Raw genomic sequence first — 144,179 nt, forward strand, 5'->3', positions numbered from 1 at the left:
TTGCATTTTCAGGTTTATTTGTGTATATGAAATTGTAGTTTTTTTTACTTTAAAACCACAACCTATTGAAAAAGTTTGAGCTTGCAGGTAAAATAAGATCTCATTATGTTATCACTTTGTGTACACATGCATGCTTCATTAATTTATATCTGTTTGTAAACCAAAATGATCATTTTATTAGTTATCTCTTCTACACCCCACCAGGAGTGTAATTTTCTCTGTTGACTGTGTTTACATAGCCTGTCAATAGCCTGGAACTAAGTCCAGAAACTTTCAGCATAGGTGGCGATACCACAGGCTAAATCAGTTATTTCAGATAACAAAATAAGGGTAAACAAGCTACTTTTAAACAATTGAATTACACTCCAGCAGGTAAAATAGATTATTAGTAACAAATTAAAGGGGAGAACATTTTTGAGTAAACCGTCCCTTTAATTGAATAGGGGGGTTTATATTGTGATGGAGTTGTGGTGGTTTAGGGGTCACTAGAGTAGGGGGGGTTATTTTGATGGGGTTGTTATGATTTAGGGGTTAAAAGTAGGGGTTATATTGCAATAAGGGTTGAGGTGGTTTAGTAGTTAATAGCATAGAGATTTTTTTTTACTGTGATGGAGGTTGGGGTGACTTAGGGGTTAATAGCATAGGTATGTTTAGGTGTTTTATTAGACTAGAGCTTGCGGTGGTTTAGGGGGTAATGTTTCATGTATAGCAATGAAGACACTACAAGCTGTTAGTGTGAGGAATCATGCTGAACTATAGAACTACATCCAGGTCAGAGGTAGGAACAGGAAACAGGAAGTATAAGGCAATGCAATATTAACATAAACAAACAGAGTTACAGTATTTGCATAATAACTCCATAACATCTCCCCTTTTTACATTCAATCCTGAATAGTCTTAAACATAACATTCTGCATTACGGGGTAAATTCACTACAGATTGAGTCTATCTGGTGGTCTTGAAACTCGACCGCTATGCAAGGCCACAGGGATTTTGCCTGGGGGAAGCTTTTCAGCTCCAGACAGTGTTGATAAGTAGCTGCCCTCTTTCCTGGCTGGTGTGTTTGGAACGGAAGAACTTGCTGGTATAAGAGGCTGCATTTGGTCATCCTCATTGTATCCTTCTGATATGACAGCAGTATTGTCTCTGCCTTGCTTATGTGGTCTAGTAGGACTAGGTGCATTGAGAGCCTTGGGTATCACAAGTGCAGGATGTTTATAGGCTTGTGTGGTGAGATGTTCTGCCACTCGCAGGTCCACTCGATTGCGGTGGTAGAGACTTCCTTCCACATCCACAAGATATGAGCAAGGAGCAACCCTCTGAACACAGGTAACCAGTTTCCAGCTACCAGTCCTGTCACCAGGGAACGGCTTCATGTGGATTGGCTCTCCAATGCTTAGTTCCAGTAAGTCTTTGGCAGACACATCATATGTCAGTTTGGAGTAATAGCAAGTGTAAAAGTAGTGGGAACTTATCGAAATTCGAAATCCTACTGTTTCTCCGCTTTTACTTTCAAAACTTTCTGTCCTGTACACTGCCAAAGTGATCTGCATTTTCCCCTGTACTGAAAGAGGCACTTCCGTGAAAGCCAGGTCATGTGGTAGCTTTGGACCAATAGAAATGGTGGATTATCGGCTGTTAGGTTCATTGCAAAAAAAATACTCACAAGCTGTATTTTTCAGAGCGCTCTAAAGTAGAACGCACAGCTGTTGCAGACTAATCCTTCTTTCTCATCAACATGTTTCAACTTTTTACAGCTTTTTTTCAAGATGAATTCTCTGAGTCTGCTAGCATCCTTTTAAACTCTAAACTCCTCCTCTCTTCCAATTGATTGAAACTTAAAGTGCTATCTATTAGGCATATATCCTTCACAGTTATATTGGGGGGTTTTAGACCATACATAGTAAAATATAATAGTGGCAGTCATTTTCCTGGTTAACAGTGCATTTACAATTTTACAAGTTTTAGATTTATAGCTATAATCTATAAGATGCTTACACACTAAATTCATTTTTATTATAGTCTTCTTAGGTACATATATTATGAAAGACATGTAGATTCCGTAAGGGAATATAAAATAGTAAGTAGTCTAAGTGTATATGGATATTCACAAATAATTTTGGATATACAAATGGGTTATTTTTACTGTATCTTCCATTTGTAGATTGTGTGAAAAATGTCTATTATTTATAATGAAAAAATATATATAAAAATATATAAAATGTTGATATAAGTGAATATTTAAAACTGTAATACATATATTAAAAACCTCTGTAATTCATTATGTACTAAAAAGATCCTTGAAGCTAGATGATATTCTATTGCTTGTTGAAAATCTATATCTAATGATTTTAAATCTAGAACGTTTTTTCAAAATTTCTAAATATTCTTTAGGAAAGTTATTAAAATACATTTTTTAAAGAGTCTTCTATATGAAAGAGTTTAAATCAAGTTTCACATTGAGATCCATTGGTTCAAGAGTTTTAAAGGTATAGATAAGTTTGGCTTCACTTCTAAGAAGTCTATTATTAATATCACCTCCTCTCCAATTGTTATTTATTTTCTTTATGCCCCAATATTTCATTCATTTTGTACTCTGTTTATGTACCTCTTTGAAATGTCTTGAGAGGAGATGTCCATCAAACCCGTGTTCAATATTTAATAGACGCTCTCGTATCCTATCTCTCCACAGGCATGAGGTCTCAACTAAATATTATTAGCATTTTTTAATATTATTTGAGTGCGAGGAAACCTAAGTTGTTGATGTATCTTTCCTGGAGATGTTGATGAGGTCTCCGTTGTTCCTGGGCACCTTTGAAGTGAGGATACAGTTCCCGTTGAGAAACATTTTCCAGTGCACTGAGCACGCAGCATGAAAAAAACGTGGTATGATGAGTGGGGGCAGTGATGGGGCTCGGAGCGCTTGCAGGTGGATTTCTCCCATTTTATGAGATAGACTACATTCTTGGTGGTACACCTAATGATGTCTCTAATCTCAAATTCCCTTTTTGTTACCCTTTATCTTACACATTGGGTTTTATTACTGTGTTTACAGGCTTTGCCGTTAATACATGGGAAAAATCCTTTTAATATTTGCCCTTCAAGATCTACATTATAGATATTTCTTTCCTTGTTTTTTAAAATGCTAGGTGCCAAGATATTTTTAATTTTTTTTACTTTTTTAAATCTATTTAGGTTCAACTTCCATGAGTAGTTTACATTTAATGGGATCCCTTTGAAGGCAGTGCCAGTGTATTTTCAAAATCTATCTCATTTTTCCGTGATGTATACTATAATTTGTGATGAATGGTATCTCTAAATTACTTTTTTCGTCAACCTTTAAGATTTTATTCTTTTCTTTTAGGAGGTCATCTCTATTCATTGTTCTAGCTGTTGACTTATCTTTTTGAATTAGACTGTTTTCATAACCTCGTTGTTCAAATTTCATTTGTAAATTTGATGCTTGTATGCCATAGTCCCTTAAGTTTGTACAATTCTTTCTGATCCTCATGAACTGTTTTTTGGGGATATTATCTATCCATCTTTCAGATCTTCCATAAATATTTCAGCTAGTTCACTATCCCCCCCTCCAGATGATAAATATGTCATCAATAAAACAGAGATAGAGCACCAAGTTCTCTTCCCACATTGAGCTGTATATTAACATTTTCTCAAGATAAACAATAGTGAGGTTGGCGTAGCTCAGGGCAAACTTGGTGCTCATCGCCGTTCCCTGTATTTGTAAATAAAATTAACTGTTGAAAATAAAATAGTTGTTTGATAAAATAAATTCAATACATTTTAAAATGAAATATATCTGTTCCCTTTGCATATCATTATCTCTTTTTAGAAAGTACTCAATTGATTCTAAACCTGAAGAGTGTTTAATATTTGTGTATAATGAGTAGACGTCACAAGATAAGATGATAGTTGTTTTTCCATTTAATGTCTCAAATTGTTCTCAATAAGTCTGTGGAATCTTTAAGGTATAATGGTAGACATGACATAATTTTGAAGAAATTAGTTTAAATATTCTGATAAATTAGAAGTAAGGTATTTAATCTCTGAAATGATCAGTCTCCCCGGTGGGGGGTTGTGAGGGATTTATGTATTTTTGGGAGGTAATAAAACACCAGGATTCTTGAATGTTTTTCTGTGAGATAATCTAGTTACTTCCAATTTAGTATACCTGTTTTATAAGCCTCCCCTAGTATATCTTCTAGTTTTCTTTTTTGTTTTAATATTGGATTTGAATTAATCTTTTTATATGTATATTTTTCATCTAATAATCTATTGGCTTCTTTTATGTAATTTGTACTGTTTAAAATAACAATCCCCCCTCCCTTATCTGCTGGTTTTATGATAATGTTTGTGTCATTCTGTAATGTTTTCAGTATATAATTTTGTGTTTCGGTTAGATAATATTTTCTAATTTTATTAGTGTCTAGATCTTCAATGTCTTTCTTAACTAATATTTCGAACATCTCTGTGTTCTTTCCTTTTTCATTTGTAGGATAAAAATGTGATTTTGATTTCAGATCTGTATGTATAAAACTGGTGTTTTCATTAGTAGACTGTTTTTCTAAGGGATTTAAAAAAAATATATCCCTTAAGAGTTAAGTTACGTACAACTCTGTTAACATGTATAAATGTATCAAATTTGTTAAGTTTCACATTCCATGCAAATAATCCTTTTTTAAGTACACTTATCTCATCTTTGTCGAGTACTTTACTGCTTAGATTAAAAATGCCCTTACCATCTACCTTATTATTTTTTGATTCTCTATTGAGTCCTCTTCCCCTAGATCCTCTGTTCCTCTTTTCAATTTTATTTTTTCTCTTTTTCCCCAATCCTCCTCTAAAAAAAGAATTTAAGGTTCCCTGGTTATTACTCTGTCTGAAAGTTCTCCAGGTGTCATTGCTTTCATTTTTATCATTTTGGAGAGGTAGATATCTGTTTTGGGTGGATACTCTCCAATTTTCTCTTTCTGTGTGTTGGGGTCCTTTGAAGGGTGTTTTAAATGTATTCCAATTTGTATCCCTTCCTCTTTTGGAGGTGTTTGCAGTGTATTGGTTCCCTGTGTTTTCAATTCTATGACTTTCATGGATTAATCTACCATTTTTATTCCCGTTGTACTTGGGGATAGGTGTATATTGCTCATATCTGTTGTTGTATCTGTAATAAGTGTTGAAAGTATGGTGGGTTATTGTTTTGGAAGTGATTTCTTCTACCTTGAAAATGGTGTTTGTATATATATATATATATATATATATATATGTATATATATATATATATATACACAAAATCTCTCTCTCTCTCTAGAAATATACTGTATATTTAAAAATAAAAATAATATTTTCTTTTATGTGAATAACATAGGAATTTAAAGTTTTCTAACTCACTTTTGGTTAAATGAACAGTCTACACCATAATATTTATTGTTTTAAAAGATAGATAATCCCTTTATTATCCATTCCCTAGTTTTGCATAACCAACACAGTTATATTAATACACTTTTTACCTCTGTTAGTATCTTGTTTCTAAGCCTCTGCAAACTGCTCCTTATTTAAGTACTTATGACAGTCTTGCATTTTAGCCAATCAGTGCTGGCTCCTAGGAACTCCACGTGCATGAGCACAGTGTTATCTATATGAAATATATGAACTAACACCCTCTAGTGGTGAAAAACTGTCAAAAGGCCCTGAGATGAGAGGCGGCCTTCAAGGGCTTAGAAATTAGAATATGAACCTCCTAGGTTTAGCTTTCAACTAAGAATACCAAGAGAACAAAGCAAAATTGGTGATAGATGTAAATTTGAAAATTGTTTAAAAAGTACATGCCCTACCTGAATAAAGAAAGTTTGTTTTGGACTAAACTGTCCCTTTAAGCGCAGTTGGTCTAACGCAATGTCGGGTTAGCATGCAATCAATAATTTAGGATTTTTTTCTACTACTGTTATTTTTGGTTTGCTCTTGAGCGAAACCCATAACCTTCAAATTAAGAGAGATGTTTAGCACGGTTCCGACATTTATTGAAAGTATAGCAGTGCTATAGGGATGTCAGTCACTCTAAACCTTCTCTTGTAAGGGCTTTAAAGTGTGCATACAAATGTGTATATTTATATATATGTATATATATATATATATATATATATATATATATATATATATATACTATACAGTATATATACAGTATATATATATATATATATGTATATTTATATATATATATATATATATATATATATATATGCGTGTATGTGTGTGTGTATTTACAAAATCTCTCTCTCTCTCTCTCTCTCTCTCTCTCTCTCTCTCTCTCTCTAGAAAGATACATTTTAAAATAATAATAAACTTTTCTTTTATGTGAAAAACATAGGCATTGAAAGTATTCCTAACTCACTTTTGGTTAAGCGCAGTTGGTCTAACGTGATGTTGAGTTTGCATACAGACGATAATTTAGTTTTTTTTTACAGCACACCCCATAAAAGTCTATGGGGAGAAGTAAGCGCAGCCATGGTATTTGAAGTCCTGAACTTAGCGCACATTGGATTTTTCTTGCACGTTAACTTTTTACTTTGAACTTGTAAAATGCACACTTACTTGGCCGTGGTAATTTTTTACATTGAGCGTAGTTAGTGTGCGAGTGAAAAAGTAATTTAGCGTGCTACTTATAATCTGGCCCTATATATATTGTACAACAAATATAAAAAAATCTAAATGGACTTTAATAAAACCTCTTTCTTGTTTATGTGTAGAAAATGTTTGTTTCTCTCACACTCCCAAGAAAGGCCAAAAAGCAATTTGTAGCAGTCCAAAGTAACCTAAGTTAATAATTATACTTTTAGCCTCTCTCTCGTCATTGTTGGACAAGCATATTTTTTTTTCTCCATAAAAACAAGGTTTTTATTGTCTATTTAATGCAGTTAAACATAAAAGTAAGAATCAGTCCAAGTAATAGTTGCTATAGCCAACTACTTACAATGCCTACTAGCCAGTCCTGCTTTGTGCGTAAGCATGTATTCATTTTGCTTTAGCAAAATGTTATAAAATTGTATTAAGCAATGCTTTTTTAGGTGTACCATAAATGTGCATTTTATATTATTTTCCATGTGAAATACTACATGGATTGTTTTTTTTTCCTTATAGTAGTGAAGGCTGGGCAGTTGCTGAATAATGTGCACTGAATGCCCAATTGTGTGTGCTACCAAATGTACCATAAGCTAATTCTCTTTATCCATGCTTAACCAATGTTGAGCTGCAAAATTTCTACATTATGGGCACAGAAGTATGATATTCACTTAACCACTGTTCTCAGTCAGTTACCTTGTGATTTAGAAAAAACAAAATCCTTTGCCCTACAACATTCTATACTAGACATGTGTATTCATCTCCTTCATTAGGAAACAGATGCCAAAGATGGTGGCCGCGAGTGCCATTCAGCTATTTTCCGAGCCAGATTTCCAGAACTTAGTGCGTTGGACATTCACAAGAGTAAATCATTCCTCAAAATATCTGGATGCCACTGGCGGCCACCATATTCTGCATTCAATTCACAAAGGAGACTAATGCACATATATGTTCTATACAGTTTAAAGGGACAGTCTACTTGAAACCACCATAACCCTCATTACAATAAATCCACTAATCTATGAGCTCCTAAACTGCCAGAACCCCTTTTGCAATATAAACCCCCTTCCAGGGTTTTTATTTTTTACCTTAGTTTTAGGGTGGGGATTTTTAGGGAATGCATTTTTTATTTTTTAGGGTACTTTAGTTTTACGATAGTGGTTTTTAATGTGCTTTTATATTTTTAGCGGCCTTTTTTCAGTCATTATTTTTTTAAAAACTTAGGGGGTCTTAAGTTGGGGTCTTTGGGTATTATCAGGGAGTTAACAGAGTAGGGGGTTTATATTGCAATGAAGTTTGTGGTGGTTTAGGGGTTAAAAGGACACTATACTTTAAAATTGTGTTCCCTTAATGTATTTCCAATTACTTGTTATACCAGCTGTAGAATATAGAATGTATGAGAAATTGCATTTTCAGGTTTATTTGTGTATATGAAATTGTAGTTTTTTTGCTTTAAAACCACAACCTATTGAAAAGGGTTGAGCTTGCAGGTAAAATAAGATCTCATTATGTTATCACTTTGTGTACACATGCATGCTTCATTAATTTATATCTGTTTGTAAACCAAAATGATAATTTTATTAGTTATCTCTTCTACACCCCACCAGAAGTGTAATTTTCTCTGTTGACTGTGTTTACATAGCCTGTCAATAGCCTGGAACTAAGTCCAGAAACTTTCAGCATAGGTGGCGATACCACAGGCTAAATCAGTTATTTCAGATAACAAAATAAGGGTAAACAAGCTACTTTTAAACAATTGAATTACACTGCAGCAGGTAAAATAGATTATTAGTAACAAATTAAAGGGGAGAACATTTTTGAGTAAACTGTCCCTTTAATTGAATAGGGGGGTTTATATCGTGATGGAGTTGTGGTGGTTTAGGGGTCACTAGAGTAGGGGGGTTATTTTGATGGGGTTGTTATGATTTAGGGGTTAAAACTAGGGGTTATATTGCAATGGGGTTGAGGTGGTTTAGTAGTTAATAGCATAGAGATTGTTTTTTACTGTGATGGAGGTTGGGGTGACTTAGGGGTTAATAGCATAGGTATGTTTAGGTGTTTTATTAGACTAGAGCTTGCAGTGGTTTAGGGGGTAATGTTTCATGTATAGCAATGAAGACACTACAAGCTGTTAGTGGGAGGAATCATGCTGAACTATAGAACTAAATCCAGGTCAGAGGTAGGAACAGGAAACAGGAAGTATAAGGCAATGCAATATTAACATAAACAAACAGAGTCACAGTATTTGCATAATAACTCCATAACATCTCCCCTTTTTACATTCAATCCAAAATTTGCTAACAAATACCTTAAGCAGATCCTGAATAGTCTTAAACATAACATACTGCATTACGGGTAGATTCACTACAGATTGAGTCTGGTGGTCTTGAAACTTGACCGCTATGCAAGGCCACAGGGATTTTGGCTGGGGGAAGCTTTTCAGCTCCAGACAGTGTTGATAAGAAGCTGCCCTCTTTCCTGGCTGGTGTGTTTGGAATGGAAGAACTTGCTGGTATAAGAGGCGGCATTAGGTCATCCTCATTGTATCCTTCTGATATGACAGCAGTATTGTCTCTGCCTTGCTTATGTGGTCTAGTAGGACTAAGTGCATTGAGAGCCTTGGGTATCTCAAGTGCAGGATGTTTATAGGCTTGTGTGGTGAGATGTTCTGCCACTCGCAGGTCCACTCGATTGCGGTGGTAGAGACTTCCTTCCACATCCACAAGATATGAGCAAGGAGCAACCCTCTGAACACAGGTAACCAGTTTCCAGCGACCAGTCCTGTCACCAGGGAACGGCTTTATGTGGATTGGCTCTCCAATGCTTAGTTCCGGTAAGTCTTTGGCAGACACATCATATGTCAGTTTGGAGATCTGTTTCCCCTGTCACAGTTTCTCCAGTACCCCTGTTACCACACAAGGATCAAGAAATGTATTTGCCACTGGCAATGAAGTCTTCAGCCTCCTTGACATCAAGCGCTGTGCAGGACTACTGTCCATGCCTTCCGTTGGGGTGTTCCTCCAATGTAGAATAGCTTTTCACAGGTCATTACATTCATACTTGGCCTTCTTGCAAATATTTTTCACTATCTTTACAGCTGATTCCGCTTTGCAATTAGCTTGAGGGTTCCGCAGGGAAGAGGTAAGATGATCATCCCCCAATCTGTAGAGAACCGTCCGAATTGCTCACATGCAAACTGAGGTCCATTATCTGAGATTACCCTGTTTGGCTGTCCATGACGTGCAAACTGTGCTTTACAATGCTTGATTGTAGTTTCAGCAAACAGGTCGGGAAGGAGCTCAGTCTCCCAAAAGTCAGAATAGTGATCAACGATTAGTAGAAAATCTTGCCCAGCATAATTCAGTAAATACATTCTTACAATTTCTAAGGCCGCGTGGGCAGCACATGTGACATCATGTGTTCTTTCTTTCATGTAATTAGCAAGAGTCCATGAGCTAGTGACGTATGGGATATACATTCCTACCAGGAGGGGCAAAGTTTCCCAAACCTTAAAATGCCTATAAATACACCCCTCACCACACCCACAATTCAGTTTTACAAACTTTGCCTCCGATGGAGGTGGTGAAGTAAGTTTGTGCTAGATTCTACGTTGATATGCGCTCCGCAGCAAGTTGGAGCCCGGTTTTCCTCTCAGCGTGCAGTGAATGTCAGAGGGATGTGAGGAGAGTATTGCCTATTTGAATGCAGTGATCTCCTTCTACGGGGTCTATTTCATAGGTTCTCTGTTATCGGTCGTAGAGATTCATCTCTTACCTCCCTTTTCAGATCGACGATATACTCTTATATATACCATTACCTCTGCTGATTCTCGTTTCAGTACTGGTTTGGCTTTCTACAAACATGTAGATGAGTGTCCTGGGGTAAGTAAATCTTATTTTCTGTGACACTCTAAGCTATGGTTGGGCACTTTGTTTATAAAGTTCTAAATATATGTATTCAAACATTTATTTGCCTTGACTCAGAATGTTCAACTTTCCTTATTTTTCAGACAGTCAGTTTCATATTTGGGATAATGCATTTGAATTAATCATTTTTTCTTACCTTCAAAAATTTGACTCTTTTTTTCCTGTGGGCTGTTAGGCTCGCGGGGCTGAAAATGCTTCATTTTATTGCGTCATTCTTGGCGCGGACTTTTTTGGCGCAAAAATTATTTTCCGTTTCCGGCGTCATACGTGTCGCCGGAAGTTGCGTCATTTTTTGACGTTATTTTGCGCCAAAAATGTCGGCGTTCCAGATGTGGCGTCATTTTTGGCGCCAAAAGCATTTAGGCGCCAAATAATGTGGGCGTCTTATTTGGCGCTAAAAAATAAGGGCGTCGCTTTTGTCTCCACATTATTTAAGTCTTATTTTTTCAGCGCTTCTGGTTGCTAGAAGCTTGTTCTTTGGCATTTTTTCCCATTCCTGAAACTGTCATTTAAGGAATTTGATCAATTTTGCTTTATATGTTGTTTTTTCTCTTACATATTGCAAGATGCCTCACGTTGCATCTGAGTCAGAAGATACTACAGGAAAATCGCTGTCTACTGCTGGAGCTACCAAGCTAAGTGTATCTGCTATAATTTTTGGTATCTGTTTCTCCAGCTGTTGTTTGTATTGCATGTCATGACAAACTTATTAATGCAGATAAAATTTCCTTTAGTACTGTTACTTTACCTGTTGCTGTTCCGTCAACATCTAATTTTCAGAGTGTTCCTGATAAACATAAGAGATTTTATTTTTTAAATCCATTAAGAAGGCTATGTCTGTTATTTCTCCTTCTAGTTTACATAAAAGTCTTTTAAAACTTCTCTTTTTTCAGATGAATTTTTAAATGAACATCATTATTCTGATACTGATAATGGTTCTTCTGGTTCAGAGGTTTCTGTCTCAGAGGTTGATGCTGATAAATCTTTGTATTTGTTCAAGATGGAATTTATTCGTTCTTTATTTAAAGAAGTATTAATTGCATTAGAAATAGAGGATTCTGGTCCTCTTGATTCTAAATCTAAACGTTTAAATAAGGTTTTTAAATCTCCTGTAGTTATTCCAGAAGTGTTTAATCTCCCTGATGCTATTTCTGAAGTAATTTCCAGGGAATGGAATAATTTGGGTAATTCTTTTACTCCTTCTAAACGTTTAAGCAATTATATCCTGTGCCATCTGACAGATTAGAGTTTTTTTGGGACAAAATCCCTAAGGTTATGGGGCTGTCTCTACTCCTGCTAAATGTGCTACTATTCCTACGGCAGATAGTAATTCATTTAAGGATCCTTTAGATAGGAAAATTGAATCCTTTCTAAGAAAAGCTTACTTATGTTCAGGTAATCTTCTTAGACTTGCTATATTTTTAGCGGATGTTGCTGCAGCTTCAACTTTTTGGTTAGAAGCTTTGGCGCAACAAGTAACAGATCATAATTTTATAGCATTATTATTATTCTATAACATGCTAATAATTTTATTGGTGATACCATCTTTTGATATCATTAGAATTGATGTCAGGTATATGTCTCTAGCTATTTTAGCTAGAAAAGCTTTATGGATTAAACTTGGAATACTGATATGTCTTCTAAGTCAACTTTGCTTTCCCTTTCTTTCCAGGGTAATAAATTATTATTTCAACTGTTTCTGGAAGAAAGGGAACTTTTTTTCCAAAGGATAAAAAATCTAAGGTAAATTTAGGTCTAATAATCATTTCGTTCCTTTCCTCACAATAAGGAACAAAAGCCTGATCCTTCATTCTCAGGAGCGGTATCAGTTTGGAAACTATTTCCAGTTTGGAATATATCCAAGCCTTTAGAAAACCTATAGCCAGCTCCTAAGTACCCATGAAGGTGTGGACCTTATTCCAGCTCAGCTGGTATGGGGCAGATTACGTTTTCTTCAAAGAAATTTTGATCAATTCCGTTCTCAATTTCTGGTTTCAGAACATTGTTTCAGAAAGGTACAGAATTGGCTTCAGTTAAGGCCTCCTGCTAAGAGATTTTTTTTCTTTCCCGTGTCCCAGTTAACACAGCAAAGGCTCAGCATTTCTGAAATGTGTTTCAGATCTAGAGTTGGCTGGAGTAATTATGCCAGTTCCAGTTCTGGAACAGGGGCTGGGGTTTTATTTTATCTCTTCATTGTACCAAAGAAGGTCAATTCCTTCAGACCAGTTCCGGATCTATCAATATTGAATCATTATGTAAGGATACCAACATTCAAGATGGTTACTGTAGGACTGTCCTGCTTTTTGTTTAGCAAGGGCATTATATGTCTACAATAGATTTACAGGATGTGTATCTACATATTCCGATTCATCCAGATCACTTTTAGTGTCTGAGATTCTCTTTTTAGACAAGCATTACCAGTTTTGTGGCTCTACCGTTTGGCCTAGCCTCAGTTCCAAGAATTTTTTTCAAAGGTTCTCGGTGCCCTTCTTTCTGTAATCAGAGAACAGGGTTTTGGTATTTCCTTATTGGACAATATCTGGGTACTTGCTCAGTCTTCTCATTTTCGAAGAATCTCATACGAATCGACTTGTGTTGTTTCTTCAAGTTCATGGTTGGAGGATCAATTTACCAATCAGTTAATTGATTCCTCAGACAAGTGTAACCTTTTTAGGTTTCTAGAATAGATTCAGTGTCTATGACTCTGTCCTTGTCAGACAAGAGAAGTTTAACATTGATATCAGCTTGTCAAAACCTTCAGTCACAATCATTCCCTTTGGTAGCCTTATGCATGGAAATTTTAGGTCTTAGGACTGCCGCATCACATGCGATCTCCTTTGCTCGTTTTTACATGCGACCTCTTCAGCTCTGTATGCTGAACCAATGGTGCAGGGATTACTCAAAGATATCTCAATTAATATCTTTAAACCGATTATACGACACTCTCTGACATGGTGGGCAGATCACCATCGTTTAGTTCAGGGGGCTTCTTTGTTCTTCCGACCTGGACTATAATCTCAACAGATGCAAGTCTTACAGGTTGGGGAGCTGTGTGGGGGTATCTGACGGCACAAGGGGTTTGGGAATCTCAGGAGGTGAGATTTCCGATCAATATTTTGGAACTCCGTGCAATTTCAGAGCTCTTCAGTCTTGGCCTCTTCTGAAGAGAGAGTTGTTCATTTGTTTTCAGATAGACAATGTCACAACTGTAGCATACATCAATCATCAAGGAGGGACTCACAGTCCTCTGGCTATGAAAGAAGTATCTCGAATTTTGGTTTGGACGGAATCCAGCTCCTGTCTAATCTCTGCGGTTCATATCCCAGGTATGGACAATTGGAAAGCGGATTATTTCAGTCGCCAAACGTTGCACCTGGGCGAATGGTCTTCACCCAGAGGTATTTCCTCGGATTGTTCAAATGTGGGAACTCTCAGAAATAGATCTGATGGTTTCTCATCTAAACAAGAAACTTCCCTGGTATCTGTCCGGATCCAGGGATCCTCGGGCGGAGGCAGTGGATGCATTATCTCTTCCTTACAAGTGTCATCCTGCCTATATCTTTCCGCCTCTAGTTCTTCTTCCAAGGGTATTCTCTAATATTCTAAAGGAATGCTCGTTTGTCCTGCTGGTAGCTCCAGCATGGCCTCACAGGTTTTGGTATGCGGATCTTGTCCGGATGGCCTCTTGCCAGCTGTGGACTCTTCCGTTAAGACCAGTCTTTCTGTCTCAAGGTTCTTTTTTCCATCAGGATCTCAAAACCTTAATTTTAAGGTGTGGAGTTTGAACGCTTGATTCTTGGTCAAAGAGGTTTCTCTGACTCTGTGATTGATACTATGTGACAGGCTCGTAAATCTGTATCTAGAGAGATATATTATAGAGTCTGGAAGACTTATATTTCTTCAGGATGGTTTAGATAAAGGTTTGTCCGCAAGTTTCTTGAAAGACAAATCTCTGCTCTTTCTGTTCTTTTTCACAGAAGGATTGCTAATCTTCCTGATATTCATTGTTTTGTACAAGCTTTGGTTCGTATAAAACCTGTCATTAAGTCAATTTCTCCTCTTTGGAGTTTGAATTTGGTTCTGGGGGCTCTTCAAGCTTCTCCTTTTGAACCCATGCATTCTTTGGTCGTTATATTACTTTCTTGGAAAGTTTTGTTTCTTTTGGCCATCTCTTCTGCCAGAAGAGTCTCTGAATTATCTACTCTTTTTTGTGAGTCTCCTTTTCTGATTTTGCATCAGGATAAGGCGGTGCTGCGAACTTCTTTTGAATTTTTTACCTAAGGTTGTGAATTCTAACAACATTAGTAGAGAAATTGTGGTTCCTTCATTATGTCCTAATCCTATGAATTCTAAGGAGAAATCATTGCATTCTTTGGATGCTGTTAGAGCTTTGTAATATTATGTTGAAGCTACTAAGTCTTTCCGAAAGACTTCTAGTCTATTTGTCATCTTTTCCGGTTCTAGAAAAGACCAGAAAGCTTCTGCCATTTCTTTGGCATCTTGGTTGAAATCTTTATTTCATCATGCCTATGTTGAGTCGGGTAACACTCCGCCTCAAAGGATTACAGCTCATTCTACTAGGTCAGTTTCTACTTCCTGGGCGTTTAAGAATGAAGCTTCGGTTGATCAGATTTGCAAAACAGCAACTTGGTCCTCTTTGCATACTTTTTCTAAATTCTACCATTTTGATGTGTTTTCTTCTTCTGAAGCAGTTTTTGGTAGAAACGTACTTCAGGCAGTGGTTTCAGTTTGAATCTTCTGCTTATGTTTTTTCATTAAAATTTTATTCTGGGTGTGGATTATTTTCAGCAGGAATTGGCTGTCTTTATTTTATCCCTCCCTCTCTAGTGACTCTTGTGTGGAAAGGTCCACATCTTGGGTAATCATTATCCAATACGTCACTAGCTCATGGACTCTTGCTAATTACATGAAAGAAAACATAATTTATGTAAGAACTTACCTGATAAATTCATTTCTTTCATATTAGCAAGAGTCCATGAGGCCCGCCCTTTTTTGTGGTGGTTTTGATTTTTTTTGTATAAAGCACAACTATTCCAATTCCTTGTTTTATATGCTTTCGCACTTTTTTCTTATCACCCCACTTCTTGGCTATTCGTTAAACTGAATTGTGGGTGTGGTGAGGGGTGTATTTATAGGCATTTTAAGGTTTGGGAAACTTTGCCCCTCCTGGTAGGAATGTATATCCCATACGTCACTAGCTCATGGACTCTTGCTAATATGAAAGAAATGAATTTATCAGGTAAGTTCTTACATAAATTATGTTATATGTTGTGTTTGAGCATATTCATTGCATGCTGAACAACTTATAAAAAAGTCTCTAATCTCATTTTGCATTTTGCAATATAGGATATCTCATGCCTGCCTATAGCATGCTTTTCCACCAATGTGACTGGCATGAATACGCATCAGCATCTCCAATCTTAATGATTTAGGAATGATGACCCTTGACCCCTTCTACAGTACACCATCCTGAATGTCGATTTTGTCTCAGAAAGTCCAGTATTCTCTTACAATTAACCGCACCTCTGCATTTGAATCTGGCCAACCATTCAGAACAACATACTTAAGTGCTTGCAAACTCTTGTCAATTTCTGTGTGCTGTCTTATCTGAAGCAATTGTTGGTCTGTGACATTTAAATAGTCTGAATTATTAATCTGCGACAGGACATCCAGGTCCTGTTGAACATTGCAAACTGTGTGTTGTGCACTCTCAGGTGTACCACTTTCCGCTGTAGCTCTGCTAAGCATCTCACTAATGTACATTTCAGGTCCAGGTTTATAGACAATATTTAGGCAATCATTTTGTAATGTGAGCAACATGCTCTGTAGACATTTTGGTGCACACAAAAGTGGTTTCTTGAAAATAGATATCAGAGGCATATAGTCAGTTTCTGCCGTGATCTCGTCACGACCATAGAGGTAGTGATGAAAGCACTGGCAGGCAAACACAATACACAAAAAGACTCAGATTGCAGGCACAGATGTATGAAAAGCAGTGCATTTTATTCCAAAAAATAAACTGAAGCAAGCATAAAACACCCAATGATATGGAAGTGCTAGGGCTTACGCGTTTCGGCTAGAAAAAAGCCTTACTCATAGACATAGGGTCTATGAGTACGGCAGTTTTCTAGCCGAAATGCGTAAGACCTAGCTCTTCCATATCATTGGCTATTTTATGCTTACTTCTGTTTATTTTTTGGAATAAATTGCATTGCTTTTCATATATCCGTGTCTGCAATCTGAGTCTTTTTGTGGTACCTTTCGGATTGGGAGAATCCTTAAACAGTTTGCCGGATTGACTAACCATAGAAATTATCAGAGCAATACTCACACTTTTTCTGCCCTCTAGGTCCAGATTTTCAGGTGCATTCAGCACACAGAGGAGCCATTGGAGACGGCACCATCGGGAGAATGAGACGTGCTGTGAGAGCGTAACATCTGGCGTCATCAGTCACAGTCTGGTCCCAAGCGCTAATCACAGCAACTTGAAGTGACCGATACCCGGAGATCAAGTTTGGTAGCTTTACTAACTACACTGATAACACAGATGTGTATTTAACTTGAAAGTGGGTGAGTCACTGTTGCCTAATGGCAGAATTCATACATATATGATCAGAACTGTGTACTTTCAAGAAAGGACTGTTGCCAAAATGCTGTCTCAAGTTGGGATACTTTGTATATACGTGAGTATATACACTATAAATTTTGTTTGCATTAAACACAATACTCAAACATTCCTTTTCGATTTGTGCATAGTTTTGCTCAGTAAGGATCAGTGCCCTTGAAGCAAAAGCGATAGACTGGTCAGCTTGCAATAGGCAACACCCTAGTCCACTTTTGCTTGCGTCACTTTGAATAGTTACAGGTTTTGTAATGTCATAGTACTTCAGGACAGGTGTATCTGTGACCAAATCATGCTTAGGAAGCCAATGCCAAACTGCATCCTTGTCCAGAAGCATTCTAAATGGCTCGCAAACCTCTGAGAGGTGTGGTAGGAATTTTGATAGGTAGGCAACAAATCCTATAAAGCATTGCAGGGATTTCATATTCACCAGCTGTGGCATATCCAGTATAGCTCTGATTTTTTCTGGGTCAGTCTTCAAACCCTCAAAGGATAGTAAGTGTCCATGGAAGCGGACCTCTTTGACCTTGAATTGCAGTTTTTTTCATGCCAAGTCTTAGTTTCACCTGCCTACAATGATTAATCAGTTCCAATAGTTTGCCATCATGATCTTGCTCTGCTTCCCTATTTGTATCCCCACAGCCAACCACAAAGATGTCATCAGCTATTGGTTTGATACCACTGAGTCCAGCTAATAGTTCATGTTGTTTACATTGATACACCTCTGGTGCAACTGATACTCCAAAAGGCAACTTGTTCCATCTTTTCCTGCCACAGCGAGTCCAGAAGGTTGTCATGTATCTACTTGCATTATCCAACTTTCTTTGTAAAAATGCATCCCAAGCATCAACAAGCGTGAACAGACGTGCCTTAGGCAGCTTGTACAAAACATCCTCAAGAGTTGGCATGATGTAGTGAGATCGCCCCAGTGCCTGATTCAAGAATTTGGGATCTATGCATATTCTTAGCTTATCAGGCTTCTTTACAATCACCATGTTACTTATTCAATCAGTTGGTTCAATCACTGTAGCTAAATGTCCATCAGCCTCATACTGGTCGAGCTGCACCTTAAAGGGACATGAAACCCAAATGTTTTCTTTTATGATTTATAAAGAGCATGCAATTTTAAACAACTTTCTAATTTACTTCTATTATCTAATTTGCTTTATTCTCTTGATATAAAGGATGTCTAGATATGCTCAGTAGCTGATGATTGGTTGCTGTACATAGATGCCTCATATGATTGGCTCACCCATGTGCATTGCTATTTCTTCAACAAAGGATAGCTAAATAATGAAGCAAACTAGATAATAGAAGTAAATTGGAATGTTGTTTAAAATTGTATTCTCTACTTGAATCATTAAATCATTTTTTTGGGTTTAGTGTCCCTTTAACTGCCTGTTTTAAGGCCACTGGCACATTGCGTGGTACAAATTGTATTTGAGGGACATTTATATCAAGGTTGAAATTAACTTCCCCTGGTACAGATTCTACTGGCCCAGTAAAAACATCACTAAATTCCTTTAATAGCAAATGTTTTGTCAAGGGCCCTTTGAATTGATTTTCCATCATGTTGAGCTCTGCAGGGATGGAGAAATGCATCAGCCCTAGACGCTCACAGATTGAGCCACATAACAGTGGATTTTGGCAGGCTTCCACAATTTCAAACTCTAGCTTGTGTGTCCTTCCACGTATGACACATTCTGTCCTGAAGAGTCCTATAAATTTCATAAGCTCACCTAAAACTTTAGTAGACATACTTCTGATGCTAACATCATTTTGTCTCTCAAGCACATTACATCACATGTTACTCCTGAATTGAGCTGGCAGGATTGGGGCTTATTATTTAAATTTAAAGTGACAAACCATTTCTTTTTTCTGGCTTGCACAGTGCCAATCAATTCACTACTGTATATCACTTCAGCGGTGTGTGGCTCATATGCAGATGTGTTCTCCATGGTGTGTAACTTTCCTAGTGATGGCTGTCTTTTACTTGACAAACAAAAGTTAGCAAAGTGATTTGTTCTTCCACAAGACCTACAAGACTTCCCATAAGCTGGACATTGCTCTTTAATTCTTTGATGCACAGTCCCACAATATTTGCATGCTTTAGGGTTTTGCAGCATTTGTGCTAAACAGGCAGCGTTGTTGCTGCGGTTTGCTTATGTGTTGTTGCTGCATTGTAATGTTTATGCTGTCGGTCTGCTGCCTGTCCTGTGTAATAACTTTCAAAAGTCTGTCAGTGAGCTCTGCTATATGGCATGTTTCAATGACTGTGTTTAAAGTTAAGTCATGTTCTCTTAGTAGACGCCTGCGCGTGTTCTCACTAGCTACAATGAGAACAATTTTGTCCCTTATTAATTCATCCCTAAGAGTACCATATTCACAAGTTGCTGCCTTTTCTCTCAAGTGTGTAACAAAGTTATAAAGAGATTCTCCCTCTTCTTGTTTCCAGCATCCAAGCACATACCTTTCATAAATTACATTTTTATCAGGTTTAAAATAAGCTTCTAGTGCATCTAAAATGGCTGCAACATTCTCTTGCTGCTCTGCTGTGAGGTTTAGATTGCCTGCATTCACTGCCCGTGACTCTTCTCAGAGTTGCTGTCTGCACTGCGGCAGATTTCTCATTCAACCCTGTAGCCAGGGAATAATCTTTAAATTCAGCTCTGAAAGTTTGCCAATTGCTGCTGCAATCCCCACTGGTTTGTATCCCCTCTGGGGGAAGTATGCAATCCATGGCAGTCATATTGTTTTTTAGGGGTCAATTTATTTAAGTCTGGCAGACTTGATACGCTGTAGCGTATCATGTCCGCCAGACATCGCTGAATGCGGACAGCATACGCTGTCCATATTCAGCATTGCACAAGCAGTTCTAGTGAACTGCTTGTGCAATACTGCCCCCCTGCAGATTTGCGACCAATCAGCCGCTAGCAGGGGGTGTCAATCAGCCAGATCGTATAGGATTGTGCAAATTGTTGTACGCAGCCTCAGAGACGGCATATGAGTTAAGGAGCAGCGGTCTATAGACCGCTGCTTCTTAAGTCCTGTTTCCGGGGAGCCTAAAGGCTCACGCGGAAACAGGGTGAATTGGCCCAATTCGCAAATAATAAATTGACCCCTATGTCTCTAAGCTCTCAAAAATAAAAAAATAAATGTTTTAGGCTCTAACTCACAAAGCTGTGCTGTATCCAAAAGCCCCTGTGCTCCAAACAAAAGGCTCAGTCCTGATTATAGTCACTTCTGACACCATGTTTCATGTATAGATATTAGCAGGCCCATTTATCAAGCTCCGTATGGAGCTTGAAGGGCCATGTTTCTGGCGAGTCTTCAGACTGCTGCTTCATAACCCTGTCCGCCTGCTCTGAGCAGGCGGACAGGAATCGCCAGAAATCAACCCGATCGAATACGATCGGGTTGATTGACACCTCCCTGCTGGCGGCCGCGGCTGCGAGTCAGCAGGGGGTGGCGTTGCACCAGCAGCTCTTGTGAGCTGCTTGTGCAATGTTAAATGCGGAGAGCGTATTGCTCTCCGCATTTAGCGAGGTCTTGCGGACCTGATCCGCAGTGTCGGATCAGGTCCACAAGACCTTTGATAAATTGGGGCCCAAGACACTACAAGCTGTTAGTGTGAGGAATTATGTTAAACTATAGAACTACATCCAGGTCAGAGGTAGGAACAGGAAACAGGAAGTATAATGCAATGCAGTATATTAACATAAACAAACAGACTCACAGTATTTGCATAATAACTCCATAACAGTTAACAGTTGTAGTTGGGTTTTTTTTTTGCATTAAAAGAATAACGAATAAACAAATGTATTAAGGAATTTAATACATTCATTTGTTACTCTTTTATTTTGTGTAGGCTGCTGTTGGAGTCGTCCAAATCTGAATGCAAAATTATATTTATAAATGTTCCTTATTGGCCTCAAAGAAGAGATAAGATAGGATAGCAGGCTTTTAAACCTAAGGAAAACTAGATTACAACATGCTAGGGTCTATTATTTTTGGGAGACTAAATCATACACTTCCAATATTTTTTTTAATATTTAAAGATATTTAATATAATTTAAAAAAAAATACATGTAAATATTATTTTCATGCTAAGTTTTGCTTTGAATATGTCATTGTATTTAGCATTTATTCAGTATTTCATAACCCTTTAATTATATGTTAAATGTATAGTGACAAAATAGATTTTATCAGTTGTCTTACAAACAAAATGATACTGAAGCACCCTGGTGATAGGAATAACAGATAAATGTGCATTATCCATACTAAATATGCAGAAGCAATTACATGTTCTTACCTATCACTCAATTTTATTTGCAATAGTAATATTTGCAATTACATTTAAAGTCTAAAGTACTTTTTAAAAAGTAGAATAAAATGTACTACAATAGCTATCAAATATGCAAAATAACATTTTAAGTTGATTTTCTACAGTAATCAATTTACTCTGCAAACCTGTGTTGTATTCATTTGAAAATCTCTTATGCCCTAAATTCATTAAGGATAATGAGCTGGTGTTTCTTCTACATTTATGACACTAACTTAATTTCTTCTGAAAATGCATACAATATATTTTAATTTTCTCAGCTGGTCAATGTATGAACTGAAATACTGCTTAAGTCTGAATGCCGCTGGTTACAGAGTCAATTTAGCTATTTGAGATTGTTATTCAACAATACGGAAACTAGAGTCTATTAAAATATGCCTCTCAGCACTGACATGGTGACATATTTAACCACCTGTACACTGGAGTCATACACATATTTTAATAAAAATATTTGATAAATACTCTGAAAATATTTAACGGGTATCCAAGTCTTTCTTGTTTAAATAATTCCTTAAAAGTGCTATTAAATTACAAATATATTCAAAATATGTTATGGAGAACTCCACCTTTTTGGTTTTAATGTATAGTGATAACGTTCTCCTAAAAATATCCTTGTATAATATATTTTAGAATTAAAAAAAAAAAGATAATTTTTCAAAAGGTAGATATAATTCATGCCTAAATCATGTCACTTATGTATCATGTTTAAATAACCACACCATGTAACTAGCTTATGTCACCATTAAAATCTTACATCCAATCTGAAATATCTTCCACCTCAGAATGCAAGGGAAGCTTTTAATGGGATGCTACTACCCACATGCCTCTAGAATGTTTTTTTTTCCAGATTTGATGTAACATTTTAATGCTGACATAAGCTAGTGACATGGTGTGGTCATTTAAAACGTGATTAATTGATCATCAGCAAGTGTAATCACCTCTGTAAAAATCAAATCAAAGTTTTAGCAGTTTGCTGGTCTGGAGCATTCTGGTGTGTGTTAACACAATGCAAAGGAGGAAAGAGATCAGCAATGATCTTAGAGAAGAAATTGTTGCTACACATCAATATGGGAAGGGTTATAAGGCCATTTCCAAACATCATTCTACAGTGAGAAAGATTATTCACAAGTGGAAAACATTCAGGACAGTTGCCAATCTTCCAAGAAGTGGACCTGCCAGTAAATTCACCCCAAGGTCAGACTGCAATGCTCAGAGCAATTGCAAAAAACTCAAAGAGTTATATCTCAGACTCTACAGGCCTCGGCATATTAAAGAGACACTGAACCCAAATGTTTTCTTTTGTGATTCAGATAGAGCATGCACTTTTAAACAACTTTCTAATTTACTCCTATTATCAAAATGTCTTCATTCTCTTGGTATCTTTATTTGAAATGCAAGAATGTAAGTTTACATGCCGGCCCATTTTTGGTGAACAACCTGGGTTGTTCTTGCTGATTGGCAGATAAATTCACCCACCAATAAACAAGTGCCGTCCACGGTCATGAACCAAAATAATAGCTTAGATGCCTTCTTCTTCAAACAAAGACAACAAGAGAACGAACATAAATTGATAATAGGAATAAATTAAAAAGTTGCTTAAAATTACATGTTCTATCTGAATCACAAAATAAAAAAAAATTGGGTTGTGTCTCTTTAAATATTAAAGTTCATGATAGTACAATTAGAAAAAGACTGAACAAGTATGGTTTGTATGGAAGGGTTGCCAGGAGAAAGCCTCTTCTCTGTAAAAAGAACATGGCAGCACGGCTTAGGTTTGGAAATGAAAAAAGAACAGAAGGAAAAGCTATAGAAAAGAGCTATCTGTAACAAATTAAATTTAAGCATATATTTACTATACACAAATTTAAAATAAAACCTGATACTGGTATCAATAAAATAGTTCACATGTTTGATGAATTACAAATGTTAATAAGCTATACATAAAAACATAAAGGAGAAATATTCCAAGATGAGCCAAGTCTATGACTTATAAAAGTCCATTATCGAATTTATGAGACAGTGTCCCATTCAGGAGCGTATTGACAAAATGTTCCAAACTGGAAAAAAAGATTATTCACATACCTTCTTCCAGTATAGGCTCCAAATGGTGTAAGCGTCTACCCTTCTGGTGTCTGCTTGAATCTGAGGCACACTTCTTGGTCACATGATATACTTATCCAATGGAAAGGTTTCAATGCAGACTGAATATAGTCTGTTATGGATATCCAAAATGTAACACTATATAACTTTGTATCCACAATGAGCTCATCACAAACTATTGATGCAAACTTTACATTGGGAATTATGGGCGCCAAAATGGAGGATCGACTATCCATCCGTCCTGCCTACAACCAGTGCACAACGGTGGTTCCCACTGAGCCAATTACGATACTGTCCTGCTGTAATGGATTCTGTTTGAACACAATGTGTTAAGTAAATTATTTTTTTGTGTCACGGAGCAAACAGGATAAAACATAAATGAAAGTTATTTTAGCCTACTGGTTCTCAGCTGCTATAAGTAGATTTCATATAGCAGCAAGTAGAAACAGATGGCAAGTATAGGTCTGTAGATTTAAGAGCGCTACTAATAATGCACCCAGAGCATTTAACAAGTGCGTGGATTCAGTAAGCAAGTAAATGGTTTTCTGATATAACCTTTTTATATGTAATATTGATATGCTTCTCTGCAAGTTCAGCTAAGGTGTTGAAAAGTATGCGAGTTAACTTTGATACACTGAATGTTGGTTGATAGCAAATAAAATAGCAGTTGTTTTTTTTTTTGCTTAGTATAGGTATTAAATGATCATAATAACAAACGGTACTGGTTAGTTAGAAATACAGAGTTGATCAATCTACCCTTCAGCATATACTTGCAAATACTGTTCCGTTGTAGGAGGCTGAAGATAGTGTTTGGAGTTAGCACAGCATGCGAGTAAGCTGGAAACTGATACAGAAGGTGAGGCGGATGAATCCGTGCAGGGAAAGTGAGTCTCTGAGTATAGCACAAACAGTGAGGTAACTGACGTCACAAGTCACAGTGATATTGTACCTTTAGGAAAACAAACAGGCAGGAGTTCATTGAAAAGCAACAAATATAAAGTATTACTTAGTGATTACTTCAGAGCTGGTGGAAGTGAATGCTAATGCACTTCAATAAACCAGCGTAGTTCTCAGGTAGGTGGAAACCTAAATAGGGGAATGGTTAATTGTGGTGTGCAAACTTAAGGTGGTATTGCAATATAAGTTTGTTTGCTTGGTTAAGGTGGAAGACTTCTGACATATTCATCCTGAAAAGAAACCCTTAATAGGGTTTCAGGGTACGGGTCTATCTGGGTTTTGACAATGAAACAATGAGACCAAACGATCAGCAGATAAGTTGGTAGCAGGTTCCCAAGAATCTTCAGAAGAATCGTAGCCCTTTCAGTGTACCAGATAATATAATTGTCCCTGATGATATCTAGAATCTATAATGGCTTCAACCTCATATTCATGGTCAGGTTGAGATGTTTCAATTGGATGTATAGCAGTAGTTGTAGAATCCATACAAAGTTTAACTAATGAGATATGGAAAGTAGGATGAATTTGATAATGAGAGGGTAATTGTAAAGTAACTGTCATTGGATTTAGTATGTATATGATGGGAAAAGGTCCAATGTAAAATGTATTGAACTTCCTGCAAGAAGTGTTTATCTTTAGATTTCTTGTCGATAACCAAACTTTTTGGCCAATTTTATATTCAGGATGTGGTCTATGGCGGAGGTCGTAATACCTTTTTTTTGTGTAGCTTGAGCTTGTTTGTTATTTTCTTTCACAATAGTAAATGTTTGATTGATAGCATTTATTATATCAAAAACCTGGGGGCTAGTTGCTGGGTTGTTTGTGAGAGAGTGAAAACGAGGATGGAACCCAGAGTTTATGTAGAATTGAGAAAATATTATAGACAAACTCTTCAAAACATAGGAAGTCTGACCAACTATTTTGTGTATGTGAACAGAAACAGCGGAGGAATTGTTCCAACCACTGGTTTGTTCTTTTACACTGTCCAGTAGTCTGAGGGTGATAGGATGTTGTTAATTGCATCTGGAGTGCAGAACACAAGGATTTCCTTAATTTCAATGTAAATTGAATTTTCGATAATGTATAACTGAATGTGTTTTTTCTTGTCTACGTTCTCTGAGTCTCCTATCTATGGTAATGCATAATGTATAGAGTTCATCCAGAGAGTCAGGAATCCCTGTTCTAGAAAGCTCATCTTTTATATCCTCTGACAGGCCTAACCTAAATTGGTTCTTTAGGGAGATCTCATTCCATAGAGAATCTCTGGCCCATATTTTGAATTGAGTAATATAGTGTTTAACTGGATTTCATTGCTGTTTGAGTGTTCTGAGTTTGGATTCAGCAGTAATTTGGCAGAATGGGTCATCATAAAGGTCAGATAATTACTTTAGAAAGTGGTCAAAAGAGTTAAGAATAGGATCCTGGTTCTCATAATAACAGTCTGCCCATGAGTGGGGTTCACCTCTTAAGAAGGACAGAATAGTTAGTACCTTGGATCTGTCAGTGGAATAAGTCCTAGGTTTTAGTTCAAACAGTAAAAGTCAAGCACTACTAAAAGGTTTAAACATAGAAAGGTCTCCAGAGAATTTTTCTGGTAAAGAAATTTGTGGTTCTGAAAAATGATCAACTGCTGATCCCTTTGCTGAGAGAGCTTCTCTAAGACAGGCCCTTAAATTTTGGTTATCAACCTGTAATTCCCTAAAGGCTTGTGTGAGATTATCTAGGCGTTGATTCAAAGGGGTCGATCCGATATAAATCGTCGCCCGCAAAAGCCGGCGACGCCAATATTTGCGCGGGTTTGGTATCACATATACGGCGTAACCTAGAAGTTACGCCCGTATATTTCTGCCGTCGCCCGCAGTTTTTTGGGCCATAGGCAGGTATACCAAACCCGCGCAGTTTGGTATCCAATATGCAGCGTAAGGACTTACGTGGCGAAAATGGAGAAAACTTACTCCATTTTCACCTCGCCACAAAAAGCAGCCGTAAGAAGCCTTACGCTGACTATTGGAGCCCCGTAACTCCCTAAACTAACTAGAAAATAAACCTAACACCTAACGCATGCGCAATGTCTATCTCCCTGTAAACGGCGATCTGCTAAAATAAACCTAACACCTAACGCATGCGCAATGTCTATCTCCCTGTCAACCGCGATCCCCCCCCCCGAAATCCCTAATAAAGTTATTACCACCTAAACCGCCGCTCCCGGACCCCGCCGCCATCTACATAAACTAACCCCCTACTGTGAGCCTCTAAAACCGCCGCCATCTACCTTATCTATCCCCTAATCTGACCCCTTACACCGCCGCCACCTATATAAAAATTATTAACCCCTAATCTAATCCCCCTATACCGCCGCCAGCTATATTAATATTATTAACCCCTAATGTAAGCCCCTTACACCGCCGCCATCTCTATTAAAATGATTAACCCCTAATTTAATCTACCTACCCCGCCGCCAGCTATATTATCTATATTAACCCTAAGTATATTATAGTTAATATAGTTATTACATTATATATATTAACTATATTAACCCTAATTATATTAGGGTTAATATAGTTAATATAGTTACTATAGTATTTATATTAACTATATTAACTCTATCTAACCCTAACACCCCTAACTAAATTTATATTAAATTAATCTAATTCATTTATAAACTAAAATATTCCTATTTAAATCTAAATACTTACCTATAAAATAAACCCTAAGATAGCTACAATATAATTAATAATTACATTGTAGCTATGTTAGGGTTAATATTTATTTTACAGGTAAATTGTTAATTATTTTAACTAGGTATAATAGATATTAAATAGTTATTAACTATTTAATATCTACCTAGTTAAAATAATTACCCAATTACCTGTAAAATAAATCCTAACCTAAGTTACAAATACACCTACACTATCAATAAATTTAATAAACTACAAACATCTATCTAAAAATACAATTAAATTAACTAAACTAAATTACAAAAAAAAACAAACACTAAATTACAAAAAATAAAAAAAAGATTACAAGATTTTTAAGCTAATTACACCTATTCTAAGCCCCCTAATAAAATAATAAACCCCCAAAATAAAAAAAATTCCCTGCCCTATTCTAAATTAAACAAATTTCAAAGCTCTTTACCTTACCAGCCCTTAAAAGGGCCTTTTGTGGGGCATGCCCCAAAGAATTCAGCTCTTTTGCATACAACAAATACAATACCCCCCCCATTACAACCCACCACCCACATACCCCTATTCTAAACCCACCCAAACCCCCCTTAAAAAAGCCTAACACTACCCCCCTGAAGATCTCCCTACCTTGTCTTCACCACACCGGGCCGAACTCCTGATCCGATCCGGGCGATGTCTTCCTCCAAGCGGCAAAGAAGAATTCTTCCTCCGGCGATGTCATCCTCCAAGCGGCAAAGAAGAATTCTTCCTCCGGCGACGTCTTCCTCCAAGCGGCAGCAAAGTCTTCATTCTTCCGGCGGCATCTTCAATCTTCTTTCTTCGCTCCGCCGCCGCGGAGCATCCATCCCGGCCGACTGCTGAACTTGGAATGAGGTACCTTTAAATGACGTCATCCAAGATGGCATCCGCCGAATTCCGATTGGCTGATAGGATTCTATCAGCCAATCGGAATTAAGTTAAAAAAATCTGATTGGCTGATTGAATCAGCCAATCAGATTCAAGTTCAATCCGATTGGCTGATCCAATCAGCCAATCAGATTGAGCTCGCATTCTATTGGCTGTTCCGATCAGCCAATAGAATGCGAGCTCAATCTGATTGGCTGATTGGATCAGCCAATCGGATTGAACTTGAATCTGATTGGCTGATTCAATCAGCCAATCAGATTTTTTTAACTTAATTCCGATTGGCTGATAGAATCCTATCAGCCAATCGGAATTCGGCGGACGCCATCTTGGATGACGTCATTTAAAGGTACCTCATTCCAAGTTCAGCAGTCGGCCGGGATGGATGCTCCGCGGTGGCGGAGCGAAGAAAGAAGATTGAAGATGCCGCCGGAAGAATGAAGACTTTGCTGCCGCTTGGAGGAAGACGTCGCCGGAGGAAGAATTCTTCTTTGCCGCTTGGAGGATGACATCGCCTGAGGAAGAATTCTTCTTTGCCGCTTGGAGGAAGACATCGCCCGGATCGGATCAGGAGTTCGGCCCGGTGTGGTGAAGACAAGGTAGGGAGATCTTCAGGGGGGTAGTGTTAGGCTTTTTTAAAGGGGGTTTGGGTGGGTTTAGAATAGGGGTATGTGGGTGGTGGGTTGTAATGGGGGGGGGGGTATTGTATTTGTTGTATGCAAAAGAGCTGAATTCTTTGGGGCATGCCCCACAAAAGGCCCTTTTAAGGGCTGGTAAGGTAAAGAGCTTTGAAATTTGTTTAATTTAGAATAGGGCAGGGAATTTTTTTTATTTTGGGGGTTTATTATTTTATTAGGGGGCTTAGAATAGGTGTAATTAGCTTAAAAATCTTGTAATCTTTTTTTTATTTTTTGTAATTTAGTTTTTTTTTTTTTTTGTAATTTAGTTTAGTTAATTTAATTGTATTTTTAGATAGATGTTTGTAGTTTATTAAATTTATTGATAGTGTAGGTGTATTTGTAACTTAGGTTAGGATTTATTTTACAGGTAATTGGGTAATTATTTTAACTAGGTAGATATTAAATAGTTAATAACTATTTAATATCTATTATACCTAGTTAAAATAATTAACAATTTACCTGTAAAATAAATATTAACCCTAACATAGCTACAATGTAATTATTAATTATATTGTAGCTATCTTAGGGTTTATTTTATAGGTAAGTATTTAGATTTAAATAGGAATATTTTAGTTTATAAATGAATTAGATTAATTTAATATAAATTTAGTTAGGGGTGTTAGGGTTAGATAGAGTTAATATAGTTAATATAAATACTATAGTAACTATATTAACTATATTAACCCTAATATAATTAGGGTTAATATAGTTAATATATATAATGTAATAACTATATTAACTATAATATACTTAGGGTTAATATAGATAATATAGCTGGCGGCGGGGTAGGTAGATTAAATTAGGGGTTAATCATTTTAATAGAGATGGCGGCGGTGTAAGGGGCTTACATTAGGGGTTAATAATTTTAATATAGATGGCGGCGGTGTTAGGGGCTCACTTTAGGGGGTTATAGATATAATATAGCTGGCGGCGGGGTACGGGAGCGGCGGTTTAGGGGTTAATAACTTTATTAGGTTGCGGCGGGGTAAAGGAGCGGCGGTTTAGGGGTTAATAGCTTTTTTATTGTTAGGCTAGTGAGGGGGGATAGCGGATAGAGGGTTAGACAGTGCGGGCTATGTTAGGGAGGCGTGTTAGACAGTGCGGGTGTTTTAAACTTTAGTCAGGTTTTATAGGCGCCGGCAGTTTCTAACGTGCCGCAAGTCACTGGCGACGCCAGAAATTTGTACTTACGCAGATTTCTGGACATCGCTGGTTTGTGAGACTTACGGCACGTTAGCATCTGACGGCGACTTATATGGGATGGCTCGAGTTGCGAGCTGAAACTGCGGGCGACGCCGGTTCCCTCACTTGCGCCGCAAACTGCGATCGATATCGGATCGCGCCCAAAGTATGTATTTGTGGGGATATTTCATTTGTATCCCTGATACTCTCCTAATTGTTTAAGGCTGGTTTATTACGTAATGGATTCCGTTTGAACACAGTGTGTTAAGTAAATTATTTTTTGTGTCACATATATTTATTTGTTTGCATATGAGCAAACAGGATAAAACATAAATGAAAGTTATTTTAGCCTACTGGTTCTCAGCTGCTATAAGTAGATTTCATATAACAGCAAGTAGAAACCTAGATTACAAGTTTTACGTTGCGTCTTGTAATGCTGAAAATATGGCATTTTCAGCATTAAAACAGCACAGCAGCTATTACAAGTGTTGTCTGTATAGGTGTACAGCACACCTTTAAGCCTGTAACGCAACGTCAGTCCCGCACAGGTAAAATCACGTTTTTTCATGGGATTTCTATAGAGCCGGTATTACGAGTTTTGCGTTCTGGCTAAAAAGTGAGCGTTACAGCCTAAAACGACAAGATCTGTACCTCCATCTAAAGTCAATAGCTATGAGTTTTACGCTACAAAGCTGTTACATAAAACTCATAACTAAAGTGTTAAAAAGTACACTAACACCCATAAACTACCTATTAACCCCTAAACGGAGGCCCTCCCGCATAGCAAACACTATAATAAATGCATTAACCCCTAATCTGCTGCTCCCGACATTACCACCACTAAAAAATGTATTAACCCCTATTCTGCCGCTCCCTTTATTAACCCCTAAACCGCCGCCCTCCCGCATCTCAAACACTATTTAAATATTATTAACCCATAATCTGCCGTCCGCCCACACCGCCGCTATAATAAACCTATTAACCCTTAAACCGCAAGCTCCCCCACAACGAAATATACTAAAATAAACTATTAACCCCTAAACAGAAAGCCCCCCCACAACGAAATAAACTAATTTAAACTAGTAACCCCTAAACCTAATGACCCCTAACTTTATATTAAAATTAAAATTTCCCTAGCTTAAAGGGACATAAAACCCAACAATTTCCATTCATGATTCAGGTAGAGAATACAATTTTAAACAACATTCTAATTTACTTCTATTATCTAATTAGCTTCACTCTTTAGATATCCTTTGTTAAATTAATAGCAATGCACATGTGTGAGCCAATCACATGAGGGATCTATGTGCAGCCACCAATCAGCAGCCACTGAGCCTATCTAGATATGCTTTTCAGAAAAGTATATCAAGCGAATGAAGCAAATTAGATAATAGAAGTAAATTGGAATGTTGTTTAAAATTATATTTTCTATCTAAATCATGAAAGAAATTTTTTGGGTTTAATGTCCCTTTAAATTAAATTAAAACTTACCTGTCAAATTAAAAAAGGTCATTTTAAACTAACAATTAAACTATTATTAAACTAAAATTAAACTAACTACCAATTAAATAAAACTAAACTACACATTAAAAAAATCCTAACACTCTTCTAAAAATTACAAAAAAGTATCTAATCACAAAAAATAAAAACTAACTAAATTACAAAACAAACAAACACTTAATTACGAAAAATAACAAACAAATTATCAAAAATAAAAAAGATACTTTATTCAGATAATACTAGGATTTACCACTCTGTACTATATATGTGGCACTTTGCTTGTGCTACTGATGCCTTCATCAGAGGTCACAGAGCTATGAACTCTGTAACATTTAATAGCGGATCTGATAACTGTTTTTATCTATTATATCATGTATTTCCTACTGAAATCATGGACTCTAGGTGCCCTAATATATGCACACTATATATGTTTCTGCAGCTCTTGCCCCAATACCATGTTAGTCCATATAACTATAGCAAAGGATAATATATTAGTTTATGTACAGCCCTGTGTTGTAACAAAGGTCATTTGATTCTGTTACAAGCCCCGGAACACTAAGCTGTAATGATTGTGTACTGTGTTCTAAAATTTGACATGTTTCTTACTATAGAGTGTATATAACCTATATAAGATAGCATATTTGTGACTGTGGGCTGCTCAGGGAAGTTATTATTATTTATAAAGTCTCAATAAACTGCAATACATAGTTTAGGAAGGTTTACTGGGGGTCCAGGAGTTCTATTTATTAGGTGGACGATACACTTCAAAGGTCTGAGTGGTCCCAACATTTAACCCCATATTACAGAAATGTTTTTGTTTAATGTAATGCTTTATGTGTAAATAGAGGCCCAAGAGTGGACTGTGTACTATATAGTTTGTAATTTTAGTAAGACAATCTTATATGATCCTACTACTATATACCCCAACATTTACCCCTCGCTTATATTTAATACCTATGGTCCAAAATTGGCCACAAATATTTAACTGGGGTACGCTTTACCTTAACTCATATATATTCTAGGGGGTTCAGTGTTTATCATCAGTTCCCTATTTTTGTATTGGGCCCAAGAATGTAAAAAGAAAATTAAGGTTCTACCACCAGATGGGATCCAAAAGTGGTTCCCTATTTGCAATATGCCTTCTATTAGTTTCAGGTGTTGAAAGGGTGCAAAAGTGACCCTCATTATCAGCTAGGAGGCTTCTGTATGTGGTACTAATAGACGTGAATTGTAGTAAAATATGGTGCTAAGTATTTTTTATTGTAAGTAATTTTGTTTATTTGCATCACTGTCTCAAATTGATTTTTTAATGTTTTATACTGTATGGTGAACCTTAATAAAAAGAGGAAAAAGAGGGGAAAGAAGGAAGAAGGAGGAAGAAAAAAGGAAAAAAAAAAAAAAACTCAATCCCAGGCAGAGTTAGGTAGTGCTAACTGTTCTGTTTCGCTCGGGACAAACCTAGTTTTACCTGTTACTGTTATAGAAGATAATTATAGGTCGAAGAAGGACCTAAGTTGTTGTCATTATATATAATCTCCTGTGCTCTGTAAGTAGCTGCCTAAGGCCCAGGAGAGGCCTTTACTTTCGGCTAGATTACGAGTTTTGCGTTACAAGCTGTGCGGTGCTAACGAGCAGTTTTCTCTCACCGCTCACTTAACTGCAGCGCTGGTATTACGGGTTTTCAGAAACCCGGCGTTAAAAGACAAAAAGTGAACATTGAGCAAAATTTTGCTCCAAATCTCACTTCAATACCAGCGCTGCTTAAGTCAGCAGTGAGCTGGTCTTACGTGGTAGTGCATGATTTCCCAATAGGAATCAACGGGGAGAGCCGGTTGAAAAAAAGTCTAACACCTGCAAAAAGCAGTGTAAAACTCACTAACGCAGCCCCAATGATGCCTATGGGGAAATAAAATTTATGTTTACAACTAACACCCTAACATGAACCCTGAGTATAAAAACCCCTAATCTTACACTTATTAACCCCTAATCTGCCGCCCCTGACATCGCCGACACCTACATTATATTTGTTAACCCCTAATCTTCCGCTCCGGACACCGCCGCCAGCTACATTATACTTATGAACCCCTAATCTGCTGCCCCCAACATCGCCAACACCTACATTATATTTATTAACCCCTAATCTGCCTCCCCCCAATGTTGCCGCAGCCTACCTACACTTATTAACCCCATAATCTGCCGCCCCCAATGTCGCCGCCACTATAATAAACATATTAACCCCTAAACCTCCGCACTCCCGCCTCACAAACACTAGTTAAATATTATTAACTCCTAATCTGCCATCCATAACACGCCGCCACCTACCTACATTTATTAACCACTAATATGCCGCCCCCAGCGTCGCCACCACTATACTAAATGTATTAACCCCTAAACCTAAGTCTAACCCTAACACTACCTAACTTAAATATAATTTAAATAAATCTAAATAAAATTACTATCATTAACTAAATTATTTTTATTTAAAACTAAATACTTACCTATAAAATAAACCCTAAGCTAGCTAAAATATAACTAATAGTTACATTGTATTTATTTTTATTTTACAGGCAAGTTTGTATTTATTTTAACTAGGTAGAATAGTTATTAAATAGTTACTAACTATTTAATAACTACCTAGCTAAAATAAATACAAAAGTACCTGCAAAATAAAACCTAACCTAAGTTACACTAACACCTAACACTAAACTATAATTAAATAAATTAAATTAAATTAGCTAAAGTACAACCCCCCCCCACTAAATTACAGAAAATAATAAACAAATTACAAGGTATTTAAACTAATTACACCTAATCTAATAGCCCTATCAAAATAAAAAAGCCCCCCCAAAATAAAAAAACCTATTCTAAACTAAACTACCAATAGCCCTTAAAAGGGCCTTTTGCAGGGCATAGCCCCAAAGTAATCAGCTCTTTTACCTGTAAAAAAAAATACAAACACCCCCCAACAGTAAAACCCACCACCCACACAACCAACCCCCCAAATAAAATACTATTCAAAAAAACCTAAGTTCCCCATTGCCCTGAAAAAGGCATTTGGATGGGCATTGCCCTTAAAAGGGCAGTTAGCTCTTTTGCGGCCCAAAGTCCCTAACCTAAAAATAAAACCCACCCAATACACCCTTAAAAAAACCTAACACTAACCCCCTGAAGATAGACTTAAAGTTCTGAAGATCGGACATCCATCCTCAAGGAAGCGGCAGAAGTCTTCATCCAACCGGGTCGAAGTCCTCAACGAACCCGGGAGAAGTCTTCATCCAAGCCGGGCAAAGTGGTCCTCCAGACTGGCAGAAGTCTTCATCCAGACGGCATCTTCTATCTTCATCCATCCGACACGGAGCGGGTCCATCTTTAAGACATCCGACGTGGAACATCCTCTCCTTTAAGTGACGTCATCCAAGATGGCGTCCCTTAGATTCCGATTGGCTGATAGAATTCTATCAGCCAATCGGAATTAAGGTAGAAAAAATCCTATTTGCTGATGCAATCAGCCAATAGGATTGAAGTTTAATCCTATTGGCTGATCCAATCAGCCAATAGGATTGAGCTCACATTCTATTGGCTGATTGGAACAGCCAATAGAATGCAAGCTCAATCCTATTGGCTGATTGGATCAGCCAATAGGATTGAACATCAATCCTATTGGCTGATTGCATCAGCCAATAGGATTCTAAGGGACGCCATCTTGGATGACGTCACTTAAAGGAACCGTCATTCAGTAAGAAGACGTCGTCAGAAGAGGATGCTCCGCACCTGATGTCTTGAAGATGGAGCCGCTACGCGTCGGATGGATGAAGATAGAAGATGCCGTCTGGATGAAGACTTCTGCCCATCTGGAGGACCACTTCGCCCGGCTTGGATGAAGACTTCTCCCGGCTTTGTTGAGGACTTCGGCCCAGTTGGATGAAGACTTCTGCTGCTTCCTTGAGGATAAATGTCCGGTCTTCAGGGGGTTAGTGTTAGGTTTTTTAAGGGTGTATTGGGTGGGTTTTATTTTTAGGTTAGGGACTTTGGGCCGCAAAAGAGCTAACTGCCCTTTTAAGGGCAATGCCCATCCAAATGCCCTTTTCATGGCAATGGGGAGCTTAGATTTTCTTAGATAGTATTTTATTTGGGGGTTGGTTGTGTGGGTGGTGGGTTTTACTGCTGGGGGGTGTTTGTTTGTTTTTTACAGGTAAAAGAGCTGATTACTTTGGGGCAATGCCCCGCAAAAGGCCCTTTTAAGGGCTATTGGTAGTTTAGTTTAGGCTAGGTTTTTTTTTATTTTGGGGGGGCTTTTTTATTTTGATAGGGCTATTAGATTAGGTGTAATTAGTTTAAATATCTTGTAATTTGTTTATTATTTTCTGTAATTTAGTGGGGGTTTTTTTGTACTTTAGCTAATTTAATTTAATTTATTTAATTGTATTTCATTTAGTTAACTTATTTAATTATAGTGTAGTGTTAGGTTTTATTGTAACTTAGGTTAGGATTTATTTTACAGGTACTTTTGTATTTATTTTAGCTAGGTAGTTATTAAATAGTTAATAACTATTTAGTAACTATTCTACCTAGTTAAAATAAATACAAACTTGCCTGTAAAATAAAAATAACCCTAAGCTAGATACAATGTAACTATTAGTTATATTGTAGCGAGCTTAGGGTTTATTTTATAGGTAAGTATTTAGTTTTAAATAGGAATTATTTAGGTAATAATATTAATATTTATTTAGATTTATTGTAATTATATTTAAGTTAGGGGGTGTTAGTGTTAGGGTTAGATTTAGGTTTAGGGGTTAATACATTTAGTATAATGGTGGCGATGTTAGGGACGGCAGATTAGGGGTTAATAATATTTAACTAATGTTTGCGAGGCTGGAGTGCGGCGGTTTAGGGGTTAATATGTTTATTATAGTGGCGACAACGTTGAGGGTGGCAGATTAAGGGTTAATAAGTGAAGGTAGGTTGCGGCGCCATTAGGGGCGGCAGATTAGGGGTTAATAAATATAATGTAGGTCTCAGCGATGTTGGGGGCAGCAGATTAGGGGTTCATAACTATAATGTAGGTGGCAGCGGTGTCCAGAGCGGCAGATTAGGGGTTAAAAAATGTATTATAGTGTTCACGATGCGGGAGGGCCTTGGTTTAGGGGTTAATAGGTAGTTTATGGGTGTTAGTGTACTTTTTAGCACTTTAGTTATGAGTTTTATGCTACGGCGTTGTACCATAAAACTTAACTACTGACTTTAAAATGCGTTAGGACTCTTGACGGGGTAGGGTGTACCGCTCACTTTTTGGCCTCCCAGGACAGACTCATAATACCGGCGCTATGGAAGTCCCATAGAAAAAAGACTTTACGAAGTTTACTTAAGTCGTTTTGCGGCCAAAGAAGTGTGCGGTGACCCTAAACCTTCAAGACTTGTAATACCAGTGGGCGTAAAAAAGCAGCGTTAGGACCTGTTAACGCTGCTTTTTTACCCTAACGCAAAACTCGTAATCTAGCCGTTTGTTAGGAGGTCAGAATAAAAAAGAACATTTTATTAACACCCTATTACGGTATCCCCCAGAATTTACCTCTTACTTATATTTACCGCATGTGGTCTGTAAGTGGCTACCAATGCTTAAATGGGGTACGCTTTCCCTTAATTTTTATATACTTAGGGGGATTTCTAGTTTACTTGTTTTATGTTCTGATGTGAATGTTATGGACACATAAAGGCCTACTTCTTCTTACTTAGAACCTTTACACAAAGTTAGGCCGTATGACTACAACTTGCTAACTTATTTTCTGTTGTCTAAACTAAAATGTACGTATATAAAAAGAGGTGCCACTCATGGCTTGTTATATTTTCCTACTGTTTAGGATCTAATACTGCTTACGGTCTCTAGGACATGCCTTCTGTATTGGTTACATGAGAATTAATGTATGTTGATAGGCGTGTTGCCATGACAAATGTAAGAGTTTGTTTTTGTATGCCATTGCTACCTCAATAAAAACTATTTAAAGAAAAAAAAAGAATTACACCTAATCTAATAGCCATATCAAACTAAAAAGCACCCCAAAATAAAAAAAAAACCCTAGCCTACAATAAACTACCAATGGCCCTTAAAAGGCCCTTTTGTGGGGCATTGCCCCAAAGATATCATACCTGTAAAAAAAATACAAACCCCCCCAACAGTATAAACCACCACCCAACCAACCCCCCAAATAAAAAAAATATATATATCTAAAATAACCTAAGATAACCATTGCCTTGAAAAGGGCATTTGTATGGGCATTACCTTTAAAAGACCCTAAACTTAAAAAAAACACCCCAAAAAACCTTAAAAAAACCTAACACTAGCCCCCAGCGATCCACTTACAGTTGTTAAAGTCCTGCTTGAAGGATCTTCATTCAGCTGGAAAAGTCATCATCCATGCGGCAAGAAGTCTTCATCCAGGCGGCCTCTTCTATCTTCATCCAGCCGGCGAAGTCCTCATCCATGCGGCAAGAAGTCTTTATACAGGTGGCCACTTTTATCTTCATCCAGCCGGTGAGGAGGGGGTCCATCCTGAAGACATCCAGAGCGGAGCATCCTCTTCATACGCTCTCTGCCGTACACTGATTTTTCAATGCAAGGGATGCGATTCAAGATGGCGTCCCTTGCATTCCTGTTGGCTGAAAAATTTGAATCAGCCAATAGGAATTAGGGCTGCTAAAATCCTATTGGCTATTCAAATCAGCCAATAGGATTTAAGCAGCTCTCATTCTATTGACTGTTCTAATCAGTCAATAGGATTGAGCTCTGATTCTATTGGCTGATTGGAACAGCCAATAGGATGAAAACTCAATCCTACTGGTGAAACATCCAATAGGATTTTAGCAGCTCTAATTTCTATTGGCTGATTGAAATCTTTCAGCCAATAGGAATGCAAGGGACACCATCTTGGATTGGGTCACTTGCATTGAGGAATCAGTATACGGTGGCGACCGCATGAAGAGGATGCTCCGCGCCGGATGTCTTCAGGATGGACCCGCTCCGCGCCCGCTGGATGTAGACCGAAGAGGTCGTCTGGATGAAGACTTCTTGCCGCATGGATGATGACTTCACCCGCTGGATGGATCCTTCAAGCGGGACTTCAACAACGAAGTGGATCGTCGGGGGTTATTTTTTGTTTTTTTTGGGTGTTTTTTTTTTAGATTAGGGTTTGGGCAATGTAAAAGAGCTAAATGCCCTTTGGGGGCAATGGTAGTTTATTGTAGGCTAGAGTTTTTTTGGGGGGGGTCTTTTTTATTTTTATAGGGCTGTTAGATTAGGTGTAATTCTTTTTTATTTTGGATGATTTCATTTTTTATTTTGTGTAATGTATATTTTTAGGGAGTGTTTTATTTTTTGGAGCAAAAGAGCTGTTTATCTTAGGGCAATGCCCTACAAAAGGCTATTTTCAGTTCCCCCCAAAAGGCCCTTTTAAGGGCTCTTGGTAGTTTGGAAGGTGGGGGTTAGTATAGTGTTAGGGGGTGTTTGTATTTTTTTGGTGCAGAAGAGCTGTTTAACTCAGGGCAATGCCCCACAAAAGGCCCTTTTAAGGGTCCCCCAAAATGCCCTTTTAAGGGCCCTTGGTAGTTTATTCTAGATTAGGCTTTTTTTTTTAAGGGTATTAGAATAGGAATAATCTTTATTTTTTTGGATAATTTTGTTTGGTTGTTTTTTGTAATAATAGTTTTTTTTTTTTGTAATGTTAGGTTTTTTTATTTTTGTAATGATAGATTTTTATTTTTGTAATGTTAGGTTTTAGTGTAAGGCAGCTTAGGTTTTATTTCACAGGTAAGTTTGTATTTATTTTAGCTAGGTAGTTAGTAAATAGTTAATAACTATTTACTAACTAGTCTACCTAGTTAAAATAAATACAAACTTACCTGTGAAATAAAAATAAAAACCTAAGCTAGCTACAAAGTAACTATTAGTTATATTGCAGCTAGCTTAGGTTTTATTTTACAGGTAAGTATTTAGTTTTAAATAGGTATTATTTAGTTAATACTTGCAAATTTAATTTAGATCTATTTTAATTATTTTAAAGTTAGGGGGTGTTAGGGTTAGGTTTAGGGGTTAATAATTTAATTTAGGTTGATGCAATATGGGGGGCTGGTGGTTTAGGGACTAATAGGTTTATTTAGTTTATAATTGTAAGTTTAATTAAGATCTAGTTTAATTATGTTAAAGTTAGGGGGTGTTAGGGTTACGTTAGGGTTAGGGTTACGTTAGGGTTAGGGTGACGTTAGGTTTAGGGGTTAATAGTTTAATTTAGGTTGTTGCGATGTAGGGGGCTGGCGTTTTAGGGGTTAATAGGTTTATTTAGTGGTAGTGATATGGGAGGACAGAGGTTTAGGGGTTAATAGTTTTATTTTTTTGGTGGCGATATCGGGAGCGGCGGAATAGGGGTTAATAACTTTAATATAGTTGTGGCTATGTTGGGGTGCGGAGGAATAGGGGTTAATAACTTTAGTATAGTGACGGCAATATCGAGAGTGGCAGATTAGGGGTTAATCATTTTATTTAGGCGTCGGCGATATCGGGAGCGGCAGATTAGGGGTTAATAACATTAAGTAGGTGTCGGGGATGTCAGGGGCAACAGATTAGGGGTGTTTAGACATAGGGTTTATGTTAGGGTGTTAGGTTTCAACTGTATTTTATCTTTCCCATAGACATCAATGGGGCTGCGTTACGGAGCTTTTGTTTCCGCGATCTCAGGTGTTAGACTTTTTTTTGTATGTGTATATATTACACATACAAAAAGGGAATTATATTACTTTTGTTGCGTTCTTTACTTTCCCTATAGCACTCAAAACTCGTAATCTAGCTGTATATTAATAAGCAATATACTAACAGCTAGATTACGAGTTTTTGTCTGTAAGGCTTGTGTTGTTAACGAGCCTTTTATTCTCACCGCTCACTTAAGACAGCGCTGGTATTACGTGTTTTCTTAAACCCGGCGTTAGCCTCTAAAAAAAGAGCGTAGAGCAAAATTTAGCTCCACATCTCACTGTAATACCAGCACTGCTTACGGTAGTGGTGAGCTGGCTAAACGTGCTCGTGCACGATTTCCCCATAGGAAACAATGGGGCTGAGCCGGCTGAAAAAAAAAACCTAACACCTGTAAAAAAGCAGCGTTCAGCTGCTAACGCAGCCCCATTGTTTCCTATGGGGAAATACATTGTATGTCTGCACCTAACTCCCTAACATGAACCCCGAGTCTAAACACCCCTAATCTTACACTTATTAACCCCTAATCTGCCGCTCCGGACACCGCCGCAACCTACATTATATTAGTAACCCCTACTCTGCCCCCCCAACGTCGCCGCAACTATGTTAAATTTATTAACCCCTAATCTGCCGCCGCCAACGTCGCTGCCACTATAATAAAGTTATTAACCCCTAAATCTAAGTCTAACCCTAACCCTAACACCCACCCTAATTTAAATATAATTTTAAATATTCTTAATAAAATTACTACAATTAAATAAATTATTCCTATTTAAAACTAAATACTTACCTATAAAATAAACCCTAAGCTAGCTATAATATAACTAATAGTTACATTGTAACTAGCTTAGGGTTTATTTTTATTTTACAGGCAAATTTGTATTTATTTTAACTAGGTACAATAGTTATTAAATAGTTATTACTTAAGAGTTTTATGGGCTAACGCTGTAACATAAAACTCTTAAGTACTGACTTTTAAATGCGGTAGGAGTCTTGACAGGAGAGGGTGTACTGCTCACTTTCTCCAAAACTCGTGATACCGGCGTTAGGCAAATCCCATTAAAAAGATAGGATACGCAATTGACTTAAGGGGATTTGCGGTATGCTCGAGTCACGGAAGAAAAGTGAGCGGTACACCTGTACCTGCCAGACTCGTAATACCAGCGGGCGTTAAAAAGCAGCGTTGGGACCTCTCAACGCTGCTTTTTAAGGCTAACGCAGTAAATGCAGTCTCTGCTTTTCTGATTAGGTTTTTATCAGTATCTGTGGTATATCTAATTATGTAGTTCTTGTCTAATAGGCCAAATTTCATATGCAGATGTAGTGTGTATAATGATTCTTGTGTTATAAACTTGATAAATATTTTTAGCATAAGTCAATATATTTCAGATTTTTTAAGTATGAAGTAAACCAGACTTCCAGATATATTCCTTTGTCTTTTAGGAGATTAGAAGTTTTCTTTTCGTAAAAGCAGTTTCCTCCTAATTGATCAGCTGACCTGTACCTCTTTGGGAAGAGTCCCATGATGAAGGAATTATCTAAGTAAGCGAGGAAGCTGGAGGTTGTAAATTTCAATCCAGCTATGGCTGCTTGTTTTAAAATAGGAGACGCCTGTTAAAGTGGCTGCTTTTATCTTTTGTGTTTAGGGCTGAAGGACATTTTATTGGTTGCCCCTATTTTTATGCCAAAAAATAAAGGGTATTTTCTGTTTATTTTAGTCTTAAGAATTCCAGACTGTATTATAAGTCTAGAGCCTATGGCCTCTATTTAACAAAGTCTGGCGGACCTGATCCGACAGTGTGGGTCAGGTCCCCCAGCCCTCACTGAATACGGCGAGCAAAACGCTCTCCGTATTCAGCATTGCACCAGCAGCTCACAAGAGTTGCTGGTGCAACGCCGCCCCCTGCAGAATCGCGGCCAATTGGCCGCCAGCAGTGGGGTGTCAATCAACCCGATCGTACTCGATCGGGTTGAATTGCGGCGATGTCTGTCCACCTGCTCAGAGCAGGCGGACAGGTTATGGGGCAGCGGTCTTTAGACCGCTGCTTCATAACTGGTGTTTCTGGCGAGCCTGCAGGGCCTCAAGCTCTATCTGGAGCTTGATAGATAGGCCCCATAGTCTATGAGGCCATGCAACAACATATTCAACCAGTTACAAGATCTAACATGCTAATCCAACAAATGTCTATCAAGTAGAATTACATTCACTTACTAGATAATGGGTTGAAACAGGGCAATTTTGATAAAGCAACTTTTAATTATTTGGGGGGTTGAACATCCTGTTACCCCTGTGTTCCACCAGTTTCCAATAATACACAGATCCCTACAGGATGTTATGGGCAGACCGATTGTCATTGGTATTGGTTCTCTCTTTGCAGATTTCTCTTGATGGGATATTGCAACCCTTTGTAGTCCATCTCCCAGGTTTTTTGAGAGATAGCAAACATCTACTCAATATTTTGTAATACTATACTCGTCATGAGACAATTTATTGGTTATCAATTGATGTTACTGCTTTGTTTTCCTCTATTCTCCATGAAAATGGATTGGAAGCTATACTTTTTTTTCTGCCAAATTACTCAAACTATGGGGTCCATTTACCAAGGGCCCAACAGACAGCATTTTGGCTAGTGGGCAGCAATATGCTGCTTGCATTTAACTTTGCACACTTTGCCTTGTGTGCAGTGCTACCCTCTGCTGTCATTCTCCCCAGTTGGGGAGCAATGCCCCACAAAAGGCACTTTTAACCCCTTAATGACAACTGACGTACCAGGTACGTCATGCATTAACAAGCAGTTAATGACAATGGACGTACCTGGTACGTCAGTTGTCAAACAGAGTGCTGGAAGCAATCACAAATGCTTCCAGCAGCTCTGAGGGTATTGCAGTGATGCCTCGATATGGAGGCATCCTGCAATACCACTTTACAAGCCTCCGATGCAGAGAGAGCCACTCTGTGGCCCTCTCTGCACCGGTAGCAATAGTGCCAGTGTCCGCCGGGTGCACGATGCGTGTGCGCGTGCGCATGCACGATGCGCGAGTGTGCACGTGAGCGTGCATGTGCGTGTGCACGGGGCGCGCGTGCACGTGCGTGCACGTGCACCCATTAGCCACACTGACACCAATGAATGAGGGCAGAAAGGGGAAAAAAAAGGGAATTTTTTTAAAAAAAAATATAAAAGGATCTGGGAGGGGGTGGGGTGGGGGTATTGTGGGGGGCTGCTACACTACAGAAATAGTTTTTTAAATAAAAAATAAAATAAAAATACTTTTTGGGGGGGTTTTGGGGCCAAACTGGGTACTGGCAGACAGCTGCCAGTACCCAAGATGGCGGTAATTAGGTAGGGGAGAGGGTTAGAGAGCTGGAGGGGGGGTCAGGGAGGTTGGGGCTAAGGCAGGGGTCCATCACAGCTAAAATACTTTATTATTTTTATTTTTAAAAAAAAAAAACCTCTTTTATTTAGTACTGGCAGACTTTCTGCCAGTACTTAAGATGGCGGGAACAATTGTGGGGTGGGGGAGGGAAGAGAGCTGTTTGGGAGGGATCAGGGGGTGGGATGTGTCAGGTGGGAGGCTGATCTCTAAAATTAACCCTGCAAGCTCCCTACAAGCTACCTAATTTAACCCCTTCACTGCTGGGCATAATTAACGTGTGGTGCGCAGCAGCATTTAGCGGCCTTCTAATTACCAAAAAGCAACGCCAAAGCCATATAAGTCTGCTATTTCTGAACATAGGGGATCCCAGAGAAGCTTTTACAACAATTTCTGCCATAATTGCACAAGCTGTTTGTAAATAATTTCAGTGAGAAACCTAAAATTGTGAAAAATGTAAAGTTTATTTGCTCGCATTTGGCGGTGAAATGGTGAAATGGTGGCATAAAATATACCAAAATGGGCCTAGATCAATACTTGGGGTTGTCTACTACACTACACTAAAGCTAAAATTAACCCTACAAGCTCCCTACAAGCTCCCTAATTAACCCCTTCACTCCTGGGCATAAAACACGTGTGGTGCGCAGCGGCATTTAGCGGCCTTCTAATTACCAAAAAGCAACCCCAAAGCCATATAAGTCTGCTATTTCTGAAAAAAGGGGATCCCAGAAAATCATTTACAACCATTTGTGCCATAATTGCAGAAGCTGTTTGTAAATAATTTCAGTGGGAAACCTAAAGTTTGTGACAAATTTTGTGAAAAAGTGAACTTGTTTTTTTTTTTATCGCATTTGGCGGTGAAATGGTGGCATAAAATATACCAAAATGGGCCTAGATCAATACTTTGGGTTGTCTTCTAAAAAAAAATATATACATGTCAAGGGATATTCAGGTATTCCTGACAGATATCAGGGTTCCAATGTAACTAGCGCTAATTTTGAAAAAAAGTGGTTTGGAAATAGCGAAGTGCTACTTGTATTTATTGCCCCATAACTTGCAAAAAAAGCTAAAGAACGTGTAAACGTTGGGTATTTCTAAACTCAGGACAAAATTTAGAAACTATTTAGCATGGGTGTTTTTTGGTGATTGTAGATGTGTAACAGATTTTGGGGGTCAAAGTTAGAAAAAGTGTGTTTTTTTCCATTTTTTCCTCATAGTTTATTATTTTTTTTTTAGTAAATTATAAGACATGATGAAAATAATGGTATCTTTAGAAAGTCCATTTAATGGTGAGAAAAACGGTATATAATATGTGTGGGTACAGTAAATGAGTAAGAGGGAAATTACAGCTAAACACAAACACTGCAGAAATGTAAAAATAGCCATTGTCATTAAGGGTAAGAAAATTGAAAAATGGTCCGGTCATTAAGGGGTTAAGGGCTGGTAATAGAGCTGATTACTTTTTTGTAATTTAGTTTAGGGTAGGGACATTTTTTTATTTTGGGGGGCTTTGTTATTTTATTAGGGGGCTTAGAATAGGTGTAATTAGCTTAAAAATCTTGTAATCTTTTTTTATTTTTTGTAATTTAGTGTTTGTTTTTTGTAATTTAGTTTAATGTATTTAATTATATTTTAGTTTAGATAATTGTAGTTTATTTAATTAATTTATTGATAGTGTAGGTGTATTTGTAACTTAGGTTAGGATTTATTTTACAGGTAAATTGGTAATTATTTTTACTAGGTAGCTATTAAATAATTATTAACTATTTAATAGCTATTGTACCTAGTTAAAATAAATACCAAGTTACCTGTAAAATAAATATAAACCCTAAAATAGCTACAATGTAATTATTAATTATATTGTAGCTATCTTAGGGTTTATTTTATAGGTAAGTATTTAGTTTTAAATATATATCTATCTATATATATATATATATATATATATATATATTTTAGTTAATAATATTAATATTATTTAGATTTATTGCAATAATAATTAAGTTAGGGGTGTTAGGCTTAGATAGGGTTAATATAATTAATATATATAATATAATAACTATATTAATTATTAACTATATTAATAATATATATAATATAATAACTATATTAACTATATTAACCCTAATATAATTAGGGTTAATATAGCTAATATAGGTGGCGGCGGTGTAGGAGGGTCAGATTAGGGGTTAATATATTTAATATAGGTGGCGGCGGTGTAGGGGGATTAGATTAGGGGTTAATATATTTAATATAGGTGGCGGCGGTATAGGGGGGTCAGATTACAGGTAAAAGAGCTGATTACTTTGGGGCAATGCCCCGCAAAAGGCCCTTTTCAGGGCTATTTGTAATTTAGTTTAGGGTAGGGACAATTTAGTATTTTAGGGGGTAATACATTTATTATAGGTGGCGGCGGTGTAGGGGGATTAGATTAGGGGTTAATCATTTTAATGTAGGTTGCGGCGGGGTAGGGGGATTAGATTAGGGGGTAATGTAGTTAAAATAGGTGGCGGCGGTGTAGGGGGATCATATTAGGGGGTAATATAGTTAATATAGGTGGCGGCGGGGTAGGGGGCTCACATTAGGGGGTAATATAGTTAAAATAGGTGGCGGCGGTGTAGGGGATTAGATTAGGGGGTAATGTAGTTAAAATAGGTGGCGGCGGTGTAGGGGGATTACATTAGGGGTTAATAATTTTAATGTAGGTGGCGGCGGTGTAGAGGGATCACATTAGGGGGTTAGACATTTAATGTAGGTGGCGACGGGATCCGGGAGCGGCGGTTTAGGGGTTAAACACTTTATTAGGGATTGCGGAGGGGGATTGCGGTTGACAGGTAGATAGACATTGCGCATGCGTTAGGTGTTAGGGTTTTATTTTGCAGCCAGTTTAGGGAGTTACCGGGCTCCAATACTCAGCGTAAGGCTTACTATGCCTGCATTTTGTGGCGAGGTGAAAATGGAGTAAGATTTCTCCATTTTCGCCACGTAAGTCTTTACGCTGTATATTGGATACCAAACTGCGCGGGTTTGGTATACATGTCTATGGGCTAAAAAACTACGGCCAAAGGCAGAAATATACGAGCGTAACTTCTATGTTACGCCGTATATATGATACCAAACCCGCGCAAAATTTTTCGTCGGCGGCTTTTGCCGTCGACGCTGCATATCGGATCGGGCCCTTGATCAGAGTCACCAAGTATATGGCTCATGAGTAACCTCGGGCTAAGCAAGGTTTTTTGTGTGGCTGTCTTCACGTCTGAGCAGAAAACTGACATCAGAAATTTGTTACTGAGGAACCAATTCTAAAAAAATTCACCGGTCAAAGCGTGGTTTTCCACTGCAACACTCACAGTGGCAGTCCTCAAATATATCTTTAAAAAAGGGTCTGTCCCTGCGAGTGGTGAGATGTCTCCCATACAAATAATGAGCCAATACGTAAAGATTGAAACAGCAACATAGGATTCTCGATCTTGCGCAAGTGAAGACAGGGACTCTGCAAAATCCCCCAATCACATAGGTATCATACAAACGTCCACAGCGCAGTAAATAACTATTTAATAGCTACCTAGTTAAAATATATACAACCTAACACTACACTATCATAAAATTAATTAAATAAATTACCTACAATTACCTAAAATAAAATACAATAAAATAAACTATTCTATAATACAAAAAAAACAAACACTAAATTACAAAAAATAAAAAAGAATTACAAGCAGTTTAAACTAATTACACCTAATATAAGCCCCCTAATAAAATAAAAAAGCCCCCCAAAATAAAAAATTCCCTACCCTATTCTAAAATACAAAAGTAATCAGCTCTTTTACCAGCCCTTAAAAGGGCTTTTTGCAGGGCCTTGCCCCAAAGTAATCAGCTCTTTTGCATGAAAATAAAAATACAATACCCCCCCAACATTACAACCCACCACCCACATACCCCTACTCTAACCCACCCAAATCCCCCTTAAAAAAACCTATCACTAAGCCCCTAAAGATCTCCTTACCTTGAGTCGTCTTCACCCAGCCGAGCCGAATTCTTCATCCAAGCGGAGCAAGAAGATGTCCTCCATCCAGTAGAAGTCTTGATCCAAGTGGCAAAGAAGAGGTCCTCCATCTGGGCGAAGTCTTGATCCAAACGGCAAAGAAGAGGTCTTCCATCCGGGCGATGTCTTCTTCCAAGCGGCATCTTCTATCTTCTTTCTTCCGGATCCATCTTCATCCTGCCGATGCAGAACATCCTCCTTCCCCGACAGACTAACGACGAATGAAGGTTCCTTTAAGGGACGTCATCCAAGTTGGCATCCCTTCAATTCCGATTGGCTGATAGAATTCTATCAGCCAATCGGAATTAAGGTAGAAAAAAATCTGATTAGCTGATGCAATCAGCCAATCAGATTGAAGTTCAATCCGATTGGCTGATCCAATCAGCCAATCGTATTGAACTCGCATTCTATTGGCTGTTCCGATCAGCCAATAGAATGTGAGTTCAATACGATTGGCTGATTGGATCAGCCAATCGGATTGAACTTCCTCCTGAACTCCTATGCTGGTTAATTAAAGTTGCTTCCGTTTAGTTAACTGTCAGCCCTTATTGTCCTGAAGCACCAACATTGTAGAGAACAGTCTTTTCTCTAGAAATCTGTCAAGTTGTCATCCGACACTTGTTCTAGCTCCTACCTTGTTGTTGCAAAGCTAATCTTGCTCAGCGCAGTCTTGTGTTATACCTCTGCAGACATCCGACCTCGGCAGCAGCTCCGGACCTACGGACCTCTCCCTGCTTCCTCGTCTCACTCACCGGGTAAGGCTGCTTATCTGGAGACATCGCCAAACAACTCCTTGCATCGGCTGCAGCTCCTTACTCCCTCCATACAGCAACACCTTAAGGAGCAAAGCGATTTCTACCCACGCACTGGAGTTAAGGTAATATCGCTCCTGGCTTTGCATAGTAACACTGCTTAACTCTCTGGGTTATATATATTATGCCATCTTATTTGACCTGTATATGACATCAATTTATGTACAGATCCACTACAAGGCAGTATTAAGTCACGGAAGTAACCTATATCCATTTTCTCTTGGTTACTTCTATGACACATTACTACTACTTAAGACGTATCCTTAATTGTTTCCATAACTATTTTGACACAGTGTGTGAGCATTACACCATGCTTGGGTTGCTCAAGCTTTAACTCCATTATAAAGGGTAATTTTTTCTACCCTCCAAGAAGAGGAAAGAAATATCAGATTAGGGATTACTATACATGTGAATCCACTCATGTAGTGTATTTAATAAAATGTTCTTGTTCCCTGATCTATGTGGGAGAGATCACCCGCATTGTCAGGGACAGAATGTCTCAACATCGTTCCAATATTAGATGTAACAACTTAGAAACTCCGGTATCAAATCATTTTTGAAATGTGGTCATCAAGTGAGTCAGCTGAGGTGGCAAATTATAGACAGCGTAGGCCCACAAAGGGATGGTAGGAATAGAGAAAAGCTATTAAAACAAAAAGAGATGTTTTGGATACAAGAATTAGAGAGTATGACCCCTAAAGGCCTTAATAGAGATTTTGATTAAGCTATATTTCTGTAGTTAGGCAATTTATAGTTTAAGTTTAATGTGAAATATATTGAGGTTATCAAGGCAGTATATAATATAATATAAAATATGAATAATAAACACCTAGATTACAAGTTTTGCGTTAGAGGCTATGCGGTGCTAACGAGCAGTTTTCCCTCACCTCTCCCTTTCCTACAGCGCTGGTATTAAGAGTTTTCAGAAACCTGTCATTAAAAGACAAGAAGTGAGCGTTGAGCAAAATTTTGCTCATTAACGCACTCCAATACCAGCGCTGCTTAAGTCAGCGGTGAGCTGGTCGTACGTGCTCGTGCACGATTTACCCATAAGAATTAACTGGGAGAGCCGGCTGAAAAAAAGTCTAACACCTGTAAAAAAGCAGCGTAAAGCTCCTTAACGCAGCCCCATTGATTCCTATGGGGAAACAAAAGTTATGTCTACACCTAACACCCTAACATGAATCCCGAGTCTAAACACCCCTAATCTTACACTCTTTAAAAAACCCTAATCTGCCGCCCCCGACATTGTCGACACCTACATTATTTTTATTAACCCCTAATCTGCCTCTCCGTACACCACCGCCACCTATATTATATTTATGAATCCCTAATCTGCTGCCCCCAACATCGCCGCCACCTACATTATATTTATTAGCCCCTAATCTGCCGCCCCCAATGTCGCCGCCACCTACCTACACTTATTAACCCCTAATTTGCCACCCCCAACGTCACCACCACTATATTAAAGTTATTAACCCCTAAATCTAAGTCTAAACCTAAACCCTAATCTAAGAGCCCTCTCAAAATAAAAAAGCCCCCTCAAAATAAAAAAAAAAACCTAGCCTAAACTAAACTACCAATAGCCCTTAAAAGGGCCTTTTGCAGGGCATTGCCCCAAAGTAATAAGCTCTTTTACCTGAAAAAAAAATACGAACAACCCCCCCAACAGTAAAACCCACCACCCATACAACCAACCCCCCAAATAAAATACTAACTAAAAAAATCTAAGCTCCCCATTGCCCTGAAAAGGGCATTTGGATGGGCATTGCCCTTAAAAGGGCAGTTAGCTCTTTTGCAGGCCCAAAGTCCCTAACCTAAAAATAAAACCCACCCAATACACCCTTAAAAAAACCTAACACTAACCCCCTGAAGATCGACTTACTGGGAGAAGTCTTCATCCAAGCCAGGCCGAAGTCCTCAATGAAGCCGGGAGAAGTCTTCATCCAAGCCGGGCAAAGTGGTCCTCCAGACGGGCAGAAGTCTTCATCCAGACGGCATCTTCTATCTTCATCCATCCGGCTCGGAGCGGGTCTATCTTCAAGACATCCGGCGTGGAGCATCCTTTTCCAACGAATTCTTTTTACTAAATGACAGTTCCTTTAAGTGACGTTATCCAAGATGGCGTCCATTAGATTCTGATTGGCTGATAGAATTCTATCAGCCAATTGAAATTAAGGTAGAAAAAATCCTATTGGTTGATGCCAATAGGCTGATAGCCAATAGAATGCAAGATCAATCCTATTGGCTGATTGCATCGGCCAATAGGATTTTTTCTACCTTAATTCCGATTGGCTGATAGAATTCTATCAACCAATTGGAATCTAAGGGACGCCATCTTGGATGACGTCACTTAAAGGAACCGTGATTTAGTAAAAAGACGTTGATTGATGAGGATGCTCCACTCCCGATGTCTTGAAGATGGACCCGCTCCGCGTCGGATGGATGAACATAGAAGTTGCCGTCTGGATGAAGACTTCTGCCCGTCTGGAGGACCACTTCACCCGGCTTGGATGAAGACTTCTCCCGGCTTCGTTGAGGACTTCGGCCCGGCTTGGATGAAGACTTCTCCCGGTAAGTCGATCTTCAGGGGGTTAGTGTTAGGTTTTTTTAAGGGTTTATTGGGTGGGTTTTATTTTTAGGTTAGGGACTTTGGGCTTGCAAAAGAGCTAACTGCCCATTTAAGGGCAATGCCCATCCAAATACCCTTTTCAGGGCAATGGGGAGCTTAGTTTTTTTTAGTTAGGTTGTGTGGGTGGTGGGTTTTCTGTTGGGGGGGTGTTTGTATTATTTTTTTTCAGGTAAAAGAGCTGATTAGTTTGGGGCAATGCCCAGCAGAAGGCCCTTTTAAGGGCTATTGGTAGTTTAGTTTAGGCTAGGTTTTTTTTTTATTTTGGGGGGCTTTTTTTTTATTTTGATAGGGCTATTAGATTAGGTGTAATTAATTTAAATATCTTGTAATTTGTTTATTGTTTTCTGTAATTTAGTGTTTTTTTTTGTACTTTAGCTATTTTAATTTAATTGATTTAATTGTTGTTAATTTGGTTAATTTATTTAATTATAGTGTAGTGTTAAGTGTTATTGTAACTTAGGTTAGGTTTTATTTTACAGGTACTTTTGTATTTATTTTAGCTAGGTAGTTATTAAATAGCTAGCTTAGGGTTTATTTTATAGGTACTGTAAGTATTTAGTTTTAAATAGGAATAATGTAGTTAATTATAGGAATTTTATTTAGACTTATTTAAATTATATTTAAGTTAGGGGGTGTTAGGGTTAGACTTAGGTTTGGGGGTTAATAACTTTAATATAGTGGCGGAAGCGTTGGGGGCGGCAGATTAGGGGTTAATAAATGTAGGTATGTGGCGTCGATGTTAGGGACAGCAGATTAGGGGTTAATAATATTTAACTAATGTTTGCGAGGCGGGAGTGCGGCGGTTTAGGGGTTAATATGTTTATTATAGTGGTGGTGACGTTGGGGGCGGCAGATTAGGGGTTAATAAGTGTAGGTAGGTGGCGGCGACATTTGGGGCGGCAGATTAGGGGTTAATAAATATAATGTAGGTGTCGGCGATGTTGGGGGCAGCAGATTAGGGGTTAATAAATATAGGGCACAATCAAATATATGGCACAGGTTTCGGCGCAAGCCACCGTGCCGCCCGTAATTTCACATCGCACATCGGGGTATTACATATACGGCGCCGGCATTTCCTAAGTGCCGTAAGTCTGATAAACTAGCGATGTCCAGAAATGAGCGTAAATACAGATTTCTAGAGTCGTCAGTGACTTACGGCACTTTAGAAACTGCCTGCGCCTAAGAAAAGTAAAGGAAATAACAAATCTCCCGTAAAAGTCTAACACGCCTCCCAAAAATAAGCCCGACACGTAAAACCCCTATTTATACTTAGTTTATCTTTATTTTTTAAGTAGTGTTAGTTTTATTTACATTTAATAGTAAAGTTAGTATTTTGTAAATTAGGTAATTTTAGTTAATTTAGGGGGTGTTAGGTTAGGGGGGGTTAGGTTAGGGGTTAGGTTTATTGCGTTGTGGGCTATGGCGGTTTAGGGGTTAATAGACTTTATTAGTTATTGCGGTGGGGGATTGCGGTTGACAGGTAGATAGACATTGTGCATGCGTTAGGTGTTAGTTTATTTTTGCAGGCATTTTCGGGAGTTACGGTGCTCCCATACTCAGTGCAAGGCTTGCTTTTTATGGTGAGGTAAAAATGGAGTAAGATTTCTCAATTTTCGCCACGTAAGTCCTTGCACTGAATATTGGATACCAAATTGTGCGGCTGTTCTATGTTAGTCTATGGCTTAAAAAAATATGCCCGAAGGGTGAAATATATGCGCGTAACTTGTATGCTACGCCGTATATGTAATACCAAAATCGCGTAAAATCTGGCGGCGGAGGATTTTGCAGGCGACGCTGCATATGTAATGGAGGCCATAATGTAGGTGGCGGTGGTGTCCGGAGCCGCAGATTAGGGGTTAAAAATATTATTATAGTGTTTGCGATGCGGGAGGGCCTCGGTTTAGGGGTTAACAGGTAGTTTATGGGTGTTAGTGTACTTTTTAGCACTTTAGTTATGAATTTTATGTTACAGTGTTGTACCATAAAACTCTTAACTACTGACTTTTAAATGCGTTAGGACTCTTGACGGGGTAGGGTGTACCGCTCACTTTTTGGCCTCCCAGGACAGACTCATAATACCGGCGCTATGGAAGTCCCATAGAAAAAAGACTTTACAAAGTTTACGTAAGACGCTTTGCGGTAAGGCCAAAGAAGTGTGCAGTGACCCTAAACCTTCAAGACTCTAAATAGCAGCGGGCATAAAAAATCAGCGTTAGGACCTCTTAACGCTGCTTTTTACAGCCTAACGCACAACTCGTCATCTAGCCGATTGTTTTTAAAATGGAGTAATAGTGATTTTTCACCAGTAGGTGGCAGCAGGGCCGCATTTTTGCGGTTGGCACAAATTTGAATGTCTTTAAATAGTGTGAAGTTTGATATGTACAAAGATAGCATGAATAAGGGCTATTAACCCGAAACGTAGCTATATTATGTAACATCTGTGTGATATAATAAAGAAGAATTTGTTGTACCCGTGCTGTGGACGTTTGTATAATACAAATAATGAGAGCTCTCTGCTAGGTAAAAGTTCACAATGGAGGGCGAAGTACAGAGGGGGAAACCGAAGTGTTTTAAAACTTGAATATTACACTTAATACAAATTTTTTCTTTGCATAAATGTTTTGTAGATGATCTATTTATATAGCCCATAAAGTTTTTTTTGTTTTTTTTAAATGTATACTTCTGCTTATTTTTAAATAACATTGCTCTGATTTTCAGACTCCTAACCAAGCCCCAAAGTTTTATGTGAATACCGTCAGCTACCTACTCCAGCTTGCTCCTCTTTGTGTAAAGGGTCTTTTCATATGCAAAAGAAGGGGAGGGTCTTATTTCCCATTTGCAGTGGGCTTTCCAGCTACCTTTTCAACAGAGCTAAACTGGGAGCTTCTAAGTAAGTTTTTAAACAGTTTTATACTGAATATTTATATCAGTATCTGTGCATCTTATTCTTTATAGTAGTGTCTATTACATGCAGTTAGATGAAAATGAGTGTATACTGTCCCTTTAAATTTGCTGCAATTTTTGTATGCATAGGTTTTCCTTTCAGAATGATTAGTGTTTTGAGTATTTTGGTGAAAACTCTCCACTTTTTAACTAGAAAGAAAAAACAGAGAACCTTAGTGTGAAATTGTTTATAGAATTACGTTGGGATTTGAGAGAAAATTTCATATACCCCCATGGAATACCCATGTTCAGACCATTTTATGAAAAAAGGACGACGCTTTGTACTTTGTACTTTTAAGTACGTATTTCTTGCTTTTTTGCACATCCAGTGTTTTAAATTACACATTTTATTGTGCACTTTAGTAATGTATGCATCTGCTTCCCATACAAAAATGTAGTATACACTCCTTAGCGAGACACCTTGTTTTCAGGGTAAAAAGTGGCTTTATATAATTTCACCAGGGAAATAGGACTGGTGGCAATTCTTACAGAATCTTACCAGCTCAAAGATCTTTTTAGACTCGGGCCTGAATAAGAGGTTTCACACTTCTCATAAGGTAATTAAGCATGTGTATTTGCATCACAATTTGTAAATTTGAGTACAGTTAAAGTAACACATTTCCTACATATTTTTTAATTAAATTGTTATATTAATCTAATTTTATTTTTAGGCATTATCTACAGCACGCTTTTTTGGTATAATGTATTGTGGCCCAGTGCCATGCCAATCTCACCATTAAATACCAGCACCCCAACTAGAAAAGTTTTGACTATGGTTTTACATTTGGCTTATTTTTTATGTCATCATGTTTATGATATTCTTTTAGTTGAGTATTGCTTATCTAAAATCTATTTATATAAAAATAAGTATTATTGTAATTTGTATCATTTGATAATTGGAACTTCAAATTAATGTGGAACCATTTTAAATGGGTGTGATATGCATTGCCTATCTTATATACTATTTGATAATAGTTCATTTAATGTTGCAGGCAATTATAAAATGCTTTAAAGGGACAGTCAAGGCCAAAAAAAACTTTTATTTTTCAAATAGGGCATGTAATTTTAAACAACTTTCCAATTTACTTTTATCAACAATTTTGCTTTGTTCTCTTGGTATTCTAGTTGAGAGCAAACCTAGAAAGGCTCATATGATAATTTCTAAGCCCTTGAAGGCCGCCTCTAATCACATGCTTTTGTATTTGCTTTTCACAGCAGGGGAGAGTAGTTCAGGTAAACCATATAGATAGCATTGTGATCACGCCCGTGAGTTGTGGCAGACACTGCACTAATTGGCTAAACTGCAAGTCAATAGATAATAACTAAAAGTCATGTGATTAGGGGCGGTCAGAAGATGCTTAGATACAAGATAGTCACAGCAGTAAAAAGTGTATTAATATAACTGTGTTGGTTATGCAAAACTGGGGAATGGGTAATAAAGGGATTATCTATCTTTTTAAACAACAAAAATTCTGGTGTTGACTGTCCCTTTAACTATTTTTATGCAATGTATGGGACATTTCCAGTCTACAAAGCCAATGCACTTTAAATGCAAAAAATCCTAATGCTAATGTACTCTAACCACAGTTGCTTTCTTCCTTATTCATTGTGGATTATTAGTAGACATGTGCGATTCGGTTCGGTTCGATTCGGAAATTCGGCAAATTCGGATCGAACCGAATCTCCGAATTAAAATAGTGCCGAATCTACCGAATAAATCCGAATTACTTCGGATTTATTCGGATTTATTCGGTAGATTCGGATGGCCATGGATTACACTAGTATTGTACAGTATATTATGTTATATCACTCTGCTATGGGTTACACCTAATGTACAGTACATAATACTAGTCTAATCCCACCTAACACTTACCGAAATTCCGAATTTACGAACCGAACCGAATCCAGCCGAATTTATTAGAATCCGAATGAATCCGAAACAAATCCGAACCGAATTTATTCAAATCCGAACCGAATGGATTCAAATTTTTCCAAATTCGAATCGCTCCGAACCGAAATTCGAAAAAATCCGAATTGATCCGAACCGAACCAAATTTTTTCGCCATGCACATGTCTAATTATTAGCAAAGTAGACCAAGCTCAAATAATCAGTTACTTTATTGTTGATTTTGTTTTTAGAAGAGGTATATTTTACACTGCGATTATAAATTCAGATTATTATAACCTTGGTGACTAAATAACAACAGCAAAGAAAACTGAAAGGAAGAAAAAATAATGACACAGCAACAGCGTATAACCAATCAGGATACAGCATAACAATAAAGAGTCCAGAATAATCTAAATCCTTCCTCTTTTCTTTGGTGAAGAACTAGAAGATTATAGAAGAACAAACATCAACAATATCCTGGGAAGTAAGGAATTCGAAGCTTTGAAGAAGATCCTAGTCAAGCCTTGAGATAATCCAGGAAGAAAACCATCCACCGAATTAAACTGGAAAATAAAAATAAAATGACAATAATAATTGTTCTCTTAGATACATATCTAAAGAATAAATATAAAGAACATACATACATACATTTTTTTTTTTTTTTTTTTTTTAAATCCTGTATTGGGAGAGGCAAGAAAAGGGTGGGAAAATATTCGCCTCCTGTCTTTAATAAAATCAAGATTATTTAGTCACCAAGGTTATAATAATCTGAATTTTATGTCAAGACAGGAGGCTTCATATTTTGCAATTTTAACGCAATAAAAGTAAAGACTCAGAAGCGTGAAGAATGGGTTTAAAATAGAAACGAGAAAAGGTGGTTGAAGAAGACCAATCTGCAGCTTTAAGCATATCTTGAAGGTTACTGCCTGATAAGAGAGCTCTGGATGCAGCCGCACCCCGAACAGAATGAGCTCCAAAAGAAAGGTCAATGCCTGCGGAGGACATGAGCCAACGGACCCATCTAGCCAAAGTGGGAGAAGAGACAGGACGAAAGGGTGGAACAAAAGAAATTAGCAATTGACCTCCGGAGGAAAGGCGGGAGGAAGTCGTCCTAGAAAGATAAGATTTCAAACAGAGAGCCACACAGAGTTGAGGGTCGTCAGGGAAATAAGGGTAAAAGATGGAAGATGACATGGATTTTGTGCGTTTAGAGATGGAAAAGGTAACGCCCTCAGGGGAAAAGGAAATGCCTTCAATGTTCAACGCACGGATGTCCGAAATCCTGCGGAAGGAAACTAAGCAAAGCAGCATCGCCAACTTGGCCGACAACTGTTTAAGAGAAAGTTCTGTATTGGGAGGCCAATTCCTAAGAAAGGATAGCATGATGGAGACATCCCAAAGGTGAGAGTATCGAGCAGAAGGGGGAACTTTCAATCGAATAGCTTTTAAAATCCTGCAAACCAAGGGGTGTCTACCAACCGGATTGCCATCAACTGGAAAATGGCCCGCTGAAATTGCAGAGCGGATGACATTAATGGAGCGATAAGCTTTTCCTTGGGAAAAAAGTTCTGAAAGAAAGTTTGCAATAAGAACTACAGGGGCTGAAAAGGGATCAACCTGCCTGCGAGAACACCAACAAGCCCATGACGCCCAGGCTGAAGCGTAACATTTCCTGGTGCCAGGGGCCAAAGATTCTCGAAGGAGGAGCTGAGCGTCTCTTGAAAGGCCTTCTGAAGACCAGGATCCCCTGAAATCTGCCAAGCTAGCAGGGGAAGGCGATTCTGAAGAACCAGGGGATGAGGTTCCCCTTGTGGGTCTGAAAGAATGTCTAACTGATTGGGCAGAAGGAGAGGAGGGGAGACTGCCATCTCCAGAAGAAGAGGGAACCAGGATTGCATTGGCCAGAAGGGGGTAACTATTGTCAGGGAGCATTTGAGTCTCCTTACCGTCCAAAGGGTTCTCGTGATGAGCGAGAAGGGGGGAAAAGCATAAGCTCCGAATTGAGACCATTTCTGTAGAAAAGCATCCGAAGCTTCGCTCCCCGGATCTGGAAGCCAGCTGAAGTAGCGGGGCAACTGATGGTTGATCCTGGAAGCAAAAAGGTCCACTGAAAATGGACCGAGAATACTCTGAATTTGCAGAAAAATGGGGCGAAGAAGTCGCCAATCGCTGGAGTCTCTCCAAAAACGAGAAAACCAGTCCGCGACAATATTGGAGACTCCAGGAATATATTGAGCCCGGAGGGAAATGTTGCGGGAGGCACAGAATCTGAACAATTCTGAGGTAAGGTCTGATAGCATCTTGGATTTCGTCCCTCCTATTTGATTGATGTATTGGACCGCAGATATGTTGTCCATACGAAGGAGGATGCAACAATTCGTAAACTGTTTGGAGAATGAGCGGATGGCAAAAGATCCTGCCAAGAGCTCTAGACAATTGATGTGAAATGACTGTTCTAGAGGGGACCAAGATCCCCCCGTCGCCGAGGTCTCGAAAGACGCCCCCCAACCCAGAAGACTGGCATCTGAGGAAAGCACAAAGTCTGGCGAGGATCCGAAGATAGCCTTGCCATTCCAGGATTCCATGTGACGGAGCCACCAGGACATCTCTGCATGGACCTCCTCGTTCAAACAAATCATCTGGTGATATGAACGACATTCCCTGAAAGATTGAATCTTCAGCCTCTGCATTGCTCGGTAATGCAGGGGGGCAGGAAAAATTGCCTGAATGGAGGAGGCGAGGAGTCCGATAATTCTGGAAAGTTGACGGATAGATATCATGTGGGCCTAGGAAGGGCTGGTCTGGTCCTGACAGCTCGAGATCTTGGTGGGAAGAGAGCCCTCTGCGGGTAGGCGGGGTACTGCTGGAAAGCGACTACTTGGCGTTGCTGGACCATGAATTGTTGACGGCCGGGCAGACGACCCCTGAATCTGCCGGCCCTGCCAAAAACCCGATTGGAAGGGTTGAAAACTTTCCTAAGGGAGGCTTGAATCTTGTCAATAGATGTAAAGGCGGAAATGTAATGCCTCATGATATCTAAAAAGGGTTCCCCAAAGAGAAGACCCTTGGCAGAAGAGCCTGCTTCCTCGACAGCGAGAACAGACAATCTGGGATTAATTCGCAACAATGCAGACCTTCTGCGTTCAGTAGAAATGGCTACGTTGGCGTTGCCAAGGAAGCAAAAGGCTCGAAAGGCCTATTCTCGAATGGCGAAAGGATCTAAAAGAGAGCCAGACAGAAGGGCTTCATCCGCAAGATGCAAAATCTGGGCCAAAGGACCTGAAGTGTCCAGCAGTTTATCCTGAACCCCTCTAAGCGCTTTGTCTAAGCCTTTTCTTGGGTCCCTACCTTTTCCAGTTAGAAAGGTAGCGAGTTTAGCGTCAAATTCAGGAGTTACCGATTCCCTACAAGGGAGGGAATGTCTACGACATTCTGCATGTAGCTTATTACGATCATCACGATCAAGAGGCTTTCTGAGCGATCTCTGCAAAAAGCGAGAGAGATGAGGAGCCAATGCCCAGTCAGATGACCTGGGGTGCTTAATGTGTTTGGGGCTAAAAATGAGATTCCCAGCCGGGTCAACCATTTTGTCCTCTAGTTCAATATGGGAAGATCGAGAACGAGGAGCCCCTGCCTGAGGAGCTGAAACTGGATCAAGCTCTAGGTCAGACTGAGGATCCTCTTCCCAATCCAGCCCAAGAAAAGACTTCATATAGTCTTCCATGTCAAAATTCTCAGAGTCAGAGCTCTGAATCCCCCTTCGTGTACCCAAGGGAGAAAGGGTTCGTTTACCCCGTTTAACCTCTGGGGAGGAGGTTCTGGCACCCCTATGTGAAACGCCCGGGGGAGGGGCTTTAGGTCTCGGAGCTTTGCCTGTATGAGGGGCAGAGCGAGAATGAGTCCTCCAATGACGCTTGCGTAATATTGGAGAGTCTGAATCAGAGGAAGAAGATTCCTCAAAATGAAGGGGCATAGGTTGTTCTAAAACTTTTTCAGGAGGGTGAATATTATGTTTTAGGGCAGACGCTATGGCCGAATTAATATAGGCTAAAAGTTCCTCTTTGGATTGAGAGGAAGAAGGGGCGGGGTCAATGACAGGGTCGGCAGACTCCATTTTGTAATTAATGCACTGAGTTCAGATCTAAATAGAAAAGTAAAATTTAAAATTAAAAATCATTTTAGTAAAAATAAAAATAAGAAATAAATAAAATTTAATTTATATTAATAGGCAGGATTTGAACCCTGAACCTATAAACTGTCAGTCTACAGTGTTAGTCCTCAAGGCTAAACAAAAAGTTTAATAAAAGGAGACATTTAAAATAAATATCTTTTTTCTTTTTTTTTAATAAAGAAAGTTACTGACAGAAAATATCTTATTAACCTGTAGCTAAGTGTACTAAGGAGGTTAGTTGGAATCGAACTCCCAACCTATTGCATGAGAGGCAGAAAGGCTAAGCATAGAGCCATTAGAGCAGCAGTAACCAAGGACAACATTTACATTCTAATAAACCTTTAAAGTAAAAAATGGCGGGAAAACGGCAAACTGATCCCTTAAACCTTTGAAATAACAAAATATATAGGGATATGTATAACTTTTTACAAAATAATACACATTTATATTTGAAAAAATTCCATTTATTAAACTTTTATCAAATCCCCACACTCCCGAACCGGAGCCGACACAGGCCGCGGCTCACACACCCGACCAGTTCAGCTTAATAGCCCCCGGTCAGGTGCGTGTCCGCGTGACCCCGTAGCGGCACCGGCCTCAAGACGCGAGTGAGAGGTACAAAATGGAGCAGTCCGTCACCAAGGCGGCTGCTCCGAAGACAGAGCCAAAGTTACATTCACAGAGCAGTTCGTCAGCAAGGCGGCTGCTCTGAAGTCAGAGCCAAAGTTTGATACACCAGTCGGGGATAGCCGACAGATTGCCCAAAACTTGCTTCTAGAAAAAACAGAACGGAGCAGTCACACTGACGTGGCTGATCCGTAGACAGCTCCAACTTGCCAGATTAAGAACGGAGCAGCCCCCTTGAAGTGGCTGATCCGTAGAGGGGCAATATTATCACAAATACAGTTAGTAACAAACGAAAAGTAATTTATAGTTAGAATAACACACAAGGCTATTATTTTAAAAGTACTTGAAAAAAGAGAAATAGAGAAGGCAATGTAGAATACTTATATCTAGATTAGTTAGAACTAACGTTATAACAATTAAGTGAAAAACAATTCTAAATATGTATGATAGAATATTATGCAAATTCGAGAAAGAAATAATACGTGACCTGCTTGTCTTTGGTGCAGCAAAGAAAAGAGGAAGGATTTAGATTGTTCTGGACTCTTTATTGTTATGCTGTATCCTGATTGGTTATACGCTGTTGCTGTGTCATTATTTTTTCTTCCTTTCAGTTTTCTTTGCTGTTGTTTTTGGTGTCAGTAAAGAATAATGCAAAATATGAAGCCTCCTGTCTTGACATAAAATCTGCTATTCACTAAAAAATGGAAGACCGAGGCAATACCTACGGTCGAGGAGTGGGTCAACTCAGTGGAGGACCTACTCCAATTGGAGAGATTCCACTTTTTTAAAATCAATCAATTGAGCACCCATGAAATGATGCTAAACACCTGGAAGGAAATCATTGTGTGAAGTTTTTTTTTTCTTTTCTCCTCTCTCTCTTAACCTTCCCCCTCCTCCCTCTCTTTCCTTCTCCTGAATGCGTGTACTCTCCCTCTTTTGAGGGAAAATTAATGCATAAAACTTAGATTATGATATACTAGTTGATACAGTATTTTGAAAAGTATTAAAAAGAATTCAAGCACATATAAAACAGTGCTCCCAACCCTTAGCAGATTGGGACCAGTTATATTCATGAAAACGTTGTAATAAAGCAGTCATTTAAATATACTAGATCTCCTAAATGTGCAAATGTCTTACAGCATGACTGTATAAAGAAAAGAGCTCTTTTGCATCTACAGAGATGTTTGTTGTTTGCAATGTTTAATTTTCTATTCCTTTTTGTATACACTGTTGATTATGTTTATACAACTGACTCAATAAAGCTTGATTGAAATAAAAAAATAAAAAAATCTGCTATTCACTATTTGTATCATACATGAAGTATAACTGATTTTTACTTATAAATAAAAAGAGTTTAAACACTAAAGCAAAACTGTATCTTAGCAACAAATTCACTACAATGGAAGAATTACAGTTTTAATATAAACATATGTGTGCAAGTGCTAATTATGTTAATGTTTTGAAATAATGTGCAATAGTGTTTTTGTTTTTTTATGCAGCTGTTATTTCATCATGTTCTTGCAGAGTATAATACAGAACTGAATTTCTGCAATATAATGGCCTGATCTAATTTTACAAGGGCAGTTTTTAATAGAACACCATGCAGTGCAGATTATGAATAGGGTTTATAATATGAATACTCTTGTTACATAAAAAATGCTATGCTTTTTTATTAAAATATAAATATCTCTAACATCGCACACAGAAAAAAATAAAAAAAGGTAAAACAAAATTGGTAAAAAAGAAATGGTTTACTTCTGTTAAAGAGGCACTTACTATGTTAACAGTAGCAGAAATATAGCATTTGAGCCATAAAAATAGCTTTTGTATGTAAATGTATATTATTAGGGAAAGGTCAAATGAATTTCGAAAGGGCTGTAATTGAGGGTTATACATAAAATGTTCCTGCTATAAAATAAGTGGTATATTAAAAAACTCAAGAAGCACATTTACCTACTACACAGTACTAGTGTTTAAATAAAATATATATATGGTGTTTCATAAAATATCCTGAGAGAAAAATGCTGCACAGCTTGCATAAATGCAAAAAATATCAGTCCTTTTTAATTAAACTGTTAGAAATAATAATAATTATAATTATAACAAAAATAATTTAAAATTTCTTAAAAGAAAGTGCTAGTAAATTTTCAGTATGTTCGTATTATTATTATTTTAGTACTGATTTCTAAAATAAAAAACCACAAGAAACAAACACCGAGATTACAAGTTGTGCGCTAAACCTGGTGCGTAAATAATGCTAAAAATTTAGCGGTACAGCACTTTTCATAGCGCTGCCATTACAAGTTACAAAAAAACCCTCTTGTGTTGTGCGGTATGGTGCGTTAAGCTCCATACCGCACAAAAGCCAAGTCCTGACTTGACGTGCTCGTGCACGTATTGCCCCAAAGACATCAATGTAAAAAATGTATTAGAAAAAAAAACACCTGCGATTGCAGAATGGTGATCGCTATAATGCATTCCCCATTGATGTCTGTGGAGACAAGAAAGTTTATTATAAATCTAACACCCTAACGTAAATCCCTAGTCTAAAACCCCCTAATTCGCCACCCCTGACATTGCCAACACTAAATAAAGATATTAACCCCTAATCCGCCGCCCCTGACATTGCCAACACTACAATAAACATATAAACCCTTAATCCACCTCCCCCACATCGCCAACACTACAATAAACCTATTAACCCCTAAACTGCCACCCACCCGCATCGCTAACACCTAAATAAAACTATTAACCCCTAATTCGCCACCCCGCATCGCAAATACTAAACTAAACCTATTAACCCCTAAACCACCAAACACCCACATCGCAAATACTCAACTAAACCTATTAACCCCTAAACCACCAAACACCCACATTGCAAATACTCAACTAAACCTATTAACCCCTAAGGTTTTATTTATTTCACAGGTAAGATATTATTTATTTTAAGGTAGTTATATTTTAACTTTAATTTAAAGTTAGCGGGTGTTTGGTTTAGGGGTTAATAGTTTCATTTAGGTAGTCGCAATGTGGGTGTTTGGTGGTTTAGGGGTTAATAGGTTTGGTTTAGTATTTGTGATGTGGGTGTTTGGCGGTTTAGGGGTTAATAGGTTTAGTTGAGTATTTGCTATGTGGGTGTTTGGCAGTTTAGGGATTAATAGGTTTGGTTGAGTATTTGCGATGCGGGTGGGCGGCAGATTAGGGGTTAATAGGTTTATTATAGTGTTGGCGTTGCAGGGGTGAGACTGATTAGGGGTTAATAGGTTTATTTAGTAGAATAAATGTGATAAACATAAAACTTAAAACAAAAAACTTAAGACAAAACACAGGACCAAAAGTTCATATGTAAGGATATATCCGTGTTCTCTGGGTTCAATTCCCCACTTCTTAGCGTTCCTCAATGAGTTCTCAGATAAAAGGAAACAAAAGAAATAACATAGTGTGACTCTGTAACCACTTGTAGAGGAGTAATTTGATATTGTAACGAGTAACTACTCACATTTGTTGGAGCTTACAACTAAGCTCAAGGAAATGTGCACTCCCACTTTATACTGGTGGGAAAACAGTACTCTCAGGCAAATCTTTAAAACAAATATTTATATAAAATACATAAAAAGTGTCACAAGTGCCTATGTAACACCTAAAGTTATGGGTGAATGAGCAATGCTGATATAACAATTACTCAAAGGAGCAAGTCTTGGATGGGTGTGGATGGACCAGCAGAATATAGACCGCTGAAACCACCACCTCGCAGTCACAAAACAAAAATGCTCTTTTCCCAGGTGTATTGGCAAGTGTAGAGATGCACTGAGAAGTCTGTGATAACAGTTCCATTCCGACGTACGTTTCGCTGATTCAGCTTTATCAAGGAATCGCGATGTGGGTGTTTGGTGGTTTAGGGGTTAATAGGTTTGGTTTAGTATTTGTGATGTGGGTGTTTTGCGGTTTAGGGGTTAATAGGTTTAGTTGAGTATTTGCTATGTAGGTGTTTGGCAGTTTAGGGATTAATAGGTTTGGTTGAGTATTTGCGATGCGGGTGGGCGGCAGATTAGGGATTAATAGGTTTATTATAGTGTTGGCGTTGCGGGGGTCAGACGGATTAGGGGTTAATAGGTTTATTTAGTGTTGGCGATGTCGGTAAGCGGCAGATTGGGGGATAAATAGGTTTATTATAGTATTTGCGATATGGAGGGATGGCAGTTTAAGGGTTAATATGTAGTTTATGAGTGTTAGTGTACTTTGTAACATTTTTGTTATGAGTTTTGTGAAACATTTTTGTTTCGCAAAATTCATAACTACTGGAATGCATTGTGGCAGTATAAGCTATAACACTAATGGAATAGCCTGACCATATAACCTGTTATACGGGTGAGCTGAATATTCACCACTCAAAAGAAATGTTTTGAGTGCGGAATGGATCTTCACGGTATAGGCTAAACCGATTTGCGGAATAGCCGAACCGGGCGGATTGTAATACGGGTAAGCTGACTATTCCGCTCGCAAAGGCCAATTTTTCAGCGGTATAGCTGTACCGCAACACTTGTTATCTAGGTCAAAAATTGCTGATTGATAGGGTTTATATATATATTATTTATATACTGGCATTGGAAGCTAAATAATATTGTATTATTACACGTACATTATTTTGCATTTTGCTTTAGAAATCATGTATTAATTGTGACTAAACATTATACAAGCTCTTCAAGCACAGCAAAACGTGGAGGCTAACTGTATGCCATGCCTAGTTGTGATGCATAGAAGAATCACTTCATCAGTCTTTTTCAGTGTTATTTGATATTGCCATCATTAACATCTGTAGTCAAATTTGGTGCTCAATACATGATTTTGAACACATTGAATAAGAATGTCTAGCATTTTTTGAAATAATTTATGTAGGGGTTGGTGATTGTAAAATGTTGGAGCACTGGGGAAGTCTCCCTTAAGGTGATAGGGGAAACTAGATGTGGAATCCTTGCACAATGTGCTTAGAGGAATATGGCTGCACCTTACTGATGAGGTCCAAAGAAGGCCAAAATGATTTTCTGGGTTTGCCATTTTCCTTGATCAATGGAAGATTGCTTGGTATTTCTGCTGGACTGACCTTGTTAGACAAGATCATACTAATATACTTCTGGAAAGTTCTCGACTTTGAAAAGCACAATTCTGCTAAAAGAGGCTGCTCCTATGTGGTAACTAACCATAGGACAAGGTACTGAGCTGTTATTCATTCCTGGTAGAGCGCATATCTTTCTGTATCTATTTGCAATATAACCCTGGGGAAGTTTCCCTATGGGCAATAGGGGAAACCAAACATGGGGGTAGATTTATTATGCAGCAAATGCTGTATTCTACGCCGGAAGTTTAGAAGCAGCGGTCGTAGGTGGCGGACTGAAATCATCCCAATACGATCTGGATGATTGACACCACCTGCTAGCGGCCGATTGGCCCAGAGTGTGCAGGGAAAGGCATTGCACAAGAATTTCACAAGAAATGATTGTGCAATGGTAAATAATTGATAGGGTTTATATATATATATTATTTATATATATATTATTTATATACTGTTATTGGAAGCTAAATAATATTGTATTATTACACGTACATTATTTTGCATTTTGCTTTAGAAATCATGTATTAATTGTCACTAAACATTATACAAGCTCTTCAAGCACAGCAAAACGTGGAGGCTAACTGTATGCCATGCCTAGTTGTGATGCATAGAAGCATCACTTCATCAGTCTTTTTCAGTGTTTTTTGATATTGCCATCATTAAAATCTAGTCAAATTTGGTGCTCAATACATGATTCTGAACACATTGAATAAGAATTTCTAGCATTTTTTGAAATAATTTATGTAGGGGTTGGTGATTGTAAAATGTTGGAGCACTGGGGAAGTCTCCCTTAAGGTGATAGGGGAAACTAGACGTGGAATCCTTGCACAATGTGCTTAGAGGAATATGGCTGCACCTTACTGATGAGGTCCAAAGAAGGCCAAAACGATTTTATGGGTTTGCCATTTTCCTTGATCAATGGAAGATTGCTTGGTATTTCTGCTGGACTGACCTTGTTAGACAAGATCATACTAATATACTTCTGGAAAGTTCTCGACTTTGAAAAGCACAATTCTGCTAAAAGAGGCTGCTCCTATGTGGTAACTAACCATAGGACAAGGTACTGAGCTGTTATTCATTCCTGGTAGAGCGCATACCTTTCTGTATCTACTGTATTTGCAATATAGGTAAAAGGAAAGACAGCGCCTCATAGTGCAAATAAGTTCCAACAGTAATGGATCACACTGAGCAAATAACAGATGGTAATATACTCACAAGGATATTGGCACCTTTGTTGAAAGAGGTGCAAAAAGGCAAACTGACATTTAAATCAGCAGTCAGTACGCTGGAGCCAAATAGATTCAGCTTTCCTGGATGGGCCGCTGTGGACTCTCCTCTTTTAGACAGGAGAAGAATACTCTGGTGTTATGCTGTATAAATAAACAGCAGGCGGTGTTGTATTTGGCAGGCAAAGTAAAAAGCAATTAGTGCTGAGATAGATAAAGTTTAAAAACACTTTATTATATGAGCTTAGGACGCGTTTCTCGGCCGCAAGCTCCTGGCCGTTTCATCAGGTAAAATGTATTACACATGTGGTTACAAAAGATGTTTAAAAAGCCTGCCAATATATTTGATTGGTCCCAGTCTGACCAATCCCAAAGTGATAAAAAAATAGGGCCTTTCCTTTTGTCCACCAAACCCACACAACAACTTTAATCTCTTTGTTGACCTTAATCGTTTTACCAGAAAACTGGCACTTCAAAAATATTTTACACAAAAGAACATTAGAAAAAACAATTTAGAAGAAGAGAATACAGTTTGTATCCTCACAGACAATATGGATTTTGGCAATAACATACCTACTATATATAGCACTGTGGATGATTTTACATCACATTTGTATGAAGGCATAATACATACAAGTGTGAAAACAAAATCATCTTTCTCTCCTCCCGGTCAAAATCATTACATAGAAGTCTTCCAGAACCTAGTTCTAGAGGATTTCGAAAAAATCAAAAAGAAAAACACCAAAAAGAATTTTTTCAAAAGACAGGGAGACAAAATAGCCATACAGTCTTTAACAAACAATCCAGACATAATCATTCGTGATGCCGATAAGGGGGGAGGAATTATTGTTCAAAATGTGACCGATTACCTCCTAGAAGCAGATAGGATTCTGAAGGACACAGAATACTACAGAGTCCTATCTCACAATCCCACTACACAATTTCTTACATTATATCAAACTCTAATTAATAAAGGTGTCACAAACAACATTCTCAATAAAGAGGAACACAGATTTTTGAAAGTCAGTAATCCGAGTGTGGCCCACTATTACCACTTACCAAAAATTCACAAAAGTTTATCTAATCCTCCAGGCCGCCCTATTATTGCCGGCATAGATAACCTTACCTACAACTTATCATATTACGTTGATATTTTTTTACAGAAATATGTTTTAGGTTTAAAATCATACATCAAAGATGGCACAGACCTTCTAAAAAAGATTAAAAAATTTAAAAACACAGGAGACCTCATATGGATTACATGTGACGTCAGTGCATTATATTCAAACATAGCACACAATTTGGGTTTACAAACCACTTCAGTTTTTTTGAACCGTGATTTATTTATGCCCAAAATACAGAAAGAGTTCATTTTAGAATGTATTGAGTTCATTCTCAAACACAATTATTTTATTTACCAGGATGTGTATTATTTACAGATCAAGGGTACGGCCATGGGCACCAGATTCGCCCCGAGCTTCGCCAATCTATTTATGGGCTGTTTTGAGGAAACATATATTTTCAACTCCTAAGCCGGGGCGAATCTGGTGTTCTATGGCCGCTACATTGATGATTTGATTTTTATTTGGAGGGGCGACCCAATAACAGCACATACTTTCACAGAATCCTTAAATAAGAATGACATGGGCCTGACTTTCACAGCCAACATCAACTCTGTAACGATAGACTTCTTAGACCTCACTTTGGGCTGGGACACAGAGGGCAATTTAAGCTCAAAAACATTTTTCAAAAAAGTAGACAATAATAGTTATTTAGATTACACAAGCAACCATCACAAAAAATGGTTACACAACATTCCATATAGCCAATTTGAAAGGATAAAATGCAATTGCTCAGACATGACTTTTTTTGAGACGCAAAGCAAGATCGTATATGACAGATTCGTTGAGAAAGGTTATCCTCATGCTCTATTAGACAACTGTCTCAACAAAGTTAGAGATTTAGATAGAGATAAATTATTGAATAAAAACAAACCAACGATAAACAAAGAGGATAATTATTCTTCAGAACCTTTATTCATAACCCAATATAATTGCAATCACACACAGATGCAGGAAGCCATTAACAAACATTGGCACATCATTAGGAAAGACCCTTTTTTAAAAACCATTGTGGGAGAACATCCAAAGATAGTATATACCAGAGCACCGACACTCAGGAGTAAACTGGCACCTAGCAAAAAGGTGAAACATATATTACACAACACACAATCAACTACAAAACCAAAAACCATCCCCTCTTTTATGGATAGAATAGGAGTCTATAAATGTGGACAAAAGAAGTGCAACACATGCAAAGTTATAACATCTGGGAAAAAGACTTTTCAATCATTCGTCAGTGGTGAAGTTTTTACGATCAGCAGATTTATGAATTGTAACTCAGTATATGTGGTGTACGTCCTAGAGTGCTGTTGTGGGATCCAGTACGTAGGACGTACCTCTAGAAAAGCCAAGGTACGCTGGGGGGAACATTGGCGTAACTGTAAAAATTGTACCAAAAAAAAGATAAAACATAGTATTCCCGAGCATTGCTTAAACAAGCACAAAGGAAATTTCGACATTTTCAAATTTTATCCCATAGATTATATTCCACCCTCCACAGATTACAACAGAATCATTCAGCTAAGGATCCGTGAAACTTTTTGGATCCACAAATTAAAAACCCTACATCCATTGGGTCTGAATTCTAATCTAGATTTAGCAGCATTTAATTAAATCATCCTAACATCACTTTTTCTATTTGTAGGTCACCTGTAATTTTTAGATTACTATTCTATCAGCAGATTCCCATAGAAGAATAAAATCATACCAAACACAATATTTAGACTCCATATATCACCATTTTTTATCTGACCCTACATATGCAAAATCGAAATAACTAGCACAGTCATTGCACATAATACAAAATTAGATAATACATACCTAGACAATGGTACATGCTATTAGGTTTTAACTATTATTTACACAAGATCGGCTCGAATCAAATAGTACTTCTTTCGTGTCCCCTGACACATTCCCTAAACATCATTAGGAAAGACCCTTTTTTAAAAACCATTGTGGGAGAACATCCAAAGATAGTATATACCAGAGCACCGACACTCAGGAGTAAACTGGCACCTAGCAAAAAGGTGAAACATATATTACACAACACACAATCAACTACAAAACCAAAAACCATCCCCTCTTTTATGGATAGAATAGGAGTCTATAAATGTGGACAAAAGAAGTGCAACACATGCAAAGTTATAACATCTGGGAAAAAGACTTTTCAATCATTCGTCAGTGGTGAAGTTTTTACGATCAGCAGATTTATGAATTGTAACTCAGTATATGCGGTGTACGTCCTAGAGTGCTGTTGTGGGATCCAGTACGTAGGACGTACCTCTAGAAAAGCCAAGGTACGCTGGGGGGAACATTGGCGTAACTGTAAAAATTGTACCAAAAAAAAGATAAAACATAGTATTCCCGAGCATTGCTTAAACAAGCACAAAGGAAATTTCGACATTTTCAAATTTTATCCCATAGATTATATTCCACCCTCCACAGATTACAACAAAATCATTCAGCTAAGGATCCGTGAAACTTTTTGGATCCACAAATTAAAAACCCTACATCCATTGGGTCTGAATTCTAATCTAGATTTAGCAGCATTTAATTAAATCATCCTAACATCACTTTTTCTATTTGTAGGTCACCTGTAATTTTTAGATTACTATTCTATCAGCAGATTCCCATAGAAGAATAAAATCATACCAAACACAATATTTAGACTCCATATATCACCATTTTTTATCTGACCCTACATATGCAAAATCGAAATAACTAGCACAGTCATTGCACATAATACAAAATTAGATAATACATACCTAGACAATGGTACATGCTATTAGGTTTTAACTATTATTTACACAAGATCGGCTCGAATCAAATAGTACTTCTTTCGTGTCCCCTGACACATTCCCTAAACATCATTAGGAAAGACCCTTTTTTAAAAACCATTGTGGGAGAACATCCAAAGATAGTATATACCAGAGCACCGACACTCAGGAGTAAACTGGCACCTAGCAAAAAGGTGAAACATATATTACACAACACACAATCAACTACAAAACCAAGAACCATCCCCTCTTTTATGGATAGAATAGGAGTCTATAAATGTGGACAAAAGAAGTGCAACACATGCAAAGTTATAACATCTGGGAAAAAGACTTTTCAATCATTCGTCAGTGGTGAAGTTTTTACGATCAGCAGATTTATGAATTGTAACTCAGTATATGTGGTGTACGTCCTAGAGTGCTGTTGTGGGATCCAGTACGTAGGACGTACCTCTAGAAAAGCCAAGGTACGCTGGGGGGAACATTGGCGTAACTGTAAAAATTGTACCAAAAAAAAGATAAAACATAGTATTCCCGAGCATTGCTTAAACAAGCACAAAGGAAATTTCGACATTTTCAAATTTTATCCCATAGATTATATTCCACCCTCCACAGATTACAACAGAATCATTCAGCTAAGGATCCGTGAAACTTTTTGGATCCACAAATTAAAAACCCTACATCCATTGGGTCTGAATTCTAATCTAGATTTAGCAGCATTTAATTAAATCATCCTAACATCACTTTTTCTATTTGTAGGTCACCTGTAATTTTTAGATTACTATTCTATCAGCAGATTCCCATAGAAGAATAAAATCATACCAAACACAATATTTAGACTCCATATATCACCATTTTTTATCTGACCCTACATATGCAAAATCGAAATAACTAGCACAGTCATTGCACATAATACAAAATTAGATAATACATACCTAGACAATGGTACATGCTATTAGGTTTTAACTATTATTTACACAAGATCGGCTCGAATCAAATAGTACTTCTTTCGTGTCCCCTGACACATTCCCTAAACATCATTAGGAAAGACCCTTTTTTAAAAACCGTTGTGGGAGAACATCCAAAGATAGTATATACCAGAGCACCGACACTCAGGAGTAAACTGGCACCTAGCAAAAAGGTGAAACATATATTACACAACACACAATCAACTACAAAACCAAAAACCATCCCCTCTTTTATGGATAGAATAGGAGTCTATAAATGTGGACAAAAGAAGTGCAACACATGCAAAGTTATAACATCTGGGAAAAAGACTTTTCAATCATTCGTCAGTGGTGAAGTTTTTACGATCAGCAGATTTATGAATTGTAACTCAGTATATGTGGTGTACGTCCTAGAGTGCTGTTGTGGGATCCAGTACGTAGGACGTACCTCTAGAAAAGCCAAGGTACGCTGGGGGGAACATTGGCGTAACTGTAAAAATTGTACCAAAAAAAAGATAAAACATAGTATTCCCGAGCATTGCTTAAACAAGCACAAAGGAAATTTCGACATTTTCAAATTTTATCCCATAGATTATATTCCACCCTCCACAGATTACAACAAAATCATTCAGCTAAGGATCCGTGAAACTTTTTGGATCCACAAATTAAAAACCCTACATCCATTGGGTCTGAATTCTAATCTAGATTTAGCAGCATTTAATTAAATCATCCTAACATCACTTTTTCTATTTGTAGGTCACCTGTAATTTTTAGATTACTATTCTATCAGCAGATTCCCATAGAAGAATAAAATCATACCAAACACAATATTTAGACTCCATATATCACCATTTTTTATCTGACCCTAAATATGCAAAATCGAAATAACTAGCACAGTCATTGCACATAATACAAAATTAGATAATACATACCTAGACAATGGTACATGCTATTAGGTTTTAACTATTATTTACACAAGATCGGCTCGAATCAAATAGTACTTCTTTCGTGTCCCCTGACACATTCCCTAAACATCATTAGGAAAGACCCTTTTTTAAAAACCATTGTGGGAGAACATCCAAAGATAGTATATACCAGAGCACCGACACTCAGGAGTAAACTGGCACCTAGCAAAAAGGTGAAACATATATTACACAACACACAATCAACTACAAAACCAAGAACCATCCCCTCTTTTATGGATAGAATAGGAGTCTATAAATGTGGACAAAAGAAGTGCAACACATGCAAAGTTATAACATCTGGGAAAAAGACTTTTCAATCATTCGTCAGTGGTGAAGTTTTTACGATCAACAGATTTATGAATTGTAACTCAGTATATGTGGTGTACGTCCTAGAGTGCTGTTGTGGGATCCAGTACGTAGGACGTACCTCTAGAAAAGCCAAGGTACGCTGGGGGGAACATTGGCGTAACTGTAAAAATTGTACCAAAAAAAAGATAAAACATAGTATTCCCGAGCATTGCTTAAACAAGCACAAAGGAAATTTCGACATTTTCAAATTTTATCCCATAGATTATATTCCACCCTCCACAGATTACAACAGAATCATTCAGCTAAGGATCCGTGAAACTTTTTGGATCCACAAATTAAAAACCCTACATCCATTGGGTCTGAATTCTAATCTAGATTTAGCAGCATTTAATTAAATCATCCTAACATCACTTTTTCTATTTGTAGGTCACCTGTAATTTTTAGATTACTATTCTATCAGCAGATTCCCATAGAAGAATAAAATCATACCAAACACAATATTTAGACTCCATATATCACCATTTTTTATCTGACCCTACATATGCAAAATCGAAATAACTAGCACAGTCATTGCACATAATACAAAATTAGATAATACATACCTAGACAATGGTACATGCTATTAGGTTTTAACTATTATTTACACAAGATCGGCTCGAATCAAATAGTACTTCTTTCGTGTCCCCTGACACATTCCCTAAACATCATTAGGAAAGACCCTTTTTTAAAAACCATTGTGGGAGAACATCCAAAGATAGTATATACCAGAGCACCGACACTCAGGAGTAAACTGGCACCTAGCAAAAAGGTGAAACATATATTACACAACACACAATCAACTACAAAACCAAAAACCATCCCCTCTTTTATGGATAGAATAGGAGTCTATAAATGTGGACAAAAGAAGTGCAACACATGCAAAGTTATAACATCTGGGAAAAAGACTTTTCAATCATTCGTCAGTGGTGAAGTTTTTACGATCAGCAGATTTATGAATTGTAACTCAGTATATGTGGTGTACGTCCTAGAGTGCTGTTGTGGGATCCAGTACGTAGGACGTACCTCTAGAAAAGCCAAGGTACGCTGGGGGGAACATTGGCGTAACTGTAAAAATTGTACCAAAAAAAAGATAAAACATAGTATTCCCGAGCATTGCTTAAACAAGCACAAAGGAAATTTCGACATTTTCAAATTTTATCCCATAGATTATATTCCACCCTCCACAGATTACAACAAAATCATTCAGCTAAGGATCCGTGAAACTTTTTGGATCCACAAATTAAAAACCCTACATCCATTGGGTCTGAATTCTAATCTAGATTTAGCAGCATTTAATTAAATCATCCTAACATCACTTTTTCTATTTGTAGGTCACCTGTAATTTTTAGATTACTATTCTATCAGCAGATTCCCATAGAAGAATAAAATCATACCAAACACAATATTTAGACTCCATATATCACCATTTTTTATCTGACCCTACATATGCAAAATCGAAATAACTAGCACAGTCATTGCACATAATACAAAATTAGATAATACATACCTAGACAATGGTACATGCTATTAGGTTTTAACTATTATTTACACAAGATCGGCTCGAATCAAATAGTACTTCTTTCATGTCCCCTGACACATTCCCTAAACATAATTAGGAAAGACCCTTTTTTAAAAACCATTGTGGGAGAACATCCAAAGATAGTATATACCAGAGCACCGACACTCAGGAGTAAACTGGCACCTAGCAAAAAGGTGAAACATATATTACACAACACACAATCAACTACAAAACCAAGAACCATCCCCTCTTTTATGGATAGAATAGGAGTCTATAAATGTGGACAAAAGAAGTGCAACACATGCAAAGTTATAACATCTGGGAAAAAGACTTTTCAATCATTCGTCAGTGGTGAAGTTTTTACGATCAGCAGATTTATGAATTGTAACTCAGTATATGTGGTGTACGTCCTAGAGTGCTGTTGTGGGATCCAGTACGTAGGACGTACCTCTAGAAAAGCCAAGGTACGCTGGGGGGAACATTGGCGTAACTGTAAAAATTGTACCAAAAAAAAGATAAAACATAGTATTCCCGAGCATTGCTTAAACAAGCACAAAGGAAATTTCGACATTTTCAAATTTTATCCCATAGATTATATTCCACCCTCCACAGATTACAACAGAATCATTCAGCTAAGGATCCGTGAAACTTTTTGGATCCACAAATTAAAAACCCTACATCCATTGGGTCTGAATTCTAATCTAGATTTAGCAGCATTTAATTAAATCATCCTAACATCACTTTTTCTATTTGTAGGTCACCTGTAATTTTTAGATTACTATTCTATCAGCAGATTCCCATAGAAGAATAAAATCATACCAAACACAATATTTAGACTCCATATATCACCATTTTTTATCTGACCCTACATATGCAAAATCGAAATAACTAGCACAGTCATTGCACATAATACAAAATTAGATAATACATACCTAGACAATGGTACATGCTATTAGGTTTTAACTATTATTTACACAAGATCGGCTCGAATCAAATAGTACTTCTTTCGTGTCCCCTGACACATTCCCTAAACATCATTAGGAAAGACCCTTTTTTAAAAACCGTTGTGGGAGAACATCCAAAGATAGTATATACCAGAGCACCGACACTCAGGAGTAAACTGGCACCTAGCAAAAAGGTGAAACATATATTACACAACACACAATCAACTACAAAACCAAAAACCATCCCCTCTTTTATGGATAGAATAGGAGTCTATAAATGTGGACAAAAGAAGTGCAACACATGCAAAGTTATAACATCTGGGAAAAAGACTTTTCAATCATTCGTCAGTGGTGAAGTTTTTACGATCAGCAGATTTATGAATTGTAACTCAGTATATGTGGTGTACGTCCTAGAGTGCTGTTGTGGGATCCAGTACGTAGGACGTACCTCTAGAAAAGCCAAGGTACGCTGGGGGGAACATTGGCGTAACTGTAAAAATTGTACCAAAAAAATGATAAAACATAGTATTCCCGAGCATTGCTTAAACAAGCACAAAGGAAATTTCGACATTTTCAAATTTTATCCCATAGATTATATTCCACCCTCCACAGATTACAACAGAATCATTCAGCTAAGGATCCGTGAAACTTTTTGGATCCACAAATTAAAAACCCTACATCCATTGGGTCTGAATTCTAATCTAGATTTAGCAGCATTTAATTAAATCATCCTAACATCACTTTTTCTATTTGTAGGTCACCTGTAATTTTTAGATTACTATTCTATCAGCAGATTCCCATAGAAGAATAAAATCATACCAAACACAATATTTAGACTCCATATATCACCATTTTTTATCTGACCCTACATATGCAAAATCGAAATAACTAGCACAGTCATTGCACATAATACAAAATTAGATAATACATACCTAGACAATGGTACATGCTATTAGGTTTTAACTATTATTTACACAAGATCGGCTCGAATCAAATAGTACTTCTTTCGTGTCCCCTGACACATTCCCTAAACATCATTAGGAAAGACCCTTTTTTAAAAACCATTGTGGGAGAACATCCAAAGATAGTATATACCAGAGCACCGACACTCAGGAGTAAACTGGCACCTAGCAAAAAGGTGAAACATATATTACACAACACACAATCAACTACAAAACCAAAAACCATCCCCTCTTTTATGGATAGAATAGGAGTCTATAAATGTGGACAAAAGAAGTGCAACACATGCAAAGTTATAACATCTGGGAAAAAGACTTTTCAATCATTCGTCAGTGGTGAAGTTTTTACGATCAGCAGATTTATGAATTGTAACTCAGTATATGCGGTGTACGTCCTAGAGTGCTGTTGTGGGATCCAGTACGTAGGACGTACCTCTAGAAAAGCCAAGGTACGCTGGGGGGAACATTGGCGTAACTGTAAAAATTGTACCAAAAAAAAGATAAAACATAGTATTCCCGAGCATTGCTTAAACAAGCACAAAGGAAATTTCGACATTTTCAAATTTTATCCCATAGATTATATTCCACCCTCCACAGATTACAACAAAATCATTCAGCTAAGGATCCGTGAAACTTTTTGGATCCACAAATTAAAAACCCTACATCCATTGGGTCTGAATTCTAATCTAGATTTAGCAGCATTTAATTAAATCATCCTAACATCACTTTTTCTATTTGTAGGTCACCTGTAATTTTTAGATTACTATTCTATCAGCAGATTCCCATAGAAGAATAAAATCATACCAAACACAATATTTAGACTCCATATATCACCATTTTTTATCTGACCCTACATATGCAAAATCGAAATAACTAGCACAGTCATTGCACATAATACAAAATTAGATAATACATACCTAGACAATGGTACATGCTATTAGGTTTTAACTATTATTTACACAAGATCGGCTCGAATCAAATAGTACTTCTTTCGTGTCCCCTGACACATTCCCTAAACATAATTAGGAAAGACCCTTTTTTAAAAACCATTGTGGGAGAACATCCAAAGATAGTATATACCAGAGCACCGACACTCAGGAGTAAACTGGCACCTAGCAAAAAGGTGAAACATATATTACACAACACACAATCAACTACAAAACCAAGAACCATCCCCTCTTTTATGGATAGAATAGGAGTCTATAAATGTGGACAAAAGAAGTGCAACACATGCAAAGTTATAACATCTGGGAAAAAGACTTTTCAATCATTCGTCAGTGGTGAAGTTTTTACGATCAGCAGATTTATGAATTGTAACTCAGTATATGTGGTGTACGTCCTAGAGTGCTGTTGTGGGATCCAGTACGTAGGACGTACCTCTAGAAAAGCCAAGGTACGCTGGGGGGAACATTGGCGTAACTGTAAAAATTGTACCAAAAAAAAGATAAAACATAGTATTCCCGAGCATTGCTTAAACAAGCACAAAGGAAATTTCGACATTTTCAAATTTTATCCCATAGATTATATTCCACCCTCCACAGATTACAACAGAATCATTCAGCTAAGGATCCGTGAAACTTTTTGGATCCACAAATTAAAAACCCTACATCCATTGGGTCTGAATTCTAATCTAGATTTAGCAGCATTTAATTAAATCATCCTAACATCACTTTTTCTATTTGTAGGTCACCTGTAATTTTTAGATTACTATTCTATCAGCAGATTCCCATAGAAGAATAAAATCATACCAAACACAATATTTAGACTCCATATATCACCATTTTTTATCTGACCCTACATATGCAAAATCGAAATAACTAGCACAGTCATTGCACATAATACAAAATTAGATAATACATACCTAGACAATGGTACATGCTATTAGGTTTTAACTATTATTTACACAAGATCGGCTCGAATCAAATAGTACTTCTTTCGTGTCCCCTGACACATTCCCTAAACATCATTAGGAAAGACCCTTTTTTAAAAACCGTTGTGGGAGAACATCCAAAGATAGTATATACCAGAGCACCGACACTCAGGAGTAAACTGGCACCTAGCAAAAAGGTGAAACATATATTACACAACACACAATCAACTACAAAACCAAAAACCATCCCCTCTTTTATGGATAGAATAGGAGTCTATAAATGTGGACAAAAGAAGTGCAACACATGCAAAGTTATAACATCTGGGAAAAAGACTTTTCAATCATTCGTCAGTGGTGAAGTTTTTACGATCAGCAGATTTATGAATTGTAACTCAGTATATGTGGTGTACGTCCTAGAGTGCTGTTGTGGGATCCAGTACGTAGGACGTACCTCTAGAAAAGCCAAGGTACGCTGGGGGGAACATTGGCGTAACTGTAAAAATTGTACCAAAAAAAAGATAAAACATAGTATTCCCGAGCATTGCTTAAACAAGCACAAAGGAAATTTCGACATTTTCAAATTTTATCCCATAGATTATATTCCACCCTCCACAGATTACAACAAAATCATTCAGCTAAGGATCCGTGAAACTTTTTGGATCCACAAATTAAAAACCCTACATCCATTGGGTCTGAATTCTAATCTAGATTTAGCAGCATTTAATTAAATCATCCTAACATCACTTTTTCTATTTGTAGGTCACCTGTAATTTTTAGATTACTATTCTATCAGCAGATTCCCATAGAAGAATAAAATCATACCAAACACAATATTTAGACTCCATATATCACCATTTTTTATCTGACCCTAAATATGCAAAATCGAAATAACTAGCACAGTCATTGCACATAATACAAAATTAGATAATACATACCTAGACAATGGTACATGCTATTAGGTTTTAACTATTATTTACACAAGATCGGCTCGAATCAAATAGTACTTCTTTCGTGTCCCCTGACACATTCCCTAAACATCATTAGGAAAGACCCTTTTTTAAAAACCATTGTGGGAGAACATCCAAAGATAGTATATACCAGAGCACCGACACTCAGGAGTAAACTGGCACCTAGCAAAAAGGTGAAACATATATTACACAACACACAATCAACTACAAAACCAAGAACCATCCCCTCTTTTATGGATAGAATAGGAGTCTATAAATGTGGACAAAAGAAGTGCAACACATGCAAAGTTATAACATCTGGGAAAAAGACTTTTCAATCATTCGTCAGTGGTGAAGTTTTTACGATCAACAGATTTATGAATTGTAACTCAGTATATGTGGTGTACGTCCTAGAGTGCTGTTGTGGGATCCAGTACGTAGGACGTACCTCTAGAAAAGCCAAGGTACGCTGGGGGGAACATTGGCGTAACTGTAAAAATTGTACCAAAAAAAAGATAAAACATAGTATTCCCGAGCATTGCTTAAACAAGCACAAAGGAAATTTCGACATTTTCAAATTTTATCCCATAGATTATATTCCACCCTCCACAGATTACAACAGAATCATTCAGCTAAGGATCCGTGAAACTTTTTGGATCCACAAATTAAAAACCCTACATCCATTGGGTCTGAATTCTAATCTAGATTTAGCAGCATTTAATTAAATCATCCTAACATCACTTTTTCTATTTGTAGGTCACCTGTAATTTTTAGATTACTATTCTATCAGCAGATTCCCATAGAAGAATAAAATCATACCAAACACAATATTTAGACTCCATATATCACCATTTTTTATCTGACCCTACATATGCAAAATCGAAATAACTAGCACAGTCATTGCACATAATACAAAATTAGATAATACATACCTAGACAATGGTACATGCTATTAGGTTTTAACTATTATTTACACAAGATCGGCTCGAATCAAATAGTACTTCTTTCGTGTCCCCTGACACATTCCCTAAACATCATTAGGAAAGACCCTTTTTTAAAAACCATTGTGGGAGAACATCCAAAGATAGTATATACCAGAGCACCGACACTCAGGAGTAAACTGGCACCTAGCAAAAAGGTGAAACATATATTACACAACACACAATCAACTACAAAACCAAAAACCATCCCCTCTTTTATGGATAGAATAGGAGTCTATAAATGTGGACAAAAGAAGTGCAACACATGCAAAGTTATAACATCTGGGAAAAAGACTTTTCAATCATTCGTCAGTGGTGAAGTTTTTACGATCAGCAGATTTATGAATTGTAACTCAGTATATGTGGTGTACGTCCTAGAGTGCTGTTGTGGGATCCAGTACGTAGGACGTACCTCTAGAAAAGCCAAGGTACGCTGGGGGGAACATTGGCGTAACTGTAAAAATTGTACCAAAAAAAAGATAAAACATAGTATTCCCGAGCATTGCTTAAACAAGCACAAAGGAAATTTCGACATTTTCAAATTTTATCCCATAGATTATATTCCACCCTCCACAGATTACAACAAAATCATTCAGCTAAGGATCCGTGAAACTTTTTGGATCCACAAATTAAAAACCCTACATCCATTGGGTCTGAATTCTAATCTAGATTTAGCAGCATTTAATTAAATCATCCTAACATCACTTTTTCTATTTGTAGGTCACCTGTAATTTTTAGATTACTATTCTATCAGCAGATTCCCATAGAAGAATAAAATCATACCAAACACAATATTTAGACTCCATATATCACCATTTTTTATCTGACCCTACATATGCAAAATCGAAATAACTAGCACAGTCATTGCACATAATACAAAATTAGATAATACATACCTAGACAATGGTACATGCTATTAGGTTTTAACTATTATTTACACAAGATCGGCTCGAATCAAATAGTACTTCTTTCATGTCCCCTGACACATTCCCTAAACATAATTAGGAAAGACCCTTTTTTAAAAACCATTGTGGGAGAACATCCAAAGATAGTATATACCAGAGCACCGACACTCAGGAGTAAACTGGCACCTAGCAAAAAGGTGAAACATATATTACACAACACACAATCAACTACAAAACCAAGAACCATCCCCTCTTTTATGGATAGAATAGGAGTCTATAAATGTGGACAAAAGAAGTGCAACACATGCAAAGTTATAACATCTGGGAAAAAGACTTTTCAATCATTCGTCAGTGGTGAAGTTTTTACGATCAGCAGATTTATGAATTGTAACTCAGTATATGTGGTGTACGTCCTAGAGTGCTGTTGTGGGATCCAGTACGTAGGACGTACCTCTAGAAAAGCCAAGGTACGCTGGGGGGAACATTGGCGTAACTGTAAAAATTGTACCAAAAAAAAGATAAAACATAGTATTCCCGAGCATTGCTTAAACAAGCACAAAGGAAATTTCGACATTTTCAAATTTTATCCCATAGATTATATTCCACCCTCCACAGATTACAACAGAATCATTCAGCTAAGGATCCGTGAAACTTTTTGGATCCACAAATTAAAAACCCTACATCCATTGGGTCTGAATTCTAATCTAGATTTAGCAGCATTTAATTAAATCATCCTAACATCACTTTTTCTATTTGTAGGTCACCTGTAATTTTTAGATTACTATTCTATCAGCAGATTCCCATAGAAGAATAAAATCATACCAAACACAATATTTAGACTCCATATATCACCATTTTTTATCTGACCCTACATATGCAAAATCGAAATAACTAGCACAGTCATTGCACATAATACAAAATTAGATAATACATACCTAGACAATGGTACATGCTATTAGGTTTTAACTATTATTTACACAAGATCGGCTCGAATCAAATAGTACTTCTTTCGTGTCCCCTGACACATTCCCTAAACATCATTAGGAAAGACCCTTTTTTAAAAACCGTTGTGGGAGAACATCCAAAGATAGTATATACCAGAGCACCGACACTCAGGAGTAAACTGGCACCTAGCAAAAAGGTGAAACATATATTACACAACACACAATCAACTACAAAACCAAAAACCATCCCCTCTTTTATGGATAGAATAGGAGTCTATAAATGTGGACAAAAGAAGTGCAACACATGCAAAGTTATAACATCTGGGAAAAAGACTTTTCAATCATTCGTCAGTGGTGAAGTTTTTACGATCAGCAGATTTATGAATTGTAACTCAGTATATGTGGTGTACGTCCTAGAGTGCTGTTGTGGGATCCAGTACGTAGGACGTACCTCTAGAAAAGCCAAGGTACGCTGGGGGGAACATTGGCGTAACTGTAAAAATTGTACCAAAAAAAAGATAAAACATAGTATTCCCGAGCATTGCTTAAACAAGCACAAAGGAAATTTCGACATTTTCAAATTTTATCCCATAGATTATATTCCACCCTCCACAGATTACAACAAAATCATTCAGCTAAGGATCCGTGAAACTTTTTGGATCCACAAATTAAAAACCCTACATCCATTGGGTCTGAATTCTAATCTAGATTTAGCAGCATTTAATTAAATCATCCTAACATCACTTTTTCTATTTGTAGGTCACCTGTAATTTTTAGATTACTATTCTATCAGCAGATTCCCATAGAAGAATAAAATCATACCAAACACAATATTTAGACTCCATATATCACCATTTTTTATCTGACCCTAAATATGCAAAATCGAAATAACTAGCACAGTCATTGCACATAATACAAAATTAGATAATACATACCTAGACAATGGTACATGCTATTAGGTTTTAACTATTATTTACACAAGATCGGCTCGAATCAAATAGTACTTCTTTCGTGTCCCCTGACACATTCCCTAAACATCATTAGGAAAGACCCTTTTTTAAAAACCATTGTGGGAGAACATCCAAAGATAGTATATACCAGAGCACCGACACTCAGGAGTAAACTGGCACCTAGCAAAAAGGTGAAACATATATTACACAACACACAATCAACTACAAAACCAAGAACCATCCCCTCTTTTATGGATAGAATAGGAGTCTATAAATGTGGACAAAAGAAGTGCAACACATGCAAAGTTATAACATCTGGGAAAAAGACTTTTCAATCATTCGTCAGTGGTGAAGTTTTTACGATCAACAGATTTATGAATTGTAACTCAGTATATGTGGTGTACGTCCTAGAGTGCTGTTGTGGGATCCAGTACGTAGGACGTACCTCTAGAAAATCCAAGGTACGCTGGGGGGAACATTGGCGTAACTGTAAAAATTGTACCAAAAAAAAGATAAAACATAGTATTCCCGAGCATTGCTTAAACAAGCACAAAGGAAATTTCGACATTTTCAAATTTTATCCCATAGATTATATTCCACCCTCCACAGATTACAACAGAATCATTCAGCTAAGGATCCGTGAAACTTTTTGGATCCACAAATTAAAAACCCTACATCCATTGGGTCTGAATTCTAATCTAGATTTAGCAGCATTTAATTAAATCATCCTAACATCACTTTTTCTATTTGTAGGTCACCTGTGATTTTTAGATTACTATTCTATCAGCAGATTCCCATGGAAGAATAAAATCATACCAAACACAATATTTAGACTCCATATATCACCATTTTTTATCTGACCCTACATATGCAAAATCGAAATAACTAGCACAGTCATTGCACATAATACAAAATTAGATAATACATACCTAGACAATGGTACATGCTATTAGGTTTTAACTATTATTTACACAAGATCGGCTCGAATCAAATAGTACTTCTTTCGTGTCCCCTGACACATTCCCTAAACATCATTAGGAAAGACCCTTTTTTAAAAACCGTTGTGGGAGAACATCCAAAGATAGTATATACCAGAGCACCGACACTCAGGAGTAAACTGGCACCTAGCAAAAAGGTGAAACATATATTACACAACACACAATCAACTACAAAACCAAAAACCATCCCCTCTTTTATGGATAGAATAGGAGTCTATAAATGTGGACAAAAGAAGTGCAACACATGCAAAGTTATAACATCTGGGAAAAAGACTTTTCAATCATTCATCAGTGGTGAAGTTTTTACGATCAGCAGATTTATGAATTGTAACTCAGTATATGTGGTGTACGTCCTAGAGTGCTGTTGTGGGATCCAGTACGTAGGACGTACCTCTAGAAAAGCCAAGGTACGCTGGGGGGAACATTGGCGTAACTGTAAAAATTGTACCAAAAAAAAGATAAAACATAGTATTCCCGAGCATTGCTTAAACAAGCACAAAGGAAATTTCGACATTTTCAAATTTTATCCCATAGATTATATTCCACCCTCCACAGATTACAACAAAATCATTCAGCTAAGGATCCGTGAAACTTTTTGGATCCACAAATTAAAAACCCTACATCCATTGGGTCTGAATTCTAATCTAGATTTAGCAGCATTTAATTAAATCATCCTAACATCACTTTTTCTATTTGTAGGTCACCTGTAATTTTTAGATTACTATTCTATCAGCAGATTCCCATAGAAGAATAAAATCATACCAAACACAATATTTAGACTCCATATATCACCATTTTTTATCTGACCCTAAATATGCAAAATCGAAATAACTAGCACAGTCATTGCACATAATACAAAATTAGATAATACATACCTAGACAATGGTACATGCTATTAGGTTTTAACTATTATTTACACAAGATCGGCTCGAATCAAATAGTACTTCTTTCGTGTCCCCTGACACATTCCCTAAACATCATTAGGAAAGACCCTTTTTTAAAAACCATTGTGGGAGAACATCCAAAGATAGTATATACCAGAGCACCGACACTCAGGAGTAAACTGGCACCTAGCAAAAAGGTGAAACATATATTACACAACACACAATCAACTACAAAACCAAGAACCATCCCCTCTTTTATGGATAGAATAGGAGTCTATAAATGTGGACAAAAGAAGTGCAACACATGCAAAGTTATAACATCTGGGAAAAAGACTTTTCAATCATTCGTCAGTGGTGAAGTTTTTACGATCAACAGATTTATGAATTGTAACTCAGTATATGTGGTGTACGTCCTAGAGTGCTGTTGTGGGATCCAGTACGTAGGACATACCTCTAGAAAAGCCAAGGTACGCTGGGGGGAACATTGGCGTAACTGTAAAAATTGTACCAAAAAAAAGATAAAACATAGTATTCCCGAGCATTGCTTAAACAAGCACAAAGGAAATTTCGACATTTTCAAATTTTATCCCATAGATTATATTCCACCCTCCACAGATTACAACAGAATCATTCAGCTAAGGATCCGTGAAACTTTTTGGATCCACAAATTAAAAACCCTACATCCATTGGGTCTGAATTCTAATCTAGATTTAGCAGCATTTAATTAAATCATCCTAACATCACTTTTTCTATTTGTAGGTCACCTGTAATTTTTAGATTACTATTCTATCAGCAGATTCCCATAGAAGAATAAAATCATACCAAACACAATATTTAGACTCCATATATCACCATTTTTTATCTGACCCTACATATGCAAAATCGAAATAACTAGCACAGTCATTGCACATAATACAAAATTAGATAATACATACCTAGACAATGGTACATGCTATTAGGTTTTAACTATTATTTACACAAGATCGGCTCGAATCAAATAGTACTTCTTTCGTGTCCCCTGACACATTCCCTAAACATCATTAGGAAAGACCCTTTTTTAAAAACCATTGTGGGAGAACATCCAAAGATAGTATATACCAGAGCACCGACACTCAGGAGTAAACTGGCACCTAGCAAAAAGGTGAAACATATATTACACAACACACAATCAACTACAAAACCAAAAACCATCCCCTCTTTTATGGATAGAATAGGAGTCTATAAATGTGGACAAAAGAAGTGCAACACATGCAAAGTTATAACATCTGGGAAAAAGACTTTTCAATCATTCGTCAGTGGTGAAGTTTTTACGATCAGCAGATTTATGAATTGTAACTCAGTATATGTGGTGTACGTCCTAGAGTGCTGTTGTGGGATCCAGTACGTAGGACGTACCTCTAGAAAAGCCAAGGTACGCTGGGGGGAACATTGGCGTAACTGTAAAAATTGTACCAAAAAAAAGATAAAACATAGTATTCCCGAGCATTGCTTAAACAAGCACAAAGGAAATTTCGACATTTTCAAATTTTATCCCATAGATTATATTCCACCCTCCACAGATTACAACAAAATCATTCAGCTAAGGATCCGTGAAACTTTTTGGATCCACAAATTAAAAACCCTACATCCATTGGGTCTGAATTCTAATCTAGATTTAGCAGCATTTAATTAAATCATCCTAACATCACTTTTTCTATTTGTAGGTCACCTGTAATTTTTAGATTACTATTCTATCAGCAGATTCCCATAGAAGAATAAAATCATACCAAACACAATATTTAGACTCCATATATCACCATTTTTTATCTGACCCTACATATGCAAAATCGAAATAACTAGCACAGTCATTGCACATAATACAAAATTAGATAATACATACCTAGACAATGGTACATGCTATTAGGTTTTAACTATTATTTACACAAGATCGGCTCGAATCAAATAGTACTTCTTTCGTGTCCCCTGACACATTCCCTAAACATCATTAGGAAAGACCCTTTTTTAAAAACCATTGTGGGAGAACATCCAAAGATAGTATATACCAGAGCACCGACACTCAGGAGTAAACTGGCACCTAGCAAAAAGGTGAAACATATATTACACAACACACAATCAACTACAAAACCAAAAACCATCCCCTCTTTTATGGATAGAATAGGAGTCTATAAATGTGGACAAAAGAAGTGCAACACATGCAAAGTTATAACATCTGGGAAAAAGACTTTTCAATCATTCGTCAGTGGTGAAGTTTTTACGATCAGCAGATTTATGAATTGTAACTCAGTATATGTGGTGTACGTCCTAGAGTGCTGTTGTGGGATCCAGTACGTAGGACGTACCTCTAGAAAAGCCAAGGTACGCTGGGGGGAACATTGGCGTAACTGTAAAAATTGTACCAAAAAAAAGATAAAACATAGTATTCCCGAGCATTGCTTAAACAAGCACAAAGGAAATTTCGACATTTTCAAATTTTATCCCATAGATTATATTCCACCCTCCACAGATTACAACAAAATCATTCAGCTAAGGATCCGTGAAACTTTTTGGATCCACAAATTAAAAACCCTACATCCATTGGGTCTGAATTCTAATCTAGATTTAGCAGCATTTAATTAAATCATCCTAACATCACTTTTTCTATTTGTAGGTCACCTGTAATTTTTAGATTACTATTCTATCAGCAGATTCCCATAGAAGAATAAAATCATACCAAACACAATATTTAGACTCCATATATCACCATTTTTTATCTGACCCTACATATGCAAAATCGAAATAACTAGCACAGTCATTGCACATAATACAAAATTAGATAATACATACCTAGACAATGGTACATGCTATTAGGTTTTAACTATTATTTACACAAGATCGGCTCGAATCAAATAGTACTTCTTTCATGTCCCCTGACACATTCCCTAAACATAATTAGGAAAGACCCTTTTTTAAAAACCATTGTGGGAGAACATCCAAAGATAGTATATACCAGAGCACCGACACTCAGGAGTAAACTGGCACCTAGCAAAAAGGTGAAACATATATTACACAACACACAATCAACTACAAAACCAAGAACCATCCCCTCTTTTATGGATAGAATAGGAGTCTATAAATGTGGACAAAAGAAGTGCAACACATGCAAAGTTATAACATCTGGGAAAAAGACTTTTCAATCATTCGTCAGTGGTGAAGTTTTTACGATCAGCAGATTTATGAATTGTAACTCAGTATATGTGGTGTACGTCCTAGAGTGCTGTTGTGGGATCCAGTACGTAGGACGTACCTCTAGAAAAGCCAAGGTACGCTGGGGGGAACATTGGCGTAACTGTAAAAATTGTACCAAAAAAAAGATAAAACATAGTATTCCCGAGCATTGCTTAAACAAGCACAAAGGAAATTTCGACATTTTCAAATTTTATCCCATAGATTATATTCCACCCTCCACAGATTACAACAGAATCATTCAGCTAAGGATCCGTGAAACTTTTTGGATCCACAAATTAAAAACCCTACATCCATTGGGTCTGAATTCTAATCTAGATTTAGCAGCATTTAATTAAATCATCCTAACATCACTTTTTCTATTTGTAGGTCACCTGTAATTTTTAGATTACTATTCTATCAGCAGATTCCCATAGAAGAATAAAATCATACCAAACACAATATTTAGACTCCATATATCACCATTTTTTATCTGACCCTACATATGCAAAATCGAAATAACTAGCACAGTCATTGCACATAATACAAAATTAGATAATACATACCTAGACAATGGTACATGCTATTAGGTTTTAACTATTATTTACACAAGATCGGCTCGAATCAAATAGTACTTCTTTCGTGTCCCCTGACACATTCCCTAAACATCATTAGGAAAGACCCTTTTTTAAAAACCGTTGTGGGAGAACATCCAAAGATAGTATATACCAGAGCACCGACACTCAGGAGTAAACTGGCACCTAGCAAAAAGGTGAAACATATATTACACAACACACAATCAACTACAAAACCAAAAACCATCCCCTCTTTTATGGATAGAATAGGAGTCTATAAATGTGGACAAAAGAAGTGCAACACATGCAAAGTTATAACATCTGGGAAAAAGACTTTTCAATCATTCGTCAGTGGTGAAGTTTTTACGATCAACAGATTTATGAATTGTAACTCAGTATATGTGGTGTACGTCCTAGAGTGCTGTTGTGGGATCCAGTACGTAGGACGTACCTCTAGAAAAGCCAAGGTACGCTGGGGGGAACATTGGCGTAACTGTAAAAATTGTACCAAAAAAAAGATAAAACATAGTATTCCCGAGCATTGCTTAAACAAGCACAAAGGAAATTTCGACATTTTCAAATTTTATCCCATAGATTATATTCCACCCTCCACAGATTACAACAGAATCATTCAGCTAAGGATCCGTGAAACTTTTTGGATCCACAAATTAAAAACCCTACATCCATTGGGTCTGAATTCTAATCTAGATTTAGCAGCATTTAATTAAATCATCCTAACATCACTTTTTCTATTTGTAGGTCACCTGTGATTTTTAGATTACTATTCTATCAGCAGATTCCCATAGAAGAATAAAATCATACCAAACACAATATTTAGACTCCATATATGACCATTTTTTATCTGACCCTGCATATGCAAAATCGAAATAACTAGCACAGTCATTGCACATAATACAAAATTAGATAATACATACCTAGACAATGGTACATGCTATTAGGTTTTAACTATTATTTACACAAGATCGGCTCGAATCAAATAGTACTTCTTTCGTGTCCCCTGACACATTCCCTAAACAGAGACTTGATTACAGTGCATTGCTTTTCAAACACCTTAGCATTCTTACAAGCATTCAGATATAGAACACAGGATTAAAACATGCTAGGAGACAGGCAAAACACTGCTGTCCCTGATTGCTGGCGGACTTATGTACAGCTGTTATTTTGCTTATTGTTAAATTCAAAAAACTCTGAGGCTAAGAGGTTAACACTTCTCCCCCCGCAGAGCTTTGTTTTGGTTTCACATTTTCTTTCATAATTTACATTGTACCGATTTTTTACTCCTTATAAATTTACAATGGACAAGATCTTAGGATTTTTTCCTCAGATCAAGTGTATTTTATCTGAAACTTTCAGTAAGAAACTTATACATTAGATTTTTTAAATATGTCAACAAGGTTCATTTTTATGACCTACCAGATAAACTATTTTATTGTTTTAGGTCCGTAGGATTTTTGTTACATACATATAAATATAACATCTGGTATCGTAACTTATTACTTTGTCATTTACATATCATATGTTGTAACATTGTTGCTTTTTAAAATTGTATCACTTTGGGATTGGTCAGACTGGGACCAATCAAATATATTGGCAGGCTTTTTAAACATCTTTTGTAACCACATGTGTAATACATTTTACCTGATAAAACGGCCAGGAGCTTGCGGCCGAGAAACGCGTCCTAAGCTCATATAATAAAGTGTTTTTAAACTTTATCTATCTCAGCACTAATTGCTTTTTACTTTGCCTGCCAAATACAACACCGCCTGCTGTTTATTTATACAGCATAACACCAGAGTATTCTGCTCCTGTCTAAAAGAGGAGAGTCCACAGCGGCCCATCCAGGAAAGCTGAATCTATTTGGCTCCAGCGTACTGACTGCTGATTTAAATGTCAGTCTGCCTTTTTGCACCTCTTTCAACAAAGGTGCCAATATCCTTGTGAGTATATTACCATCTGTTATTTGCTCAGTGTGATCCATTACTGTTGGAACTTATTTGCACTATGAGGCGCTGTCTTTCCTTTTACCTATTTTAGAGACTGTGTTACTCGATCAGACACACCCAAGACCAGCTGCCTGCCTTTTTGGTGAATTCCTCTTACTACAAAACATCTACAAGTTTGAAAAAAACATTCTCGCAGAGACATTGACACTTGTCGGCTTCACTTACCAGCACTATCTCCTATGGGACTTATATCACGATAAGTTTGTTTGTCATATATTAAGAACTGTTTGATTTTTAGCACATATATATTTTGGATATATTTTTTCTGTTTTTGTTTTTCTATAGAGATATATATGCCTTCTTACATGAATTGATTTTACCATTAAGTACTTTATTTTGCACCTATTGCATTAGCAATATTATCTCTTTTTTTCACACACTATCCACTAGGGTACAGTTAATATGACTCACATTTGCACCTTTTGAAATCTCTTTATATTCACATGAGTTTTTAATTTATCCTAAAAAAACTCTCTCTTTTCTCATTTTTCAGCCTCACACATTATCACACCATTAATACATATTACTAATATCCCCTTTTTTTCTCTTATATCACAAACACATTTGGCGCATGCTATTACCTATTTGTTAATAGGGATTTCTCTACTCATTTGCAATATAACCCTGGGGAAGTTTCCCTATGGGCAATAGGGGAAACCAAACATGGGGGTAGATTTATTATGCAGCAAATGCTGTATTCTACGCCGGAAGTTTAGAAGCAGCGGTCGTAGGTGGCGGACTGAAATCATCCCAATACGATCTGGATGATTGACACCACCTGCTAGCGGCCGATTGGGCCAGAGTGTGCAGGGAAAGGCATTGCACAAGAATTTCACAAGAAATGATTGTGCAATGTTAAATGCCGACAGCATATGCTGTCGGCATTTAGCGAGGTTGAGCGGACATTATTCGCTGCTCGACCATTAGTAAATCTACCCTATAGACTATTCTCTCAATGTGGAATATGGCTGTCATAGAACAAGCTACTGAGCTGTTGCTTGTTCCTGGTAGAGTGTTTCTCTTTCTGTATGTATGTAAATGTCTGTTTTGCTATGGTAAAAAAAAGCTTGCTGTATAAAAGTAAGGGTTGGCAATAAGTGATCTGGGGCTTTCAAGAGGCATGTTTCAGATTTTTTTTTCACTTGCTCAGCAGGTAGAATTTATAAAAACTCTCTTACCCTTTATATCAAAAAGTCTGTAGTAATTTTTTATAATTAACAATCTTATCATGATTACATTTTCAAATTACCTTTGTATTTGTGACATATACTAGAAAGGTCACAATTTCAACCATTTTGAAAAAAAAAACAGTAAATATTGAACAGTAGCTTGGTTGTTTTTTTATTTTATTTGATCAATTTCAATATCAATAAGTCAAAAATGCCTAATGTGCTGGGCAATATTTCTGAGATACGTTTTTTATTATTTGTTTGCTCCTGAGTAGGTTAATGTGAAAATCAAATGGAAAACAGAGATATTGTATTATTTTCAAATATGTTTTTGCAAGGATATCTACAAAATACATGGCCAAAACAAAAGGTAATCATGACAGATACTTATTTCAAAATCAACAATGACTGCCTAATATATTTGAATTCATAATTTCAAATTATTTTGGTTAATTTTATAATTCACATGTTTAAAGCATCAATCACTTCATTGTAATTAAACATTAATATTTAAATTTAATTTAATATGTGTACATGTTTTAGCATTTTAAAGTTTGGTAATAACTATTTATTTAAAAAAAAAAAAACATAATTTATGTAAGAACTTACCTGATAAATTCATTTCTTTCATATTAGCAAGAGTCCATGAGCTAGTGACGTAAGGGATATACATTCCTACCAGGAGGGGCAAAGTTTCCCAAACCTTAAAATGCCTATAAATACACCTCTCACCACACCCACAATTCAGTTTAACGAATAGCCAAGAAGTGGGGTGATAAGAAAAAAGTGCGAAAGCATATAAAATAAGGAATTGGAATAATTGTGCTTTATACAAAAAAATCATAACCACCACAAAAAAGGGCGGGCCTCATGGACTCTTGCTAATATGAAAGAAATGAATTTATCAGGTAAGTTCTTACATAAATTATGTTTTCTTTCATGTAATTAGCAAGAGTCCATGAGCTAGTGACGTATGGGATAATGACTACCCAAGATGTGGATCTTTCCACACAAGAGTCACTAGAGAGGGAGGGATAAAATAAAGACAGCCAATTCCTGCTGAAAATAATCCACACCCAAAATAAAGTTTAATGAAAAACATAAGCAGAAGATTCAAACTGAAACCACTGCCTGAAGTACTTTTCTACCAAAAACTGCTTCAGAAGAAGAAAACACATCAAAATGGTAGAATTTAGAAAAAGTATGCAAAGAGGACCAAGTTGCTGCTTTGCAAATCTGATCAATCGAAGCTTCATTCCTAAACGCCCAGGAAGTAGAAACTTACCTAGTAGAATGAACTGTAATCCTTCGAGGCGGAATTTTACCCGACTCGACATAGGCATGATGAAATAAAGATTTCAACCAAGATGCCAAAGAAATGGCAGAAGCTTTCTGGCCTTTTCTAGAACCGGAAAAGATGACAAATAGACTAGAAGTCTTTCGGAAAGACTTAGTAGCTTAAACATAATAATACAAAGCTCTAACAGCATCCAAAGAATGCAATGATTTCTCCTTAGAATTCATAGGATTAGGACATAATGAAGGAACCACAATTTCTCTACTAAGGTTGTTAGAATTCACAACCTTAGGTAAAAAATTCAAAAGTAGTTCGCAGCACCGCCTCATCCTGATGAAAAATCAGAAAAGGAGACTCACAAGAAAGAGCAGATAATTCAGAGACTCTTCTGGCAGAAGAGATGGCCAAAAGAAACAAAACTTTCCAAGAAAGTAATATAACGATCAAAGAATGCATGGGTTCAAAAGGAGGAGCTTGAAAAGCCCCCAGAATCAAATTCAAACTCCAAGGAGGAGAAATTGACTTAATGACAGGTTTTATACGAACCAAAGCTTGTACAAAACAATGAAATATCAGGAAGATTAGCAATCCTTCTGTGAAAAAAGAACAGAAAGAGCAGAGATTTATCCTTTCAAGGAACTTGCGGACAAACCTTTATCTAAACCATCCTGAAGAAACTGAAAAATTCTCGGTATTCAAAAAGAATGCCAAGAAAAAATGATGAGAAAGACACTAAGAAATATAAGTCTTCCAGACTCTATAATATATCTCTCTAGATACAGATTTACGAGCCTGTCACATAGTATTAATCACAGAGTCAGAGAAACCTTCTTTGACCAAGAATCAAGCGTTCAAACTCCATACCTTAAAATTTAAGGATTTGAGATCCTGATGGAAAAAAGGACCTTGCGACAGAAAGTCTGGTCTTAACGGAAGAGTCCACAGCTGGCAAGAGGCCATCCGGACAAGATCCGCATACCAAAACCTGTGAGGCCATGCTGGAGCTACCAGCAGGACAAACGAGTATTCCTTTAGAATCTTGTAGAATACTCTTGGAAGAAGAACTAGAGGCAGAAAGATATAGGCAGGACGATACTTCCAAGGAAGTGATAATGTATCCACTGCTTCCGCCCGAGGATCCCGGGATCTGGACAGATACCAGGGAAGTTTCTTGTTTAGATGAGAAGCCATCAGATCTATTTCTGGGAGTTCCCACATTTGAACAATCTGAAGAAATACCTCTGGGTGAAGAGACCATTCGCCCGGATGCAACGTTTGGCGACTGAGATAATCCGCTTCCCAATTGTCTATACGTGGGATATGAACCGCAGAGATTAGACAGGAGCTGGATTCCACCCAAACCAAAATTCGAGATACTTCTTTCATAGCCAGAGGACTGTGAGTCCCTCATTGATGATTGATGTATGCCACAGCTGTGACATTGTCTATCTGAAAACAAATGAACAACTCTCTCTTCAGAAGAGGCCAAGACTGAAGAGCTCTGAAAATTGCACGGAGTTCAAAATATTGATCGGTAATCTCACCTCCTGAGATTCCCAAACCCCTTGTGCCATCAGAGACCCCCACACAGCTCCCCAACCTGTAAGTCTTGCATCTGTTGAGATTATAGTCCAGGTCGGAAGAACAAAGAAGCCCCCTGAACTAAACGATGGTGAACTGTCCACCATGTCAGAGAGTGTCGTATAATCGGTTAAAAGATATTAATTGAGATATCTTTGTGTAATCCCTGCACCACTGGTTCAGCATACAGAGCTGAAGAGGTCGCATGTGAAAACGAGCAAAGGAGATCGCATCCGATGCGGCAGTCCTAAGACCTAAAATTTCCATGCATAAGGCTACCAAAGGGAATGATTGTGACTGAAGGTTTTGACAAGCTGATATCAATGTTAAATTTCTCTTATCTGACAAGGACAGAGTCATAGACACTGAATCTATCTGGAAACCTAAAAAGGTTACCCTTGTCTGAGGAAACAATGAACTGAATGGTAAATTGATCCTCCAACCATGATCTTGAAGAAACAACACAAGTCGATTCGTATGAGATTCTGCGAAAATGTGAAGACTGAGCAAGTACCAAGATATCGTCCAAATAAGGAAATACCAAAACCCTGTTCTCTGATTACAGACAGAAGGGCACCGAGAACCTTTGAAAAAAAATTCTTGGAGCTGACGCTAGGCCAAACGGTAGAGCACAAAAACTGGTAATGCTTGTCTAAAAAGAGAATCTCAGAAACTAAAAGAGATCTGGATGAATCGGAATATGCAGATATACATCCTGTAAATCTATTGTAGACATATAATGCCCTTGCTAAACAAAAGGCAGGATAGTCCTACAGTTACCATCTTGAATGTTGGTATCCTTACATAACGATTCAATATAGATAGATCCGGAACTGGTCTGAAGGAATTAACCTTCTTTGGTACAATGAAGAGATAGAATAAAACCCCAGCCCCTGTTCCAGAACTGGAACTGGCATAATTACTCCAGCCAACTCTAGATCTGAAACACATTTCAGAAATGATGAGCCTTTGCTGTGTTTACTGGGACACGGGAAAGAAAAAAAAATCTCTTTGCAGGAGGCCTTAACTTGAAGCCAATTCTGTACCTTTCTGAAACAATGTTCTGAAACCAGAGATTGTGAACGGAATTGATCCAAATTTTCTTGAAGAAAAACATAAACTGCCCCATACCAGCTGAGCTGGAATGAGGGCCGCACCTTCATGGGTATATAGGAGCTGGCTATAGGTTTCTATAAGGCTTGGATATATTCCAAACCAGAAGAGGTTTCCAAACTGATACCGCTCCTGAGGATGAAGGACCAGGCTTTTGTTCCTTGTTGTGAGGAAAGGAACGAAAATGATTATTAGACCTAAATTTACCTTAGATTTTTTATCCTTTGGTAAAAAAGTTCCCTTCCCTCCAGTAACAGTTGAGAAAATAGAATCCAACTGAAAATCGAATAATTTATTACCCTGGAAAGAAAGGGAAAGCAAAGTTTTAAGCCATAAAGCTTTTCTAGCTAAAATAGCTAGAGACATATACCTGACTTCAAATCTAATGATATCAAAAGATGGTATCACAAATAAAATTATTAGCATGTTATAGAATAATAATAATGCTATAAAATTATGATCTGTTATTTGTTGCGCTAAAGCTTCTAACCAAAAAGTTGAAGCTGCAGCAACATCCGCTAAAAATATAGCAGGTCTAAGAAGATTACCTGAACATAAGTAAGCTTTTCTTAGAAAGGATACAATTTTCTTATCTAAAGGATCCTTAAATGAAGAACTATCTGCCATAGGAATAGTAGTACGTTTAGCAGGAGTAGAGACAGCCCCATTAACCTTAGAGATTTTGTCCCAAAACTCTAATCTGTCAGATGGCACAGGATATAATTGCTTAAACGTTTAGAAGGAGTAAATGAATTACCCAAATTATTCCAGTCCCTGGAAATTACTTCAGAAATAGCATCAGGGAGAGAAAATACTTCTGGAATAACTACAGGAGATTTAAAAACCTTATTTAAACGTTTAGATTTAGTATCAAGAGGACCAGAATCCTCTATTTCTAATGCAATTAATACTTCTTTAAGTAAAGAACGAATAAATTCCATCTTGAACAAATACAAAGATTTATCAGCATCAACCTCTGAGACAGAAACCTCTGAACCAGAAGAACCATTATCAGTATCAGAATGATGATGTTCATTTAAAAATTCATCTGCAAAAAAGAGAAGTTTTAAAAGACTTGTATGTATACTAGAAGGAGAAATAACAGACATAGCCTTCTTAATGGATTTAAAAAATAAAATCTCTTATATTATCAGGAACACTCTGAAAATTAGATGTTGACGGAACAGCAACAGGTAATGTAACAGTACTAAAGGAAATTTTATCTGCATTAATAAGTTTGTCATGACATGCAATACAAACAACAGCTGGAGAAACAGATACCAAAAGTTTATAGCAGATACACTTAGCTTGGTAGCTCCAGCACTGGGCAGCGATTTTCCTGAAGTATCTTCTGACTCAGTTGCAACGTGGAACATCTTGCAATATGTAAAAGAAAAAACAACATATAAAGCAAAATTGATCAAATTCCTTAAATGACAGTTTCAGGAATGGGAAAAAAATGCCAGTGAACAAGCTTCTAGCAACCAGAAGCAAAAAATAATGAGACTTAAATAATGTGGAGACAAAAATGACGCCCATATTTTTTAGCGCCAAAAAAGATGCCCACATTATTTGGCGCCTAAATGCTTTTGGCGCCAAAAATGACGCCACATCCGCAACGCCGACACTTTTGACGCAAAAAAAACGTCAAAAAATGACGCAACTTCCGGCGACACGTATGACGCCGGAAACAGAAAAAAAATTTTGCGCCAAAAAAGTCCGCGCCAAGAATGACGCAATAAAATGAAGCATTTTCAGCCCCCGCGAGCCTAACAGCCCACAGGGAAAAAGTCAAATTTTTTAAGGTAAGAAAAAATGATTGAAACAAATGCATTTATCCCAAGTATGAAACTGACTGTCTGAAAATAAGGAATGTTGAACATCCTGAGTCAAGGCAAATAAATGTTTGAATACATATATTTAGAACTTTATATAAAAGTGCCCAACCATAGCTTAAAATGTCACAGAAAATAAGATTTACTTACCCCAGGACACTCATCTACATGTTTGTAGAAAGCCAAACCAGTACTGAAACGAAAATCAGCAGAGGTAATGGTATATAAATAAGAGTATATCGTCGATCTGAAAAGGGAGGTAAGAGATGAATCTCTACGACCGATAACAGAGAACCTATGAAATAGACCCCGTAGAAGGAGATCATTGCATTCAAATAGGCAATACTCTCCTCACATCCCTCTGACATTCACTGCACACTGAGAGGAAAACCGGGCTCCAGCCTGCTGCGAAGCGCATATCAACGTAGAATCTAGCACAAACTTACTTCACCACCTCCATAGGAGGCAAAGTTTGTAAAACTGATTTGTGGGTGTGGTGAGGGGTGTATTTATAGGCATTTTAAGGTTTGGGAAACTTTGCCCCTCCTGGTAGGAATGTATATCCTATACGTCACTAGCTCATGGACTCTTGCTAATTACATGAAAGAAATCTGGTTTAGCACTGAAAAAAAATCCATGCAAACAGGCAAGAAATATCACTCAAAAGAAAAATTAAAGATGTAGAAAAGAAGAAAAAAATTCCCTTGCAAAATATCCTTAATAAAGTTTTCTGCCTGATTGAAAAAGCATAATTGAATTGTCCCCATGCAAAGTAAAAGGTGTGTTTAAATAGGCCAAATGCATTTAAAAAATGTTAGGAAAATGGTTTGGGATGGGTTTTATTTGAAAACCACATGATAACCTATTTATCAAAACAAGATTAGTTGAATTTAAATGTTACCCCTTAACAACAGCCTACATATCAACTGGCATTTTCCATTGAAGGGGTTAAATAGATCGGCTCTTGCTGACAGTGGCAAGACAACACTATAGCCTAATGACTCCCCGTAAGGACACTCAATTTACAAAGTATGTCCATGTGTTTAAGGGGTTAACCAAAAAATAGATATTACATAGATGTACAATTTAAACAATAAAATAATTACAATCTATATAAATACATTTAAATCAAGATAAATAATTGCCTGAATATTTTTATTGTGTGATAAACATACATGAAATACTGAAAATAACAAAATACATTCTTTTTGAATGCACTTATTTTTAAAGATGTAAAGGACTAGTATAACTTTTTTTTTTTTTACTTAAAGTTTAAGCTGGTTTAAAAGAATTTTCTGATTACTTTAGTCAATAACATAAAGGAAATTTCAATTAAAACTTTCTTTAAGTTTAAATAACATAAAGGAAATCTCATTTAAAACTTTCTTTAAACTTACATCTTGATATTCATGCTGAATCTTGATCCTCTAGTGGCACAAGCTTGAAAAGTCTAGTCCTATATTTGACTTTTAAGAAATATGAAACTAAAGAGGACATGACATAAATGATACATAAATGTACTTGAAAGATTTTTGAGATTATAGAGTGCAAAAGTGTAGCAGTGATTTTAAAGGGACATTAAACACTAAGGCCTAGATTTGGAGTTCGGCGGTAAAAGGGCTGTTAACGCTCCGCGGGCTTTTTTCTGGCCGCACCATAAAATTAACTCTGGTATCGAGAGTTCAAACAAATGCTGTGTTAGGCTCCAAAAAAGGAGCGTAGAGCATTTTTACCGCAAATACAACTCTCGATACCAGAGTTGCTTACGGACGCGGCCGGCCTCAAAAACGTGCTCGTGCACGATTCCCCCATAGGAAACAATGGGGCTGTTTGAGCTGAAAAAAAACCTAACACCTGCAAAAAAGCAGCGTTCAGCTCCTAACGCAGCCCCATTGTTTCCTATGGGGAAACACTTCCTACGTCTGCACCTAACACTCTAACATGTACCCCGAGTCTAAACACCCCTAGCCTTACACTTATTAACCCCTAATCTGCCGCCCCCTCTATCGCTGACCCCTGCATATTTTTTTAAACCCCTAATCTGCCGCTCCGTAAACCGCCGCCACCTACGTTATCCCTATGTACCCCTAATCTGCTACCCCTAACACCGCCGACCCCTATATTATATTTATTAACCCCTAACCTGCCCCCCACAACGTCGCCGACACCTGCCTACACTTATTAACCCCTAATCTGCCGAGCGGACCTGAGCGCTACTATAATAAAGTTATTAACCCCTAATCCGCCTCACTAACCCTATCATAAATAGTATTAACCCCTAATCTACCCTCCCTAACATCGCCGACACCTAACTTCAATTATTAACCCCTAATCTGCCGACCGGAGCTCACCGCTATTCTAATAAATGTATTAACCCCTAAAGCTAAGTCTAACCCTAACACTAACACCCCCCTAAGTTAAATATAATTTTTATCTAACGAAATAAATTAACTCTTATTAAATAACTTATTCCTATTTAAAGCTAAATACTTACCTGTAAAATAAATCCTAATATAGCTACAATATAAATTATAATTATATTATAGCTATTTTAGGATTAATATTTATTTTACAGGCAACTTTGTAATTATTTTAACCAGGTACAATAGCTATTAAATAGTTAAGAACTATTTAATAGTTACCTAGTTAAAATAATAACAAATTTACCTGTAAAATAAATCCTAACCTAAGTTATAATTAAACCTAACACTACCCTATCAATAAAATAATTAAATAAACTACCTACAATTACCTACAATTAACCTAACACTACACTATCAATAAATTAATTAAACACAATTCCTACAAATAAATACAATTAAATAAACTAGCTAAAGTACAAAAAATAAAAAAGAACTAAGTTACAGAAAATAAAAAAATATTTACAAACATAAGAAAAATATTACAACAATTTTAAACTAATTACACCTACTCTAAGCCCCCTAATAAAATAACAAAGCCCCCCAAAATAAAAAATTCCCTACCCTATTCTAAATTAAAAAAGTTACAAGCTCTTTTACCTTACCAGCCCTGAACAGGGCCCTTTGCGGGGCATGCCCCAAGAATTTCAGCTCTTTTGCCTGTAAAAAAAAACATACAATACCCCCCCCCCAACATTACAACCCACCACCCACATACCCCTAATCTAACCCAAACCCCCCTTAAATAAACCTAACACTAAGCCCCTGAAGATCTTCCTACCTTGTCTTCACCATCCAGGTATCACCGATCCGTCCTGGCTCCAAGATCTTCATCCAACCCAAGCGGGGGTTGGCGATCCATAATCCGGTCCAGAAGAGGCTCCAAAGTCTTCCTCCTATCCGGCAAGAAGAGGACATCCGGACCGGCAAACATCTTCTCCAAGCGGCATCTTCGATCTTCTTCCATCCGGAGCGAAGCGGCAGGATCCTGAAGACATCCAGCGCGGAACATCCATCCGGACCGACGACTGAACGACGAATGACTGTTCCTTTAAGGGACGTCATCCAAGATGGCGTCCCTCGAATTCCGATTGGCTGATAGGATTCTATCAGCCAATCGGAATTAAGGTAGGAATTTTCTGATTGGCTGATGGAATCAGCCAATCAGAATCTAGTTCAATCCGATTGGCCGATCCAATCAGCCAATCAGATTGAGCTCGCATTCTATTGGCTGATCGGAACAGCCAATAGAATGCGAGCTCAATCTGATTGGCTGATTGGATCAGCCAATCGGATTGAACTAGATTCTGATTGGCTGATTCCATCAGCCAATCAGAAAATTCCTACCTTAATTCCGATTGGTTGATAGAATCCTATCAGCCAATCGGAATTCGAGGGACGCCATCTTGGATGACGTCCCTTAAAGGAACAGTCATTCGTCGTTCAGTCGTCGGTCCGGATGGATGTTCCGCGCTGGATGTCTTCAGGATCCTGCCGCTTCGCTCCGGATGGAAGAAGATCGAAGATGCCGCTTGGAGAAGATGTTTGCCGGTCCGGATGTCCTCTTCTTGCCGGATAGGAGGAAGACTTTGGAGCCTCTTCTGGACCGGATTATGGATCGCCAACCCCCGCTTGGGTTGGATGAAGATCTTGGAGCCAGGACGGATCGGTGATACCTGGATGGTGAAGACAAGGTAGGAAGATCTTCAGGGGCTTAGTGTTAGGTTTATTTAAGGGGGGTTTGGGTTAGATTAGGGGTATGTGGGTGGTGGGTTGTAATGTTGGGGGGGGGTATTGTATGTTTTTTTTTACAGGCAAAAGAGCTGAAATTCTTGGGGCATGCCCCGCAAAGGGCCCTGTTCAGGGCTGGTAAGGTAAAAGAGCTTGTAACTTTTTTAATTTAGAATAGGGTAGGGAATTTTTTATTTTGGGGGGCTTTGTTATTTTATTAGGGGGCTTAGAGTAGGTGTAATTAGTTTAAAATTGTTGTAATATTTTTCTTATGTTTGTAAATATTTTTTTATTTTCTGTAACTTAGTTCTTTTTTATTTTTTGTACTTTAGCTAGTTTATTTAATTGTATTTATTTGTAGGAATTGTGTTTAATTAATTTATTGATAGTGTAGTGTTAGGTTAATTGTAGGTAATTGTAGGTAGTTTATTTAATTATTTTATTGATAGGGTAGTGTTAGGTTTAATTATAACTTAGGTTAGGATTTATTTTACAGGTAAATTTGTTATTATTTTAACTAGGTAATTAATAAATAGTTCTTAACTATTTAATAGCTATTGTACCTGGTTAAAATAATTACAAAGTTGCCTGTAAAATAAATATTAATCCTAAAATAGCTATAATATAATTATAATTTATATTGTAGCTATATTAGGATTTATTTTACAGGTAAGTATTTAGCTTTAAATAGGAATAAGTTATTTAATAAGAGTTAATTTATTTTGTTAGATAAAAATTATATTTAACTTAGGGGGGTGTTAGTGTTAGGGTTAGACTTAGCTTTAGGGGTTAATACATTTATTAGAATAGCGGTGAGCTCCGGTCGGCAGATTAGGGGTTAATAATTGAAGTTAGGTGTCGGCGATGTTAGGGAGGGCAGATTAGGGGTTAATACTATTTATGATACGGTTAGTGAGGCGGATTAGGGTTAATACATTTATTATAGTAGCGCTCAGGTCCGCTCGGCAGATTAGGGGTTAATAAGTGTAGGCAGGTGTCGGCGACGTTGAGGGGGGCAGATTAGGGGTTAATAAATATAATATAGGGGTCGGCGATGTTAGGGGCAGCAGATTAGGGGTACATAGGGATAACGTAGGTGGCGGCGATTTGCGGTCGGAAGATTAGGGGTTAATTATTTTAAGTAGCTGGCGGCGACGTTGTGGGGGGCAAGTTAGGGTTTAATAAATGTAATACAGGGGTCGGCGGGGTTAGGGGCAGCAGATTAGGGGTACATAAATATAACGTAGGTGGCGGTCGGCAGATTAGGGGTTAAAAATTTTAATCGAGTGGCGGCGGTGTGGGGGGACCTCGGTTTAGGGGTACATAGGTAGTTTATGGGTGTTAGTGTACTTTAGGGTACAGTAGTTAAGAGCTTTATGAACCGGCGTTAGCCAGAAAGCTCTTAACTCCTGCTATTTTCAGGCGGCTGGAATCTTGTCGTTAGAGCTCTAACGCTCACTTCAGAAACGACTCTAAATACCAGCGTTAGAAAGATCCCATTGAAAATATAGGCTACGCAAATGGCGTAGGGGGATCTGCGGTATGGAAAAGTCGCGGCTGTAAAGTGAGCGTTAGACCCTTTAATCACTGACTCCAAATACCAGCGGGCGGCCAAAACCAGCGTTAGGAGCCTCTAACGCTGGTTTTGACGGCTACCGCCGAACTCCAAATCTAGGCCTAAGGGCCAGATTACGAGTGCAGTGCAAATGTTTGCACACAAGTGATATCGGGTTTTTGCAATTGTTTGTGTGCAGGTTAAATTGTGCTGGTATTACAAGTTAAAAGTAAACGCGATCGCTTGAGCGCAATCACGATTTTTGCTAGAATGATTACCGAATCTTCAGAGCTGTGGTTAACTGTTTCGCGAAACAAAAAAGAAAACATATCAAAAATACATTACAAAGTATAGTTACACTCATAATAATACCATCTAATAAAAATGATTAAATATATATAAATATATATATATATATATATATATATATATATATTGCACACAAAATATATAAGGGCTCAAAGATATGAGGTCTCAGGTGTCAAGGATGGCTATGTATGTATTTTTATTTGTCTATATATGTGTATTATGTATTTAGGCATTTATATGTGTATATATGTATTTACGGACATATATACACATATAAACACATAAAAATACATATGTATGCATATATAGACATAGGTATAAGTGCATTTGAGTCCTTTGCAGTTAAATAGATGAAGACATGTAAAAGTATATGTATGCAATATTAATTTTAAATAACGGTTTAAACTATGTTTTTACTTTAAATATTTCACATTTCTATGTCCTGCACATAGCAGAATATGTTCTATGTATTTCTAAATAAATATCCCTATATATATATATATATATATATATATATATATATATATATATATATCTGTATATATGTATGTATGTATATATATATATATATATATATATATATATATATATAGAAAACCAAAAAAATGCACTCTCAGGACTTTTCCACAAAAAAACAATTTAATGGAACGTTTTCGGGGTTCACAACCCCTTCATCAGCATGCAAAACAAACAAAATTCAACTCATTTATAGTGTTACATATCAATTACAACATATCAACCTAAGTGTCTCTCCAAAGGAAAAGTGCGCCAATTTTTCGAGTTTGGAACGCATATTGCGTTCCACAGTGCTATCCGAAACCGGAAGTTGTATTACCTCACTTCCGGTTTACGGATTCAACAGACAAAACGTGAAATAAAAGATAAAGTAGTGTACTCTACAATTTCAAACGTATTAATGTGACATACTAATTTGGGGGACTTATTATAACAACAGTGTGCCACATTCTAATAAGTGCCAAGAAAATTGTGATGGATATACATTGTCGAATGTTGCTACATCCGGTCGGCATAGAAACAGTAACCATGGTAATCATAAACAATTCTGATTGCCAAGAGGTGCCATAATTTACAATGGTATGCCAGCTGAATGAAACAACAATTTTCATAGTGCCATAAGTAACGTGTACTGAATTATATACAATCATATTGTATATATAAAAAAAGAATACTAATTTAAAAATTGAATAGTTAAAAAATAAAAATTAAAACATAAAAGTTGGACCATATGACAGTACCATTGATTGGAATGGCAAGTTACAAACGTAATGTTGCAAATGTGAGTGTTGTGACTCATAATGTATCGCCAGTATATTACAGCAAAGTGGCGTTAAACATATATAATGCTACACTAAATTCGCAAGCAAATGAAGATCAGATTAGAGCAGTAGATATATATAACAGTATTGTAGGGCTGTGCTATTTGGGCTGCTTTTTCGTTAGGGCACAATTTTTAATTAGATTAAATTTTGACCATTAGGGGGTAATGGCTTACGACGGCCAAAATGTGCCAACAATCAAGTGAGGGGGGTAACCTTATTTCAGAATTCTAGCCTCCAGTATAATTGCAAGGCAGGGATATATGAGAAGAGGTAATACAGATAAGGATCATGGACATATAAAGCTCATATAGATACTATCCACCTCTGCAATTTATCCAAGTGGATGTGACTTTTTAGTGTCCGTTTTTAAGACTGGTGGTGCATGTTAAAGTCTCGGGGAGGGGGAGGCATAACAGACCCCATATCAGGCGGGCGGGGTATCAGACACCGACCCCCCAGACGACCACGACAGAGGACATAATTGTCAATTTGAGCGCACATGCCTTAACTGATAATGAACGTAAAGTTCTTAATAAAGGCCTATCTTTTGTGCCGAGCACTTTAATCTCTGAATTTGACCTTAAACTAGACCTTTACAAATTAAATAGATCTCTTAAGATTAAAGAATTCTTTCAAAACAAAGATTTGTCTGTACAGAAGTCCCATATTGAACTTAAATGTAGTGTACCTAGCTCTTTTGAACCCAGCAATAGCAGTCCAAGTACCAAAACATTTTTGAGGTTGATAACACAGGACTTGGACACAGAAAGAAAAGATACATTATGGAAACATAATCTCTCAAGAGATGAATTGAAGGCTATTAAAACTCTCCAGAATGACTCCTCTATAGTCATAAGGCCCGCCGATAAGGGCGGGGCCATTGTTCTTTTAGATTACAGTGATTATAGAGAGGACATCCTGAAGCAATTATCAGACACCCAGACATACAAATTGTTAACTTCTGACCCTACTACACTATTCAAAATACAACTTGACAAATTGATTGAATTGGGATTTGAACAAGGGTACATAACCGAGCACATTCGTGACTTTTGCATTACCACATACCCTAAGATACCCATCTTATATTCAATCCCCAAAATTCATAAAACATTAGACCACCCACCGGGCCGTCCTATTGTGTCAGCCAGGGAATCACTTACCCAACCTATAGCACAATATGTGGACGTACTCCTACAGCCAGTGGTGAAAGAAACACGGTCTTACGTTATGGATACGAATGATTTCATTTGTAAAATACGGACTGTTGACATCCAGCCAGATGATTTACTCGTCACTCTGGATGTCAACAGTCTGTATACCATTATACCACATCTTGACGGACTTAAGGCTATACAAGAGCACCTCACGGGTAACCCCCTTTATGAGGGTCCCCCAGTAGGATTCTTACTGTCCCTCATTGAATTCTGTCTGTTTAAAAACTATTTTCGGTTCGAAAACAGTTTTTATTTGCAAACTGCTGGCACAGCCATGGGTTCCTCCATGGCCCCCTCGTACGCCAATATTTATATGTCACAATTTGAAAACATGTACCTATGGAATACGCCGAACGTATCTATCATCTGTTATTACAGATACATAGATGACATTTTCTTGGTGTGGCGAGGGGGCCTGGAGGAACTCCACAAATGGTTTGATGTGTTTAATAACACAACTGACAATGTCAAGTTTAAGATGACAGCTGACACTGCATCCATTCATTTCTTGGACTTGACAGTTTTCAAGGATTCTAACAAATTAGGAACCACATTGTATCATAAACCCACCGACCGCAACTCTATATTAAGGGCAGATAGTTGCCATCCCCCAGCCCTATTAAAGGGCATTGTAAAATCACAATGCATAAGAACAATGCGTAACAATTCGAATCCTGTAACGGGGGTCTCCCAATTGAAAGGAGTGGGTGAGAAGTTCCAGAACAGGGGCCACAAGATCCCGATAATCTATGATGCTATGGAATCTGTTTCAAGGCTAACACAGACAGAATTAATTATACCCAAACCAAAAAGGGACGCTAGTGACAAGCTCATTATGTCCACCACTTTTACACCAGTGACAAAAAATATTGGCCAAATTCTTCGACAACACTGGCCAATTATGTCTTCAGACCCAAAACTCACATTTACCCATAACCTACGACCTATGGTTGGGTTTAAGCGGGGAACTAATCTCAAAGACCTTCTGGTGAAAACGGACCCCAAACAGTGTTACTCAACTGGGATGAAAAGGAATATAAGGGGCTCCTATCGTTGTTTGGGCTGCACAACGTGTAATGGCCTAGTGGGTACTAAAGTTTTCCATCACCCACACACCAATCGAACATTCTCCATCCGGCACTCCATAACGTGTACCACCACTCACGTTATATATTTATTGTTTTGTCCATGTTCTTGTTTCTACATAGGGAAGACCTCTGGCACACTTCGTGAGCGTATGGCTAATCATCGCCACGCCATAAGGACAGCACTTAAAAACGGCGATTCCGAACAGCCAGTAGCGCGACACTGCGCTAACAAGGGACACTCTGTATCTTCCATTCGCTATATTCTAATCGACCACATACCCCCATTAGATCGGGGTGGCGACCGGAATAAGCAACTTCTGAGACGAGAGGCCCAGTGGATGTTCAGATTAGGCACAATACAACCAGGTGGCCTGAACACCATGCCGGACTTTAAGAGCATTATGTGATCCATAACTGGGGTGCCACACACTTGGGGTATGCCAGGTGGACATGGTGGCTCCGTTTTGGCACACATTTCAGTTTCCCCAAGGTGTAGGGGGAAGTGTTGTGCGCCTAACGGCACAGTTTAGGTGGGACATCTGTCTCCACCTTCTCTGTGGAAGCCTGGTCCACCGTGAGCCATTACCCATTGCTTTAACATGCACCACCAGTCTTAAAAACGGACACTAAAAAGTCACATCCACTTGGATAAATTGCAGAGGTGGATAGTATCTATATGAGCTTTATATGTCCGTGATCCTTATCTGTATTACCTCTTCTCATATATCCCTGCCTTGCAATTATACTGGAGGCTAGAATTCTGAAATAAGGTTACCCCCCTCACTTGATTGTTGGCACATTTTGGCCGTCGTAAGCCATTACCCCCTAATGGTCAAAATTTAATCTAATTAAAAATTGTGCCCTAACGAAAAAGCAGCCCAAATAGCACAGCCCTACAATACTGTTATATATATCTACTGCTCTAATCTGATCTTCATTTGCTTGCGAATTTAGTGTAGCATTATATATGTTTAACGCCACTTTGCTGTAATATACTGGCGATACATTATGAGTCACAACACTCACATTTGCAACATTACGTTTGTAACTTGCCATTCCAATCAATGGTACTGTCATATGGTCCAACTTTTATGTTTTAATTTTTATTTTTTAACTATTCAATTTTTAAATTAGTATTCTTTTTTTATATATACAATATGATTGTATATAATTCAGTACACGTTACTTATGGCACTATGAAAATTGTTGTTTCATTCAGCTGGCATACCATTGTAAATTATGGCACCTCTTGGCAATCAGAATTGTTTATGATTACCATGGTTACTGTTTCTATGCCGACCGGATGTAGCAACGTTCGACAATGTATATCCATCACAATTTTCTTGGCACTTATTAGAATGTGGCACACTGTTGTTATAATAAGTCCCCCAAATTAGTATGTCACATTAATACGTTTGAAATTGTAGAGTACACTACTTTATCTTTTATTTCACGTTTTGTCTGTTGAATCCGTAAACTGGAAGTGAGGTAATACAACTTCCGGTTTCGGATAGCACTGTGGAACGCAATATGCGTTCCAAACTCGAAAAATTGGCGCACTTTTCCTTTGGAGAGACACTTAGGTTGATATGTTGTAATTGATATGTAACACTATAAATGAGTTGAATTTTGTTTGTTTTGCATGCTGATGAAGGGGTTGTGAACCCCGAAAACGTTCCATTAAATTGTTTTTTTGTGGAAAAGTCCTGAGAGTGCATTTTTTTGGTTTTCTATTTCATGGTATATCATTGCACCCAGGCGAGTTGGCTACTGGTGAGCTGAACTGGAAATTGCTTACTATATATATATATATATATATATATATATATATATATATATATATATACATAGGTATAAATAACATAATTTATGTAAGAACTTACCTGATAAATTAATTTTTTTCATGGTGGCAAGTCCATGAGCTTGTAACTGATGGCATATACATTCCTACCAGGAGGGGGCAAAGTATCCCAAACCTCAAATGCCTATACATACACCTCCCTCCTCACTCATACCTCAGTTTAATGTATAGCCAAGTTAGTGAGGTTTATAAAGAGTAAAATGCATAAAAAAGAGGAATAGGATACATAATTTGCTTTATACAAAAAACTAGCCTGAATCATAGTGTTAATCACTGAGTCAGAGAAACCTTTTTTCTCTGACTCAAGCATTCAATTTCCATGCCTTCAAATGTAGAGATTTCAGATCCAAATGGAAAAATGGGCCTTGAGACAGGAGGTCGGGTTTAGAGGTAGTGACCAAGGCTGGCAACTGGACATTCGAACAAGGTCGGCATACCAAAACCTGTGAGGCCATGCTGGTGCTATCAGAAACACATAAGATTGCTCCATTATAATCTTTGAGATCACTCTTGGAAGAAGAACCAGAGATGGCAAAATGTAAACAGGTTGGTAAAACCATGGAACTGTTAGAGCATTTATCATTTCCGCTTGGTGATCCCTGGACCTGGAGAGGTATCTGGGAAGTTTCATGTTCAGACGAGAGGCCATCAGATCTATTTCTGGAAGACCCCACATCTGCACAATTTGATAGAACACATCTGGATGGAGAGACCACTCCCCCAGATATAGAGATTGACGACTGAGATCATCCGCTTACTAATTGTCTACACCTGGGATATGAATCGCAGTATTAGACAAGAGTTGGATTCCACCCAAGAAAGTATTAGATATACTTCCTTTATTGCTAGGGGACTATGAGTCCCCCTTGATGATTGACATATGTCACTGTTGTGATATTGTCTGTCTGAAAACAAATGTATGGTTCTCTCTTTAATAGAGGCCAAGCCTGAATGAATCTGAAAATAGCATGGAGTTCTAAGATATTGATTGGTAACCTTTCCTCTCAAGTATTCCATCCCCCTTGTGCTGTCAGAGACCACCAGGCAGCTCCCCAACCTGTAATACTTAAATCTGTTGTAATTACAGACCAGGTAGTAGGAACAAAGGAGGCCCCTTGAACAATAAGGTGATGGTTTAACCACCAAGTCAGAGAGAGTTGAGTGTTGGGATTTAAGAATATCAGTTGTGATATCTGAGTATAATCCCTGCACCATTGGTGCAACATGCAAAGCTGTAGAGGACTCATATGAAAATGAACAAAGGGGATCACGTCTAATGCTGCAATCATGAGACCTAAAACTTCCATGCACATAGCCACTGAAGGGAATGATAGAGACTGAAGGTTTATACAAGCTGAAACCAATCTTAATTGGCTCTTTTCTGTGAGGGATAGAGTCATGGACACTGAATCTATCTGCAAGCCTAAAAAGGTGACCTTTGTCTGAGGAATCAAGAAACTCTTTGGTAAATTGATCCTCCAACCATGTCTTTGAAGAAACGACAATAGTTGTTTGTGTGAGATTCTGCTAAATGAAAAGATTGAGCTAGTACCAAGATATTGTTATAAAAAAGGAAACACCACAATACCCTGCTCTCTGATTACAGATAGAAATGCACCGAGAACCTTTGAGAATATTCTTGGTGCTGTTGCTAGGCCAAACGGAAGAGCAACAAATTGGTAATGCTTGTTTTGAAAAGAGAATCTCAGAAATCGATAGTGATCTGGATGAATCAGAATGTGAAGGTAAGCGTCCTGTAAATCTATTGTGGACATGAAGTGACCTTGCTGAACAAAATTCAGACTAGTCCTTATAGTCACCATCTTGAAAGTTGGGACTCTTACAAAACGATTTAACATTTTCAGATCCAAAATTGGTCTGAAAGAATTTTCCTTCTTTGGAACAATGAATAGATTTGAATAAAAACCCAATCCCTGTTGCGGCTGAGGAACTGGGACAATTACCCCAGAGAGTTCTAGATCTGAAGCACATTTCAGAAATGCTTGGGCTTTTATTGGGTATTTTGATACATGGGTGAGAAAAAATCTTCCCGTGGTAGGTCTTATCCTGAATCCAATTTGATACCCCTGAGAAATTCTGAATCTACGTATTTTGGACAGAGTCGGTCCAAATTCATTAAAATGGCTTTAGTCTGCTCCCCATCAGAAGAAATGGATTGAGGGCCGCATCTTCATGCAGGCTTAGGGGTGGGATTCCGTTTCTTATAAGACTTGGATTTATTCCAATTTGGAGATGGTCCCCAATTAAAGCCAGAGACTTTAGGGTAAGGAGCAGTTTTCTGTTCTCTATTCTGACGAAAAAAAACAAAAACGATTTGTAGCTTTACATTTTCCCTTAGATTTCTTGTCTTGAGGGAGAAAAACTCCTTTACCCCCAGTAACAGTGGAAATAATAGAATCCAATTGTGAACAAAAAAGATTTTTAACCTGAAAGAGAGAGATGATAATCTTGTTTTAGACACCATGTTAGCATTCCAAGATTTAAGCCATAAAGCTCTTCTAGTTAGAATAGCTAAAAACATAGATTTTACATTGATTTTTATAACATCAAAAATAGCATCTCAAAGAAAATGATTTGCGTGTTGAAGTAAAAGGATAATGTTAGATAATTCAGGATCTGAAGACAACTGCTGTGCTAAACTATCCAACTAAAAAGTAGAAGCAGCAGCAACATCAGCCATAGATATAACTGGTCTAAGAATATAGCCAGTATGTAAATATGCCCTTCTTAGATAAGATTCAAGCTTCCTATCTAAAAAATCCTTAAAAGAAATACTGTCTTCAATAGGAATAGTAGTACATTTAGCAAGAGTGGAAATCGCCCCATCAACCTTAGGGACAGTTTCCCAATTTTCCAGATTAGCAACAGGCAAAGGATACATTTTTTTTAAACTTAGAAGGAGGGTTAAAATAAGTACCAGGTTTAGATGATTCTTTAGCAATCACATTAGAGATAGCGTCTGCAATAGGAAAAACTTCAGGAGTAATAACAGTAGTCTTAAATACAGAATTGAACAGATTACTAGTTTTATCATTGGGAGGTTTAGACGCCTCAATACCCAAAGTAAATAATACTTCCTTTAAAAGAGAGCGAATATGTTCTATTTTAAATAAGAAAGATTTGTCAATTTCTGTCTCTGAAGTAGAATCCTCTGAATCAGAGGAAACACCATCAGTAGAGGATACATCAGTATGCTGACGGTCAGTACAAAATTCATTAGATTTAGAAACATTTTGTAAATTTCTTTTACGTTTATTTGAAGGTGGAATAGCAGTCATTGCCTTCTCTATAACTGCAGCAAAAAAATCTTTCATTTCTGCAGGAATGCCTTGTACATTAGAATGAGATGGAATAACAGTGGATGCATTTGTACTCATAGAAATATTATCAGCATGTAATAAATCATCAAAACAAGAGCCACATAATTCAGCTGAAGAAATTAGATCAGCTTTTTTACAACAAACTTTGGTAGAAACATGTTCATGCAGCTTGAATCCTATGGTAACACCTGAGACAGGTTCAGTTTGAGACATAAATGCAAAAAAACAAAACATTGAAAAATATATAAATTTATATCCATGCTCTTATATATATATATATATATATATATATATATATATATATATATATATATATATATATATATATATATATATATCAGGCTTGAGAGAATAGAAAACAGAGCAAATATTTATAAAAATAAGTATCCTATTATTAGAGTCCTAATTACAAAAACAATGCTGCACAAAAGCTCTACAAATATTTTCTGAGAGCACCGAAAGGCTTGAGGGCGAGGCTTATAACACTAGAAAAAAGGTGCAACATTTTTTCCCGTGACGTAAATAGCGTCATACAGATTTTAAATAAAACATTGAAAAAAACTGAGGTAAGTAAAAAGATGGTTTAAGCACAAAATCTTGCTAGATTGTTTATAAAATTGATAGCCCCCAAACAAAAACGTATGTTTCACTAACTCCACTACCTTTGATACATAACTCTTTTGCCACATATTTAAAGTAATAACAGTGGATGTATATGTAAAGAGCACTGAATTACTGACTCAAGGCATATATACAAACAATATATAACAACTTTACTTAAAAAGTGCCAAATCCATAGATGAGAGTGTCTTTAATTAAAAAATTAAAAAATTAATTTATACTTACCGTGTAAGACACCTATCCACATATAGCAGTCAGCCAAACCAGTACTGCAACATATCAGCAGAGGTAATGGTTTAAGAGTATAATGGCGATCTGTAAAGAGAAACAGCAGATGAATCCCTGTGACCAAATTTACAGAGAGACTTATGACTAGATTTCCCATAGGTGAAAACATGGTATTATCATGCAATACTCTCTTAACATCCCTCAAACAAACACTGTACTTATAAAGGAACTGGGCTTCAATATGCTTAGATGCACCTTTCACTGAACAATCAAGCACATGCTTCATCACCTCCTAAGGAGGCAACATTTTTAAAATTGAGGTATGAGTGAGGTGGGAGGTGTATTTATAGGCATTTGAGGTTTGGGAAACTTTGCCCCCTCCTGGTAGGAATGTATATCACATCAGTAAAAAGCTTGTGGACTCTCTCCCCCTATATGAATGAAATATATTTTACCAAAAAAAACATCAGATATATGTAGAAACATTTATTTTGTAATAAATAGAACATATTCTGCCATGTGCAGAACATTGAAATGTGAAATATTCATGTTTTCATGTCGGGTTAGTGCAAATGAGAATATGTGATCGAGTCTGCGCAAGAGTGTGGTGTAAGGCTTTTTTACACTTTTTTTTTCTCCATTGACTTAAATGAACGTGCACACAATGTTCTAACTTTGTCTTTTTGCACTCATTGGGTTATCACAATAGCGAAAACAGTTCACTTTCAAATAATAATACGAGCGCAACCCGAAACATCTTAATTCTAGCACAATTAACAATCAGAGGCCTATTTATCAAGCCGTCAACCGCAAATATGCTGGAATTCCGCAGCGTAATTGTGGCGAGCCTGATTCGCCTCATTTATCAAAGCCTACAGACCGGCAAAAGTTGAAATCTGTAACGTAACATATGATCCGCCAGTCACAGTTCGATACAGATCGATGCTTACGTCATTACAGATGTTCCGAATGCAAATTTGGCACTATCTGACTTCTTTTGTTAGTTATCAAATATCTACCAGGTACGCAGCGCAAAGCTCCGTAACGCAGCCCCATTGATTCCTATGGGGAAACACATTTTATGTTTACACCTAACACCCTAACATGAACCCCGAGTCTAAACACCCCTATTCTTACACTTATTAACCCCTAATCGACATCGCCGACACCTGCTTTATACTGATTAACCCCTAATCTGCCGCTCCAGACATCGCCGCAACCTACATTATACTTATTAACCCCTAATCTGCTGCCCCCAACATCACCGACACCTACATTATATTTATTAACCCCTAATCTCCCTCCCCCAATGTCACCGCAACCTACCTACATTTATTAACCCCTAATCTGTTGCCCCCAATGTCGCCGCCACTATATTATATTTATTAACCCCTAAATCTAAGTCTAACCCTAACCCTAACAGCCCCTAACTTAAATATAATTTTAATAAAACTAAATAAAATTAAAATCATTAGCTAAATTATTCCTATTTAAAACTAAATACGTACCTATAAAATAAACTCTAAGCTAGCTACAATATAACTAATAGTTACATTGTAGCTATCTTAGGGTTTATTTTTATTTTACAGGCAAGATTGTATTTATTTTAACTAGGTAGAATAGTTACTAAATAGTTATTAACTATTTAATAACTATCTAGCTAATATAAATACAAATTTACCTGTAAAATAAAACCTAACCCAAGTTACACTAACACCAAACCTTACACTATAATTAAATAAATTCCCTACATTAAATACAATTAAATAAATTAAATAAAATTAGCTAAATTATAAAAAAAACAAACACTAAATTGCAGAAAATAAAAAACAAATTACAGATCTTTAAACTAATTACACCAAATCTAATAGCCCTATCAAAATTAAAAAGCCCCTCCAAAATAAAAAAAAACCCTAGCCTAAACTAAACTACCAATAGCCCTTAAAATGGCCTTTTGCGGGGCATTGCCCCAAAGAAATCAGCTCTTTTTCCTGTAAAAAAAATACAAACACCCCCCCAACAGTAAAATCCACCACCCACACAACCAACCCCCCAAATAAAAGCCTAACTAAAAAACCTAAGCTCCCCATTGCCCTGAAAAGGGCATTCGGATGGTCATTGCCCTTAAAAGGGAATTTAGCTCTATTGCAGCCCAAAGCCCTAACTTAAAAAATAAACCCACCCAATACACCCTTAAAAATTCCTAACACTAACCCCCGAAGATTCACTTACCGGGAGAAGTCTTCATCCAAGCGGCAAGATGTCCTCAACAAAGCCGGCAGAAGTGGTCCTCAAGACGGGCAGAAGTGGTCCTCCAGATGGGCAGAAGTGGTCCTCCAGACGGGCAGAAGTTTTCATCCAGACGGCATATTCCAGCGTGGAGCGGCTCCATCTTCAAGACAACTGGCGCGGAGCATCCTCTTCCAACGGCGTCTTCTTGCAGAATTAATATCTCTTTAAGTGACATCATCCAAGATGGCATCCCTTAGATTCCGATTGGCTGATAGAATTCTATCAGCCAATTGGAATTAAGGTAGAAAAAATCCTATTGGCTGATGCAATCAGCCAATAGGATTGAGCTGGCATTCTATTGGCTGTTGCAATCAGCCAATAGAATGTAAGCTCAATCCTATTGGCTGATTGGATCAGCGAATAGGATTGAAGTTCAATCATATTGGCTGATTGCATCAGCCAATAGGATTTTTTCTAACTTAATTCCGATTGGCTGATAGAATTCTATCAGCCAATCGTAATCTAAGGGATGGCATCTTGGATGACGTCACTTAAAGAGATATTCATTCTGCAAGAAGGCGCCGTTGGAAGAGGATGCTCCGCACCGGATGTCTTGAAGATGGAGCCGCTCTGCGCCGGATGGATGAATATAGAAGATGCCATCTGGATGAAGACTTCTGCCCGTCTGGAGGACCACTTATGCCGGCTTCGTTGAGAACATCTTGCCGCTTGGATGAAGACTTCTCATGGTAAGTGAATCTTCCGGGTTAGTGTTAGGATTTTTTAAGGGTTAATTGAGTTGATTTTATTTTTAGATTAGGGTTTGGGCAAGGAAAAAGAGCTAAATGCCCTTTTAAGGGCAATGCCCATACAAATGCCCTTTTCAGGGCAATGGGAGCTTAGGTTTTTTAGATAGGTTTTTATTTGGGGGGTTGGTTGTGTGGGTGGTGGGTTTTACTGTTGGGGGGGTATTTGTATTTTTTTTTACAGGTAAAATAGCTGAATTCTTTGGGGCAATGCCCCGCAAAAGGCCCTTTTAAGGGCCTTTGGTAGTTGATTGTAGGCTAGGGTTTTTTTTATTTTGGGGGGCTTTTTATTTTTATAGGACTCTTAGATTAGGTGTAATTAGTTCAAATATTTTCTGTAATTTTCTGTAATTTAGTGTTTGTTTTTTTGTAATTTAGCTAATTTTATTTAAGTTATTTAATTGTATTTAATGTAGGGAATTTATTTAATTATAGTGTAAGGTTAGGTGTTAGTGTAACATTGTACATTGTATCTAGCTTTGGGTTTATTTTTATTTTACAGGTAGATTTGTATTTATTTTAGCTAGGTAGTTATTAAATAGTTAATAACTATTTAGTAACTATTCTACCTAGTTAAAATAAATACAAACTTACCTGTAAAATAAAAATAAACCCAAAGCTAGATACAATGTAACTATTAGTTATATTGTAGCTAGCTTAGGGTTTATTTTATAGGTAAGTATTTATTTTTAAATAGGAATAATTTAGGTAATGATATTAATTTTATTTAGATTTTTTTAAATTATATTTAAGTTAGGGGCTGTTAGGGTTAGATTTAGATTTAGGAGTTAATAAATATAATATAGTGGTGGCGACGTTGGGTGCGGCAGATTAGGGGTTAATAAATGTAGGTAGGTTGCGGCAACAATGGGGGAGGGAGATTATGGGTTAATAAATATAATGAAGGTGTCGGCAATGTTGGGGGCAGCAGATTAGGGGTTAATAAGTATAATGTAGGTTGTGGCGATGTCCGGAGCGGCAGATTAGGGGTTAAAATTTTTATTTTAGTATTTGCGATGTGGGAGGGCCTCGGTTTAGGGGTTAATAGGTAGTTTATGGGTGTTAGTGTACTTTTTAGCACTTTAGTTATGAGTTTTATGCTACGGCGTTGTAGTGTAAAACTCATAAATACTGACTTTAAAATGCGTTACGAATCTTGTCGGTATAGGCTGTACCGCTCACTTTTTGGCCTCCCAGGACAAACTCGTAATACCGGCGCTATGAAAGTCCCATAGAAAAAGTTTTACGAACTTTACGTAAGTCGGTTTGCGGTAAGGCCAACAAAGTGTGCGGTGCCCCTATACCTGCAAGACTCGTAATACCAGAGGGACCTGTTAACGCTGCTTTTTTACCTTAATGCACAACTCTTAATCTAGCCGAGTGTTTTTTATTTTGTGTAACTTAGTGTTCTTTATTTTTTGTAACTTAGTAATTTTTAATAGTAGATTTAAATTATTTGAGTATGGTTAGGTTTTTAAATATGTAATTTAGTTAATTTAATTTGTAGTTTTATATAATTTTAGTATAAAAGTTAGGGTAGGTTAATTATTAGCTTAATGTAGTTTATTGTAATTTTAGTATAATAGGGTAGGTTAATTATTAGTTTAATATAGTTTAATATAATTTTAGTATAATAGTTAGGGTAGGTTAATTAGTAGTTTAATATAGTTTGATTTAAATCTAAAGGTAAGTTTTAATTTATTATAAGATAGGGATGAGTTAATATTTAATATAAAGTTAGCGGGTTGTTAGGTTTAGGGGTTAATAGGTTAATTTATTTTATGGCGATGTGGGGGGCTGGCGGTTTAGGGGTTAATAGGTTTAGTAAGTGGTAGTTATGTGGGAGGCCAGGGGTTTAGGGGTTAATATATTTATTTAGTTGCAGTAGGCGGAGGGATAGGAGTTAATATATTTAGTTAGTTGCGGCGGTGTCGGGGAGCGGCAGAATAGGGGTTAATAAGTTTATTAGAGTTGCAGTGGGCTCAGGGAGTGGCGGGATAGGGGTTAATAACTTGATTTAGTTGCGGCGGGGTCCGAGAGCGGCGGGATAGGGGATAATAACTTTATTTAGTTGCGGCGGGGTTGGGGAGCGGCGGGATAGGGGTTAAACAGTTTAGTATAGGGGCGGTGTTTAGTGACAGTATATAAATAAAGCTGGGAAAAAGCTGAATAGCAGCGAGATTGATGACTGTTAGTTAGCAACAGTTCGCTGCTCATCGCCACGTTCTTAGTGTGCGACTTTTTGACAGCTTTTTATATAAATATGGAGAGCGTATTTAGGTCTGCGGCCGCGATGTTAGGCGATGTCAGGCGAGCGTATTGGTGCCGTCGAATGCAGCACAGTTGACGGCTTGATAAGTAGGCCTCTCAGTATCTATAGTCCTAAATAAATTATTGTTTGAATGTTGTATTCAAAGCAGAGATTAGCCTGAGATTAATTTGTACATATATATGTAAAATTAATATTATTTGTTTACCTAGTGAAAAAATAAGAGAAAAATTCTTATGTCCATAAAGCAGGGGTGCCGCCATATTATAAATTAGGTTACCTTTTCTGCTGAGGCCAATTCGGAATGGTTATAAATGGCTTACTAGAGTGTGCAGCCACTGACTGTGTGGAATATAGTTGTGTCTGAACCATGTTTAACATGAATTGGAAAGCCCACAATATTCAGAATTAAATAACAGAAAAGAGAGCAAAATAAATAATTTTTTAAAGTCTCTTTAATGACAAACAGATAGGTTAGGGATATTAAAAGGGATGTAAACAGTAAATACATGCTAGATATAATGATGTATTCATATATGAATTAGTTGTTTAAAGGGACAGTCTACAATATAATTTGTATTGCTTTAAAAGATAGACAATCCCTTTATTACCCATTCCCCAGTTTTGCACAACCAACACTGTTATATTAATACACTTTTTACCTCTGTGATTACCTTGTATCTAAGAAGAAACAATTGAAGCGGAGCACCAATTTTGATAAAACTCTTTCAATCTTTATTCCAACATGGGTTAAAAGTCAATACACATAGTACCTTGTATCTAAGCCTCTTCTGACAGTCCCATGATTACATTACATTTTATTTATTATCTATTGACTTGCATTTAGTCCTGTGTTGTGATAAATCTTAAATAATTCCTCGGGCATGAACACATTGTTATCTATATAGCCCACATTAACTAGCAGTCTCCTGTTGTGAAAAACAAATAAAAAAGCATGTGATTAAGAGGCTGTCTATAGAGCCTTTGAAACAGGCAGGAATTTAGAGGTTTAAATGTTATAAAGTATATTAATATAACAATGTTGGTTGTACAAAGCTGGGCAATGGGTAGTAAAGGCATTATCTATCTTTTAAAACAATTTTAGTGTAGACTGTCCCTTCAAATATTCAAAACATAAGTGGAAAGTTTAGTTTCTATAAAGTACTTTAGTTTCTATAAAGTAATGGACTCTGCTGTGTTTGAACTAGTTTCCTATTCATCCCATGGGCAAACAAGGCTTTGTGGAAACCCTTTTAGATAATTCTATATTCCACACAGCATTGTTTGTAAATTCTCTTTTCTTGTCTGTTTTATATCTGTTCCTAATTTCACTCAGCAGGAGGAATAGATAATGGTAAACTTAAGTTCAAACATTGCTTTATAAAAACTCAGTGGAATTTAGAAAACCAACAAGTTTCAAAGTTAAATTGAAAGAAATGGGGGCAAAATAAATAATTAAAGTATATTGCAAAGTTTAACATAATTAAACATGATATATTGCAATATAATAATGTTTAATATCCCTTGAAATACATGTTAAATAAGTTAAATAATAAGGAACATTAAACACTTCTTAGTTTTTTATAAAATTGTACATTGTCCAACACTCTCTAGAGAAGCCAAGTTCTGTGTGCTAAAGCCGAGTATGCATTAAGAAATACTTACAATACCTATGTTCTTTATATATATCTGTGTATATTTTTTTGACATTTAGATCTATAGCTATATATCTAGAATTTATATAGCTATATAGACATATTTATAAGGATATATATTTTAAAAAAAAATTTAAAAAAAAACATTTTCTTCTAAGTGAAGAACATAGGCATTTCATGTATGTCTATTAAAAAAACCCCATAAAACCACCACATTTATTTAAAAATTATAATGGATATTTCAGGGTGTTTGAATGGGAAGGGCTTAACAGTTTATATACATATATATATATCTATATACTGTATGTGTATATATGCACATACATATTTACACATATAAACACATATATACTACTGAGCACTATTAATAGCATTCCACTTGAATTTGAAAAAAAAAGTAAATTGGAAAGTTGATGTTTCTGTTTATGATGTAAATATCAGAGTATATGGACATGTCTAAATATAGGAATAATTGCCATTTATCACTTTGTATTTGCTACTCAAAATGTGGCACCTAACTTCCATTGGCAAATCTTTAAAGGGACACTGAACCCAAATTTTTTCTTTCGTGATTCAGATAGAACATGCAATTTTAAGCAACTTTCTAATTTCCTCCTATTATCAAATTTTCTTCATTCTCTTGGTATGTTTATTTGAAAAGCAAGAATGTAAGTTTAGATGCAGGCCCATTTTTGGTGAACAAACTGGGTTGTCCTTCCTGATTGGACAGCACCAATAAACAAGTGCTGTCCATGGTCTGAACCAAGAATGTGCTCCTTAGATTAGATTCCTTCTTTTTCAAATAAAGTTAGCAAAAGAACGAAGAAAAATTGATAATAGGAGTAAATTAGAAAGTTGCTTAAAACTGCATGCTCTATCTGAATCATGAAAGAAAAAAATTGGGTCAGTGTCCCTTTAATTATTCAGTATATGTTCAAATGCAAGTGTTTATAAAGCAACTGTAATGCCGCAGAATGCATTAGAAGGATCAGTGCTTGTCTTTTTTACCATTGTGTTAATGATGTCTTAATAAATCAAAGTTATATATACAGTGCACACATGCTGGTGGATTAAGTGGACATTTGCCCATGCCTATGGTTCTCTTTCAAGCTTTTTGTTTTTAAACATTTAATATCAGTCAGTCAGCCTTTCCATCTGGCTGTTTGTCTGCAATCCAGACCAATACCCAAAATGATAAATTATATATACATGTTCAGAATAAAAACAAAATAAATTTCACATTGACATCATTTTTACATTTAATACAAAATCCAGTTGAAAATAGCGAACTAACTAAAATTTCTATAGAAATGATGTTGCTCTTGTTTTGAAAAATGCATCTGTTCCTGCTCATAAAACTGTTTATGCCTTTTTTTCTTTCATGCTACACATTCTACAGCAAAATCACCATTTTGAAGATTTATATTTCTGACCCTACTATTCTGAGCAGCGGACAGCAATTAACCCGATCAGATATGATCGGGTTGATTGACAACCCCCTGCTAGCGGACAATCTGCATTGCACAAGCAGCGTGTCATGTCGGACAGACATTGCTAAATCGGCCTCTGTGTCTTTAATTACTGAACAAATTTACTTTACATTTTAAGGTACTGTCTAAGGGGTACTGTCAAATTTAGTGAACTCACAAACAGTTATAAGCTTTTGAAAATCAGCTTTTAACACAAAATGCTCTGTCAAACTTGAACTATGGCTGTGTTAAAAAACACACATAGGGGGAGATTTATAAAGCTGCATGACGCAGCTTTGGTGCAGGCTCACTTAAAGGGACATGAAACCCAAAATTTTGCTTTCATGATTTAGATTGAGAATACAATTTTAAACTGACAAGTTGTGGAGTATGTACAACGGTGGTCAACCTGTTGATACGCTATTCTTGGGCTCCTCCTTTCTGTACTAGTGTGCTTTAAATAGGCCTTCATGTGCTGTTGATGCCTGTTACTTCTGTTTTTTGTGCACTTATGGATTTGAATTAACATACTCCACAGCTTGTCAGTAATTCTACAGCCTTCATTACATCGGATTGACGATACTATCATACAGTTAAACATATATTCTTGATATGTGGACATAACTTACAGTGACTTTCATCCATGGTGCACCTGATACTACTTAGCCGGCATATTTAGATGATACTATGGGATCCCTAGTTTGTGTTTTTTAACATTTATATATTAAAGTATGTTTTGTATTTATGACATAATTAGTCTCTGTCAATTTTTGGAGTAGTTCTGTTTCCCTAGATTTTTAGAAACTTTTTATTTGAAGTATCTACTCTCTTGTTGTTTGGTTTTATATGTATTTTATCTAGGATGCACCTGCTTTATGTACATTAGATAATAGATTATAGGAGTGAGCAAACTATCTATAGCTTTTTTTTTTTTAATGGAAAAGTTGTTTAAAATTGTAAGCTCTTTCTAATCCATGAAATAAAAAAATTTGGTTTCATTTACCTTTAAGCAAGAAAGTAGTCAAACGTTAAGAGGGAGGGTGATTGGCAGTGAACTAACAGGGGGCAGCATTGCACAAGCAGCTGCAGAACCAGGCAGACAGGTTTGCTGGAGTTAACCTTATCCACCCAGTGCTTGTTAAATGTCAGCCATAGTTTTACTTACAGATTCACAAATTCATGATGTAATTTATTAGAAAGTTTAGCCTAAATACAAAGTTTGATTTAGCATACCTTACAAAAAGTTTATATATACATATTGGGAGTGCTACCAATTTGACCAAAATATTTACACAAAACAGGGGCTATTGGCGCACATCTATTTGCAAATATCACATTTTTAATGCCTGCAAAAACATCTATGCTTTTAAATAAAATTGGGATCTTAGTCACACAATATGGCCATATTCTGCTTAGCCAGTCACCACTTACAGGGTGTCCCAATATAGACTGGTCCTAACACTACAGTTCTTTGCCTTAATGGGCTGAATCATTCCTGCTTTTTCTCTTCATAATAGAATTAGACTCCCTGGCTTTATATACACAACTCCATTACACTGTCATGAGTACACCTGAGCTTGGGTGGGGTGCTGTAACCAATGGAAGATGGTCAGTTTCCCTTTTATTTTTAAATACAAATACAAAGTTTGCTTTAGAACACCTTAGAAAAAGTTTATATACACATCTTGGGAGTGCTGCCAATGTGACCAAATAGTTACAAAAAACAGGGGGGTATTGGCACACATCCATTTGTAAATAAATAACACATTGTTAAATGCTGCAAAAATATACCTGCAAAAACATCTTATTTTAAAATAAATTTGACATCTTGGCCAAATTCTGCGTAGCCAGTCACCAACTTACAAGGTGTCCCAATGTTGAGTGGTCCTAACACTACAGTACTTTGCCTTTATGGGCTGAATCATACCTGCTTTTTCTCTTCATAATAGAATGACAAAAAAGGAAGATATGTGACCTCAAACTTTTCTTCAGTTTACAAGATTAAGGGGACGATTTATCAAGCTCCGTATGGAGCTTGATGCCCCTGTTTCTGTGCAAGCCTTTAGGCTCGACGGAAACAGAAGTTATGAAGCAGTGGTCTAAAGACCGCTGCTCCATAACTTGTCTGCCTGCTCTGAGGCCGCGGACAGAAATCAACTTGATCGGATACGATCGGGTTAATTGACACCCCCTGCTAGCGGCTGATTGGCTGCGAATCTGCAGGGGGCAGCATTGCACCAGCAGTTCACAAGAACTGCTGGTGCAATGATAAATGCTGACAGCATATGCTGCGGACATGATATGCTACATCGTATCATGTCCGCTCGTACTATGATAAATCTACCCCAATGTGCTTTGGTAACAGCTATATTTCAGCTACTGAAAAAAGCCAATCACCATCAGCAGTGCTGAGGTCATGCATTGCTTTGCTGTGATCTCATTAGATTTCACTGAAATCTTGTGAGATTTCAAAGTAAACTTCCTTAAACTGAATAGGGAACTAACATGACTGTGCCTGCTCATGCCACATGCCACATGCATGCTCCCTTGAAAGTTTGGGGATAAGTATCCTTATTGGCTGCTTAAAGTCTCTTTACAATGGGGTGGGAATAGTTAGTAAAATTTGAGGTAGATATCTTCCTTTTTTACATAGAGATGTTCAGGTGATATTTTTCAGTCAACTTTTAACAGCTATGCTGCATCACTTTCAAGTCCTTTCAACATTTGGGTATCATGACCCTTTAAGTGGACATGACAGCTTTTCAATTTACTTTAGTTATCTAATTAGCTTCACTTTTTTGGTGACCATTGTTGAAAAGCATACCTTGGTAGGCTCAGGAGCAGCAAAGCACTACTGGGAGCTTGCTGCACATATATGTCTCTTCTCATTGATTCATACAATATGTTTAGCTAGCTCCCAGAAGTGCACTGATGCTCCTTCAACAAAGGATACCAAAAAAATCAAGCAAGTTGGATAAAATAAGTAAATTGGAAAGTTATTTAAAATAGTATACTCTATCTGAATCATGAAAAATTATGGGTTCATACCCCTTTAATGTTTCTATTAACCTTCAGTTTAATGCCAAGAAGCACACTACATGCATCCAGTCTTAGCAAGAAGAAATATTTAGCCCAGACAGCAAAAACAATCTTTGCCCTTACAGCAGGCTCAGTTGCAGTCCTGCAAGATAAAGATAAAGGAGGATATCTATTAAGCCATCAACTTTCTTGAATTCGACATAACCAATACGCTCGCCTAACATCGCCTAAAATCATGGCCGCGGACCTGAATACGATCTCCATATTTATAAAAAAAGCAGTCAAAAAGCCGCGCACCAAGTACGGGACGATGAACAGTGGACTGTTGTTAACTAACAGTCATCGATCTCGTGTCAATTTGGCTTTTTACCAACTTTATTTATACCCTGTCACTAAACACTGCCACTATACTAAAATGTTGAACCCCTATTCCGCTGCTCCCGGACCCCACCGCCACCTAAATAAAGTTATTAACCCCTATCCCACTGCTTCCAGACCCCTATGCCACCTAAATAAAGTTATTAACCCCTATCCCGCCGCTCTCGGAACCCTGCCATCACCTAAATAAAGGTTTTAACCCCTATCCCGCCGCTCCCGGACAAGCCGTTCATAGTAGAATAGCCTCATGTTTTTGGGAGTAAAACCGGGAAAGGATGGCTTGAAAGAAGATTGGAACATAATTAAGGAAGGAATCATTTTTGGTTGTCTACTCCCAGAGATTTTACACTTGGATGTTTGTGGTGTAGAGGTAACTTGAGTGGCTAACCTAGGTGTTTAGAGTTGGATGTAAAAAAAAAAATGTTTTGGTGCAGGCGTGAAAAAGTCTTAAAGGAATAACTTAGGCTTCAGAGAAGCCAAAATGGTTCTCATTCAGGGCATCAGGAATGTAAAGCTTGTGAAAATCTACTAACTAGCATATCCAAATCTCCTTAGGTTATATGATACCTGCAAGATGACTTGGAGCCACTATCTCAGGCTTACAGCTTTATGCCATGTATGGCTAGGGTGTGAAGTGTATACACTTTCTGGCCTATGGCAGTTCCACAGAGTACACTAATATCTCAGTCATTGGTTTCAAATATTTTAGGTCGTTTAGTGACTGCCGTGAGGATATGTTTTGTTAGTTTCCTGATATCTCTAAAGTCTGAAATAGTTTTAGTTTTAAATAAAAAAAATAATGGTTTGCTAAAAAAAATTTTTTAAAAAGTAATGGCAATTTATTTAAATTATATTGCAAAAACAATTCCTGTAAAACCCCTTTCTTCACTCCACCTCAAAAATCAGGGTACAACAATGCACCAGTTATTCCTTTCTTATTGGCTGATTGTGGGCCAGATTACAAGTGGCACACTAATGATAGCGTGTACGCAATAAGCAATATCGCTGGACCACGCTAACATTAGTATGCAACTTTGATATTATAAGTCCATGGTAAAGTGTATTAACAAGAGAAGAGTTAGTTCAGCCGACTTCACTTGAGGGCAGCATATTTTTTTCAGTGGATAATGCGACCGCACTAAATAGCGCTGGTATCACAAGTTGAAAGTTAAACCGTAAGGGTTAGAAAAAGTAACGCAAAATACACCAAATGCACATTAAAATTTGTAGCTTTTCTACAATATTGTTTGCTTTAATTTATAACTTATACCCCTATACAGTTTTCTAGACATATATTTTGTAAATATTGCTTATATTTCTTGAGATATAAGAGTAACTATTTCCTTGTTACACATAAAGGCCTCTAGTTATTAAGGTCTGGCGGACCTGATCCGACACTGCGGATCAGGTCCGCCAGACCTCGCTGAATACGGCGAGCAATACGCTCACCATATTCAGCATTGCACCAGCAGCTCACAAGAGCTGCTGGTGCATCGCTGCCCCCTGCATACTCGCGGCCAATAGGTCGCCAGCAGGGGGTGTCAATCAACCTGATCGTACTCGATCGGGTTGATTTCCGGCGATGTCTGTCCGCCAACTCTGAGCAGACGGACAGGTTATGGAGCAGCGGTCTTTGTGGCCGCTGCTTAATAACTGCTGTTTCTGGCGAGCCTGCAGGCTCGCCAGAAACACGGGCATCAAGCTCCAATTGGAGCTTGATAAATATGCCCCAAAGGGTCTAAGAGTGGCCCTAGAATGATAGACTGCTTAATATTTCCCCCTGCATACTCGCGGCCAATAGGTCGCCAGCAGGGGGTGTCAATCAACCCGATCGTACTCGATCGGGTTGATTTCCGGCGATGTCTGTCCGCCAACTCTGAGCAGACGGACAGGTTATGGAGCAGCGGTCTTTGTGACCGCTACTTAATAACTGCTGTTTCTGGCGAGCCTGCAGGCTCGCCAGAAACACGGGCATCAAGCTCCAATTGGAGCTTGATAAATATGCCCCAAAGGGTCTAAGAGTGGCCCTAGAATGATAGACTGCTTAATATTTCCCCTAGCTAGTTAGTTAAAATGGTATGTGGTCTGAGAGAGGTCATTTTTGTTTAAAAGGGGATACCTTATTTACAACAGTTATCACTCACAAGTTTTCTGTTTGTTTGTTTTTTAATCTCATGTTAAGAAACTTAAAGAAATGAGGTTCATTGTGCATTATGGTATCCAAATATGCTGTACTATCTTAACTTTCCATCGGCTAGATTACGAGTTGTGCGTTAAGGTAAAAAAGCAGCGTTAACAGGTCCTAACACTGCTTTTTTATGCCCGCTGCTATTACGAGTCTTGCAGGTTTAGGGGCCCCGCACACTTTTTTGGCCTTACCGCAAACCAACACATAAACTTTGTAAACCCTTTTTTCTATGGGACTTCTATAGCGCCGGTATTACAAGTCTGTCCTGGGAGGCCAAAAAGTGAGCGGTACACCCTCTACCTCCAAGATCCCTAACGCATTCTAAAGTCAGTAGTTATGAGTTTTACACTACAAGGCTGTAGCATAAAACTCATAACTAAAGTGCTAAAAAGTACACTAACACCCATAAACTACCTATTAACCCCTAAACCAAGGCCCTCCCGCATTGCAAACACTATAATAACAATATTAACCCCTAATCTGCCGCTCCGGACATCGCCCCCACTATAATAAACATATTAACCCATAAACCGCCGCATTCCCGCCTCGCAAACACTATTTAAATATTATTAACCCCTAAACTGCCGCCCCTAACATCGCTGCCACCTACATTATACTTATTAACCCCTAATCTGCCACCCCGAACGTCGCCACCACTATATTAAATTTATTAACCCCTAAACCTAAGTCTAACCCTAACCCTAACACCCCCTAATTGAAATATAATTTAAATAAATCTAAATAAAATTACTATCATTAACTACATTATTCCTATTTAAAACTATAAAAACTATAAAATAAACCCTAACCTAGCTACAATAAAACTAATAGTTACATTGTAGCTAGCTTAGGCTTTATTTTTATTTTACAGGCAAGTTTGTATTTATTTAACTAGGTAGAATAGTTATTAAATAGTTATTAACTATTTAATAACTACCTAGCTAAACTAAATACAAATTTACCCGTAAAATAAAACCTAACCTAAGTTACACTAACACCTAACACTACACTATAATTAAATAAATTCCCTAAATTAAATACAATTAAATAAATTAAATTAAATTAGCTAAATCAAACCCCCCCCCACTAAATTACAGAAAATAAAATACAAATTACAAGATCTTTAAACTAATTACACCTAATCAAATAGCCCTATCAAAATAAAAAAGCCCCCCCCCAAAATAAAGCCTAACCTAAACTATCAATAGCCCTTAAAAGGGCCTTTTGCGGGGCATTGCCCCAAAGAAATCAGCTCTTTTTCCTGTAAAAAAAAATACAAACACCCCCCCAACAGTAAAACCCACCACGCACTGTCAGGGTTTTTTTCCTGTTTCGTTTGCCATGTGCTGCTGGCAGACATTTTATTCACCTCTCTTGCTGACTCTGGTGCATACTGTATGTTGCTGCTCATTTCCTGCACTTCCTTTTATGGCCAGACTGGTGTACATCATCCGTGTGAGACAGGATGCAGTCTCAGAATTGTGATGTCATCACTTATTACTTAAAGGGCCTCTGTTCCGTATGCTTTGCCCTTGCGTTGTCTCAGACCTGTTTGTGAGAGCTCCTGTGTATTACTTGGCTGTCTGACATCCCTCCTGGTTCCTGATCCCTGGCTTGTTCCTGACTCTGCTGTTCTCCTTGTTCCTGATTCTGGCTCGTCTGACTACTCGCTTTGGCTCCTGACTCGGCTTGTCTGACTAAGCGTTGTCTTAAGTGAGCGGTGAAAATAAAATGCTCGTTAACACCGGACATCCTTACCGACAAAGCTTGTAATCTAGGTGAAAGTTATTAAATAGCATTCCCTTTCTGTCATGTTTTTCAATGGTCATACTCTACATTATTATTTCATTCACTCTTTAAATACATTTTTGAACAAAGGATAGCAAAAGAATGAAAACAAAAAAAGTCACACAAAGGATAGCAAGAGAATGAAAACAGTGCCAAAAAAGGTTTTTTATGGTCTGAGGAAGGGGTTAAAACCCCCAAAACATCACATTAAAGAAATTGATTGTCTTCAAAACCGGAGAGTGCCTAATTGTTTTGGATTTATATATATATATATATATATATATATATATATATATATATATATATATAGATAGATAGATAGATAGATAGATAGATAGATAGATAGATAGATAGATAGATATATGTATGTGTGTGTATTTATATAGATATAGGTATAGATATATATTTTATAAAAAAAATAATCATAAATATATAGAAATCTCTATTTAAAAATAAAATAAAAATAACATTTTCTTCTATGTGAAGAACATAGAAATATAAAGTATTCCTAACTCGCTTCAGGTTTAGCACAGTTAGCACACAAGCAATGCGCCCCATTGAAGTCTAAGAGAAGAAGTTAGCACGGCCGCAGTCCTGAAGTTAGCGAGCCTTGGTCTTTCGCTTTCGCTTTTTACTTTCAACTTGTAATACTTTGAACACAGTTAGCATGAGAGCTAAAAAGTAATTTAGTGTGCCACTTGTAATCTGGCCCTGAGTTTTTTTTATGTTGTTATACAGAAAACTCTTGAAAATGTAGGCTATTTACAATTTAGGCATAGGAAATCCAGTTGTTCCTTAAATTTCCAAAGTTGTTTGTTGGTTGGTCTAATGTGTTAAAGCACTAGAATGATGTTAAAAAAATGACTTTGATATAATTGCCTACAAAACTTGTAAGATTGAATTTCTGTTTAATGTCTGTTAGACATCAGTAACAGTAAGATTCGAATCTAAGCAATGTCATAAGAGATAAACTCCCTATTACATCATCCATACTCTACTACTATAACCTTAATAAATAAAACACAACAACTTGGTTGGGAGAAAAGACCGGTCACGTTCACGTTTATTCAATAAACGGCTTTAACTATGGCTAATATTATCTTATCTTATATTAGGCACTCTTTAATACAACTCAAACTTGTAACACGTTCGTCATAACTGATGGTGGCATCTAACCCTATCCTAACCTCTACTGACATACGGACAAGGCCGCTCAGGTGTTTGCAGCGCGACCCCCGGCTGTTCGCGCTCAATGGCATAGAGAGAGAGAGCTGTGATGTGTAAAGATCTTCGGTCTGCAATCCGTAAGGGAGAGGACCCCTAGGCTGGCACCTGGTGGGCATCTCCTCTCCCTGCTCCCAGACCGTCACTCTTCTCTCTCAATGCCCGTTCCCAGGGCCTTGTCCGACCACCCGCTAGGGCATATCCTCACCAACCCAGTAAGGCGACCCCCACAGGCGATTCGTACAACCCTTCTGACAGGGGTGGAAGGCTATATTTAAGACCCGGTCTTACAAAGGATAGCTCAATTAAACCTACCCCAGCCGAGCTGCCTATAATACCTCTACCAAGCCGCATTGTTGCCTCCACAATCTTCACCTCGGGGACGGGTGGGCGGGGAAACCTTCTCCTTGAAGTCTGGAACAGGAAGAGGCTGGGATTACTGCTGCAAGACCCTATAAAGGTAAGCACAAACACCCACCTCCAAACATGCAGCAATGTAACAAGATAACTTAGAACACTCCAGACTTCAAGTTGGTTATCTATTAATGTTGTTACATGCCCACTAGAGGGCACTCCACTGTCATAAGAGATAAACCCCCTATTACATCATCCGTACTCTACTACTATAACCTTAATAAATTAAACACAACAACTTGGTTGGGAGAAAAGACTGCCACCTAGTGGGCATCTCCCCTCCCTACTCCCAGACCGTCACTCTTCTCTCTCAATGCCCGCTCCTAGGGCCTTGCCCGACCGCTACAAGAGGAAAGAACTAAACTTACTCTTGCCGCCACCTTTAACCAACAACTACCTTACATACTAAATTACTACCTAACCATATAAACATTTTTTTTTTTTTAAAGTATAGCTAACTAACCGTCAGTTACCCACAATAACTACCTAAATGTGCCTGAGTATGACGGTTGTGAATACCAACAAATTTTTTTTAATTTTTTTTAGATTATCTGTAATAGTGCTCTCCTGATGTCCTTTGTAAACAGATCTAACCCAACGTCTGTTAGGTGTACTTTATCAGGGCGATACAGGTCCTTCTTGTCGGCCGTAATTGTTCATGCCTGATAACAAAGCCCCCCAGGGCCGTGACTATTCTTCCTAGCTTCCTGTTAACTTTCTTGAGGATGTTATAGGCCGCCCTCTGGGTTGCTATGTACCACCAGTGCAGCCGAGCAACCACATTGGACCAACCTATCCTCACATCACAGAGCCAAGCATGAACACACTTTATATCGGCCACCATCCTCCTAATGAGATCCAGTACTGGAATTGATCCCAAGTCATTCCTCCCTATGTGCAACACAATGATGTGAGGCTTCCCCACCTCATGTGTGCATCTTGTAGAAGGGTGGTTAACTCCTCCCACATCAAATCCCTACGCCCTAACCATCGGAAACTGGCCTTGGATGTTGCAAATCCAAGCTGCTGACCTTCCGGGGAGCTCAGCACCCTAATGGACGCCCAGTGGATAAATGAATGCCCTATTATCCACACCCGAACTGGAGGGGAATTTGCACCTAAAGCACCTGGCAAGACATGATTAGACAATGTTAGCACTTTTTTCCGCACCGGGTTGATAGTCCCCAACTACCTCCTGCCCTCTTGCTTAAACTTTACCCCCGACACAGAGAAAGAGTGTGTATATATTCATATTTTTTTTATGTGTTGTGCAGTGGCCTGATGTATGCTTTGTATCTCCCCAACTTCCTATGCATTTGATCTCAGTTGTGGAGGCCCCCTGCGCCACCATGCTAGTAGCCGCCTCTATCCGAAATGAGTGTGTCGCTATTCTAGAAGAGTCAAGACCCAACCTCTCCGCCGCTCTCGCCAGTACCTTGTGGAACTGGAAAACTGTCTATGAGCTACCATCCTTGTGTACGAGGAACTGTTGACAACCCTCCAGCCTCACTTTACTAAATTTCCCAACACATAGCACTGGGCAGTACTCTGGGAATTCATGCCTAACCAGGGGGAGCCATGCCCCTCTGCCTTCTTGGTCTGTCTTTGAATGAGGCACTAACAGGAGTAGTCAATTTTCTGATGACCTTACATGCTCCCTTTGTATCTCCCCATAGTCCTTGGCTCTGGAAGATGCCACCAATTTCCCTAGATGCAACGCCCCCACAAAGGCTAGGATGAACGCTGTATGGAAAAGCAAGACCTCGTACTCCAAGGAACAAACTGTCCTCAGCTCCAACACCAGCTGCCTTAGGCGAAGTGGTGTGATTGGCTCCCTCTGATCTTTCATGCGAGATTCCAGCCGACTCCAACCCTTTAAAACCTGATGGACCAGGAACTATTTGGAGTGATCAGTATTACCTAATGCTCTGTTAAAGAAGGCTATCGCTGCCAACCTGCTACCCACCCCCAACCTGGAGATACACCCTGCCTCAAGCATGCCAACCAGTCAAGCACCTGTACCTGCGTTGCCTGATGCACCTGAAACCCTTTCTGGAGACAGAATGTCTTCGATCCTGTCCAATGGCTCATGTATGTTCTCCAGGTCTTCAGCGCCAATGATGTCCGAACTAAAGGGAGAATGGTTTCCTTTCCTGTGCCAGCTGCCAAAGAAAGGGAGGGCCCATTAATCCATTTGTCGCTGCCCTAGGTGCTGCCCTCCTAAACTGATCCCAATTAAATTGAGAGAGTGCATCCGCAATAACTTTATGCCCCCCCCCCCGGGATGTGTCTGGCGGTGAAGGTCACCACCACAGGAGAGGATGTGGACAATCTGTTTATGGCATAAACCACACTCATATTGTCCGTCCAAAAAAACTAAGGACCTGTTTCCCAATTGATTCCACCAAATTTCAATGGCAACCACTATTGGGAAAAGCTCTAGCAATGTCAGGTTTCTAGTCAAGCATGCCACTATCCAATCCTTGGGCCATGGAGCCGCACTCTATTCCCCATTTAGGTATGCTCCATGACCGAAATCTCCCACTGCGTCTGTAAAAAGATGTAATATCTGGTTTGATATGGGGACTGCCCTCCAGATACATACTCCAATAAAGTGGACCAGAAATCTTTCTCATACTCCCAAATCTTCCCTCATCACAATCATGATCTTAACCCACTTATGCTGACCTCTGGGCCCCTTCAGCTGACTCTCCAATCAACGATTAAACATCCTACCGATTGGTATGGCTTGCACAGCAAAGTTAATGAGTCCCAACAGAGACTGAAGATCCTTAATGGAGACTCTGTCATTTCTACCCACTTTTTGTACCACCTGTAAGAGGCGGTCGACCTTGTCCGGTGGCAACCTGCACACGGATTGCATACTGTCTATCTCTATACCTAAAAAGGTGAGACAGGTGCATGGGCCCTGCGTATTATCATCTGCGAGCAGCACTCCGAACACAGCCATCATGTCCTGCATTACCTTTATTAACCTGTCACACACAGTGGAACCTGCCCTCAATACTAACAAGAAGTCATCTAGGTAATGTGCCAAAGCCCCTCCCCCGGATGCCTTCTGCATGACCCAGTGAAGGAAAGAGCTAAAGCACTCAAACAGTTAACAAGATAATGAGCACCCCATGGGTAGACATCTGTCTACATAGTATGCCCCTTCAAACTTCATCCCCATCAGCCGAAAGGAAGATGGATAAAGGGGCAAGATCCTGAAAGCAAATTCTATATCCACCTTTGCCATCAATGCCCCCGGACCCTTAGGTCTCACTATCTTAAATGCATCATCTTATGATTGGAAGTGTACCAAGCTAAGTTCTGGATCAATTGCGTCATTCACTGACGACACTTTCGGGTATGACAAATGATGAATCAATCTAAACTTCCCTAACTCTTTTTTTAAAACTACTCCTAAGGGCAAGACCACACCAGGTCAGGAAAAGGAGGGGCCTCAAATGGGCCCGCAAACCCTACTTAATTCCAACTCTTTTGCTAATTTCTCCCTAACCACCTGGGGGAATTTATACGCTGTTTTGAAATTTCTGTGAACAGTTGGCCCTACTACCTGGCCTAGCACTGGAATCCTAAAACCCTCCTATAGCCCTGATCTGAGCAACTCTGCAGCTCACTGATCGGGGTAATGTGCCATTCATGGCACTATTGCAGCCGGCCTAAGTGGAGTTGGCGCTTTTTACACCAGTTCCTGGCTTAAAGGTAGACCTCTCAGCCCCTTGTTCCATCTTCTTGCTGCATTCAATCCCTGGGTGGGGGCCGCTACAATATTTGCAGATGTGCCAAAAGGATCAGCTAGTTCCTCTTTCACACTGCCTGTCCTGGTACTTCCAACACTCCCTTCTCCGCTTCTTCTGGCGAAGGCCGGAGTGTGCTGCTCCCAGATGCACCATTTTGTGCGGGGAAGTGGCCCCCTCCAACCCTAATTTTGACCACAGGTGCATGTCCTGTGTTCCATAATGCAGCAACTGGTTGCTCACCATTTTTCTATTATGGATATCATCAATGGTATCCTGATATTTAAATAGATTGTGTCCCTGCAACGACCATTTATCCACATAGCAAGCCACCAAGACTCGAAAGCACTTTTGCCATTCTTCATAGTGAACCTTCTTAGGACCAGTGCCATCGGCCGCCCTTTCTTTAGCCCTATATGCGTCTAGCGACAGTTTGAATATATTCACGTAGCCCCCTTCGTGAATCTTTTTACTATTTTGCCTTAAGGTGACCATACAAGAATGCACCAGGCAAAGATATGTTTCCCCTTGGGCTGCTATCTTCCTAGCCACCACCTGACATTGTGTCTGTCCTACGTTCCCTACTGCTGCAACCCCTGAAGGAACCTCCACTAACCCTGTAACTCCTACTTTAGCTTTGGAATGCCCCGCTGCCATTTTCTTAATCCATCTGAACATCTGCTGCTGCCCTTTACCCACTAGTCCCAGGTCCTCCCCACTCTCTGAACCCGAGTCACTAGTAGATGACCCCGTGTCAGTGTGTGTGATGTTTGGTAAGCAGTACTCACTGTTAGCGGCCCGCCTTTGTCCTGCGCCCCATCTTTTGCTGTCTGCAACGCTGCCACAACCTCTTGCAGTCTGTTCCCTGCTCGTCCGAGTGACCATCAACACACTTGATGCCCCAGCTTCTATGCCCTGCCACTCCTCTCTTAGTAGTCCATATGGGACAACAAACTTTCATTCCCTTCATCTAGCATCCGGGCTTATCACCAAAGCCAGGGACTGGGTCAGGGCCAAGACAGCCACCATTGCTGCTAGGGGCAAGGCCGGTAACGACTGCACCGTGACCCCCCCCCCTCCAGGCCCCAACTAATCTCACCTGAGTCTCCCTACCCCAGACCAGGTTCCCTAATGACCAGAGTGGGAGGGACAAACGGATGTGCCACCGCATGGGCAATAGGGGGAATCTCTGAGGGTGAAAGACCCGAATTAGGCCCTGACCCTGCCTCATCTGAGCTTCTGAGTTACTCCTATGCCCCTGCCCTGGAGAACCACCCATTCCCGGCCTGCTTGCACAACTCCCCCCACCACCTTTCTTGCCTTTATTAAATGATTTCCTAGGGGGGCTTTTGGAGAGTGGGGGGTACTGCCTCATTATTGCTCAGATCTCCACTTTCTCCTGCAGGACCCTTCTTCCTGGCCATCAGCTCCATGACTTCCCGATATCTCTTTGGTGGAAACAATTTCCTCCTGTCTCTGTCCATCATCAATCTTCTTCAAACCCTTGAAGACAGTGAAGAAACTTTCTTCTTGAAGTCTGGAACAGAAAGAGGTTGGAATCACTGCTGCAATACCCTATAAAGGTAAGCACAAACACCCACCTCCAAACATGCAACAATGTAACAACATAACTTAGGACACTTTAGACTTCAAAGTTGGTTATCTCTTAATGTTGTTACAGGCCCACTAGAGGGCGCTCCACTGTTATTTACCTGTCATATATTTATTTAATCTTTGAAATGAGCGTGCAACTCTGAAAATATGAATGTATTATTGGCACGCCGTGGGAGAAAACAGTTATATTTTTCCCTTCTTGTTTATGTTGTGTCTGTTAAAGTGAAGGTAAAGTTAGCTTAATCACTTAAACTACAGCATTATGTGTGCAAAATTAAATATGTTTCATTACCTTTCTAAAGTTTGTTACACGCGTTCCCTAAATTCAGCCCGAAAAAAAAAATAATCAATAAACAGTAGGTCACGTTTTTTTTTTTGTCCAATTGATATCTGGCCGTTAGGCGGCCATCAGCCGACGTCATCCACAAATGCACGCTCCCGTTTCACACTTGAAAGCAGGCTCGCCGATTATCACAGATGCGCAGTGGAAAACCAAACTCGAGGAGTGCATAACCCACTAGAGTAACGCATGCGCAACTGAATTTTTTAATCGTGAATGCGCTCTCCACGTCTCTCATATGCGCGTTCACAACTTTAACACGGAAGAAGGGCTTGGGAGGAGTTAGGAACCAAAAAGGTAGGGAATTTATAATAAAAAAAAAAATGAAAAATATGGAGTTATTGATAAAATAACCTAGCGACCTAGATTAAGGTTCATAGGATATACACTCGGTTGCCCTCAATAGTAAATAACTTTACCTTCACTTTAAGGAAGATAAGAAATGAATGCACGCTAAAATGTATTGGAATCATAGAGGTTATTCCATAGATGAAACAGAGGGAATGTGCTACTTAGAGATAAATTAACTGCCCTAATACATGTGGGTGAGATATGTATTTTATTTATTTTTATATATATATATATATATGTGTGTGTGTGTAAATAATAATTCCATAAAAATATTTAATGTGTTTAACTGTTTATTTACAATAAATATTTCACATATTTCACATTCCAATGTTCTTCACATACAGGACAATGTTTTTTTTATTGTAAATACTTATACCTGTATATCTATTCCTATGGGTATATATATATATATATATTACATTAACATTATCACATATATATATATGTATATATATATGGAAATATATATTTAATAAAACAATTTGTTTTTCTATGTTTAGAACATAGGAATTTAAAATATGCATACAACGCTTTGTGTTTCACACTTCAGTTCTAACGTGGTTTTGGGTTAGCGCACATGAAAACCTAGCTATCCTAAGGCGTGTCATTGAAATATTAAATATAAAATAGCAAAAGATTTTGTTGAAACAAACAATATAACACACCAATAAAAACAAAAAAACAAAACCTCACAATAGTCCTAGTTTTAAAAGTGTTTAAAGGTCCCAAACCACAAGTCATTTTTAGAAGAGCTTAAAAGTTGAAAGCTAAATTGGCCCCAAGCAAGCTTGTTATGTAGAAATATAAAAAGCAAACTATTTGTAGTTTGGGCAAATACTAGAAATAAGGATTTTAGGAGTAGTAGAAGGCAATGTGGGATGTATAAATATATTACATATGGTGCTAATAAATTAAAGTGTAATATAACCAGAATGCAATATAATTTTAAGGGGAATGTTTACATGTGAATCCATATTTGTGATTTATCTGCTGTAATGCGTTTTTTTTGGCTCAATATGTGGGTCGCACTTGTCATAAAGTAAAAAAATAGTGGGGTGAACACCATTGGTGTATCAAGAAAAGAATGAAATTATATAGCGTCTCCAGACATTATGCCCACCAGCATAATGACAACAGTAAAATGGCGACCATTACTCCCTATAGCACAAATTTCTAAGGAACTACCTAATACATGTATTCATCTTAGATCTAGGGAAACCTTTTAGATTTCTATATTCCAACCCCTCAATCCAGAAGGATTCAATGAACATATGGATATGGCTGCATTTTTTGAAGCAGTGTTTTAGTATGTATTTTTTAAAATGATCACTATATTACTTTATCAAAGTGTTATTGGTTATGTATATCAGTGTTTTTCATCCAGTGTGCCGTGGCACACTAGTGTGCCGTGAGAGATCCTCAGGTGTGCCGCGGCAGACTGACAACAGTGCGGGGTGTCCCTCTTTCAAATTTTTGAAATATTGGTAGGTATGTGACAGGCTCATCAGGTATCATTTACAACCATGACATTGACATTCATTCACAGGCAATCATTATGATTGTTTGTGAATGAATGTAAATATGTCATGTATAGTTTATAGGAAGCATGGCATGACAGCACAGTACAGTGTGTATATATATATATATAATATATATATATATATATATATATATACTTTATATATATCCTGTATTAGGCTACAATGTGTGATTTTGTAAAATTTTGGGATGGTGGTGTGCCACAGGATTTTTTAATGTAAAAAAGTGTGCCACGGCAAAATAAAAAAAGGTTGCAAATCACTGATGTATATAATGACTATATGCATTTTATTTTTATTGAACATTATATTTTGAGTAATTTTCACTATACAAGTGAATTCACTTATGGGTGGAGGTTACACACAATACATTTGTTGCTATTATGGCATCTATTTATCAAGCCGTCAACAGCAAATACGCTGGAATTCCAGCGTATTTGTGGCGAGCCTGATTCCCCTTAGTTATCAAACCCTACAGACCGGCAAAAGTAGAATTTTGTGACGTAACATACTATCCGCCGGACTCAGTCCGACACAGATTGATGCTTACGTCATTACAGATGTTCCGAATGCAAATTCGTTACAATCTGACTACTTTTGCTAGTTATCAATTTTCTACCAGGTACGCTCGCCACTATTCCGGCCCAGGGTACCTGGTTTTCAATCGGATGCCATAGGAATCAATGGGAGTCTGAAAGCAGCGAAAGCTCATGTTCGCTGCTGCCTGATATCCCATTGATTCCTATGGTAACGTTTACACCTAACACCCTAACATGTACCCCGAGTCTAAACACCCCTAATCTGCTGCCCCCTACACCGCCGCCACCTACATTATACTTATTAACACCTAATCTGCCCCCCTACACCACCGCAAACTACATTATACTTAATAACCCCTAATCTGCCCCCCTACACTGCTGCCACCTACATTATACGTATTAACCCCTAATCTGCCCCCCCACACTGCCGCCACCTACATTATACTTATTAACCCCTAATCTGCCCCCCCTACACCGCCGCCACCTACATTATACTTATTAACCCTAATCTGCCCCCCTACACCACCGCAACCTACATTATACTTATTAACCCCTAATCTGCCCCCCTACACCGCCGCCACCTACATTATGTTTATTAACCCCTAATCTGCCGCCCCCTACACCGCCACCACTATATTAAATGTATTAACCCCTAAACCTAAATCTAACCCTAACCCTAACACCCACTAACTTAAATATAATTTAAATAAAACAAAATAAAATTACTACAATTAAATAAATTAATCCTAATTAAAACTAAATATTTACCTGTAAAATAAACCATAAGCTAGCTACAATATAACTAATAGTTACATTGTAGCTATCTTAGGGTTTATTTTTATTTTACAGGCAACTTTGTATTTATTTTAACTAGGTACAATAGCTATTAAATAGTTATTAACTATTTAATAACTTCCTAGTTAAAATAATTACAAATATACCTGTAAAATAAAACCTAACCTAAGTTACAATTATACCTAACACTACACTATAATTAAATAAATTCCCTAAACTAAATACAATTAAATACAATTAAATAAAATTATCTAAAGTACAAAAAAAAACAAACACTAAATTACAGAAAATAATAAATGAATTACAAGATTTTTAAAATAATTACACCTTATCTAATCCCTCTAAAAAAATAAAAAAGATCCCACAAAATAAAAAAAATCCCTACCGTACACTAAATTACAAATAGCCCTTAAAAGGGCCTTTTGCGGGGCATTGCCCCAAAGTAATCAGCTCTTTTACCTGTAAAAAAAAATTACAACCCCCCCAACATTAAAACCCACCACCCACACAAACAACCCTACTTTAAAATCCACCCAATACCCCCTTATAAAAACCTAACACTAACCCCTTGAAGATCACCGTACCATGAGAAGTCTTCACCTAACCGGGCCGAAGTCCTCAACGAATCCGGCAGAAGTGGTCCTCCAGACGGGCAGAAGTGGTCCTCCAGACGGGCAGAAGTCTTCATCCAGACGGCATCTTCTATCTTCATCCATACCGGCGCGGAGCAGGTCCATCTTCAAGACATCCGATGCAGAGCATCCTCTTCTGACGACGTCTTCTTGTTGAATGAAGGTACCTTTAAGTGACGTCATCCAAGATGGCGTCCCTTCAATTCCAATTGGCTGATAGAATTCTATCAGCCAATCGGAATTAAGGTAGAAAAAATCCTATTGGCTGATGCAATCAGCCGATAGGATTTAAGTTCAATCCTATTGGCTGATCCAATCAGCCAATAGAATTGAGCTCGCATTCTATTGGCTGATTGGAACAGCCAAGAGAATGCAAGCTCAATCCTATTGGCTGATTAGATCAGCCAATAGGATTGAACTTAAATCCTATTGGCTGATTGCATCAGCCAATAGGATTTTTTCTACCTTAATTCCGATTGCCTGATAGAATTCTATCAGCCAATCTGAATTGAAGGGACGCCATCTTAGATGACGTCACTTAAAATTACCTTCATTCAACAAGAAGACGTCGTCAGAAGAGGATGTCTGAAGATGGACTCGCTCCGCGCCGGTATGGATGAAGATAGAAGATGCCATCTGGATGAAGACTTCTGCCCGTCTGGAGTACCACTTCTGCCCGTCTGGAGGACCACTTCTGCCGGATTCGTTGAGGACTTCGGCCCGGTTGGGTGAAGACTTCTCATGGTAAGGTGATCTTCAAGGGGTTAGTGTTAGGTTTTTTTAAGGGGGTATTGGGTGGGTTTTAGAGTAGGGTTGGTTGTGTGGGTGGTGGGTTTTAATGTTGGGGGGTTTGTAATTTTTTTTTACAGGTAAAAGAGCTGATTACTTTGGGGCAATGCCCCGCAAAAGGCCCTTTATGGGCTATTTGTAATTTAGTGTAGGGTAGGGTTTTTTTTTATTTGGGGGGGGGGTTATTTTGTTAGGGGGATTAGATTAGGTGTAATTAGTTTAAAAATCTTGTAATTTGTTTATTATTTTCTGTAATTTAGTGTTTTGTTTTTTTTTGTACTTTAGATCATTTTATTTAATTGTATTTAATTGTATTTAGTTTAGGGAATTTATTTAATTATATTGTAGTGTTAGGTGTAATTGTAACTTAGGTTAGGTCTTATTTTGCAGGTATATTTGTATTTATTTTAACTAGGAAGTTATTAAATAGTTAATAACTATTTAATAACTATTGTACCTAGTTAAAATAAATACAAACTTGCCTGTAAAATAAAAATAAACCCTAACATAGCTACAATGTAAATATTAGTTATATTGTAGCTAGCTTAGGGTTTATTTTATAGGTATTTCGTTTTAAATAGGAATAATTTATTTAATGACAGGAATATTTATTTAGATTTATTTAAATTATATTTAAGTTAGTGGGTGTTAGGGTTAGGGTTAGACTTAGGTTTAAGTTAATAAGTATAATGTAGGTGGCGGTGGGTGTAGGGGGCAGATTAGGGGTTAATAACTTAATGTAGGTGGCGGCGGTGTCGGGGCTGCAGATTAGGGGTTAATAAGTATAATGTAGGTGGCGGCGGTGTAGGGGGGGCAGATTAGGAGTTAATAAATATAATGTAGGTGGCGGCGATGTAGGGGGGCAGATTAGGGGTTTAATAAATATAATGTAGGTGGCGGCGGTGTAGGGGGGGCAGATTATTGGTTTAATAAATATAATGTAGGTGGCGGTGGGCTCCGGCAGTTTAGGGGTTAAACACTTTATTTAGTTGCGGCGGGGTCCGTGAGCGGCGGTTTAGGGGTTACTACATTTATTAGAGTTGTGGAGGGGTCTGGGAGTGGCGGTATAGGGGGTAAACAGTATAATATAGTGTGGGTGTTTAGTGACAGGGTACCAATAAAGCTGTGAAAAAGCCGATGAGCAGTGAGATCGATGACTGTTAGTTAACAACAGTCCGCTGCTCATCGCTCCGTACTTGGTGCGCGGCTTTTTGACAGCTTTTTTGGTAAATTTGGAGAACGTATTCAGGTCTGCGGCAGCGATGTTATGCGATCTTAGGCGAGCGTATTGGTGCCGTCAAATGCAAGTAAGTTGACTGGTTGATAAATAGATGCCCATGTATGAACACATTGTATGATACATTGTGTCTGGATTGGATATGGGCATTTTCCATAGTTACCATGTCATATACCATTTATTAGAGCCTTACAGTATAGGTGGAATTTATGTAACATTACTGTGAAATAGTGTGGATTAGAAGTTAGTTATATTTATTGCATTATGTGACAACTTGGGTGTGCACTACCACTCTTGCATGGCTAATATTGTAACAATCTAGTTCCGTTGAAAAAGTTTATAGGATGTATTTGTCAGGTATCAATAAGTAGTTTGATTAACTTTGATGGGAGAATAATAGAAAGACTATGGGGCTGATTTAACAAAGTATGGTGGACATGATACGCTGCAGTGTATCATGTCCACCAGACATGGCTGAATGTAGACAGCATAGGCTATTGGCATTCTAGGGAACTGCTTGTGCAATGCCAACCCCTGTAGATTTGTGGCCAATCAGCCACTAGCAGGGGTTGTCAATCAACCCGGTCGTATTTGATCGGGTTGATTGCTGTACGCCACTCAGAGGCGGTGGATCCAGTTAAGGAGCAGCAATCTTTAAACCACTGCTTCTTAACTCCTGTTTCCGGCGAGCCTGAAGGCTCACGCAGAAACAGGGCGAGTTAGCCCCATTCGGGGCATAGTAAATCGGCCCCTATAACTTTTGGCATAGTATAAAGTGAGAATATCATTGTAAGTATTGTTTGTATTATATTCCATGTGCCCATATGGTTATTTTATTTATTTAAGTTTTAGTGTAGTTATCTGATGTGTTGTGAATATTCCTCTATCTAATAGGAGGTTCCTAATTTGAAACATCACACAGGAGTTTGTAATTTTATTATTGGTGATGTCCCATAGGATTGTGGATAAATTAGTATATAGAGCAAGTGTGTTTTTAATTTATTTTAAACTTGAAGAAACATAGAACTGATGCCTGAGAAACATGTTGCTGGTTTTAGTAAGCAATGTTTTACTTTGTAACACTTGTTTGGAGAATTTATTGAAAGCTGGATTATGGTGTTCTGTGGATTATGTTCTGTGGAGAAACGGTCGCCACTTATTCTAGTAACCCGATGTGAACAGTCAGATGGGTTTCTATGAAGTCCCAGCCTGTGCGAATAACACTTGAGGTGAAAATCTTATGTGAAAGTGTGATTGTTCCATTAAATGTTTTACTCATTTTAGACTTTACTACCTCATGTGGCACCTTTGTGTTGTTTTCTTTAGAACAATATTTGTATATAATGTGTGTGTGTGTATATATATATATATATATATATATATATATATATATATATATATATATATATATATATATATATAAAGACAACAAGCCACAAATGCCTGG

The sequence above is a fragment of the Bombina bombina genome, chromosome 6 (assembly GCF_027579735.1).
Source record: "Bombina bombina isolate aBomBom1 chromosome 6, aBomBom1.pri, whole genome shotgun sequence".
NCBI lineage: Eukaryota > Metazoa > Chordata > Amphibia > Anura > Bombinatoridae > Bombina > Bombina bombina.